At 38.3% G+C, this 144,179-nt stretch overlaps 1 protein-coding gene across 5 annotated transcripts; it reads right to left on the minus strand.

Annotated features, from left to right (window-relative positions):
• Positions 1-5,080: 5,080 nt before the first annotated feature.
• DDHD1 (DDHD domain containing 1) lies at positions 5,081-74,141 on the minus strand (the record flags this gene model as incomplete). 5 transcript variants are annotated; one of them, XM_084240639.1, is made up of 15 exons in its annotated part: positions 5,081-5,262; positions 10,589-10,672; positions 13,144-13,335; positions 14,342-14,594; positions 16,678-16,827; positions 19,365-19,440; positions 20,787-21,049; positions 27,018-27,124; positions 30,936-31,042; positions 35,817-35,964; positions 37,023-37,151; positions 39,020-39,121; positions 46,015-46,035; positions 46,665-46,838; positions 73,319-74,141. In XM_084240639.1, 15 exons carry the CDS (start codon positions 74,139-74,141, stop codon positions 5,081-5,083), a joined length of 2,811 nt encoding a protein of 936 aa, XP_084096765.1. The 5 variants fall into 5 exon arrangements, with proteins under 5 accessions (XP_084096765.1, XP_084096766.1, XP_084096767.1 ...); XM_084240640.1 differs by lacking the exon at positions 46,015-46,035; XM_084240641.1 differs by lacking the exons at positions 39,020-39,121; positions 46,015-46,035.
• Positions 74,142-144,179: the final 70,038 nt, after the last annotated feature.

The following is a 144,179-nucleotide window of genomic DNA, read 5'->3' on the forward strand; positions in this document are numbered from 1 at the left end:
TCATGACCATTACTGTTACTTAAATCCTTAACACAAAACTAAAACAAGACTGGATTAGATGACCTCTGTACAAACCCTGACATTTTAGGATTCTTTGAAAATTATAACAAAATCCACTCATGACAGAAAAGGATATATAACCCAGGCTGTTATTACCACGGTGCTGGCATTTACTAAATGAGACCGTTAAGATGTAATTCCACAGCCTGACATTCTCTACACTGCTCTAGCTTCAGCACTATAAAATAGTGCTTTAGCAACTTCCTTTACCTATGCAAATACAAAAGGAGAGTGCAAGGACACTGAGGGTGTGTTGAACTGGCTCTCTAGATTGATTGGATATTTAACAGAGTTAAGAGTTCAATGGGAGTTTCCTGCCAAACCTGCTCTTTGTAGGAACGGCAACATTTTTTAATGTAAGTAAATTATTATAAAGCATTAGGAAACTATATGCCAAGTCAGTTGAGACCCATGGGTGGACAAGAGACAACTTGAGAATAACGACAGGAGCCATGCAACACTCAGTTTGGTCATACTCTACTTTTCTGCAGGGAATGGCTGTGACATGCTCCTTTCAGCTCTGCTTTGACACCTCTTATCACATTGTTTCTCCTTTGGTCCCATTTTCATGCTAACAAGATCACTCAAAAAAGTGATAGACACTAAAGACATAAACTCAAATTAGTTTTTTTAAACTGACCAGAGCTGTACCCATTAATAGGTGAGAAGAAAGATTATTAACCAATGTAATTAATCAGAAAGCAATTAAATTATTTTTCCTTTATAGTTAGTCTTACAGAGTGAAGCCTTCAGGTTTGGTCTGACTCCACTGTGAGAGGCTCAGCTGCCTTCACTGGAATGAATGGTGGAACTGGCTGTGACACTGCACTGACCATTTCTTTCCCTCTGTCTACTCCTTGGGGAATGCAGAGAGGATCTGGTGTGTTAAATGCCTTGTAGACCAGGAGGCGTCAGCCCTCAACAAGTATAAACAGTAGAGAGAAAAAGTGAGTAAGGGTACAGAATGTTTACAAGTTACTGTCTGCAGGCTTCTATAGAATATGTGCAATACAAGAGTAGTTACCAGAACCCAAAACAAAGAGACACCCCACCGATTGGGAGAAAATTTTTGCACACAACACTAATGATAAAGGATTGATCACAAAAACCTACGAAGAGCTGATGAGACTCAACAAAAAACAAAGTAAATAATCCAGTCAAAAAATGGGCAGAGGAGATAAAAAGAAACATCTCTAAAGAGAAATTGCAAGTGGCCAACAGGTATATGAAAAAATGTTCAACATCACTTGTAATCAGGGAAATGCAAATCAAAACTACTATGAGATGCCATCTTACACCAGTGACTATGGCACATATTAAAAAAACTAGCAAAAACAAATGTTTTTGCTAGGATGTGGAGAAAAAGGAACTCTCCTGCACTGCTTGTGGGAGTGCAAACTGGTTCAACCACTCTGGAAAGCTGTGTGGAGAGCCCTCAAACTGCTAAAGACGGAGCTTCCATATGATCCAGCGATTCCACTCCTAGGTATTTACCCAAAGGACACAGAAACATTAATTCAAAAGGGCACCTGCACCCCTATGTTTATAGCAGCACTATTTACAATAGCTAAGCTATGAAAACAACCCAAATGCCTAAAAAGAGATGACTGGATCAAGATGTGGTATATATACACAATGGAATATTATCCAGCAATCAAAAAGATAAACTCAGGCAATTTGCAGCAACATGGATGGAGCTGGAAGGGATCATACTCAGTGAAATACTCCAGAAAGAAAAAGAAAAATACTGGATGGTCTCACTCATAGCAGGAATTTAGAAAACCTAAATAAGGGGACAGGAAAAAACCTAATTATAATAGAGTAAAAATCAAAATCAAGAAGCAACTATAAACCAGAGACACACTTCGGGGGTGGGGGAAGAGGGAGTAGGATCAAAACAAGGCGGGTAGGAATTGTAGGGGGGACTATAACCAAGAAGAAAATACATCCATTGCGCAAAAATGAAAAATGATGTAAAAAATGTATAAAATAAAAAAAATAATAATAAAAAAGAGTAGTTACTAGAAAACCCAGGACAGGGCCTCCCTGGTGGCTTAAGGGGTTAAGCACAGCACTATGAAGCAATCTGCAGCCTCTGCAGCACGAGTTTGATGTCCAGCCAGCCAGGGAACAACTCACATGGCGCAGCAGACCTTTCCTGTCTCACTTGATGCTCCTGTCAACAGTGATTTAAGTCAGTCTGCCTGTTCTTTACCCCACTCTGTCTCTGGTGAATCCTCTCAACCCCGCACCTCTGGCCACCTGTACCCCAGCTCTTGTATGCATAAACAAATCAATCTTAAAAAAAAAAGCCCATTTTGCAATTACGTTCTGAAGTAGAGTCACACTGCTTTATAACAAGTGTAATTGCTGCTTAAAATAAAATTATGAAGAACAGGCTTTAAATGCTAATCTCAAAGTAAAGATAAAGCAAGATTTAATACAAAACATTCTTAAGTTTCAAAACTCTCAGGAACCTAGCTGGGCTGAAATTGAATGATCGATTAATACTCAGAAGAATCATCATAGCATATACACAAAATAGAGAATAAAATTTTAATGGTATCAAAAACAGAACTTTTTGGCTAATTTAGTACTTGCTGGAATAAAGTTGCAAAATGTTACTCAGTAACTGACTTAGCTTCTAAATCAAGCCAGAATTACACATACTCTGTATATTACTTGAGTATATACAAATACATTCCATGATATAACATGCAGAAACTGGAAACAAGATACTGTAAAATCAAAATCACCATCTCTATTGATGAAATAATAAATTGAAAACAAAATACCTGTCCAGTAATCCAGACTATCTCATTTTGAAAAAGGGGTTTTGAGTGTTGCTATTTTCAAGAATTCAAATAAATTCCACATGGTTAAATTTGATTTTGTTTTCTCAATATGAAAAAACAGAAGCAGATATATTCCAACAGCTATGGGAATATATTTCTTTTTACTCAGTATCAAATTAAGAGGTTTGATAACTTTTACTCTTCTCAGGTCAAAAGGACTCTTCACATTTTAGTGGTTAAGAATGAATCCCTTAAAGCTTAGGGATTAGTGTCATAGCATCTAGCAACATATGTTCATGTACTTTTAGTGATACATGAGTTCAAAACATGAGTCATATGAAACATGAGCTTAATTTTCCTGAGAACTAAATTAGACCTACAAAATAAACAGGGTATGAAAATGACCTGAGTACACAGGAATCTCTAAATTTGAAAGGTTGTTTCAGTTTTGCTAAGATCACATCAAAGTCTTTTATAGCAAGGGTTTCTTAGTTACATATTTGGTCACAGAGCCTAGGGATCTTTTTAAACACTAAAATGAAGTGATTTATGTTGTGCAAATTCACTGAAAGGTCAAAAAACAAGAGGACAGATGGTGCTGAGTAAAAGCTACAAATTACGTCACAGCTTCTACTACCTTATAAAGAAAGGAGTAGATTAGATGTGCAACTGACCAACTCTGCTACCAGTTGACAAATTACTGGGAGGCAAAGAGAATCCTCGCAACATAAACTAAGACAGCACCTTAAGTGGAACCTAGTGGAAGCCACTCTGAAGTGAGTGAGGATTGGTTGTGGCAGAGATGGCTACTCATTCCCTCTAAGTAATTCTTCCTCAAGTAGGTGAGAACCCAAGAATGTATAAGCAGGATAAAATATTGGCTTCAAAATCATTTCTCCAAATTATGAATTGCAATTTATGTTGTTACTATTTGCAAACTAAGAGGTCCTATGAATTATTAGTCACTGTATGGCATATAAAAGAACACAGTCTGGCTTCAATCTAAGCTCTTCTGGTTTTCTCCATAACTAATTTGAGGCACTTTAAATGTTTTGGTGCCTTAATAAATTAACATGTAACATGAGAGAACACTCATTTAACTTACCTCAAGGAGCTACTACATAGATTATTGAATCTTAAAGAACTTTGAGCTCCTCAGATGAAAAGCACTGTGTCAATAATTACAGCTGACGAAAACTCTTTGAATGCCGCAGAATGCTGATCTATTGTGCCTTATGTCTCAATCATGTTTTCTTAAATACTTTAAAAGTAAAATTTGTCAGTGGCACGCCACATCAATATATACGTTAATTTTTTGGCACATTGATGTTTATATCTGTAAAGTAGCTGTCATACTAACTTTCCATCAAAGTTAACAAGATGTACCCATTATGCAGTACTTTGAGTCAAGTTTAGAAACTTTAGCGTTCTCTTAGGTACATGTGACGTAATAAAATTAAAAAAAAAAATAACTGAACTAGTGTTGTCTGTGTGAAACCATAAATTTTTAATGGAAAAAAATACTGAAAGTAAGCCACAGTGCCTATATATTCATCTGAAGAGTACAAAGATGGATTTCTGGGAAAAAAACACTAGAGAAAATAAATGTGGTTCTTAAATTGTTCAAAGAAAAATATTTTAAAGAATGTAATATTTCACACATTGAAATAAAGTAATTAGAGGAAATAAATTAAAAATAGTTCAAATATTTTTGTTTTAGCATTAGTTTTCTAAACAAGTTAATTTCAACACACTTTAAATCTTTTATGCTCTTCTTTCAAAGAACTGTGGAAATGGAATCTTTCATAGAAACATGATGATACCACCTTAGGAATTTTACACAGGGATATGCTGGATATCCTGACCATTTTAGAGTTATAACATATTTGGTTACTACATTAGATTCAGCCCAATAATATACCTTTATATTTGGGAGAAATTAGATTGTGATTTATAACCTGACATTTATCCAAACCTTCCTCAATTCCAGGTCATGCTTGATTCTCTGCAGGGAGTTCTGTCAGATTCATAATCAAAATGATGAAAATTGAAAATAACTTCTTTTGGACTGAGAAATGTTTTTTCTTTTTTAAATAAAGTGCTTTAAAATTATTTTCTGCCCTAAACAAAACTGAAACATACTTAAACCTGAAATCTCCATATCTTGACACTCATATTTTAACAGGAAAAAAATCAGTTTTGGGCCAACAATGTCCTTCAAGAGTTCAGATTGGATCTAAATTGGCCTTTGCATTATCATCGTGCTCATGTTTGTACATAAAGGTTAAGAGAAAGAGGGCAACATCCAAAGATGACCAATAGGCAGTATGCGATGTGACAGCGGACCAATAGCGGCTCTCCACAAGGCCTTCTCTGAGTTCAAAATCAATTCTGTGATCCAATTCCACTGCAAAGAAAAGAAGTCAAACAAACGAATAAAGATTACAATATGGTATGTACTATATAGATTTACTAGAGTTGAGAATAAAAATTGAATTAACTGTGATTCAAATTACCTTTTTTTAAAGTAACTTTTCACTCTAATCTCAAAACAAACAAACAAAAAACCCTCAAAAGAGCCTCAGTAGCTCACGATTCTATTTGGTGGAATCCTTTTCTTTGCACACTCAAGTCAATATGGAGTAATAAGGAAAACAAACAAAAAAAACTCCTTGGTATCATGGAGTGTAAAGTAGTCCTTCCTTATCCACAAGACAAACAATCTAAGACCCACAGTGGATGCCTGAAACCATGGTGAACACAAACCATGTACATACTATGTTTTTCCCATATGTATATAAAATTTAATTTATAAATTAGGCAAAGCAAGAGATTAACAAAACAGATTATAACAATATACTGTCATAAAATGTGACTGGTCTTCTCAAAATATCTCATTGTATGCAATAGGTTTTCAGACTGCAGGTAACAAACTATGCAGAACAGTAGGTAAGGGGGACTACTATATTTGAAGTAAAGAAACTGGGCTCAAATTCTGGCTTTCCCATTTAATCTGCATGCGTAATTTGTAAAATAAGAAATACAGCCCACTTGCAGAATTATGGACCAAGTTTACAAGCAGCAATGCCTGAGGGAGTGCAACAGGTCACACAACAGGTCACACGCCTCCTTCACTGGGAGGTGGCCCTTCATATCAACCGGCTCTGTGGCGTTATGGGTAAGAAAACCATCTGTTTACAGCCCTAAAATGTTTTCTTTCCTACTGGCTGAATTCTTTAGAGGCCACCACAACACACCCTAATCTCCATATGGTCTCCAAATGCATCTATGACATACACGTGCTCATTAAATTTGTGTGCAATGAAGAATCCACTGGGTGACTGGGAAAGTTAAACTGGGAGGAACAGGAGTGATGCTTGGGAGGAAAGGCTTCACTTATAACAGTGATGTCCTCAAACAATGCAATGAATACACCCACAAAGAGTCCCTGCAATACCTGTTAGAAAATAAAAAATCACCTTATCAAGTCAAGGCTGTAAGAGAATTGTAAGGAGTCATTTAATAAATCCTTAGAAAAATATTTTGGCCTTCAGAAACTCTTATAACTGTCAGTGAGTCACACAGTATTTTGAATAGTCTATTTTAAAAGCAAGACAAAACACCTAAATCACTATCACCCAGACACTCAAAAATCCATTCTTTGTTCAGAGTGCCAGAGGTGGTTACAAGTAAAAACTGGTGAAAGTTGAGGTTATAGAAAAAGCAAGGCTGTTTTCCACTGGGAATAATCACACTTAGGAAATCTTATTCTTGTGAATAACTTCATATATATATATATATACATATATATGTATATGTATATATATATACACACACACACACGTATAGCTAGTGACAGTTATTTTGTGACAATGCCATTTTGTGACTTAAAAATGCTTACACAGTAGTATTTTTTCCTATTCCATTGTGCTTTTGTGACAGAAATGACCATGGATCTAGCTGTACATTTTCAGATCAGGTTTACACTTAAGTAATCCATACCAATTAGACCATGAAACACTTGATTTTCAACTGCTATTCTCATTTAAATTATGATAAACTAATATGTCCTAATTTTTTTATCTTTTGTATTCCCTGGGACATTTGTGTTAAGTCTGTTGTCTGTTAATTCTGCCACAACAGACAAGAGGATGAAAAAAGAGGAAACTGGAATTCTTAAGCATGATGAAGACAAGTCAAGTTGAAGTTAGTTATAAAGGAGGAATAAGAGAAAACAGAAGAGTTGGGAAACACATGCATTGATACTGGGAAAGACCACAAAGATACAGAATTTTTAAGAATTCTCTTTCAAATGCCATTATACAATGTCTTCCTAGTCCAAGAGTCTAGTTAAACTGTTGTTTCAAAGTCAAAGGAAGAACTTTCCTGTTAAAACAGGTATTAATTTGCTTTACTTTTATGTCCCTGAAATTTATTAACATGCTATTACTGTTGTATAATACTGCCCTTCATATATTGGACACCCAGATGCTAAAAGTTTAATGTCCTTTTAAATGTCCTTGTCATTCTTACCACTTTAGTGTCCTTAACTAGATTGGCCCTCCCAGTCCCTTACTACTTATCTGTAGGTTGTCCTTATCAAAATGGGAATTTAGGTAGCCAGCTTATATCTGGTCAACCCATTCTGGCCTCCCATCCTCCTTAAAAGGTTTACCCCATGCAGTCTGGTTGCCAGTGCAGTTGGCTTCATGTGTTGGTTTTCAGGTGGATGAATGGAATTCAGTGGGCCTAAGACTCATCCCTTTCCCTTTTATATAGATCACAGCTTCTACATGGCACCATTCTTTTCTATGCTTTGAGGTCTGCTCTCAGCCAAAGAAGGTTCAAATCTACATGGGACTATGTCAGACCTTATTAACATATCAAGAATGGAAGGCCCCACACAGTTTAGTTTTTTTCCTAGTTTCTTTGAGTTAGGTCAAAGAAAAAGGAGAACATAAAATCATCATTTTGTTTTTCTCTCTCAAGTACCTAAGTGCTAGAATCCCTCTGTTCACAAATAAAAGAATGAGATCCCCAAATAGTTGAAATGAGGAAAAGACTATTGGTTTTTACCAATCTTCAGCAGTTTGCTTATACTGTGTTAAAACATAATTTTCTTTTTCTGTGGAGTCATGCATATAGGCATATTTCCCTCCATTCCCCAAGTCAGTACCTACAATCTACTTAGCGCGAGGAAGTAGTTAGTATTGTGCTTTCATCAGAGAATTCTTTGTGCACAAGGCTTGCAATATGGGAAAAAAAAAAAACATGTAAATAGGAAGTAAGCATTTTACTATAATAATGTGTACTAATTAAACAGGGCTTGCTTATTTAAATGGATGTATCATAACTTGCCTGGAGAGAGATTTTGAAAAACTCAGTGACGCTTAAAAGTTATCTGATTTGCCATATGTGGAATATAACAAAACAAAGGGTCAGACGAAACTAAACCAAATCAAACCCTAGAAATCTGACTGCAGAAAGGATGCTATCAAAGGGGTAGGGTGGGGAACAAAACATGAGAGGGTCCAATGGACTGTGGTTGAGGTTGAGGATTACTTGTGCTTTGGTGGTGTGGTAAAATACATCTGAGGGGTGTAACCCAAGAGTCTTAAATCATTTGTAGTGCTGTGAGCGAACAGTATCTCAATTAAAAAAATACAATTAAAATTATCTTATTTGCAAATAATTATTATGGTCATAACTGCATAATTTTGGGCCCCAGGAAAACATCAAGAAAAATATTTAAACTACTAGTAAAGGAAACTCTGTTGTAAGATTCATTAGCAATAAGACTATGTCCAGAGTTCTTGTTAGCAAGTCAATCTTATTTTTATGCTGCTATTATACACTTCATGTGATTAGTTGTTTGACAGTCAAGGATTATTTACATTTTGTGAAAATTATCTCAGTTCCAAATATATTTAAGAATATTCTCCAACCATCCTTTATCTAAAAAATAATCAACATAAACTCTAAAATGAGTTTTATAATTGTCATATTCACCAACTTTTTTTCCAACACAAATCTATCCTGAAAGACAATCATAAACCTAACATTTAACAACAGATGGGCAACGTGGGCAAATAAAGTTTCTATGGGTAAATCTTGAATATAAAAAAATTTCAGGAGATTGAACCATCTCAATCTTTTCTAGACACATTTAGGAAGCTTCCCTTTCTACTACTCCTTGGGTCTTCTCAAGAAAACTAACTTTTGTTTCTCTGTAAGTCCTGTGTTTCCATGTTTTTGCTTATGCTGTTTCTTCTCTCTACAATCTATCTTCATCTCTGTCCAAATCCTACTTCCACCAAGTCTTTTATGATTTCCCCTGTGAAAACATTTCTTAGTCCTTAGAACTGATAGAATTCTTTATATGTAACTCTCCTATGTGGCTTATCATACATAGTCTATCACTTATTTGAGTTATCTACTTTTCTTACTACAACTTTATTCTCTACGAAAGACTGAATTTCCAAAATAGCATTTAATGTATTTACAGTAAGCACTGAAGTTTGTTTTATCTTGCTATCTTTTCTAATGCCTATCATTGCATCTTGGTTCATGCTAAACATTTATTAAATTATTGCTGAATGGCTAAAAATAGGGAAGGAGAAATTGGAAGTCACATACATGTCACTATCTGTATCAGATGGCTGGAGTTAGAATTAGTGGTCAAACTGCTTAGAAAGTTGGGGTGGTTTTAAGACACTGGGTATAAGGTCTACTTGATTATAAGACATGTGGATGAATGGCTTCATTTTCAAAAACTCAAAAAGCACAAATCAAATTATTTCTTAATGAAAGTGACTTACATGGGTAAGGACCAGAGAAAGCACTTATGTAAGATAATTTCTTGAGAATTTCACTGAGTTAAATCAACCAAACTATTGCTAAAAAACAATAAAACAAACCAGTTTGTTTTGGTTTGGAATTTGTATCAAGAAATTTTTTGGAAATGAAAAAAAGCATGAAGATTAGCAATTAAATAAAGAACTTGAAAAATCAGACAGGGTTAAAAAAAAATCCAAAGAAAAACCTGCAGCATATTTTTTGTTAAAGTCTAATATTAAAAGAAAGGGGGGGAAGTAGTTGTAGGAAAAGGAATGAGAAATTGGTGGTAAAAACAATTTTAAACTGCTAAGATTAATCTTTAGTGAAATCTTATAAACTGCTGAAAATTGAGATTGAAAATATCTCTTATATTTGTTACTAATTTTTAAAAAGTGAACCTGTACCTCCAAAGAATATTAAATATTTGTGTTGAAACCAGATATCAGTCATGCCATAACTATAAGCCCTAAGTGATTATGTTATTGATATTTGAAATAACTATGAATGATTAAATTCTTTACACCTTGAAATATCTACCTGTAATATTTTTGTATCTACTCTATTACATGGAAAGAATAGTAAACCTCTTCTGAATCCTTTAGGACAACAGAGAAGGAAATGGCCTAATGCTTTTCTCCCCTCTCTATAAGAATCTTTCTTTGTGGGGGTGTACAGGAATATCCTAGATCTCACATTAAGTAGCTAATCAATACTAGTGTTTCAGGACCACTACCACTTAAGATTAAAAAATACAGGAAGAAATACATATACAATAGTCTATAATGGTAACATTCAAGCTGATCTAATAAAATTGATCCAATTTTTCAGTGAGCAAAAGAACTCTGAGTAGGTCATTTTCATAGTATTCTGAATGCTATTCCTGACATATACCATACCGAGGGCATTATCTTTATTCTGCATTACATTTCCCGGAAAAAGAAGTTGTGGGAGATTAAATAACGATTCCTGAAGTCTGAAATCTGTGAAAAGAAAACATAAGATGCTGTAAAGTGTTGGCTGATGGCTACAAATGGCTTTCACTGATGCAGTGGCCAAAAGTTAGAACAATCCTCCCAAATAAGCTGATTAAACTAGCATACATAAAGAAGTATACACTGTGGTTTTTGTGAAGAGCATTTTCATGGAAAATGTAAACATAATTAACTTTGAAATATCATGTCATAATCTGTTAACACTCAGATATCCCCAAGATTTATAGTTCATGTACAGGCTAATAATTTAGAGGCAAAACAATGCTAAAAGAAATAGATCTTTGCATAACTATTACAAACACAGGAGTGTGCAAGAAATGAAATAATATACCACTGGAAAAAAGCCTAGATTTTCAAAAGTGATAAAGAATAGCTATATAAGATGCTCTAACTTGATGACAATAACATGGTTTCAAAGTTGAAGTTACTCTTCAAAGCAACCCTGTATCAATCATGAACTCAAAGTCCACATCCCCTAACCCTCAAAGAACAAGAGTCAAAGTCAGTAGCTTCTGAATTAAAGGTTATTGAGAACTCAGGCAATCAATGTGAGCAGAAAGAGGAAAGGAAAGAAGCCAGAATCACACCAAATCACAAAGACCAAATTGTAGAAAGACTGAAGGAAGAAAGGTTTCATGAATTTATAAGATATAGCCCAAGCAGCAATTAGACATAAGATACTGTCTAAATAAGGTTAACATTGAAGAGGATATTAAGTCCAAGAATTAGTAGAGCAAAGCTTGGGAATTTGATTTGAAACGCAGAATCCTACTGTAGCAATGTCCAGTTTTTATAGTTACATCTAAGTTTAGAGAAGAATATATGTAACTAAGACTAACGATTAGCTCATGCTTAGTTGAATCTGTAATTGACAAGGAATTTACTATTAGGACAATTAAAGAATTTATATGCAAGCATGATAAAATGTATTTTGTTAAACTAGCACAATATAATGATCTAATACAGCTCATCACCTTACTGACTGTTGTCCTAAAAAAAGAAATCAGAGGATTTTCATATGAATTTGATATCAGTATAATAAATATAAAAAAACTAAAAAATACTTTTCTTGCCTCAGATTCTATAGATCCTTTACAGATGTCTTTATTATCCTTTCTCTGGGGCTCAAATCCTACCCTATTCTTATTCCTTCATTCACCCTAATGTTTCCTATTATCACTGTTGTGTATTATTACATGGAATTGTGACTTTTACTTGCTATCTTACAAAATTCTTTGAAATTGATTTTCCTCAGAAATTTAGAGTTCTTTTGATATCTGCATGTCACAACAGAATTTTTTATTTTCACAACAGCATTTCTGATATTAAATAGAAATGAGAACCTAAGTCATCAACAGTATAGGTATTCATAAGAAAATTAATGTATGAATTTTGTAAAAGTATCAAAGTCAAGAAAGAAATTTTTAGGCAAGAACTTTCAAATGTATGCAATTATGAAATTCTCAATGCTCAGAGTCTGACAGAGATAAGATAAAATTAAAAAATGCTATTGGCCCAATTTGAAATGTCTGGGACATCTCATCCTGGAGTACAGCTGACTGTGGAAAAAGATCTAGTCTCTAGGATGGTTACATCTGAACTTCTATTTTAAGTGAATTTTATAGATGGCAATGGATGCTGGTCATTTTAAAATTTAAAGTAATAGAAAATAAGGCTACAGAGTATGTGAAATGAAATCTGCTTAAAAATTTTTAGAGAAATAAAGTTAAAATTTTCCTCTTCCTTTATAGTCACAGAAAAGCAGCAGCTAGCTTAGAATGTACATTTCCTTATAATGTCAAAGGAAAAATAGGAGTTGACTTATTTGTTTTATTTTATTGTATACTTAAATATTAAGGTTCAAGTTTAGAACTCTAGAAATATATACTTAAGGATATATTTATAGTTTTTCACAAATATTAGAGATTTTAAACCTTATAAATTTATTGGAAAAAATTAATGTTCCACGCTAGTACAAAGTCCAGCATAACTAACCACTTATTCACTCATTTCTTGAGTACCTACTTTATTTGAAGTTAGCTAGGATAATGCTGGAAACCACATAGATGATCCAATACAATTTAAATTTTGAAGGTAATTAGGGGCAGTATGGCCTTGGCTGAGCAATTAAAAAAAAAATCAATACTAGATAGCATAGGTTTGACACATTTACATGAATTTGTTTATGGCTGAGAGGACTACATATAAAAAACCCTACAAAAAATCGTTATTTACCCCCAAGGAGATCTGTTTTATGCTTGATGGTTAAGAACCCTATGCTAAATGGCCCTGGTTATTAATACCCTTAATTATTAACTCACCAGTGCAGAGTAACTGCATTTACCTGGGGATTATCTTAAAAATGTATGCAGAGGAACAGTGTTAATATCTTAATCTGCTCTCTCCTCAAGTTTAGAAATACACAGTATAAAGTTAAGGAACAAACTGTATGAACTAACATGCAGAATCAAGAAAGCCAGAAGTGCTATGTGGAAGAGTCTGTGTTGCCACAGTGGTAGTAGGAGGCGAGGGAACTGGCTTCTTCTCTTCTTCTATAGTGTCTTTTGATGTCTCCGATGGCTGTGGAGCAGATGAACGTCCAAATCTTGAGAACAGCATTCCTCCAAGTCCCTTTCCAATGCTAGCAGCCCCTGCATTTCACAAAACAAGAAGGTCATTGAATTACACTATATTCCAAGCTAAAAAGCAACACCCATAATTACAGTCAGTTGGCAGTAGAAGGAACAAGACCTAGTCATATGTTTCCAGGTTGGGAATACAAGAAAAATCAAAATCTGTATTATAGGTTTCTAAATAAAAATAGAGCTGAATAGAATTAAAGTTGTATAAACTATACAAATACAAGTCAGAAATGAAGGAATAAAGATTCTATTTTATTCAAGTACTTTTATTCAAGGTATCTGGTAATATGGAAAAAAATCTAATAAATTTCTTATTAAAATTATGGGCATAAATTTACTATTGAAATACTTACTACTGAGGTGCTTATGTTATAAAAATGCTCTCAGTAAACAATCTGCAAGTATGACTAAATGAAATATAGATGAGTTCTGCAGACAAAGCCTATTATAGTGCCACCTTGTGGCATATTTATATTAAGGCAACTTATAACCCAAAACAATGCACAAATTCAAGTGGCAAATAATTTGAGATCCAGTGCTTTACCAAACATAGTGACTGGTACTTTATGTAGAGCATTCAAAGAGAAATTAAATATTCTGTTTTTCTCAGGAAGGAGTCCATTTGAAAGACTCAACATATAGATCAGAGAATGGGCTGGCGGGGGTACCTGTACAACTTAAGTATGGCCTCATTTCACAGATGAGGATGCACAATATTAAAAACTACATGACCTACCTAAGATCGCATAGTGAGAGGTAGGGCTAAGATTAAAATGAAGGAATTGAATCCCAGACCTCCTCTTGTCTATCCAGCTAGCTTATGCTCTGAACCAATAGAATCTGCTAATTAGAGTACTTCAGACCTTTTAGTTCTCAAATATGAACAATGAGAGAGTTAATGGGGATTAACTGTTGGACATTTTATAATACACAGAGTATTTCAATGGAGCCCAAATTTAATACCTATGGGAAAAGTGCTTAGATTCGCTGATAAGGATTACTTAAGAGAATTTACCTAGTATGCTTGCTTTGCCTATATTTGTTATAGATTCCCCATAGTGTCGGCGGGATAAAACTGGTGAGGTCACAGGGCTTGGTATTGTTGAAATGCCTTCATTCTCTGAAATTGAGGTAGGTTCTTTTGCTGGATGGAGAAAGCTTGGCTTCATATGCTCATAAGGTAGAGGATTTGAAGTATTATACCAGTGGATCTGAACAGGTGAAATGTTGCTGTAGTGTTTCAGTATCAATGGTTCTAATCTATAAGCCTTGACAAAAAAAATTCAAAGAAACGTATCATTAGGATACAACATTAGGAATTCTTATTCTGTCGTATGCTCAGTAGAGCTTAAGAGAGAAGAATTTTAAAAAAACTGGTATTTCTAACATGTATTCCCATTTGTTGACTTAATAATATGTAATTGGTCTATATATCCTTAGAGATGAAATTATAAACAAGAAGAATTAGTCTAGGCTAACAGTGTCCATTAATTAGTTTTTCTGAGAAACATTCATTTTTATTATGTTCTGATATCATTTAACAATTTTAAAGATTTTTATTTTTTTATGCATATAAGAACTGGGGTGTAGGCCAGAGGTGTGGGGTGAGGGTGGTGGGGAGAGGATTCACCAGGGACAGAGTGCAGAGCAGAACTGGCGGATCTACTATAATACACTGCTGAGGGGAGCAGTGGGCAAGACAGGAGAGGCCTGCTGTGCCATGTGGGCTAGCTCCCTGGCGGGGATTGAACTCATGCCACAGTGGCTGGTAATAGCTGGATAACGCTGAGACTTCAACCCCTACGCCACCAGGGAGGCCCTCATTTAACAATTTTATATTAGTCTCACAGACAAAACTGAAAGCAGTATGATATAAACAGTGTTTGTTCTGGAACTACAGAATCTGATCTAACTAGAGAACTTTGGGGTCTTCTGGCCCTCAAATAAGAACAGTAAAAGAGCATTAATGGGGCCATTTTTAATATCTTAGAAGCTGTTACCAACTCTTTTCAAACAGATTAATATTGTGATAGCACAAGTTAGATGCTGATATAACATCATTTCTCTATGTGAAGTAAGAATGATGGAAGAGAAAACCAGTGGACTTGTAGTCAGAATTTCCTGAGTTTGTATTGTGGTCTCTGTCACTTATTAACTGAATGATACTTATCAAGTCACAAGGTCTAAGAGCCTCAGTTTCTTGAGCTGTATAAAAGTAGATTCACTTCCTACTTCACAAAGATGTTGGAAAGAACAGATAACATTTGTAAAAACCACCTAGGCACAGTTCTATAACAAGATCATACAAAAGACAGGGTATACACTGAAAGCTCAGAGTTCAGCTATAAACTCGAATTCACATTCAAGTTGTAAGAAACAGGTAAAATGAATGTACATTAATGAAATACTTAAAATCTAGCCAGGGACTTACATATATTTTAGTTAATCCTAACCCTATGAAATAAGGTATTACCAGGTAAACCATAAAACTGCTATTTTTAAGAAATAAATTTCACTGAATTGGAATCTAATATTAGATTCAAATATAAACTACACAGTCTTGGTCTTCACTTCTGAGACTATTTAGCTATTTAACATATAGAAAATTTTCTAGAATTCTGGTATTTAGCATATTTATTTGGTACAAACTAAAGTTTTTTGACAAGATTTTACACAATTATAAAATTCTATTTTTCAGAGAATGCTATTTTTCAGAGAATTAGTTATATCTAGCCTTGTGCCCAAAAGGACTTAAAGTATTTTTTCTCATCTAAAAGTATTACATGGCATTAAACTGTTCACCGAACAAGATCCTTGCAAAGTTTACACTGAAAAAAACTTACAGTACAAAAATAATAGAGAATATAAAAATCCAAAATTTCATAATTCTACCAGCTAAAATAAACTGGTCTGCTTTTTCATATTTAATATATTTATATATTATATACATACCATTATGTATAACTAATATATTTAAATATTTTTATTTCTAAGAGGATCTACCAAACATTTTAATATTGTAGCAGGTTTTAGAGAAAAAAAAAGTATTTAAAGTGGGATTTTCAAAATTTATGGTTACTAGGTCACAGTACTACAACTGGTTAAGGTTCAGAAGTCCAACGATTCCAGTCACTCATATTAAGTGTCCATGCAATTTTTTTTACATTACCACCTAAACAGGTCATCTCTAAAGTATTTTATTTCTCAATCTCTAAATTAACCAAAGCACAAATGTTTTAAAAATTAGTTCCTCATTAGTTCAGATTATCTGAATTATCTCACAAGAGTTCTTATAGATTCTCTTAGGAATAATTTGTTATTGACAAAAAAGTGTCTATATTAGTATCTCACCACTGGATCTGTTGGATGAAAAATATTTAGTAACCGGTTACAAATCTGTCTAGGCAAAATATGGTCTTGACTTCCAGAGTTTCCTGGGCGGATACCACGCAATGCCAAAAAAACTGCTAGTGGGGATCCCATGCAGAAGAAATTCTCCACCTAAAATGATAAAGTCATCCAAAATTTAAAAAACGGTGATGTGTTTTAGGTACATAACATATAAAGAAATGCAACTAATAAAAGTAACTCCAAATATATTTGTCTTTTTAAATGAGTTTGTCCAGGTGGTATTTGCATTATTGGTTAACCATTAATTATTCTAAACAATATTTTTAGGAGCAACTTTATTATCTTTAAGTCTAACAAAACAGAGAATGAGGATAGGACAAGGAAGATCACTTCATTGTGTTTCTAATATGCTAATATGCTAATCAAATAGTTATTAAACTATTATTCTGTGTGAAGTAATGCACTAGGTACTATGAAAGACATAAAAACCAATAAGGCAGAGTCTCTGCACTCAGAGTTTGGGGAAGGCAGAATAAAATAAGTGCTCAATAGGGGGAAGGAAATGTTAGAGTAGAAGAGAGAATGATTAATTTTAATTCTGAGGATTTACAAACAAGGTAGCATTTGGCATTGACCATAAAAGATGAACAGGATCTCCATAGTTGGTTTGGGATGATGGTGCTAGAAATAATGTTCTAGACTGACAGAACCAGATAAACTAAAGCAGGGGCAGGAGAGGACCTGGCTTAATTTAGAAAAAAGAAATAATCTGATAAATCTGAAAGCAGCATTAGTGTGTACCAATAGAGTGTAGATGAATTGGAAAATTGAGAGGTTGGAAAAGGGAGGATGAATTGGAAAACTGAGTGACTTGGGGACAAATTATAAAAGTATTAATAAGTGTTTATGGAAAAGATCATCTGAACTTGGGCAGGACAAGCTGTTCCATTCAGAAAAAGAAATGTGAGAAGACTTGGGTCTGAATGACTGGGAGGATAATGGTTCCATTAACTGTAACAGAAAACTCTATGCAAATCCTGTTTTTGTCCATAAGTTTGAAGTACCTGTTACATCTCTAATATGTAGCTGAAAATTTAGGATAAGAGGAAAAGAACTGAACATGTTATCATTCAAGTCTATGAGTCACTGTCAGAGAAGTGACGTGTAAAAACAAGAAAATAGGTGAGATTGCCCGGGAAGTGCATAGAGTAAGAGAAGGGCTTTAGTTAGGAAAGCCTACATTAGAATAGCAGGTGAAATTACAAAAGGATGAATGAAAGGAGAAGAGAACCAAGATAACGCAGAATCATGGAAATGAAGGGAGGAGAAGGCATCAAGAAAAATAAGGTGATTAAAGGCACTGGATTACACACAGAACATAATAATTTTTCTTTCTAAATCCACCTGACCTCTCATATGTTCCAGTATCTTGATGAGCGAGCCCAAATTCATCCTTCCTTCTATCACCAATATCTGTCAGTCATTCCAACAGACTCTTATTCTAACATTTTATCTCATTTCCTCTTCTTTGGGTTATACTGTAACAGTGCACCTGCCTGCAGTTTTGTACACCTTTAATTCCTTCCCTATAATGTCCCCAGATGGAGTAATTTTACTTTCTTCAAATGAAAAAAATATACAAAAATATATATATATGATAAAATGGTATATTTTGTTAAAAGAATGTTTAGAAAGGTTTTGTTTTTCAAGGATTGGCTAACTTAGACATGACTGAAGATCAAAGAAAGTTAACTTGTTTAAGAAAAATTAAAAAATTAGAAACAATATTTGAAATAATAGGGATATAAGAAAACACTGATTTCTGAAAGGAATATGATCATTTCTTTTTCTATAAAGTGAGGAAAGAATAAAGGACAACAAATGATAAAGAAAGGTACAAAAATTGTTGGGACAGAAAAGAAAGCTATATAAACCTTATTTATAAAGCTTCCCACTGTCCAGATAAAAAACAAGTTCTTATGTCTAGTTTTTCCTATTCTCCCACTGTATGCCCTCCTGTATATTCCAGTCATTCTGATTTGCTCACCTTTCTCCAAACCCACACCCTGTCTTGTGCTTTTGTTGTACATTTTTCTTTGAAATGCCATCCCTGGAATCATCACTGATACACTTCCATTCATTTTTCTTACCAACCACAATTAGTTAAGTCACTAGGTTTAATTCTAAATACTAAAAATTCCCAAATTTGTCTCATTTTTCTTTCCCATTACTCAAGATAATTTGGTGTTTCTTGGAAGTATGATAAAGTTATATCCTTCCATGTCTTTGTTTATGCTGTGTCTTTTATATAGCATAGGATTTCTCTTCTCCTTCACTGGGCAATATCCAATTTGCTCAGATCAAATAAAACTGTCATTCCTTTGTAAACCTTTCAGGGAAAATTATAACCTCTTCTTATAATATATATCTTACATACATCATTCTGTATGCTGCTATTAAAATCATAACACTATGCTATATCTATCTTGAGAGCTGGGGAAACATCTCGTCCATTCATTTCTTTGCAGAATCCAGAAACTAGCAGTGTCTAACACTTATAGTATGTGTTCAGTAAATATGTATTTGAAAAAATAACTAAGATTTCATCTGAATTCTAATAGCATGCTTCAAATGATGTTTGAAAAAAATACTGAGGCATAATGAAAGTCTCACCAATCTTTCCTTACCTTAAATTTTAAGGCAGGTGTTTGTGACATAGATGAAGCCTTTAATCCATGTAGCCGTTCTTCTATTTCTTTCAGCCTAAGGAGGAACATGGGGTTATATACATACACATTCATATTTATAATTTCAAATATTTTAGCTCTTCAATAATTCACTAAAGTATAAAGAAAAAAAAATAATGGCCCATTATCCAAGTCCTCAAATTAATTCCTATAGTATTTAATAAATTTACTGTCAGCATTATAGAAAATCTATTAAAGCTTCTAAGATGATTAGGAAAATCATAATACCTATTGTTAATAGCTTTTTGGAGGGGTTATACAAGCATTTACATACACCTTTAAAAAAAATCACACCAAATGTTCACATCATATTCTGTTCCATGTTGTTTTTTCTACACTTAATAAATGACTTAGACATCTTTTCATTTCATTGACTTCTAACCTATTCAATCCTTGTAACATCTGTGTAACTGTCCATTATATGGATGAACCAGTTTATTTAACCCTTTCCTGCTGATGATCATCTGGGTTCTTTCAATATTTTCCCATTACAATGTTCTATACTTATTTACATTTAATAAACATTGAAACTAAGTTTTAAAAAAAAGGTGCAGTTAATAAAATTTTTTAAACAGATTTTATATCTAAAATGCTGCTTTGAGGCTTGCCAAGCCTGACATTCTTTAATAAAACTATAAATTATTTTGACACTATAAAATGTACATATCTATCATAATTAGTAAGATTCTAAATGAAATCCTTATGCAACTTTCATAAAACTAAAACAAATACAAGACTTCCTAAGTAAAAATTTTAGTCAACTAGATTGTTTTTTTTTTTTATATTGGTAGCAAATGATGAATGATGTTTCACTGTTCGATTAGAATCAATTGGATGATAATTAAAAGCACAAAAAATATTGAGCTGATAATGCTATGTAGAAGGGACTGCAGTAAAAATTAAAAGATAGGGCCGGAAGGCCACAAATGATCAAATAATTATAAAATATCAAAAATGTATCTGCCAAGAAAAAAGGGGTTTAAACTTATTTTTAGAATAAGAGAGGTAAAGGCACACCCTTATACACCTGTAAAACTACAAAGGGACTATAGACTAGTAAACATTTTCAATAAGGATTCTACATAGTGATTTAGCTTCAAATAAGTTTTAGACTTCAATTCTAATGAACTGTGGAGGACAAAAAAGAGGAAAAAGTAAGTTGACGAAACTATTTTGTGCTATAGGAAAAAATAGGTAGTTAGCATGAAAATTAATACAGGCTCTAACAGACAAGTTATCTAGTAATTTTTGTTTCCAAAACAATGTACTTTTTTCTTTATCATGAAACTCTTAAATTTTCTAACACATTTAATAACTCTATGAAGAAATTTTTAATTCTCTTAAGCGACTAGGGTACTGTACCGTCGTTTCGTTATATAGAGTTCATCAAGAAGATGTCTTTCTTCATAGCTCATCCATCGTTCATCAGGCAATTCTTCTTCCTTCTGCAGTAACTGTTCATAGAGTCGAACTGGATTCCAGCCAGTCATTATATCATAAGTAATTACACATCCCAAGGAATGTGACACTATTGACACTTTACCCCCCTTTTCCTCAAAGTCTGGATTCCGAGAACAGAAAAGGGAATATAATCGATTCAGCTCTTGCTGAAGGCCTTTAACTAGCTGTTTGAAATAAAAAAAAGCATTATCATATTAATCACTGACTACTATAAACTTTATTTCCAAACTCAAATACATTAAGGAAAAAAAACCTCATTACTAGCCAAATATAAATGTTACTAAAATTAACTCAGGTGCTTCACAACCTTGCAGGAAATGAAGTATACACATTATTATAATCCTTATCATTAAAGAATAAAGGCAGATATTATCAATACAGATCCTTAAACCAACTCCATAGTCCTTAAACCAACTATCAATATATGATCTAGCAGTTCCATATATTTAAAATTTTATACAGTCTCCAAGAAGATTGCTAAAGAGCTGCTGGGAATTTACATTTCTTTCTTTCTTTTTTTTTAAATACAAGCACTGGGTACAGTCAGAAGTGCCAGAGGGTGAGAGAATTCACCAGAGCCAGAGCGAGGAACACAACAGGCAAACTGACCAAATACACTGCTGAGGGAGCAGCAGGAGCAGCAAGAGGTCTGCGCGCCATGGATCGAACCGGCACTGCAGAGGCTGTGGGCAGCTTCGCAGCCCAGTGCTCAACTGCTGCTCGCCACTGGGGAGGCCTGGAATTTACACTTCTAATAAATTCCCAGAAAATGCTGCTGCTGCTACTTAGAGACCACGTTTTAGGAGCTAGCACTCTATGGTAAATGCATATGAAAACCTAAGACATGGAGGTAAGTAATTTTAGTCAATATAGTTTAAGGAATATGGAGTGTGATATGAAATTACATGGCTATGTGGAACTTGGATTTGATAAGAATATTAACTAATCTTTAAAATTTTATGATTTTCCTGATTTGCAAATTTTATGAAGGGTGGTATAAAAAAGCTAATGTTTAGATGAAATGCCTTTAAAAGGAACATTTGTTAATAATAGTTTTTACTCTTGAAGACCTTAATTTTAAGGCTCATACCACGTAAATCTAGAAACTCTAAAGATACATACTTAGATACTCTGGCTAAAGTACCCAATCATATCACACAAGGGAAAGTTTCTGAAGAACTAATGCTTTCATTTATTTCATTTATTTTAGTTTTTATTTCCTTATTATTAGAACATATTTAGATATGGCAGCATTTTAAATATTAGCCTATCTTTACATAAAAAAGAATACTGTAGTTAACACATTATGATTTTGAAAGCTAATTTAAGAAATGGTTTTATACTACCTCTAAATGCTTTTTTTTTAATTTTATTTTTTTAATTAATTTATTTATACAAGCACTGGGTACAGTCAGAAGCATGGAGGGTGAGAGAATTCGCCAGAGCCAGAGCAGGGAGCAGAGCAGGCAGAAGGACCGAAATACACTGATGAGGGGAGCAGCGGGCGGCAGGAGAGGTCTGCGCTCCATGTGGGACCCTCCTCCAGTGGCCGGGGAGCAGCCGGGGATCGAACCGGCGCTGCAGAGGCTGTGGGCAGCTTCACAACCCAGCGCTCAACCACTGCGCCACCAGGGAGGCTCTCTAAATGCTTTTCTAAGTCATCCACTCAGCAGGAAAAGGAGAAATCCAACTTTTTGTTGTATCTAAAGTCTACTCTTATTAGGGTTCCTGCCACTTTTTCCTCTCTGATCTAATTATATTCTCCCAGTTGGGACACCTATGTGACCAAGTACAGTCATCTGGGATATCTGAATCAAAAGATTAATGATACATGGGGCTTATTTTATGAGCACTAATCAAGTCAGCTAACTTCCTACATAATTGTCACTGGATAGATTTTCAAATGTTTAAGAGTTTCAAATTCTCATAACCACAGCTTAAAAGTTAAAATGTATAAAGAAAATCAAAAGGAAAAAAACTCAAGTTTCAAAATATGGCTAAAGAATATAATTGTTTTTTGTAATTCTCTGTTTTAGGAAATTTAGTGAGAAAAATTTAGTTTTAGTCACCATGAATTAAATCATTGTCATACATTATGTTATTCTTCACCTTTAAAAGTCATTGAAAAGGGAGTTCAGATGTATACAAGGTATAGAGTGCTCTGGATTTTTTTGTTACTTTATTTAGGGTTGAAGTAAGACCACAGGCTCTCTAGTGAAATAATCTGAAATTAGTTGTTTTTTTCTTTATTTTTTTAACTATTCCTCAGACAGTTTGACCTGAATATTTTTTCCTTAACCATGGCTTTCAGTGACTGCTAGGTTACTACTTAGGGTCAATCAATGAGCAGCTCAGAATCTCGAGAGATGATACAATTTAAAGTGCTGTGAGGGTTAGCTACATGTTGTGAAATGATTACCACAACATGTTCAGTTAAAATTTATCACCTCACATAGTCACAGTTTTTTCTTGTGACACTTCATATTCCTCCTCGTATTTTCTATTCATTGAAACTTATTTTACTTTCTAAATTAACAAAACAAGTATATTCTTTTCTTTAATGGAAGCCCTTGAAAAATATGAAGATAGATAGATACTTGATCATAACTTGAAAATCTAAGGGCCAGAAATTACACTGGGGACTTTATATACTGTGTTTATGACATCCTTCATTGGGTAGGTATTTTATAATTGAAGAAGCTGAGAGACTGAGTTTGAGAGTGGATTTGATTTAATTTCACACAGCTAGTTAAGCGGCAGGTTTTAAATCTGCATCTATTTGACTGCAAAGGCAGCAGAGGAAGGAAGAAAAGGCTTTCATATGCTTATCAAATATATCAAACAAGGTATATTCATCACCAGGTTTGACTTAATACTGAAGAATCCCTGCTGGCTGTTGTTATTTATTACTACTTTCCCTAAATAAACATATATTTAAGAGAAAATAATTTACCTCAGAATATTGTTAACGACTCTTTGTTAATGTAATTTTGGTTTGCAAAATCAGCTTTCCTTTAAAAAACCAGAACAATTTTGCCCCGTTCTCACTAAGTACCATTTTGTTCTTCACAATGCCTTAAGCAATGATTCCCAAACTTTCATTAGGGAAAATTCACAGCCTCTACCTCAGCCCCACTCAATTAAAATCTCTAATAAAGGAATATAAGGAACTATTCTGTTTTTTCTTTCAACTATTTATTTGGAAATTATTTCAAATTTATTAAAAAACAAGATAAAAATAGTACAAAAATCACCCAAATACCCTTTATCCAAGATTCACCTATTATTAGCATTTAATTCTACTTCTCATTTGTTCTGTTTCCATCACACACACACACACACACACACACACACACACACACACACACACTCTCTCTCTCTCTCTCTCTCTCTCTCTCTCTCTCTCTCTCTCTCTCCTTCTTTCTGGGAGCCATGAGGTCATAGTTCACATGCCATGGTACTTTACCTTTAAATACTCCAGTGTGTATTTCCTAGGGCTAGGAATAGTCTCTTCCATAATCATACTATAGGTTCAACATTGTAAATTTGCTATGATACAATATTTAATCTAAACTACAATCCATATTTTGTGAATTGATTATTTAAAGCATTTCCCTCCATCCAGTACAGGACATAGTGTAGGATGAGATGTTGCATCTAACCTTCTTTAATCTGGAATTTCCAGATGAATCTGGAATATTATTTTTTACAGTATTGACATTTGTAAAGAACACAGTCCTGATGCCATGTTTTTATTAATTCTCATTTTGTGTTTGTTGTTTCCTCATGATTGTAATACTGTGTAAGAAATATGGTGTCCTTCTTTGGGTGTCAATTCTAGTGGAATAATATCCATCTGTCCCTTAGGAACACAGAATAAAAGTGTTGATTCCACTTTTTCATCCTTTTAAACTTACAAGCGCTCTGTGAGGATACACTTTAAAACTATGCAGGCATCCTGATCCTCATCAAAAATTCACTTTAATTTAGCATCTATTGCTGATTCTTTCTCAGTCCTCTCTTACTTGATCCTACCACTAGCTACAAATGATGATTTTTCCAACTCCACCATTCTTTCCATATCTACCAGCAAGTCCTTGGCATTCTACTTTAAATAAAATATCTCCCTTATTCCATTTATTTATTTATAATCAATACAGACATCAATTTCTCAATTATTTATGATTCCTTATTACTTTATAATTCTATTTTTTTTTTAAGATTTTATTTATTTATACAAGAACTGGGGTACAGGTCAGAGGCACGGGAGGGTGAAAGAATTCACCAGAGAGAGTGGGAAGCAGAACAGGCAGACGGACCAAACACACTGCTGAGGGGAGCAGCAGGTGAGGCAGGAGAGGTCTGCCACGCCATGTGGGTTTCTCCCTGGCTGGTCAGGAATTGAACCCGCGCTGCAGAGGCTGTGGACAGCTTCACAGAATGGCACTCAACCCGCTGCGCCACCGGGGAGGCCCCTCTATTTTTTTTAGATTTATTTATTTATGCATACAAAAACTGGGATACAGGCCAGAGATGCAGGGGCTGAGAGATTCACCAGAGACAGAGTGGGGAACAGTACAGGCAGATTGACTGAAGAACACTGCTGAAGGGAGCAGCGGGCGAGTCAGGAGAGGTCTGCTGCTCCATGTGGGTTGCTCCCTGGCAGGTCGGGGATTGAACTCATGCTGCAGAGGCTGCAGATTGCTTCACAGTGTGATGCTCAACCCCTTGCCACCAGGGAGGCCACCAGGGAGGCCCTATTATATATTCTATTTTAAAAGTACTACTAATAATTCTTTACAATAAATAATTATTTGGTGCTCAATGTTCCAGACTGTGGTAGTGGGATCTGCTTTTTCATTCAATTCCTGTGTTGCTAAAATTGAGCATTTTCTTTCTGTTCAAACAAATAGTTCTAGCTTTGACTTGTACCTATCCTACTCTAGCCCTGAAGTCACCCATTTTTCCAAGAAACCTAGTGCTTCTTAGAAAGAAGTAATAGTTCTAGAGACAGAGATCTGGGCCCTAGGGTACTCATTAGACTGGGATATTTTTGTTTCCTGGCCTTTTCACTAGACGGGAGGGAATATATGTAAGTACATATATAGTTATTATGGGAAATGCTGTGGAAGGACCTCAAAAAATTTAAAATAGATCTACCATATGAACTGGCAATTCCATTCCTAGACATCCACCTCAAGAATGCAAAAACACTAATTTGAAGAGATATATGCTCTCCTATGTTCACTGCAGCCCCATTTACAATAGCCAAGTTATGAAAACAACCAAGTTGCCCAAAGACAAGGGAGTGGATTGGAAAGATGTGGTGTATATACACAATGGAATACTACTCAGCTATAAGAAAGATGAACTTGGGCCTCCCCGGTGGCGCAGCGGTTGAGCGCTGGGTTGCGAAGCTGCCCGCGGCCTCTGCGGTGCCGGTTCGATCCCCGGCTGCTCCCCGGCCACCGGAGGAGGATCCCACATGGTGTGCAGACCTCTCCTGCCACCCGCTGCTCCCTTCAGCAGTGTACTTCAGTCCTTCTGCCTGCTCTGCTCCCCACTCTGGCTCTGGTGAATTCTCTCACCCTCCTGCGCTTCTGACTGTACCCAGTGCATGTATAAACAAAAACAAAACAAACAAATATAATAAATAAATAAATAAAAACATGCCTCTATAAAAAAAATAAATAAATAAAAAATAAAAAGAAAGATGAACTTGTGCCTTTGCAACAACATGGATGAAACTGGAGGGGATAATGCTAAGTGACATAAGTCAGAAGAAAGACAAATGGAATTTGTTACATGTGGAATATATAGAGAAAATAAACAGACAAAACCAAACCAACACTTGCCATCTGATTGCAAAACTGAGTGAACCAGAAGGGAAAATTAGTAGGGTGGTGGTGGGGGGAGCATAGGGAGGGAGAGAGTGACCCCAAGAAGCATGGTGTAGAATCAGTGGAGCATGGTGTGAAAACACATTTGGAGAGATTTCAACCTATACGTCTAAAAACAAATACAATAATGTAAACACCTTTGCTATAATAAATACATTTTTTAAAAATTCAGGACATATATATCATCAATCTAAAAAATATCCAAAAGCAACAAGATAATCATGATACTTACTTCATCCCGATAAAGTGGACTTGTATAATACATTATGTCCATTGCACTGCTGTTCAACATATCCCTTAAGCCTCGAACTTTGTCAGGAGTAATGGAATCAACGGTATCTACAAATTTAAAAAAAGTTAAACTTAGAGAAAACCTATTTTAGGGAAAAATGAATTGTGGAAAGACATATTCCCTGAAATAATTCGATAATATTTAAATATTCTAGACTAGCTTTAGATCTAATGAATTTTCCATTTTTAAAATATATTACAAGAAAAAAAACAGTAAAGACATGGGACATGGGAAGAAAAAGGAACTAAAGGATGAAAGCCATTACCAAATCTATATGAAAGCCATTATCAAATCTTATTTTTCTTTAATATATTGGATTTTGCCTAACAGGAGTACCCACGGCACAAGGAGGCCATCTCTATTCCTGTGCACAATCTCTGTACTTCCTTTTTTCCTTTTCCTTTGTTTACCCTTGTTGGGCCTGGCAATACACAATTAGAATGCCATTGGTGACAAACCAGCAACAAAGTTTCCTACACTTTACATATCTTTAGTGAATCAAAGACTCTATGGGTAAGAGCTGTCAAATTACAAATATGCACAAAGGCAAATCAGCATTGGGACACTCTTCAGTAACAAAGATAAAACTGGGGTAACTTACAGCATTAAAAAAAACTTACAAAAACTATACCTAACCTATGGAAATTCGACCCAGGGAAGATTATTCATTCAACACTCAATAAAATGATTAGCAATGCAGAAAAATTTGTATTTCTTATAGAAATACAAATTATTTCTTATAGAAATACTTCCTGTTCTTGGATGAATATTGTGATTTGAAAGCACAAGGTAGGCAGGAGAAGGTTACATTTTTAGTCTAGTCCAATTTCTTTCATCTTTCAGTTTTTCACCACCATCAGTCTAAATTACTATTTAATCAAAAAATGACTGTAAAGCAATGATTCAGGCAAAACCTAGAAGTCATTTCAAAGATATAAAGGGAAATATTGTGGCACAAAGTTTATAATCTATACCTATTTTTAAATTGTAAGTGAAAGGTTTGACAACTATGCTGATCTGAAATGTTTACATGTCATTTTAATACATTTCTAAAATAATTTTTACTGTAATAGACACATAATTTTTACTGTAATACATATGAAAGCGTTTATGTGTGCAGCTGATAGAATCATTTATATAAAGGAAAACATATTCCTACCACCTACCTTAAGAATACTGCCAGCATCTTTGAAATCCACAGTATATCTCTAATGACATGCCCTTCCCTCTCTACTAGAGGTAACTGCCAATAAGAAGTTTGTTTTAATCATGCTTTTGCTTTTACACATGCCCATCAATATTAATAATTTTAGCTAATTCATGTCAGTGTTTAAATTTATTTAATTTTGTCTTTATTCAAATACTATGTAAATTGAGCTATATTGTTCATGGTCTGTTTTACTCCCAAACTATGTTTCTGTGAAATTCATCGATGTTGATATATACAGCGCTGTTCCATTCATTTGCACTGTTCATTGTATTCTACTCTATACATAGTTCATAACCTGTTGATTCTCTTTGAGAGACATATGGGTTATTTTTAGTTTTTTGTGAATGCAAACTATGATATATAGGTATGTCTCCTTATACACATGTAGGAGTTTCTTTAGGGTCTCTATGGGAGTAAAATTTTTGTGTCATAGGGTACATGCACATCAAACTATAAAAAAAATTGTCTTCCAAAGTGATTGTACTCATTTACAACCCCACCAATGGTGAATGAGAATCCTCATTGTTGCACGTCCTCACCAACACTTGGTATTGTCACTTTCTTAAATTTTTACCTAACCGATGGATGTAAGCAATATTTCACTGTGGTTTTAATTTGCATTTCCTTCATTACTATAGATGTATATTTTATATACTGTATATATGTTTAAACATTTATATTTATTATGTGATATATAAAACACATATTAAACCTTTGGTGGTTATATCTGTTGCAACATCTTTTCTCAGTTTGTGGGTTGTCTTTCATTCTTTATGATGTCTACTAAGAAACAGAAGTTCCTAATTTTAATTTAATTTATTCCTATTTCTGTTTAGCTGTGCTTTTGTGTCTTGTTTAAGAATTCTTTCCTATGCTGAAATCATGAAGATATGCTCCTGTTATTTTTTTCTAATATCTTGTAAGTCCTTGGTTTCTATATATGCATTTGAGTCAACTGGAATGTGGAAGAGATAAATTTTACATTTTTCATTCATTGGATAACCAGTTACCAAACATCATTTACAGAACAGGCCACCTTTTCATCAATAATCTGCAGTATCACCTCTGTTATATCAGGCTTCCAAGCTAAGCACAGGTCTGTTGAGAGAATATTCCAGCCTGATACACTAATTAATCTACTTGCCTTCCTTGTGTCAGTAATAGACTACTATTTTAGTAAATTATTGAACCTGAGAATGGAGTAATTGGAACACCTAAATTTATACCTCATCATTTGTAAGTACAAGTGACAATCTGGTTCTTATGAATGGTACCTGAAGTAATGGGCAGTCTTGTGGGATTGAATGTTTAACCAGTGGAATTTATACTATCTCTGGGCAACAAGTGTCAAATTGAGTTACACTGTAGGACATTTAATGGGTGTCCATTAAAAAGAAAATTGGTTTGTATGTAGAAAAACATGCATACATTTGGTGTCAGACTGTTGAGGATAAAGAAACAGCAGTGTTTTTCCTTTTGCTTCTTTTATTTAGCACAATGTCTCTGGAGTTCTATCACAGTTACTTAAATCTAACAGAAAATTATAAACTCAGGGAGGTCTTATTAAATGTAAATTCATCCTTGTCTGTATTTCTGAGAAGTCTCAAAATGTATCTGGGTATATGGGAAAAACCCAAAAGAAAGTGTTAATACAATAGAACTTTATGTATGAGCTATTGCTAATGAGAGCTATTGCTAATGAGAACTTTAATCACTAGCATTTAAAAAAAACCTCATTACAGCTTTTGATTCCATTTATGGCTTGATCAGTTATAAATGAAGCTCCTAACTATGAGACAGAATCACAGATGTCTCAGAAGCTTTGGAAATAATCCAGGCAGTATAGCAGTGTGGTAAACAAGACTTCTTAGCATCACATAGACCTCATAACTCCTCCTGCTACTCTTAGCTATTTTCACATTTCACTGACTTTCAATTTCCATATCAATAAGAAGGAAAAAACAGAGATTTCACAGATATGTGAGAAATTTAAATGATACTACATGCAAAATGAAGAGTTCCATGTACATAGTACAGGCTCCACAAAATGGCAGCTCCTATTATGTCTAGCATAACTCTCATTTTCCAGATTATGTACATAGGCAAACTAAACATTCTATTTAAATAGTTTTAATAATTAGGGGACACAATTTTGCATAAGAAATACGCATAATTTGGCTGATAATACCTCTTTAAGGAAGAAAACAAAAATGACCTTATTTAAACATATGTATTATACAATCCGTGAATGCTAAATTATAATTACCAGCCCAGGGAATACAGGAACAACATAACAAAAAACAAAATTCCTGGGATTTTTATCTTCCTCAATATAGAGGAGTAAAATTATTAGGAAGAAAATGTAAGCGCCTATGGAACTGTAGAAACAAATGTTTTAAAAGTATTCCTAAATCATTTGTATGTCAAAAATTTAAGAAAACATTTTGTTCCCCAAATCCACAGAAGACATGGATAAAATACTATCTGTGAAGTCTGTATGTTGGTGCCCAAAAGACACAATTTATATAATTATTTAAAAAAAAAAAATGGAGTGAGTATACCTGAAGATAATTAAATTGAAGACACTTTGTTCCCAATGTGCAACACTGTGTTGCCACTGGGTAAGTCAACTTTTAAAGAAAATGTACCTCCATCTAGAGTAAGTTTTGACCTCCACTCAACAGGCAGAAATTCAACATGTGTTGCATGATTGGAAAAATGCCTTTCTTCCATTTTTCTTGCAGCCTCTCTCATCCTAAAAAATAAAACCAAAATAAAAACAAATTTATATGCCATAAAATATTTTGAATCATAACTCTTCCATTGGCTTATAATGTTACTCAATTATGTTTCAGTTACTGCTATACCATACAATAGTTTGCAATAGCAGGACATTTTTATTTCTTTTTTTTTTTTTGGTGGGACCCTTGCCGGCTGCTGGGGAACAAACCGGCGCTGCAGAGGCTGCAGGCAGCCTCGCAGCCCAGCGCTCAACCGCTGCACCACCAGGGGAAGCCCCATTTTTATTTCCTTTTTAAAAAGATTTTATTTTTATTTATTTTTGCATACAAGAATTGGGGTATAGGCCAGAGGTGCGGGGTGGGGGTGACAGGATCCACCAGAGAGAGAGCGGGGAACAGAAAAGGTGGTTCTACTGAAATACACTGCTAGGGGAAGCAGAGGGTGAGGCAGGAGAGGTATGCTGTGCCATATGCGGGCCATATGCGGGTATGCTGCCCTGGCCAGGGACTGAACTCATGCTGCAGTGGCTGGCGATAGCTTGATAGCACTGAGACTTTAACCTCTGAGCCACCAGGGAAGCCTAGAACACCTTTATTTCAAAGCTATTTTCCTAAATTTGTCATCTATGATTTCAAATATTCAAAACTCCCATGTTCTATATAATTCTATGCATGCATTTTTAGTAGAGAGCACAATAATAAATGCCATTAGGCTATCTACCAGTTCCGAATATTAGCAAGTGTGGCCTGTCTTATTTATTTAATCTATTCGTCCACTCTCCAATCTATTTGCCCTACAATATGGATTTTTAAGTTTAAAATACAGTAAAATTGAATTTTTCTCCTGTTTGGTGTCAATTAAGATTTAGGGTTAGCACCATCACAATCAAAATACAGAATAGTTCTATCATCCTGAAAGATCTCCCTCATGCTAGCCCTCTGAAATTTGTACCCAATTCCACCTACTGGTGGGAATATAGACTGATCCAGTCCTTAAGGAAAACATTACACGGAGGGACCTCAAAATATTAAAAGTAGACCTACCACATGAACCAGCAATTCTAAGCTAAGGCTTCTACCCAAAGAATGCAAAAACACCAATTCAAAGAGTTGTATGCACTCCTATGTTCATTGCAGCATCATTTACCATAATAGCCAAGTTATAGAAACAACCTAAGTACCCAAATGAGTAATTAAGATGTGCTATACTATGGAATATTACTCAGTTATATATATATAAAAGATAAACTGTTGCCATTTGCAATGACATGGAAGGAACTGGAGGGGATAGTGTTAAGTGATGTAAATCAGGAGGAGAAAGAAATAACACATAGTTTCAGTCATATGTGGAATATAGAGAAACAAAACAAAAAGGATGTAAACTAGTATTATCTCAAAAGAAAAAGTTAAAAAGGAGTTTTATCTCTTCTATTTAAGTCTTTGATTCATTTTGAATTTTCCTATTTGATATTACATAGGAACTTAGCTACACATGTGGATATCAAGGTATCTCTGCAGCATGTTTTGACACTGTTTTCAAAAATTAATTGAACTCTATTCTGTTCCACTGGTCTACTGATATCTACATGACAGTCGGCACTGATAATGTTTTGATTACTGCAGCAAATTATGAATTTGCGTAGGTTAATCTTGTTTTTCAAGATTGTCTTGCTTATTCTGGATCCATGCTTTTCCTCAAAATTTTAGGATCAGTTTATCAATTTCTGCAAGAAACATAGGTAGGATTTTAATAGGAATTGCAGTGAATTTATAGATCTATTTGGGAAGAAATGGAATCCTAATATTCTAATTTACAAACATGGGCTGTCTTTTCCATTTATTTAGGTCTTCTTTAATTTCTTTTTTCAGTGTAATATTCGTGCTCTTCTTTCATTAAACTTAGTCCTGAGAATTTTATTATTTTTGATGCAATAATGATTGGAAATGCTTTAATTTTCAGATTGTTCGCTACAAGTCTATATGTTTTTTTTAATCTTGTATCTTGTAACTTTGCTGAGTTCATTTATTATCTGTAATAGCATCTTCATTTCTGTATATTTTCTTAAAATGCTCTCCTCTTCTTCAGTAAGCTTACATAATCCTCCACACCACAGGATTACCATCAGTTGTCCAGTGATTACATATGCAGATGCTAATTGGGAAAGTAGGTATATCTATTGAATAACTTCACCAACTAGTAGGTGACTCTTTATAAAGGAAAGAGAGGAAAGATGAAAGAAGACAGTAAGCAACACAGGAAGGGGGGGGGGGTAGGTAAGACAGACTAAATGCTGGCTGTTAGCAAATTTGCCTTAATAAAAGTGGCAAAATCTATTTCCTAGATTTAAAATATAGTTAGAGGGCCTCCCTGGTGGCGCAAGGGGTTAAGCCCTGTGAACTATCCACAGCCTCTGCAGCACAAGTTCTTCGATCCCCAGCGGGCCAGGGAGCCACCCACATGGCACGGCAGACCTCTCCTATCTGGCCCGCTGCTCCCCTCAGCAGTGTATTTCAGTCCATCTGCCTGTTCTGCTCCCCATTCTGTCTCTGGTAATCCTCTCACTCCCTGCACCTCTGGCCTATACCCCACTTTTTGTATGCATAACTACATGAGAAACATTGAGACCAACAGGGAACGGAGGAAATAAGAAATAGGAATGTTTTAAAAGTAAACCACATCTACTTCAGATTATATAACCCATTACTGTATAACTGTCAGTTTATAAGCTTATTAAACTTCCATGATCTCCTGTTAGTCTCTGAATATTTACTTCCAATTTTGAAAAAGGAGGAAGAAATTAATAGCACCTAAAAATTACTATTCAATTAGGTATCATTAAATATCCTGATAAAATAAGAGAAAATCCTGATTTTCTCTCAATTAGAAAAACAACTGTTAAATAATAAATAATTGATTTAAAAAATATACATATATATTATGTGTATACACAAACACACACACATACATATATGAAAGGAGGGAAAGAGAAAATCATGAATAAAAATACCCAAGATACAGTTTTTACACATGAAAGCTAGGTCCAGATGTGTATTCAGTATGCTATCTTTTATGTGGAATTCTGTATTTGCCTAAAGAAACTCTATAGCTAGAGCATGAAATAAGTGAATACACTGCTTTGAGAAAAAGGATTCATAGAAGAAGATGGAAACAGGAATGGGAGTCAGACTTTTTGCTCTAAATATTTTTTTTCTAGTTGAAGTAATGTTGGCTTACATTATTGGTATTGTATAAGTATCAATACTTATTAAAAATAGATCTACCCTATGATCTAGCAATCTCACTCCCAGGTATTTACCCAAAGAATGAAAAATACCAATTCAAAGGGAAATATTCACTTCCATGTTAATTGCAGTCCTATTTACAACAGCCAAGTTATGGAAATAACCTAATTGCCTAAGGACAGAGGAATGGATTGGAAAAATGTGGTGTGTACACACACACACACACACACACACACACTCTTTATATATATACACACACACATACATACACACATATATGCACAACATATATTTATATATATGCACACAGTACACACACACACACACACACATACACACACACAAAATGGAACACTCCAGATATAAGGAAAGATGAATTCTTGCCATTTGTGACAACATGGACGGAACTGGAGGGAATAGTGCTAAGCAACATAAGGAGAAAGACAAATATCAGATTGTTTCACTGACGTGTGGAATATAGAGAAAGAAAACAAGTGGTCAGGGAACTGAAACACTAAGAAAAAAAATCACAGTTGTCTGCAGAAATGAGAATGACAGAGGGGTAGAGTTAAAGTGGAGAGCAGGGTGTGCAGGGAGCCCAAGTGGACTATGGTGGGGGACTAGGCATGCCTTGGCGGTGGGTGTGGTAACATACAACTGAAGAGGTGTGAGCCTAGACCTCTAAATCATATACATACGTAAATTAATGTTATTTCAATAAAACAGTATTACAATAAAAAGTGATGCAAAATGAAATGTTTTAGAATTACAGAGATGTTGCTGAGGACATAGTTTTTGGTATCATAGTATTTTCTTTCTAAGGACTTGAGAACTCTATTACTTGACGTCTCAAGCAGATAAACTGCTCTCACATACAACTATCTGTTCATAAATATGCCGAGAGTTCCTTTACACTGTCTACTAGTTCAGAGCCAAATTTCAAGCGGAATCCTTAACCCTAACATTTCCTTTAAAAAGTCATTAACATTTTTGAACACACTTGAATGCAACCCCCTTATCCCCAAACAACTTAACCAGTTTTTAGAATAAAGCAATTTATGAGGCAAATAACCTGCCTGGTATTTTGTAAAGCACCCACTGTTCTCTGTGTAAAATTCAGAGTTGAGTTGCAATTAACTGGACAGGTTAATTGCTAACTGGCAATTTAAACAAGTCTTTGTTTTTTCAGAATTATGCAATTTTGCTGTATTCTCAGTTTCTGCAGTTCAGAGAGTAAAATATAAATTTAAAACTAGACTTTTCTTTTGCTTTTGACCTTAGTTTAATGGACATTATTACCACATTAAGTTAAAATGTCTTTGTTACTCCACTATACTGTGGGAAGAAAAAGAAAAACAAAGTATCATCATCATAATCTATACATAATGACTCTTAAAATTTGGTCCAGAAAATTCACCTACAACTTAAGTGATAGAATTGGCATTGGAGAACCATGTGGTGCAGTGATTAATTTCTGGACCAAAAAAACCTGGGCAAAGTTTGGATTCTAGACTAGATGGAGAATGCATTCATCAAAGAACTCACATGGCTGTATTTTTGATAATTCTTCCTTGGTCCATTTTCTGCCCAATACCATGCACAACAAATACAATATGGGTGGTCTGTGATGGCTTGTCTTCTAATGTGGCTTCTTCTACATAACCTCTATGAAGTCTGGTCCCACTACTTGATGCTGTAGAAAAATTATGATTCTAAGTTTACTGTTTATTCCAGAAATAACATTTTCACAATATATTGAATGAAACAAAGAAAGGACTACTAAGGAAAAATTCAGTGAACTGGGGAAGAATATGTTGTTAAATGATGTATATTGACTGGTTCTGATATAAAGTGCTGAATTGGTCATGACACCAAAGCCAGAAACCATAAGGAAAAACAAAAGGAAGGATGAACTGAACACAGAAAAATTAAAAACATCTCTTTAAAAAAAAAGCATGAAGCAATAATAAAAAACAAATGACAAATGGGAAAATTTTTGACAATATGGGTTCATAATTAATTACCAATTAATAATTGATGTAAATTAATTATATACAAAGAAAGCTTGCTATCAAAAAGTGAAAAGACAAAACATTCAAAATAGGCTAAATATATAAGGTAATTCACAAAACAAATACAACTGGCTGATATAAAAAGAGGTTTTTAAACATATCTGTTGTAAAAGAAATGAAAAAGTGAGGTAATAAAACTATCACTTAAATTTTTTGGGAAAAATTTGTCTTTTGATAATGCTCTCATTATTTTCACATACCATTCCCTCTTTTCTTTTAGTTTAACTTCTTACCTCACTGCCTCAATTTCCTCACCTTCTACTTACGCTTCAACCCACACCAACTTGGCTTCCTCCCTATCAGTCCATCTAAGTAACTACTGAATTCCATGTTACTAAATCCAATGGAAAGTTTTCAGTCTTCATTTTCCTTGACACTATGTTTCAACTGTCATGTTTTATTTTCACATCATTGCCTCTGGTTTGACTGGTTTTGTGCTTTTAGAAATACAAAAAGTATTTGCTAATCTTGTCGGATCATTCTAAATATATTAATTATTCATTGTTGAATACATGTCAACTCCAAAACTTAATGATAGTCTCATTTAGTAGTAACTGCCATTAAATTTAACATATATTTAAAATACACTTAAAATGAATTAAAATAGTATATTTTGAATGAGAGGGAAAAGCCAGATTCCCCGAATTTTAACAAACTATAGTAATAATTTAACAATTACCTTTAGAAAATCCTAGTTTTTGGGTAACTGTTCTTGCAATTTTAGATGTTGTTGCATCACTATAAAGATAAACTTCATCCACACTGTGCCAATCCACATGATTTCGACTCAGCTTGAAACTATGAATAGCTGTAAAAAGGGAAAACTCATTTTAAGGTCTCCAAAATAAACTTCACTTGTGTGAAAAATTATGATACATGGATTTTAAAATCAGTATTATCTAACAACTCAAATATGTAAGTTAGTTCAATGAAAACCTATTTCATTGAAAAACATACTGATATGAATTAGCTAATTGTAACAGAGAGGGACTTTATAGCAACTTGGAACATGTAGTAACTTGCTTAATTACCATAATTTTAACCTCAGGCACATAGTTAATATGTTTTATTATTAAATAACTGCTTCCCCAGGAGATGTGACATTCCTTCAGTCTAAGAATAAAGACCTTCAATGAAAGTCTTCAATAGCTTTGACAGAGGAACTTAAGTTCTATTTCTTTTGTTTATATTATTTTTGGATCTATGAAAATTTTACTTTGTGCAAGACAAGCTAAGACTCGGAGGAAAAAAATTTACCTTTAAAGTGTTAAGAGAATAATTTAGTTTACTAAAATATAAAGTATTTTTGGAATGGACATTAAAGTCAATTATCACTGGCTATTGCTCACCATAACAGAAATCCAAATTAAAAGATGTTTTAAAAAGAAATCAAAGAAAAACTTTTTCCACTATGTGGTTCAAATCAATACTGGTCACTGCATTTCTGTAACAGATATACTTGATGCAAATGAGCTCTTTAAAAAAAGGGCAATCAAACCCATATGATCTAGGAATACATAATCTCTGTGAGGCAAGGACTATGTCTTGATTATTCTGTGTCACTAGCACTAAACACAGTGCTAATACAATGCCTAACATCACAAATTCAATAATGTTTGTGGAAGTTGTGAAAGCAATGGATTAAAGAAAGTCATAATGTATCCACCAATTCATAGCTTATTAATTCTTATATTCTGAACATCTTAATCTTTCCCTCTATATCTGATACAGAGGTAAGGAAAATTCACATACCCATCTTTCAGAAAACCAAGAACCTTCAAACTATCCCCGATTTTCTTAAAATCCTCTTTAAACAAAATATTATCTCCCATAACATATGAAAACACAGAGATCCAAACAGATTAATTAATGACTTGCCACAAAGCTAATTATTGGCAGAGTCTAATTCTTCTCATTTGAAAATGAATTAAAAATAACCTTACGCTAAGTATCAAAGGATATAGCCCTGGTCAAGACTGAAACTTGTAAAACATTATTATGAAAACCTACTCTGAACTATAATACATAAAAGAGTAAGTCCTTTCTGGGGAAATGCACTCTTATGATATAAACGCAATTTCAAAAATTTAGGAAAAAACAGTATTATATACTTATTTTCCAGAACACATTACTAACGATGAAGACAAGACCAAGATGCAATTACATAACATACATTAATCATATATTCAAATCCACAGAAAACAATGTTCAAACCCAGCTTTTTAAATAAAAGAATTTTTCATAAGTTAAACATCTATGCAAGATTTTATCAGCTATTCACTTTTCTAATTCGATGTCTGATCCAAGTCACTATTTTAAGATTTTTATCTAACATTTTTGTTAAAATAGTTTTGGCATATACTTAAAATACTGAACTACAAAAGACTGAGATATTAAAAGAGTAGTGTTAGTCAACAAAATTTTGTTTCCCCTTAAATCATCCACATACTGTCTTTAAAGTAAAAGGTCTTTAATATTGGCAAATACTTCCTTACTGGATATGCATATTGGTCACAAATATTTTACCTCTTTAATTAACTAAGCACAATAGCACAATGGATACATTTCTAAAAAACTAATAATTTCTATGCTAAATACAACTGAATGTCATAAACACACTAATGCTATAAGCCAGGAATATAACTACATGGAGAAATAAAACTACAATTACAGTACCTTGGGAACGCTTTCGCTTAAGACCTGCTGCATCTGTATTCTCCTTATATCCTCTCCATTTGAACAGAGAAGGGAGGGAGAAGGGAGGGAGGTGGTAGACAACTAAGAAAGCAAAAACACTGAGCTTCAAAGTAAATTTTAAATGAGTTTTGCCTTTTTGTCTTTTTGTTGTATTAAGTTAAAAATGAGTTATATTTGACAAACATTATTCTAAATGCTTTTACAATATAATTTCTAATTAAACATCAATAAAGCAAAGCATTAGTTTAATGTTTATCAAATATTGCTCTATTTTTACTAAAAAAAGGCAAATGATATATAAAAATTTATCAGGTAAAGACAACTATGCGACCATTACTTTTAATGTCTTTGCACAGATAGAATAAAAAAGTAGAACATGACATTTTTGTATGTGTATGATTTAGGAACCCCATCTTTATAGAACTAAGGTTATTTACTCTCACCAAATATGTGACTATGACATAGTAAACAGCTGATGTGCAAATTGAGAATATAGTAACATTCTAAATATCTAATTGCCATTTTCCTGGGAAAATACCACAGTATACATTCCACTGCATGCTTTTCATTACTAAAGTATAATGGAGGCTTCCCACAGAAATAAAGTATTCTTTTCACAATTTTGTTCAAATTGTAAGACTTAACAATATGAAACTTTTAATTTCTAAAAACAAAAACAAAAAACCTAAATTGAAAAGCTCCACTTTTAACTGATTGAGAAAACAATGAAAAAAATCACTAGTAAAAATGTATGCTGTGACATCTTGTAAGCATGAAATAAAATAGCGTAAGTTAACATAGTTTTGATATTTGGCAAATCAGTAGATAACCTTAAAGTCAACATTTTCCATGTCAAATTTTCTAACTGTATATATTAATACATTTCTTTACATTCAAATAAGCATTTAAAAACCTACTTGAAATAAAACCTACCAATTTGTTTCTGAAAAGTTCAGTTAGTGAACCACGTTATGTCCAAATTAATGTTGTATACATCTGATTTTCATCCTCACTCCCTTCTACATTAATGCTACATTCAAAGGTTAAATACTGCTCAAATATGAATAAATTTCAATCATATAGTACTAGAAATATAAATACTCTGTTGTAGAGAAAGATGAAATACAAAGATTTGTGCAGTAAATTGAAAAATGCTTACAAAGGCATTTAATTAATGAATTTGATTAGCTATAAAAAACTATATATTATTTAATTAGACAGCTATAACGCTACGGACTAGGATTAAAAGCTGGGTTGTAACATCAGGATTATAAAACATTTCAATATCACAGAGAGTGGAAAATGACAAAGCAATTTCTTCACTGAAAATGTTTCTTCTTTCATGTGCCTTCTGGTCAGTTATTGAGGAGTAGATCTACCATGTGCATGAAACATTTTTAAATAAAAAAGTCATTAGGAAAAATTAACATAACAAATCAAACTGGCATAAATTTGGGACTCTACTACTCAAAGAAACAAAACCCCAATTTTGTAAATCTACTTGTAAAACTAACAGGAACCAATTCCACATTTATCAAAAGAGAACTAATGGGAAAGATATGCTCCATATGGCCAAACTTCAAAATTATGCAAGCTAGTCAAGAAAATGGAAGACTTCTTTCTAAAGGAATATAATTTAAGGATTAAAAATCCCAATATACTAAAAATAGAGAAGCATATTTATTTAAAGCATTTTCACAAAATTAAAAACACTTCTTTACCTTTCCTTCTCAAATTTAATTCTTATTGTCACTTGAAAGACATTTGTTTTATTTGTTATAGCACCCTATAGCATAGAGAGTGTAATTTTTTTCCACCCAAAGCAAAGAATTAGGGGGTACTATCTTAAGTAGAGACAGAAAGGTTACTATCAATCTCAACAGAGGTCACCATTAAAGGAAATTCATGTGCCAGAAAGCATTACTTATTTTTTCTTCTTCTAAAACAAAGCTTCAACTATGATGTCTTACGTAGTGTTAGCAAAAGTATCCATAATTCAAAATATGACTGAAAACACGTATTAAACACATATATTTAAGTTTTACATAACAATAAAAACATTTAAAGTACTAAAATAGTATATCATAGATAGTTCCTTACTAATTTCTTAAAGAATTTTTTTTTTTCATTATACAATTCTGAGAGCAACAGAATATCACAAACTGGAGGAGGATGTGATGGGGAGAGAGACTGCTGATGATATACTAACCCTTAGAACAACCCAGTATCATAAAAACTGACAACCTGGATAATCTCAACCTCAGGGATAGGAGGTTTATACATCTCAAACTCATCAACTATAGTGAGGCAATTCTGGCAATCATTTTTGGAGCTCAGAGAAAGGCTTAGCTAGTACTCTACCCTCTTTTCCTTCACCCCCTTTTTGACCTTTGATCTGTCATATTTACAATTTGGGATATCCTCATTCAGCAACAGTGACAGGATTACACTCTTTATAAGCCAAATTGCTAAATGTGGTCAATCTGATTGATAGATGTACTAACACCTGCCAATGTATGCCAAATGAGTTTGAACAATAAAAAGTCCATTTTAAAAAACTTTCACATTATCTGTTAATTATTCATAGTGTAACTCCTGGAGACAGCATAGTTAGGTCTTGCATCCTTAACAAATTTGTCAGTCTCCTTAATGGGAATGTTAGTTCACTTGCATTTACTGTATTGGTGTGGGAGAATTAATTCTACCATTTCCCACTCATTTTTCTCTTTGTTCCATCTGTATTTTGTTTCTTTGTTCCTGCTTTCTTTTTAGTCACTATTTTATTATTTGTTTTAATTACTCTATTGGCCTTTAAAAAAAAAACCTTTTTACTGTGGAATAATTTTAGACTTACAGAAAGTTGCAGAAATAATACAGAAAGCTACCATACATCTTTTAGCCAATTCCTCCTATTGTTAGCATAACTATAGTACAATTATCAAAACTAAAAAATTAACCTTGATGCAATATTAACAATTGAAATACAGACTTTATTCAGATTTGCCCAGTTTTACTAATTAATATTTTTTTAGTTATTCTAGGTTCCACCGAGAGTACCACATTGCATTTTGTTATCCTAGTTCCTTTGTCTCCTTTAGTCTGACAAATTCCTCATCTTTCCTGATCCTAACACTTTAAAAATTTTTTTCAGTTCTATAGAGGTATAATTGACAAAACTGTAAGATATTTAAAGTGTATATTGTGGTGATTTAGTATAGCTGTATATTGTAATATGGTTTCCCCCATCTCGTTAGTATGACAGTGATACTTTTGAAGAATACCAGTCAATTATTTTGTAGAATGTTCCTCAGTTTAAATTTGTCTGATGTTTTCTCATGATTGGATTTAAGGTTATGCATATTTTGGCCGGAGTGACTAATTCATTTAGTCGCAGGACTAAATTCATTTACTTCACCATTCTTTTATTTCTTAATGATTAATGTTTATATAGATAAATTATAAATTAAATGAAACCCTAATCTAGTATTTGGTTTAAGTATTTACAAAATTACTTATTTGAAGACCTCGCTGATTCATCCCCAGTGAATTCTTGGCTTTCACTTGTTAGGCTGCTAAACAAACATTTCCTAGTCTAAGAGATAGGATGTGAGCAGAATCAATTTTCATTTTAACCCTCAATCTAAATTAAGATTAAACTAAATCTGGGCCTCCCCGGTGGCGCAGCCGTTGAGCGCTGGGCAGCGAAGCTGCCTGCAGCCTCTGCAGCGCAGGTTCGAGCCCCAGCCACCGGCGAGGGTCCCACATGGCACTCAGACCTCTCCTGCCGCGCCCGCTGCTCCCCTCAGCAGTGTACTTCGTCAGCCTGCCTGCTCTGCTCTGCTCCCCGCTCCGGCTTTGGTGAATCCTCTCACCCTCCCGCTTTTCTGACACTACCCAGGGCTTGTATAAATAAATAAATATATCTTAAAAAAAAAAAAAAAGATTAAACTAAATCTGGGGCCTCCCTGGTGGCAAAAGGGCTGAAGACGCAACCTATAAAGTTCACCGCAGCCACTACAGCACAAGTTCAATCCCCGGCCAGGGAGGTGACCCACATGGTGCAGCAGACCTCTCCTGACTCGCCTGCTGCTCCCCTCAGCAGTGTATTTTGGTCGATCTGCCTGTTCTATTCCCCGCTCTGTCTCCGGTGAGTCCTCTCACCCCCCAAAAAAACTCTGGCCTGTCTCCCAGTTCTTGTATGTATAAATAAGTAAATCTTTAAAAAAAAGAGATTAAACTAAATCACAAGTGATTATGTTTGTGGACTATCTTAATGTAAAAATGTCATGATAAACTTTCATAAATCTATTTAATCAATGCTTGCTTTGAGATAAGAAGATTTTTATGAAGAAAAATATCAAATATCCCACTCATCTTATAGCAACAGCTAACCTAACCAAAACACAAACAAGATCAGAAAGAAGTCATTTTATTTTAATGTCCTTCAAGAACTTGGTTTATTTTCTTAGAAATTCCACAGAACACTTTAATAATAAACAATGAGAAATTCCTGAATATAATATTGAAAAATGCTTTAAATTATTAAATGGGTTTTTTTCAGAAAGCCTTGAGTAACTCCATTGTATTGTGATGGCTAGGTTTCTTTATCCAAATAGCTTTTCAGAATGTATAACATTCACTGTCTACTGTGTTATGTTGTGCTTCCTCTCATAATTGTTCTCAGCTATAGGTTTTATCTTCCCCAATAGGTTTTAAATGGACAGGGAAGAAGAAACCCTGCCCCTATTTTTCACAAAAGTGCTTAGCACTGTACTATATTCACATGGAAGCACTGAAAATCTGACAATATGGGCCTCCACAACCTATGAAGCTATTCACAGCCATTGCAGCACAAGCTTGCACCCCGGCTACAGAGCTGCCCATATGGCGCAACAGACCTCTCCTGACTCTCCCGCTGCTTCCCTCAGCAGTGTATTTTAGTCAATCTGCCTGTTCTGTTCCCCACTGTCTCTGGTGAATCCTCTCACTCTCCCCCATATCTCTGGCCTGTACCCCAGTTCTTGTATGCATAAATAAATAAATCTTTAAAAAAAAATCTGACAATATGAAGACACAAGGTTTGATCACACATACATGAAAAACTCTAGGTGGATAGGTCATTTTTTAAAATGAGGTAATGTTGGTTTACAATGGAAAAGGTATTTCTCCCCCTGAAATTAATGATATACGAAATTTCAGAAGCTTGTAAGCAGCAAAATAATCAAGAGATTATAATATTTTTAATCTTAATCTTAGATGTGGTAAATTTGAGCTATTTTTATAACAATGGTGGCTTTTTGGACTGCAAATGTTCTTAAGATCAGTGGCAATTTTCAAGTGTACTACAAAATTCCCTACATTTTCAAAGTTAAATCTTAACCTATAAATGTATGTTTTACATAATACTGAAAACACATGAAATGGCTAGAAATTTATGATAAAACTATAAATATTGAATTGACTCTTTGTTAATAGTAAAACACCCTGATGCTTTACCTATGTGCCACAGCACATTTTTGAAAATCAAATTTTTCTAATGAACCTCAAAGAATCATCATTTTGCAAGATTACAAGTGTTTTAACACTATAACGATTTTCTGTTACTATTTTTATCATTCAATGAATATCCTTAAAGTCATCAAAAATATTATCAATATTCTAGATTAGGATTCTAGAATCCTTAATCACATACACTGAAAGGCATGCTAAAATTTCACAAACTATGTTTTATGTCAGACTTATTTAGGTGACTAGCTCATAAAATTAGGGTATTTTGAAGGAAACTGCTACATTTAACATTTAGGTAGAGAGTAGGAGTAAAAAGGACACATGAAATTATAAATTTTATTGCCATAAGAACAAGATTTCAAGTAGTTGGGGGGATCTAGAGATGAAACAGAGTTGATGAATAATTTCTACATGAGGAATTAAGTGGAAAAAAATGTTTTGAACACAGTATGAGAAAGGGGAACAATCTACTTATATTTTTCATGTTCATCCTTTTTCTCCAAGCTGTTGCTAAGGAATTTGGGTAACTAACCTGGGTTTAAGGTGAATTGCTACTTTTTAAGGCAAGGCTTAAGAAGAATTTAAAAAAGAAAAAAATCTTGTTTAGGATTAGATTTCTTTAATGGCAATGAAACTATTCAGTTTCAAATATTACGAAGCAGGCCTTTGTGATTATTTATGATGAAAGATTACAAAATACTCAGTAGCCACTAATAAAAGATCACAAATATATAAAATATGCTATCTGTACTATTATCAAAGTATTATTTCCATGGCAAAATGCAGGAATGTAGATATAGCTCTGTTCTGTAGGTATGAAACTGCTCCTTATATATTGATATGTAGGAACCATGAGCTTGAAATGAAATAAGAATATATATGACTTTACAGATTGGGAAAATGAGGTGTTCCTAGAGTACAGTATATGGCACATAACAGAAAACTATTATATAAATTTGATAGTTTTAATTGCCAATTTATTCATAAGTCACAATTTTCATCAATAATACAGATTTTAACTAACTAGATACAAAAGATACTTTAATTTGAAACAATTTAAACTAATTTCCTTGTTTGTCAGAAGTGTGTGTATGTTTAGAGATATAATTAAAAACAGTAGGAGAAAAAAAGGAACTGGAATGTTACTAACAATTAAAAAAAGTCAACTTTAAAGCTTAGTGATTTGCATTAATTATCTTACATAAACAATTAACTTCTAACCACAGATTTCATTTTTTCAAGTTGCACTCTGTGAATTACTCAATATTGAGTTTTTCTGCTTTAGAGATGTTTCACGAAGAGAAGGGAAAAAATACCTTCATTGTATTTTAGTTCACTAGATTCAGTAGGTCTTGCCAAGAAACCTCCCAAATAAAGGCAATCATGGATGAAGAAACGCTTTTAGAAAAAAAAAAAAAAAATTGGAGGACTCTATAAATTCTAATCTACCTGTACTGTATACTTACCAGAATAGCTGATCCCACTGCCTGCAGTAAATGGAACAATAGAAGTATTTTTAACTTTACCACATATTTTGAATTTTACTCAAGATCAGACACATAATGAAAAATGATAATCTTGACTATTATGTACATATTTTTAACTTTTGCAAGAATATTCAAGCACTAAATAAGGAAATGAAAGGAACGGACTGTTTCAAATTAAAAGCTGATATGGTTAACAACATAGAGACAACTAAGAGATACTTATAGTAAGGTAAGTTTTTGTTAAATTCCAGGAAGAGAACCAACATTCAAATATTAATAAAACTGATCTTTTGATATAAGGGATTTTTAAGTGCAATTTTCTTTGATAACTAAAAACACTAAAAAAAAAAAAAAAACCCTAACTCAAAGAGGACATTATAACAAATTGTTATTATAATAAATCATGTTAGTTTCATGCCAATGAACATACACATTAAGTAAAATAAAAATTGAGACAGTTCAGAAATTCATGGCAGTTTTAAATTCTAAAATAACAATAAAATGCTTAAAAAAGTCAGAAATTTTATGAATTATAACTTCAATTTTATCAAACTTCAATCTACTCTAAACTTGATATCAACTTACTTGGTTTAGAGAACATATTAATTAAATGTATTAAATGGTCTTACCATCTTTTCCATCTATGGGTTTTGACACTTCAATATCAAAATTTTCCTGCATCTGCTGACCTCTAAAACAGGTGAGATGTTCTTGCTCAATTAAATTACTTTCTTCTTCTTCTAGAGGTTGCCAAGTACCATCAATAAACCACTGCCCACGCATTACTGGTATTTTATCAGCCTCTGAGAAAAGAAATCACAGAATTATACATTTAAGGATCCAACCTCCTAGAAAGAGACATAGTAAATATGTTCTACTCCCCACTCTATATCTGGTAGATCCTTTCACCCCCTGCACCTCTAGCCTAAACCCCAGTTCTTGAATGCATAAGTAAATAAAAAAATAAATCTTAAAAAAAAGGAATAAAAATGAAATGGAAAAAATAAAAACCTAAAAAGCAAAAGCAAAATGAAACAAATGAACTTAGTTATGCAGAATTAGTGGTCTGACCACATGCAAAAAAATTATTTCAAGTGGATTTAAAAGTTATTTATACATATATATTAGATATATCCTATGGACAGAAAGAACTTAAACCTTTTGCAGTAACTACAATGTTACAATTGTTAATAATTGATACTGGAATTGTTAAGCTGAAACAGTACATTTTAAGATAGTAGGTTATATAGGTTAACAGTAAGCTAAGATAAATCTATTAATTTTGTTAATATCAGAAACCAAAATTTTTACCACAAAAGAAACAAATGAAAAAACAAAAAAAAAAAGCTAATTTTATATTTCAATTAGAAATGTATTCAGTTAGGATATAATGGTACTAATGATATATTTTGTTTTTCCTTTTTGCATAGGTAGGCAGTCTTAGGGTAAGATTTGCTTGTATTTTCTCTTAGACTTTCTTTTCTCCATTGAATGCTCTTGGCGCCTTTGTTGAAATTACCTGCTTTATATGCTTAGGTATGTTACTAGGTTCTCAATTCTATTGATTTATATTCTGTTTTTATTCCAGTACCATGTTGTTTTGATTACAATTGCTTTATGGCATAGCTTTCAGAGAAATTTATCTTATATTCCAATAAAACTCTTAACAGAAAGTCATCCTATTGCTTATTAACTTTATTCCTGGGATCACTGAATTGCCTGAGTATTTCTCTGACTTTGTTCATGACAGTTATTTTGGGCTATTAGATCACAATCTTCTGTCTTTAAGTTTGGTTTCTATACAACTGTGATGCCATATTACCTTGAAGTTTCATGTTGCTTGGCAGTATATTCCTCTATGCATTTAGTGTATCAAACACTTAAAAAATTTTTTTGTGAGGTGTTATTTGCTTCAGTTTTAATCCAACAGCTTAGAAATTAATGACTTTCTTTTTTCCCCAGTAGGTGGCTCTATGGCTTTAGTGTTTGTTATTGCTTGCCACTGGTGCTATGTTGAGAGTTGGTAACCTGGACATGGTAGGTGCAACTGCCATGCTTGGATTCTGCTGCTGCATTGGTGGAGAGGGGCACAGATGTTTTTCGTTGCTACAGTGGGAAAGTGGGAAGAGGTGTGACACATGAAGGCAGCCCCACTGTTGTATCTTCTCCTTTGGGTCCTGGGTCTGAGTCTTGACTGTCAGTGCTCTGGAACATAGGCACTGATATGTATGGAATTGACCAAGAGGAGTTACAGTTGTGAATATTCCCTGCACCCTCCTTGTTTGGGTTCTGGTTCTGATGCATGTTCCCTCCACTGCTTGAGATTCAGTTGGGTTGAGACATCTCTACCCTTTCTTTACTGGGACCAGAATGGGGTCAACAGTTTGGCTGTCTCTGCACTACTTGCTCTGCTATCTCCACAACACTTGATACAACCACTTCTGTCACATAGATGTGTGAATCTCTCTGATGTCCTGGTGTCACAGAGTAACCCTTGCTGATTTACAGATGATCTAATAGTTTAGATTCAAAGAGAAATATAGGAAGTGCGTGTTATAACCATTATGTTTGTGGAAGAATTTTCATCAGTGCAAATGTTTTAATTCATATTTTCTGTATTCCTGAGCATTTTAAAGGATAGAGTTCTTAGTGCAAAAGGCATCTACTTCTGCAGATCAGTAAGAGAAATTGCTTAAATAGATGATGTTGTGGTGGTAGTGGAGGGTGGGGACAGGACACATTTCTCTTTCATTTCTCCAGATCCTTAATTTTCTCCTTACTTCCTTTATTCTTTTCACTGACATGGCTCTAAGGGGCACCATTCATTTCTAGCTTCTCTCCAAAGAGTTGATACTTCTTAGTTCCTCTCTCTTTTATACATCTCACCTTCAACTAGTGCTAATAATAACTAAGTTCAGGCTTGTGTTCGTATTTTGCCAGTTGTGTGGGGATATTTTCTTTTTGAAGTCGATTTCACTTGTGCCTCTCTGATTTCTCTTTTTTCTGACCTCTGTTTTTCACTTTCTCTTAAGCCTCTCCTTGCCCCACTCTATCTGTTTTAATTTGTTACTATTTTATATATAGGTGACTAAAAATTCATGGTACTGTCTATCTTGGAGTAATGCTGAAGGTATGAGCTATGGGTTGTGTGATGCTTTTTGGTCTTGTGGTTTTGGGGAAGAACACATGGAGAGATTTAGATAATTGCCATTATTCTCCAGACCCAAAAATCTCATCTCATTTAATCTTGTTTTTCCCAGAGTATTATTTATTTTTTTTTAATGTATTGATTTTTTGTCTTTTTTTTTTTTTTTTAGATTTATTTATTTATTTATACAAGCACTGGGTACAGTCAGAAGCACAGGAGGGTGAGAGATTTCACCAGAGCCAGAGGGGAGAGCAGAGCAGGCAGACTGATGAAGTAGTACACTGCCGAGGGGAGTAGAGGGCAGCAGGAGAGGTCTGGGCTCCATGTGGGACCCTCACCGGGCGGCCGGGGATCCAACCGGCACTGCAGAGGCTGCAGGCAGCTTCACAACCCAGTGCTCAACTGCTGCACCACCGGGTAGGCCCTCATATCATTTAATCTTAATAGTCATTTTAAAGGATAGCAATAAGTAACCCAACTTCATAATAGTATGCTGTCTTAGTGAAATTATGTAACTTACCCAAACACACATAGCTAGTAATATGAGAACAAAGATGCCAACCAAGGTTTGTTTCTAAAGTTTATTCAAGCTCTTTCTCCTACACAATGCAACCTATAGTCTCAAGTAGGAAGAGTTCCCTTTTAGCTTTCCAAAAAAGTAGGTTATTTATCTGTGTTGGTAATTTTAAAATTAAAATATTAGGAAATTTTATATTGCCGGCCTATTATGAGGATTGATGTGCCTTGTTTCTCTAGGACTCTTAATTTTCCCTAACATTCCTGTCTTTAGAAACTCAATCCCTCTTCTACAGAGCTGCCAGAGAATCTTTCTAAAATAACATAAATCATATTACTATATGAAATTCTTTTATGACCACTGCCCTCAAATATAAACTTTGAACTCTACAGAGTAATTTTAACTTCTTTAAAATCTTTCCTTGGACTGCATCTTCAAACGCCTGATACTTGCTACTTTAGGTGTTCACTCATCTGATAACATGTGAATGTCTACCATGAACCAAGCACAAGTGTAGGCTCTGGGAGATATACAAGATAATGTTGATGCTGTGTTACCCAGGTCAAGGACAGTTCCCTGAATAGGTTATGCTGAGTCTTATTTTTATTTATTTTTAAAGATTTATTTATTTATTTATACAAGCACTGGGTACAGTCAGAAGCACAGGAGGGTGAGAGAATCCACCAGAGCCAGAGCAAGGAGCAGAACAGGCAGACAGATGGAGGACACTGCTGAGGGGAGCAGCGGGCATGGCAGGAGAGGTCTGCGCACCATGTGGGACCCTCGCTGGCGGCCAGGGATCAAACCGGCACTGCAGAGGCTGCGGGCAGCCTCGCAGACCAGCGCTCAATCGCTGCGTCACTGGGGAGGCCCTTGAGTCTTATTTTTATAACCTCTAAGCACTATTTCTTATGTCTTAGACAGTCTTTCCTTTTGTTTTTTTCATTTAGCTAACTTTTCTTCAGGAGGCCTTTTGTTACCTTCCCTTATCCTGATTCTACTGAATTAATTCTGTGCACCTCTGTCTGAGTTTATCTTATTGCTTATTTTGGTAGTCTTTCTCATTTTTGTGTGAACCTTGAATATAGGCAATATGTCCTCACATATCTCTAGAATCTAAAAGCTACGAGTAGCTATCATAAAGTATGATTTCAATGAAGGCATGTTGAATGTTGCTAAACAAGACATATCTCATTCAACATTGTCCCACTGGTAGGCAAGTCTGGCAAACTGAGTGCTTTCATTAGTGTTACAAGCTGGGTCTTCTTCAACTTGAGTGGTACTTGCCAATGTCTTGTCAGTTTACACTGTCGTATTCTATCAGTAATTAACATTTTATTTCATGATAATTACCTGATTCAGAGGAAGGAGTTGGACTGTTTTTCAAATGCAAAAGTACAGGGATTTTTTTTTTTTTGGGGGGGAGGGTGAACATTTTCTGGAAGGATGATACACATGCAGAAATGTACATAAATCACAACTATTAAGTTCAATTATCAATAGTTTTTTACAAGTTAACTATACCCAGGTCAAGAAAGAAAACACTATGAACACTTCAGAAAGCCCTGCTTGCATCTCCTTTCTAGGGTATTTCTCACCCGTCACCAAGGGTAATCATAATCCTAACTTCTAGGACTAAAGGTTAATTTTCCTTTTAATAATTTACATAATGGAATTATGTAGTATGTACTCTTTTTATTGGCTTCTTTGGCTCAGGCCCCTCCCCAACCTGTAATTCAACAAAACCAGGCTTTAGTACCTACAGAAGAAGGGAAAACTTAAAAGTTTAAAATTAAATATAACTACAGAGCCACTGTAGAAATAGCTCAAAGCTCTAAATTACTGCTCCAAATACTTTTTTAAAGCAGGGAAATCAAAGCAGCTATGGGCAAAGAAATACAACTCATGGCACATGGAGACCTCCAGGGAATATGACTTCCCAAGAAGAAAACAACTCTCTAGAATCCAACCACAAAGACACAGAAGCTTTTGCATGCCTATCAAATACAAAGTTCAATTGCTATAAAAAGAGAGAGAAGAAAATTCAGAAAGGCTAATCAAAGTGATTCAAGAAGATTCAGAAAACCTAATCAGAGATACAATAAACTTTAGAAAAACAAATGAATGAGTTTAGAAATAAAATTAATGAGCACAAAGCAGAAACTTTAAATGATAACAGAGGGCCTCCCCGGTGGCGCAGCGGTTGAGCGCTGGGTTGCGAAGCTGCCCGTGGCCTCTGCGGCGCCGGTTCGATCCCCGGCTGCTCCCCGGCCACTGGAGAAGGGTCCCACATGGCGCACAGACCTCTCCTGCCGCCCACTGCTCCCCTCAGCAGTGTACTTCGGTCCTTCTGCCTGCTCTGCTCCCCGCTCTGGGTCTGGTGAATTCTCTCACCCTCCCGCACTTCTGACTGTACCCAGTGCATGTATAAACAAAACAAACAAACAAACAAACAAATAAATAAAGCATGCCTCTATTAAAAAAAATAAATAAATGATAACAGAGATTCAGAATGCAAATAGTTCAAAAGAGAAAAATATAAAAGCAGAGTATACCAAATGGAGGACTGAATTCAATGGAGATAGTAATGCAAAAGAACAAAGGTGAAAAGAGGAGAAACACAACGGAAAAAAAAAATGAAGAAACGCTTTCAGAATTATCCTACTTCATTTGGAAAGGCCACTTAAGGAGGATAGGTATTCCAGAAGAGAGAAAAAAAAGAACTTTTGAGAAAAACTTCCCAAACCTGTGCAAGGCACTTAATATACAACAAAGCTAAATGAACATTTGGCTATCTAGATGCAATAAGATCTACAATTAAAGACACACAGTAGTGAAACTACCAAGAGTTTAAGACAAAGAAAGAATATTGAAGGTAGCTAGGGGAAAAAAAGCAGGTAACCTTTAAAGGCACTCTTACATTCTTAATTCTTACATCAAATGTTTCAACAGAAATTCTAGAGGCAAGGAGAGAATGTAATGGCATTTTTAATGATATTTAAATTACTCAAAGATATTATTATTATCTAAGAATACTATATCCCCAAGACTCTTTTTCAGATATGAAGAAAAAATAAATGTCCTTCTAAAAAACAAAAGCTGAAGTTTGCAAACACTAGACCTCTCCTACAAAATATGTTGAAAGGTACTCTCCTATTGCAACAGGGTGGTCCCCAGGAAAGGGGGAGGTTCCCTGCCCCACCCAAGGGAGGGTGGAGCTGAGCAGGAAGAGGAGAAGCTGCGGAAGAGACTGAGGAAGGAAGCAGGATGGAGCCAGAAGGAGACCTGGAGGAAGCGCATGGAGCCTAGAGACACGTGAAGAAACTGCGCTTGTCTTTTGGTCGTGGACTGGGTGACACAGATGTGGGTGAGACCCGTGGGGAGGTGACAATGGCAGCTTTTATCTTGATGTTGATTTTGCTCTTTTCCTTCCGGGCTTGTCCAGTTGTTTGTGACCCTTTTCTGTGGGTCCCCACTGGAAGATGCTTTAGACTTGTGGCAGGCTTTGGGGCCTTGCTCTGGGCCAATCCCATTTGGATGGACTTTTACCCACGAGGGGACGGGTAACTTTGGGTGCTTCATTTAGAAACTAGACTCTTTGCCTTACCTGTATTGTTTCCTAGTTTTATTAAAGTTCCTTCCCATTAAAGTCTCCTATGTTTTGTGTTGATGCGGCGGATGGCAGAACCCATGTAGAATAGGCAGGTTTGCGGGGTTTGGGCTGCCCCTCTCCCTGTCCTATAACACTATCTAGATTGAAGAGAGGCCCATAAAAAATTTATTAAGGAAATAGAACCAGAAAACAAATATAGAATGGCAGTAGCAAGTACCAATATGTCGATAATCACTGTTAATGTAAATGAATTGAAATCACCAGTCAAAAGGTACAAAATGGCTGGCTGAATCAGAAAACAAAGCCCAACTTTAAGCTGTCTTCAGGAGACTTATCTGAGTTCCAAGATAAGAAAAACATGGCAGGGCCTCCCTGGTGGCGCAGTGGTTGAGCGCTGGGTTTCGAAGCACTGGTTCGATCCCCGGCCACCGGGTGAGAGTCCCACGGGGCGTGCAGACCTTTCCCACCACCCGCTGCTCCCCTCGGCAGTGTATTTCGGCAGTCTGTCTGTTTTGCTCCCTGCTCTGGCTCTGGTGAATTCTCTCACCCTCCCGCGCTTCTGACTGTACCCAGTGCTTGTATAAATAAATAAATAAATATTTAAAAAAAAGAAAGAAAGAAAAAAGATGGGAAAGCAATACTACAAGCAAATACCATCTCCCCCTCCCCCCCGCAAAGGGCAGGGACAACTACACTTATATAAAAGTTTTCCATCTTAGAAAGTACCAAGAGACAAGGATGAACATTATACAACAATTAAGGGATCACCATAAGGGGAAGACATAACATTCATCAATACACGTGCAAAAAATGAAGGAGCATGAAAATAGATAAAGCAACTATTATCAAACTTAAAGACAGACAATAGCAACACAACAGTAGTATGGGACTTCAACATCCCACTTACATCAACTGGACAGAAAATCAAAAAGGAAACAATAACTTTAAACAAGGAGTCTAACTTCACATATTAAGGAACCAGAAAAAGAACAATGAAATATGTTTTGAAATGAAACAAAAATTCACAAGAACTAAATAAGAAAAATTAGAGTGAAAATAAATGAAATTGAACTGAAAAAGGCAGTTCAAAAGGCAATGAAACAAAAAACTGGTTCTTTGGAAGAAAATAAACCAATTTAGATAGATTTCTAACAACACTCAATAAGAATACAGAAAACTCTAGTATCATCAGAAGTGAGTTACAACAGAGATAGTAGAAATACAGAGGATTATAAGAGACTACTACGAACATCTTTATACCCATAAATCAGACACCGTAAATGAAATGCACACATTTTCAGGAAGAATAGAAAACCTGAGCAGACCAAATATAAGCAAGGAAATTGAAACAGTAATCAAAAGTCTGCCCCATACTAAAAGTCAAGTACCAGATCATTTCATTAGTGAGTTCTCCACCAAACTTTGAAAGAAAACTAACACCTATCCTTCTCAAATCCTCCAAAAAACATAAGAGGGAGTGCTTCTAAACACATTTTAAGAGGTCAACATTACTCAAAAGCAGTCAAGGATATCACAAAATAAACTTATTGACCAATATCCTTGATGATCATGGATGCAAATATCCTCAACAATATCTCAACATACTGAATTCAACAATACATTAAAAGCATAATACAAAAAAAAAAAAAAAAGCATAATACATCATGACCAAGTGGAATTTATTCCAGGGATTCAAGGATGGTTCAACATATAAAAATCATCAATGTAGCTTACCACATCAATAGAAACATCAAATCATATACCATATTAACAGATATAGAAAAAACTGACAATAGTTAAGATATATGATAAAAACATTCTAATAAATGGAGAGGCCATATATGCCAAACCCAGAACTAACATCATAGCCAATGGTAAGAATCTTAAAATTTTTCCTCTAAGATCAGGTATAAGACAAGATGTCTGTTTTTACCACTACTACTTAAAATTGTTTTGGAGGTCCTTGCTAGAGTAGTTAGGCAGGAGAAAGATGTAAAAGCAATCCAAATTGGGAAAGCAGAAGCAAAACTATCATTATCTGAAGATAAAATGAATATATATATATATAAACCCTAAAGCTTCACTAAAAAACTATTAACAATAATAAATCAGTACAGTGAAGTGATAGGCTACAAAAATCAACACACAAAATTCTGTTGTGTTCCTATATGCAAACAATAGAGAAATGAAGAAAATAACCCATTACAATTACCCATTACTCAAAAAAATTAAATACCTAGTTATTAACAAAGTCAGTGAAAGACATGTACAATGAAAACCATGATACACTGCTAAAAGAAACAGAAGACATACAAAAAATGGAAAGAGAGTTCATACTCATGGATTGGAAGAATTAGTATTGTGAAAACAGCCCCTTGCCCAAAGCAATATACATATTTAGTGCAATCTCTATCAAATTTTCCATGGTATTTTTTTTAAAGATTTATTTATTTATTTATACAAGCACTGGGTAAAGTCAGAAGCACAGGAGGGTGAGAGAATTCACCAGAGCCAGAGCGGGGAGCAGAGCAGGCAGAAGAAACAAAGTACAGTGCTGAGGGGAGCAGCGGGCGGCAGGAGAGGTCTGCGCACCATGTGGGACCCTCCTCCGGTGGCTGGGGAGCAGCCGGGGATCGAACCAGCGCCACAGAGGCTGCGGGCAGCTTTGCAACCCAGCGCTCAACTGCTGCGCCACTGGGGAGGCCCTTGCCTTGCATTTTTAATGTGTGCCCTTCTCACTGGTATAAGGTGGTATCTCATTGTGCTTTTGATTTGCATTTCCCTGATTATAAGTGATGCTGAACATTTTTTTTTTTCATATACCTGCTGGTGATTTGCATTTCCTCTTTTTTAGCTCTTCTGCCCATTTTTGGACTGGATTGCTTGTTTTTGTTGAGTTGCATGAGCTCTTTGTAGATTTTCGTGATCAGTCCCTTCTAAGTTGCATTGAGTGCAAAAATTTTCTTCCAATCAGTAGGGTGTCTTTTTGTTTTGGTTAGTGTCTCTTTTGCTGTTCAGAAGCTTTTTAGTTTGATGTAATCCCAGTTGTTTATCTTTTCCTTTACTTTCTTTGCTTTGGAGGATGTGTCTTTAAAGATGTTACTGAGATGTGGCCTCCTTGGTGGTGCAAGGCGTTAAGCACTAGCACTATGAAGCAGCCCCTGCAGCATGAGTTCGATCCCCGGCCGGCCAGGGAGCAACTCACATGGCACAGCAGACCTCTCCTGTCTTGCCCGCAGCTCCCCTCAGCAGTGTATTTCAGTCAGTCTGCCTGTTCTGTTCCCCACACTGTCTCTGGTGAATCCTCTCATCCTCTGTATCTCTGGCCTGTACCCCAGCTCTTGAATGCATAAATAAATCTTAAAAAAAATGAAGATGTTACTGAGATGTATGTCATGTAGAGTTTTGCCTATATTTTCTTCTATATATTTTATGTTTTCAGGTCTTACATTCAGGTCTTCTATCCATTTTGAGTTAATTTTTGTGCATGGTGTGAGGTAGTAGTCTAGCTTCATTCTTTTGCAAGTAGCAGTTTAGTTTCCCCAGCACCACTTACTGAACAAATTGTCCTTATTCCATTGCATATTCTTCGCTCCTCTGTCAAAGATTAGTTATCCATAAATATGTGGGTTTATTTCTGGGTTTTCTATTCAATTCCATTGGTCTGTGTGTCTGTTTTTTGTTCCAGTACCAACTGTTTTAATTATTATGGCTTTGTAGTACAGTTAGAAATCAGGGAGTTCTTCCTCCATTCTTCTTCTTTTAAGTAAGGGGAGTTTTGGCTATTCAAGGTTTTTTCTGGCTCCATATAAATTTCATCAATATTTGTTCTATTTCTTTGAAGAATGTCATTGAAATTTTCATCACAATAGCACTGACTCTGTAAATTGCTTTCAGTAGGATGGCCATTTTGATAATTCTTCCAATCCATGAATAAAGACTATCTTTCCATTTCTTTCTATCTTCTTCTATTTCTTTTAACAGTGTCTTCTAATTTTCTTTGGCTAGGTCCTTCACCTCTTTTGTTAGGTTTATTCCCAAGTATTTGATTTTTTTTGGTTTCTATTATAAAAGGCACAGCTTTCTTAATTTCTTCTTCAGATTGATTATTTGCATAGAAGAAGGCTACCAATTTTCATTTGTTGATTTTGTATCCTGCTACATTACTAAACTATAATTTTGATTAGTTTTTCTGTGGAGTTTTTAGGATTCCCTGTGTATATTGTATTGTCTGCAAATCATGATAGTTTTACTTCTTTCCCTATTTGAATTCCTCGTATGTATTTCTCTTGTCTTATTGCTCTGGTTAGGACTTCTAGTACTATATTGAAAAGCAGTGGTGAGAGTGGCCATCCTTGCCTTGCTCCAGATCTTAAGGGAAAGGCTTTCAGCTTTTCACCGTTGAGGATAATATTGGCTGTGGGTTTGTTGTATATGGCTTTTGTTATATTAAGGTATGTTCCTTCTATCCCAAGGATTTCGAGGGCCTTCATCATAAATAGATATTGAACTTTGTCGAATACTTTCCCAGCATCTATTGATATGATCACATGGTTTTTATTTTTCTTTTTGTTGATGTGTTGGATTACATTAGTTGATTTTCAGATGTTGAACCATCAGAAAATGTATGTCCCTGGCATAAATCCTATTTGGTCATGGTGTATTTTTCTTACGCATTGTTGGATTCTGTTGGCTAAGATTTTGTTGAGGATTTTTGCATCAATGTTCATTAGAGAGTTTGGCCCGTAGTTTTCTTTTCTTGTTTGGTTTTGGTAGTAGTATAATGTTGACTTCATAAAACGTATTTGGTAGTATTCCTTCCATCTCAATTTTTTGAAAGAGTTTTTAGGTAAGATAAGCACTAGTTCGTTTCTGAACATCTGGCAGAATTCATTTGTGAAACCATCTGGTGTTGGGCTTTCTTTTCTGGGGACAGTTTTGATTACTGTTTCAATTTCACTGCCTGTAATTGTCTGTTTGTATTTAATTTCTTCTTTATCAAGCTTTGGATGATTATATAATTCTAGGAATTTGTCCATCTCGTCTAGATTGTTGAACTTGTTTGCCTATAACTGTTCAAATAATCTGATTATTCTTTTGATTTCTGCTGTGTCTGTTGTAATTTCTCCTCTTTCATTTATGATCCCATTTGTTTTCTCCAGTTTTTAATTTGTGAGCCTGTCTAGAGGTTTGTCTATTTTGTTTATTTTTTTCAAATAACTAACTTTTGGTTTTGTTGATCGTTTGGATTGTCTTTTTGATTTCTAGATCACTTATTTCTGCTTTTTTATTTCCTTTCTTATACTGGCTTTGGGTTTTTTTGTTTTTCTTTTTCTAGTTCTTTGAGATGGGAGATTAGGTTGTCTCTTTGAGCTCTTCTTTGTTTCTTGATGTGAGCCTGTATTGCTATATACTTTCCTCTTATTACTGCTTTTGCTGTGTCCCATACATTCTGAAAAGTTGTGTACTCACTGTCGTTCATTTCTAGGTATTTTTTAATTTCTTCTTTGATCTCCTCATTAACCCAGTGGCCTTCCAGTAGTGTTGGTTTCAATCTCCATGAAGTAGGAGGATTCCCTGCTTTCTTTTCATTGTTTATTTCTAGTTTGATGCCTTTATGATCAGAAAAAATAGTTGGTATGATTCTGATCTTAATGTATCTGTTGAGGTTTGCCTTGTGACCCAATATGCGATCAATCCTAGAGTATGATCTGTGTGCACTTGAGAAAAATGTGTTCTCAGATTTTTTTTTGGGGGGGGTGCAGTGTCTTATAGTTGTCTGTTAAGCCCATGAGATCTAGGTCCTTATTTAGGGCCCTAGTGTCCTTGTTTTTATCTCATTGATCTGTCCATTGGTGAGAGTGGGGTGCTGAAGTCTCCTACAACACATGTATTTTCTCTAATGTCTGCTTTCAAGGCTGAATTATTAGCCCGGAATATATCAGACAATTATCTGAATTCAGACAACTGATATATTTTGGTGCGCCTTCATTTGGGGAGTATATGCTGATAAGTGTTATGTCTTCCTGATGTACTGTCCCCTTAATCATAATGTAGTGACTGTGTATCCTTTTTACCATTTTCATTTTGAAGTCTATTTTATCTGATATAAGTATAGCTGTTCCTGCCTTCTTTTTTGGTCCATTTGCTTGTAGGACTGTTTTACAGACTTTTACTCTCAATCTATGCTTATCTTTTGTATTAAAATGTATTTCCTATAGACAGCAGAAGGCTGGGTTCTGTTTTTTAGGCTAGCCTGCTACTCTGTCTTTTTTTTTTTTTTTTTATAGAGGCATGCTTTATTTATTTGTTTGCTGGTTTGTTTGTTTGTTTTGTTTATACATGCACTGGGTACAGTCAGAAGCGCGGGAGGGTGAGAGAATTCACCAGAGCCAGAGCGGGGAGCAGAGCAGGCAGAAGGACCGAAGTACACTGCTGAGGGGAGCAGCGGGCGGCAGGAGAGGTCTGCGCGCCATGTGGGACCCTCCTCTGGTGGCCGGGGAGCAGCCGGGGATCGAACCGGCGCCGCAGAGGCCGCGCGCAGTTTCGCAACCCAGCGCTCAACCGCTGCGCCACCGGGGAGGCCCTACTCTGTCTTTTTATTGATGAGTGTAGTCCATTTAAATTTAGAGTTAATATTGATACACTGGCATCCATATTTGCCATTTTGTTTGCCTTTTTGTGATTCTATCCCTTACCTATTCTGGTCTTCCTATTCATTCTTCTGTTGGTTTTGGCTTTAGGGCTTCTTGTAGTATTTTTTGGAGTGAGGGTTTAGTAGTAATGAATTTCTGGAGATTCTGTTTGTCTAGAAGGTCCTTATTTTTTCTTTGTAGAGGAAGGAGAGCTTTGTGGGGTAAAGTATTCTTGGTTGACATTTGTTGACTTCGATCTTTTAAAAATGTCACTCCATTCTCTTCTTGCCTGTAGTGTTTCTTCAGAGAAGTTTGATGTCAGCCTGGTTGGTTTTCCTTTACAGGTTATCTGTTTCTTCGACCTCATCATTTTCATTATTTTTTCCTTGTCTTGGACTCTAATAAAACTGTCCTTTTAAAATGTAAACAAACAAACAAAAACCTCAAAACCTTCCTTAGATCCAAGTCAAGAGTAAATTTCTCTGGAAACCTTTTAATAAATCTGAGGTAGACTAGGTCATCGCTCTTTTTGCTGAGTACACAGTAGATGAGTACTTCTAGAATAAAATAAATGTGCTTACTGAGGTTAAAACAATGTATTGAAAGAAAATTTTAATTACCAAAGAAGCACAAAGATGTCAGACTGTCAAAATAGTTTCTCCTCAGGCCAGTTAACTAGCTATAAATGAAGTATGGTCATTTCAGAATTTAATCTCTAAACCGTGTCAAAATCAAAAGAGAAAACAATCATAAAAGAGAGAAATGGGAGAGAAAAGAAAGGAACCTCCAAAAATTCACCAAACAATAGAAAACTTACAATGTCTGGCATCCAAAAAACCCCCTAGTTATTCAAAGAAGCATGATCGTCTAATGAATAAGCAACAAAAAAGTCAATAGCACCAGATCCATAAACAACACAGATGGTAAAATAATGAAAGGTGTTAAAATAATTATTACACTCTCTAGAGTCAAGAAGGTAAAGGAAAATTAAAACATGACAAGGAAAGAATAGATATCTAAATTCTTAGAAATGGAAAAAACAACATCGAAAATGAAAAGAACACCAAACACAAATAAGAACACTGCAATAGAAACCATTCAAAATGAAACAGGAAAAAGAAAACAAATAAAAATGCCAACCTGTGAAATATCAAAGACTTTCATGTAGGAGGAATCCCACAAAAGGGGAAGTGTGAACAGAAGAAAAAAATTCAGAGAAACAATAGCCAATCATTCTCCAAATTTGGTGAAAACTATAAATCCATAGTTCCGAGAAATTCCACAAATCCCATGCAGAAGAAATATGAGGAAAACCAAACCAACACACATGTATCATAATTAAGTTGTAATAAACCATCAGTAAAGGGAAGGGGATTAAGTTGAGAGGAAAAAAAAAAATCTAGCAGATAAAAGTATCTGCAAACTTTTCATCAGAAACTATGCAAGTGAAAGAGAATGGTATGACAAGTTCAAAGCCCTGAAGGAAAAAAGGCAATCTAGGATTCTTTAAAAAATGAAATAAAAATTTTTAGACAAAAGTTAAAAGAATTTTTCACCAGCAGATCTGCAGTATGAGAAACATTAAAGAAGTTGTTAAAGCAGAAGAACTTGATGAAAATTTCAATACTAAATGGAAATTTGAGTCTATATATAGGCATGAGGAACAACCAAATAATGAATAGTTGGTAAACATGAGATTCCTCATTTAAAAGGAAGTCTCTTTAAAATTGCTTAAACAATTCTTTTGGGGTTTAAAACATATGTAAGAAGATGCATAACAGCAGCAAACTGGCTAAGAAGGGATCAATGGAAGTACATCAATAAAGTTCTTTCACTCTACACGAAATAACAATTTTTAAGTTAGACTTCAAGCGAAAGAAGTACACTGAAAATCCTACAGCAACCACAAAAAGAGTCTGTTAACTCTTTTTTTAAAGACTGTTAAAGGCTAACAGACGATGATTCTATCCTTTAAATAAGCAGATACACACTAAATTTGGAAAATTCTATTTTTTTCCTTGAATTCTTGGAGACTTGAGATTAAAGGACAACTAAAACAGTATCTATTGAAAGGCAAGGTAAGCATCAGATGTTATACAAGTCAGTAAAAAGAATTCAGCTACAATTTTTTTTTTAAAGATTTATTTATTTATACAAGCACTGGGTACAGTCAGAAGCGTGGGAGGGTGAGAGGATTCACCAGAGCCAGAGCCCGGAACAGAACAGGCAGATGATACACTGCTGAGGGGAGCAGCAGGCGCGGCAGGAGAGGTCTGTGGCGCCAAATGGGACCCTCGCCAGCAGCCAGGGATCCAACTGGCACTGCAGAGGCTGCGGGCAGCTTTGCAGGCCAGCACTCAACCGCTGCACCACCAGGGAGGCCCTCAACTACAATTTTTAACAAGTTGTTAAAGATCAAGTGTGGGCTACAGTGGGTTGTGTAGAACCCCTGGGGACTCAGATACAAGAAGAAACTACATCCCTTTATACATTCTTCTTCAAAGATTTTACCAGGAGTTCATAAGGAGAACTGGGGAAAGAGTACAAAACCTGAGGAAATATCCCTTGTGGAGCAGACCTACAGGAGAGGACTATGGCAGCCGTGGGAAAGGTGTGAAGCCTTATCTGGACCCCTCCTATCTCACCTATGGAATAAAAGCCTTAAAGTGCTACTAAGAGGACAGCAAATGCTGTTGCTTTTAGGGCACAGGTAAAGACCCATAGCAACTGGGAGAAGCAAAGGAGAAAAATAAAACAATTAACCTTGATGCGGGGGCAGGAAACTGCTGGAATAAGAGCAAAATCATGGAGAAGGTCCCACTCAACAGTCAAAGACAATGTGACTAAAGGAACTCCCTCATGATGCAAAGGGTTAAGTATCAGCACTAGGAAGTTATCTGCAGCCACTGCAACAGGAGTTTGATCCCCGGCCAGGGAGCTACCCACATGGCGCAGCAGACCTCTCCTGACTTGCCTGATGCGCCCCTCAGCAGTGTATGTCAGTAGATCTGTTTGTTCTACCCCCCACTCTATCTATAGTGAATCCTCTCATGCCACCCCCATACCTCCTGGCCTACACTCCATTTCTTAGATGCATAAATAAATAAATCTTTAAAAAATAATAAAATAAGTTGATCAATCTCTGACCCAAAAGGCCAAGCAAAGACAAGATGCCCCAATTTCCTACATTAAAACTCAAATGTGCTAGGGCCTCCCCGGTGGCGCAGCGGTTGAGCGCTGGGTTGCGAAGCTGCCCGCGGCCTCTGCGGCGCCGGTTCGATCCCCAGCTGCTCCCCGGCCACCAAAGGAGGGTCCCACATGGCGTGCAGACCTCTCCTGCCGCCCGCTGCTCCCCTCAGCAGTGTACTTCCGTCCTTCTGCCTGCTCTGCTCCCCGCTCTGGCTCTGGTGAATTCTCTCACCCTCCGTGCTTCTGACTGTACCCAGTGCATGTATAAACAAAACAAACAAACAAATAAATAAATAAATAAAACATGCCTCTATTAAAAAAAAAAAAAAACTCAAATGTGCTATAACAGAAGTTCAGCGTTGTTTAACAAAAAGTTGAAAAATGCAAAAGAAGAATAAACAACATACCATCAATACATAAAACTGTCCACAAATATGGATGAGACATGTCCCAAATGTTGGAAATATTAGAGAATTTTAAAGACCTATGATTAATATGGTATAATCTAGTGGTAAAGGTGGGCACCATGCATAATTAGATGGATAATTCACAGAGAGATGGAAACAACAGGAATTAAAAAAAAATGCTATGTTAAGAACATGGTGAGAGATAAAGAGTATCTTCTTAAAGATTCATTAGTAAATAGACTCAACAGGCTGAGGGAGAATCAGTGAACTTTAAGTTAGTAGAAATTACCTAAACTGAAATACATACACGAAAAAGACAAATTAGAAAAATTAAAAAATAGAACAGAGCATCAGGAGTTGGGGGACAACATCAAATGATCTAATATATATGTAATTTGAACCCCCAAATCTCAGAAACCACCCACTAGCATTAATATAAAAATGGTATCCCTAAAAGCTAAAGATGGTTATGAAATGGAAAGGGTTATGAAACAGTGAATCCAAAAGGCAGGAAAAGGGGGGGGGGGGCAACAAATAATGGCACAAATGAAAACAACAGCAAGATGGTAAATTTTAACTCAATTTAGTATTAATGTCAAATATAAACACCATATATCTGTTATATATTATATATAAGTGAATATATATATATACACACACAGAGAAAGAGAGAGCGTGCATCACTGAATTTGAAGAAATTTTGATAGAGCTATAGCTTCACTCTTCCTTATTCACAAATAAAACAGGCCAACCACACACTTTTTAATTTCCAGAAGCTAGGTTTCTACTTCAACAGCAAACACATCAGCTGTCTTGAACACAATAATTAATATTTATTGAATCAGGTGCTAAGTGTTTCATATAAATGTATTTCCATGGAATCTTCATAACAACCCTGTGAAGCAGGAATTATTAGCCCCATTTACAAAGGAGAAACTAGGTCACAGATTATAATTTACCCAAAGTCATACAGCTATGGAAATTCAAGGATTCAAACTAAGGGAATCTGAAAACAAAGATCTTTTCTGAGTCTACTCAGAAGAGTACTTTTATTGCCAATGCTGGAAAATAGATGGCTGTTTCAAAATGCTGGACTCCGAGTAGATTAATATTTGAAACTAGATCTTGCACTAGGTTCCAGAATGGAGGTACCATCCCTACAACTGGTATTCAACTGCAGGTCAATTAAAAGGAATTCCTCAACGTTTTCATGCTGAGGTCTCCAGTGTAGAGGAATCATGGGCTATTTCTTTCTTGCCAACATGGCAGAAAACCAAGAACACGACTGGCTCTGCGTCAATAGAGACTGTGCAGTCTTTCAGAAAGCTGTAAAGTTCTCTATTGTATCAAAAATCCTGGTAGTTGGTAGAGATGTCCTAAATGAGCTTCTGGGGTAGAGTCAGTACCTCCCATATCTGGTGATGAGATCTGCATACCAAAAAAAGTAGATGCTCAAGAATTCAGAATGTTTTTATTTCTTTCCCATAGGCAGTAGATTTGTACAAGAATGACTGGTGTACTCCTCTGGGACCCAAGCCAGGAAGCTCTTTCTGGGGCCTGAACGATTAGACAAGCATCAGTCAGTTTTTCAAATGAGGAAGCAACAGTTATAGGGGTTCAAGGGCTGTGCCTAATTGAGAGTTAATTACCAAGACAGCAGGCCAAGAAATGCTATCTCAAAAAAGAGATGACAAATCAAAATGGGACAAGTTGAAAGCCAAGAATGTCAGTGGGTTGTAAATTTGAAAGGGTAGAAGCAGCAGGGAAATGGGGAAATAACAACTAATTGTTAAACAGCATTTACTATCATCATGGACTGTTTCAAGATTGTTAAATATTTTAATGCATTTATCACAGCAATTTTGAGATGGAAACTATGATCTACATTTTACAGAAGAAACTGAGGCAGAAAGAACTGAAGTTGTCCAAAGTCTCATAGGCAGTATACGGCAGAGTTGAGATTTGGAACAGTCTGCTTCCTGTGGTCATTTACATTCATAAACATTACACAGTGCTGTCTCTCTAGGAAAACCAGTAAGAACTGAAAGGAAGGTAGCAGAGTTGTGGTAAAGAGTAGATTTGAAAACAAATGTAAATTATGTATGCCCTTAAACCAAATACCACAATTTTGTTCATAAAAGACAGAATCTTGCCCGGCAGTCAGAATTCTAAGTAATTCAATCCCGAATAAGGGGCATTTAGCATGTGTGAGGCATAGGTCTGCTCTTCTGCCCCACTTAAAATAGTGCAATCATGTAGTTTACATAAAAGAACAGGCCAAGTATAGTAAACACATTAAAGAACAAACTACAACTATATTTTACAGATTCTAAAATATTTTTACAACTTTTTTGTGTGAAAGACAAAAGAGCAGAATCATGGGTAGCAGTGTTAATCTTAAATGGTGGCTGGATACACAGTAAAGGCAGGCATTGTTCATAAACCTTACAGACATGTATATGGGTCTCTTTCAGTGAAAGCCATATAGTAAGGGTTTATTTCAGCAGTGGAGAGCCAGCAAGGAATAGTGAGTGCTACTAAAAAGCTTGAGCAGCCATATTGTGCTTTCCTCAGTTCGAGTAATCGTTAACAACCTCTTTAGAGTAGACTCTTTCCATTGACTGTCTTTTGGTGTACAGCAAAGATTTTATTTTCCAAAGCATAAAGAAAACTGGGGGTACTTAATGTTTAAAGATATACCAAACATTAAACTGCAAGTTTTACTGAAGATCCAGGAGGGTAAATCAAGAGGGCATGGACACTTTGCCTACCTAGAAGCAATTCTAGCATGGGAAGAAAATAATGCATTCAAATAAGACAATACTAATTGAAAGTTGATCAAATAATATGTAGTAAAATACAAGGGTGAAATTGTGTTTAACTATGTCTGTATCAGGACTCAGAAGTTAATCCCAACTCTGCTTCCTCTGCATCATCTAAAGTAACTGAGCAGCACATTTTATGGCATATGACTTAGAAATCTTAGGGTTTAGCATAGTTTATCCAGTTATTTGTCCCCTATCATGTGTCTCAAGGATTACCCTGCATTTGTTGAGAATGCTAGTTCACTGAGAAGAGGAAAAGGGAAAATTATTGACATGAGCTATTTACAATTGTGTATGAATAATTATATTCTAGCAAATAAAAGCTTAACTCTCAACTGTTCGGAAAGCTATACATTCAGAAGCAACTTATATTTCTCTAAGAATTCTAGATATCTAAGGTGTTGGGATACAGAAGTACCAGTAACAATGTACTGCTTTTTTAAACATTAAATCTGTCCATCATTTACATGTTTATGTAACTCTGGGTTTACATTTTAACTCCTCCTTATGTGAACATGCTTCACTCACCCTCCACCAAACCTCCTGTGCTTAATGCCCTATCTCCTTTGCCGGATTCCCTCCTCCTTCACCCAAGTTCTCTCTGGTAACCAGCATGTTTTTCACTGTGTTTTTCACAAAGTATGCTGTACTTTGCCATTATATGTGTTTTTTTAAATTTATATTCCACAGAGAAGTGAAGCCATCTGATATCTGTCCTTTACTTTCCGACTTATTTCACTTAGCATAATCACCTCAGGTTCCATCCATGTTGCCCCAAAAGGTACTATTTCAATAATGTAATGTAATTATCAAAGTCTGGCCTTGCCCTCAATCATTCAACAACATTTATTTGAACATACAAGTGCAAGGATTATAAAGATCAACTAGATAATACTTAATGAATTAAGATACAAATATTAGAATATAAATGAGTATAATTTATTGCATGAAAATCAGATACAATTAGAAAATCACCCAAAATAAAATAATTTCATACAATTATATCAATATTGCTCCAGGTCTTTTTCTGGCACAGGCAAACCCTACTTTTCACCATCTTGAATTTCATTTGTCCCTTAATGCAAGAAGTATAAAAAAGTAACTATATTGTGTTTTTCATCCCATTAATCCACTTATTTGTTAGAGATACACCAGCTTTTGTGGGAACAATTTTTCTTTACCAAGGAGACTCAGTAGAATCTTAGATTATACATATTAAAATGACTACGGAAAATTACGCTTTTTCCTTGATCTGCTTATTAAACAAATGTTCAGGAATGTATTGTGGCAAAAAGGAGACTATCTGTATCTATATCCTTTATCAGTGCTCAAAATTTTCTTGATAAGACAGTTTAAATTCCATTACACTCATGGAATGATAAAGGTCTTAGATCAGATTCCCCAACAATCAGGGATTCAAGAACTGCCTAACTTCCAACCTCTTCTGTCAGTAATCTCCATCTGTGGCTTCCTGTGAACATATTCCACATTTCCTTCTCACTTTTCTATGTCATTGCTCTCCTCACCCAGTGTCCATAATTCTCATAGGTTTGTTGACTACCATTATCTACCCTTTTCTGGTTTTCTACAAGAAAGGACCAGTCCTAGAGTTCTAGACATGAAAGATGTTAGCAAAGCAGAAACTGTTCGGCAAGATGTAAAGATGAAAGATGTAGGAAATAAAAATTTGGGAGAAAGAAGAGATAGATCTCTTATGGCTAAATAGTACAGGAGGAAAGAAAGGGAGCTACAGGGGGAGGAGAAATAAAACACTTGCACAACATGCATTATTACATTTGAGCTATATACAAAGTGGATCAATAGTAGATGATTTTTTTAAGCTATTAGTACAGTGTAAAGGAAAAGTCCTTAATACTTGATCAAGAATACCAAGTCCTGCTCTCCACAGATCACTCACTAATCATTCAGAACCTTGTGCTGTTTCCACAGGCTTCTGAAAAATACAGACTAAAGCAGGTCTGATCCAGAATGGGGTTCTCAAGACTTCTCCCAGAATTCTGCAAACCTGAGCAGTCAAGGTCCCAGTGCAGCTCAAGACTACTTTGCAGTCTGGGATAGTGGGAGATAATATAGTAAAAAGAGTAAGAGATAAAAAGTCTTCAATACTTTTTCAGATTCAGGCATTTCAGTCCCTGACCCTGTAAGTCTGCTTTATTGTTTCTTTTTTTAAGTTTCATCAATTTGAAACTAGTTTACATAACCATATAATTTAGGAGTACAACTTCACACCTCCACATGTGAATGTGCCTCACTTTCCCTCCAACAAAGCTCCACAACCCTGTCATCTTCCCTCCCCAATCCTTCCTCTGGAAACCTGTATATTAGCTATAAAGTATAAGAATTATTCTTGTTGTTAGGCTGGTTTTTTCATTTTGGTTATGCATATTCTACAAATGAGAAAATCTGCTTTACTGGTGGAAGATACTGGGCCTTCTACTAGCTCGGACTTCATTATTTTTCCATGATGTACTGTGCTGTGCTTCATAAAGGATTATTAATTATTATCGCTACTAATTTTTTAAAAGATTTATTTATTTATGCATACAAGAGCTGGGGTGTAGGCCAGAGGTGCAGGTGAGTGAGAGGATTCACTAGAGATAGAATGGGGAGCAGAACAGGTGGACTGACTGAAATACACTGCTGAGGGGAGCAGCGGGGAGACAGAAGAGGTTCACTGCGCCATGTGAGTCAGCTCCCTGGCCGGGGATCGAACTCATGCTGCAGTGGCTACAGATAACTTCATAGTGCTAAGACTTAACTCCTTGCGCCACCAGGAAAGTCCTAGTTACTAATTCTTGACTAAAAAACCTGAGAGGGTTACAGTTATGCCAATTAATGAGTATATAATTTGGGTACCTGCAGAAAAGCCATGTTTTTTCCTACTTCATTTTACTGGGAATATTATCTCTTCAATATATCATAAAGACTGGTTAATTTCTAAAGTGTTTAAAATGGAAAATGGTTTATAATTATAATGCAAGTCAGTCTTTTAAGCAGATCAGAAAAGGGGGCAGTGGGAAGGGAGAGGAAGAAAACTATGGCTTACAGTTAGTGACTACTTCTAGAAACTATACATTCATATATATGTACTTGGCCAATTAAATATTTAGCCAATGAATGGAAATTATATATTCCCTAGTGCATGTTGCACAAATCACTACCATCGGAATTGCTATGAGAATATTCTAAACTCATCAAATATTTTTATAATGTATAATATACCTTGCTATCACTATTACTAAATACTTTGGCAATTTTTTTCTTCTTGGTTTTTTTTTTTTAAAGATTTATTCATTTATGCATACAAGAACCAGGGTACAGGCCAGAAGTGTGGGGAGGTAAGAGGATTCACCAGAGACAGAGTGGGAAACAGAATGGGCAGAGACTGAAATACACTGCTGAGGGGAGCAGCGGGCGAGTCAGGAGAGGTCTGCTGCGCCATGTGGGTAGCTCCCTGGCCGGGGATCGAACTCGTGCTGCGGTGTCTGTGGACAGCTTCATAGGTTGCATCTTAACCCCGTGCGCCACCAGGGAGGCCCCCATTTTTTTTCTTATTATTCTTTATAAACATTCTTTCACCCTTATGAGGTATAGGTGAATAACAAAAACCCTGGATACTCAACAATTTTGCACTGATCAGCCTTATTAACTTTTACGTGAACTTCTACAAGTAAGGTGTTGTAGAATATATACAGACATAATAAACACATAGTACTTTGTGCAAATCACTGTTCTACATATATAAAAACCCTCAAAACAAGCCTAAGAGGTGGCTACAAGCAGTTTAGGAAAAACACTAGGGGAAAAGGGAGGTCACGTAGTCATTACTCAGCAATGATCAGTTTTTATCTAAAATGTCCACATGCAGTCAGAAAGATAACTAAACAGACAATAAAAAAATTTTTCAGTTTCATATGTACTACTATTGGCTTTCCATCTACAGAAGACAAATTCTGTTCCCAATTCATGTAACCCAAACTTGTTCAAAATTTATTTGCTACTAAGAGTTCAAAAGGAAGAGTAACTATAACACCTTTCTTTTACGCTAGGCACAACTAACCTGTTGGCCTGATGCCCAGGTGCAGTAGGCTCAGTTGGGTCACAAAAGTCTAAATGGCCAATGGATTACGCAGGAAATTATTGGACTTTTCTCTTCTCGTTACTATTACTCAGAAAGTTTCCAGAAATGTTAAAAAAGAAAAATAAAGTGGGAGGAAGGTCAAAAGCTGCCAAGTCTTTCCATTTGAAGGAAGAGTGGAGAGACCAAAGGGGGCTGCACCCTTCCTAGAAGGTGTGGAAACCTATATAATAGAGACCTGAAGAACCAACTGGCACAGTTACATGGGATTTTGTGAAAAGTGGTTAATTACAGACAAAAAGCACTATTGTGTTTTCACTGTAATTCACATGAAAGCGTGGGACACCCACAGACATGTGTCCTGCCTAAAACTATTTAGAAAATGTGAAAAGTCACAATAGATGTTACCAGTTAAAAAATATTTTTTATAATTTGTCTACTAGCTGTCTGCTTTAGGAAAGATGTGAGAAGACTTAAGTTTATGTGTCCTTTTAGGTTAACTTTGGTAGTCCCTTACTGTTTCTCACTAGATTTGACTCTTAACATTCTAATGATATATTCCCCAACTCTCCATTCAACTTCTGTATTATCACTAGTCACCTAACTAATAGAGAACCTTCAACTCTTGGGCTGCCATTAATCACAGGATAAAGTCTAAACTTCTTAGAACTTCATAGTCAACCTTGTTCTTTCTCTAGCTGCTCTTCCAAATGTGCCACCAACAGGCAGGTGCTCCCTTCACAAACTCTTCCTTCCCTAACCAACGCCTGTGTCTCTACAATGGTCAAACCCCAAACCTAACCTGTGGCTTGGCCTCCGCTGTTGCAGTACTAAATTCCTCAAAATGCCATGCAGTTTCATGCTTCTGTGTGTCCTTGCAGGTTACCACATTTAGCTGGGGAACGCCTCCCCTTCCATCTCTCTTTCTTCTGCCTGATTAGATTCATGGACACTGCACTGTCACCATTGTGAACTGCTTTACTATTTTCTGAGTGACCTTGAACAATTTATTAATTTCACTGAGCCCATTTCTTTATATATAGAATATTAACATTAATTTACTCTAAGAAATAATGAATGTGGAAAAAAAATCACTTTGTAAAGTTACAGCACTATGTAAGCATTAACAATTTTATCATAAGCTAAAGCAAGCCAGTATTCTAGGTGAATATACTTCAGCTGATCTAAGGACAAGATACATCTCTTGGTTTCCAGTGCCCTCTCCAAGGATGCCTTGCATTTGAACCAACTTTCTGGAACTACTAAGTCCTTGACCTCTATCTGCAAAGGAAAAAATTTTATAGTGATGTCTAGGTCACTTTAAGAAAAGACTTAATGGTAAGTTCCTGAAGGGTAAGGATTGTCCTTTTCCCCCCACCTTCCCTTTCTCCTCTTCACAAGAGTACAGTATTATGCACATATGCAAATACGTAGTAAATGAAAGTGCTGAAAGAATTAGTGAACATAAACAGAACCTATCCTTAGAAAGCTTCCAATCAACCAGAAGGATGTGACAAATTCCATAAGAATCTGGCTTTGTCAAAATGGTAACAAATGTCTTCAGTCATTTAAAATGTGGTAAGAAATTAAATTTCCTGGTTATTTTATTTGGTGATTTGATAGTCTTAGTGACTCATGCTTTAACATATGAATGTTTTAACATTGAGTTATTGATATAATCCAATACCTATTTATTTTGATTTATTTATGATTAATTTTATCTATTGCACTAGGCCCTATGAAAGTACAAAGATAAAGGTAATGGACTCTGCCCATAAGATGCTAAACATATAAAAGAAAATTAAATCATTAACACATATAATTAATACCAGGCAGAACGCTGTAATATGTACAGAAGACTTAAAGCTAGTGACAGTAAACGAAGATACCTGAGTTAGGGCCCTGGGCCCATAAAAATTAAAACGGTGTTATTACAAATTGTTGATGGTCCACAGCTTCTATTTTTCAAGAATATCCATTACAAATTAAGAATATCCATTAAAAAATATTTGTTACATTCAATCGCAGGATTTCTGATCATCTCCCTTAATCACATTTAATTATAAAATTAATTATGTTGCTGTCTAAGTGAATAAGCACCCACTGGAAACACACAGTTCAATGCCCTTTAGGTACATGTTACCTCATTTAATTTCCACAATAGCCCTCTGAGGTAAATGAAATTATCCCTATTTTACAGATGCAGAAAACAAGGCATAGGCCTTGGGATTTTTCAAGGTTACGAGGCAGAATTAAAAATATGTAAAGAAGGACTTAGACATAAACGAGTATTGCACAGTGAGCAGACCCCCTCGCCAGGTTGGCTCACGCCTTGCTTTGCACCTTTCATGCCCCCGGGGGGGGAGAGGGGAACATCTCCTTCCCTTTCCCGCCAGGGATTCATTTTTCTTTTCCCGATTCCACACCGAACTGTTGATTCTCGCGCAGAGCCTCTCAAACGTTCCCACTCCAAAGGACAAGTTGCTATTTAAATCATAGGCAGTTCAGGGTAAATGAGACAGAATCAGATGCCCGGGTAGGCAAAGCTCCGATGGGGTCACGAAATGAAGCCTTCCTGGCTTGCCTCCAAGGGATGCCAGCAGCACTCGGCTCACCCAGGGCAGGCGGCGCTCCCCGGGCAGTATCTTCCTGTGACCTCGGGCAGCTCGGGCTCTGCCTTCTGCTCTCGCACCCATCACCCCATCACCCCGCGGCTCTGCCTGCACCACCTCCATCCAGCTCCGACCCAGGGCCAGGCCTGACGCGCCTCCCTCCCCACAGGTCAAGCCCCCGCCCCACTCGCGACGAGCCGGCCCCCCGCCCCGTCCCCTCGCCCCGCGGGTCACTCACGGTTCCAGTACACCGGGTAGCACTCTCCCTGGGTCACGTCCACCTCGTAGAGGCCGCCCCGCACACACACCCGCTCGACGTTCACCAGCTCCTCCATCTCGGGCTCCGGCCCCGCCGCGCGCGGGCAGAAGCCGCAGACGCCGTCCTCATCCTCGTCCTCCGCCGGGGAGGCCGGGCCGCCCGCGGGGTCGCCGTCCGGGTCCTCGGCCTGGGGCTGGCCGCCCGTGGCCTGCAGCAGGGTCCGGAAGGCGAGCTCGATGCGGAGCGAGTCGTAGCCGATGAAGGGCTTCCAGGTCTTCTTGTCCTCCTTGTAGAACCAGCGCACCTCCTCCGGGCCCAGCTCCGTCACCACCTCGTAGCGGTGCCGGGCGGCGGAGCCCCCCGGCCGGGTGCGCTTCCTCTCCCCGGGGCCCCCTCCCGCGGCCCCGCCGCCTCCGGAGTTGGACGCGACCAGCGGCGGCTGCTGCGCCGGGTGCAGCGACGAGGTGCTGCCGGCGCCGCCGCTCTCGCCCTCGCTGTAGTAGCGCAGCGAGGACCCCGACTCGGCCGAGCTGAAGTCATAGTTCTCGTCACTGAGGCAGGGGTCCAGCGCCAGCGGGTGGCCGCGGTCCTCGGCGCCCGGCGCCAAGTGCAGCCCCGGCTCCCCGCGCAGCAGCGCCAGGGGCACCTGGCCGTCGCCGGGGTCCCCGCCGGGCAGGTGCTCGAAGCAGCAGACGCCGCCGCCGAACGGGGGCTCCGCGTCCGAGCCCAGCTCCCAGGCGGCGCTGCCGCCCCGGCCGTTAGGCTCCGGGCTCCGCGGGGAACCGCGGCCGGGGTAATTCATGGTGTGGAGACACCGCCGGCAGTGCGGCCCCGCGCCGAGCCGCGGCCCCCGGCGCTTCCGCCACACATTCAACGCCGCCGCCCACTCCACCCCGAGTTTTTAATCTTTCAAATCCCGACCCCGGCTGCGGCGGCGGCAGCAGCGGCGCCGGCGGCTCCGCCCCCCTCAGGCTCGCGGCCGCCGCAGTCGCGTTCCGCGGCCCGCCCATTGTCGCGCAGCCCGACGTAGGCGGCGCTGGGCGCGCGGCCCCGCCCCCTGGCGGCGCGCGCCGCCCCGGAAGCGCTGTGGCCGCAGGCGCCGTGCGCGAGCCGCGCCCCTCGCGGGTGCCGCTGTGGGGTCAGCTAAGGGCGCTCGGTCACCCTTCGGGTACCTCGAGACCCCTGCGACTCGAGTTCTTGAAACGCGGGTTCGCACTGGGGGCGTGGCTTACATTCCTCCCCAGCCGGAGCCCGAAATGCTTACGCTGCTTCTCAGAGGGCCCTAGGGAACTGGATTCTCCTGCCAGGCTGATGTGACCTTAATTAAGTCTTCTTGCGGCAGCAGCTGGACCTTCTCAGTCACCTCGTTCTAGCCCCTCCAGAATGGTGGTCCACGCGAGGCCTGCCACCCCTTGTCCTGGGCATGCTAACGTTGGCGTCCCCACTCCCACTCAGGAACCCGAGTCTAAACCACCCTTCTTGTGCCACCTCTATTACTGCTTATCTTTCAGTACTTACATCCTGTTTTCTCAACCTCGTGATGAGGTCCCTAAGGGATACCTAGTCTGTAGGTCTCTCCCACACCTGGATGCACAATTTGATTATCACGACGGCAAATTCAGCCAGGGTGCTTAATCATTAGAACGAGAACGAAAGCCAGAAAACTAGAGTTAGTTTTGCTACCTAACCGCAGAGAAGTCACAATCTCTTTAATCTTGGTTGTGTTATGTAAAATGAAAGTGATTATTTGACCGAATGATCTCTAAAATCTCTTCTGTCAATGGAGTTCTGTCACTTTCCGGGTTCCTTACGCATCTCTGATTCTGTAACTGTGGAATAAGGTTGAATACTGGGGCTCCTTTTTGTGTAATTACATATTTTTATATTTACATATTTTATTAGCCCACATCACCTTACGGGGTAAATCCAGAGAAAAACAGTCTCCAATTTCTGTATTCTCATGATCAATCTTGTTTGTTTTTTTTTCACTCTGCTTGTAGGGAATCAGATTTGCAGAGCAGTTTTTCTTGCTCCTGGGATCTAACTTGTCAGAGATAAAGTCATTTAAAGCAGAATCACCTCTAGCTTGTACAGTGCCTTTGTATGAATTTGAAAAAAGGCGTCGCTTCCTGTGGTCAGATACAGTCCACTATTGGGATTCATAACTTGGTAAGCAGAACAGTGTCTGGATTTCTGTCCCAGTTTGTGCCCTTTGCTGGGTACTCCTGTGCAGCAAACAACCTGCCCAGTGGACACTGCAACAACCCATCTTGAAAGCATCTGCAATCAGAGGCCCGACTTGTATTTATACTGTTTTCTTAGTACCTGTTTTTCAATTTCCTCACCAGTCTTTCTATTGACATGAGTTTTGATTTATTTTCTACCTGTGAAAACATTCATTCTACACTGCTTTGATGGTCAGCTATGTGCCTGACACTTCTGTGCTAGGTTCCTATAAAAAAGAGAATGGGAGGGCCTCCCTGGTGGCGGAAGGGGTTAAGTCTCCGCACTATGAAGCTACCCACAGCCACTGCAGCTGGAGTTGGATCCCAGGCCAAGGAGCTAACCCACATGGCAGAGCAGACCTCTTCTGTCTCACCTCTCCTGTATCTCAATAGATCCACCTGTTCTGCTCCCCACTCTGTCTCAGGTGAATCCTCTCACCTACCCCACCATACCTCTGGCCTACATCCCAGTTTTTGTATGCATAAATAAATAAATCTTTAAAAAAATGAAATAAAGAAAAAGAGAATGGGAGACATTCAGTTTCTCCTTCAAGGACCTTACAGCCTAGTGGGAGATAGAGACAAGTGAACAGATACATTAAATATAGTGTGAAAAATACTATAAAGGGGGCTTAAAATAAAAGATATCACTTCACTTAAAATAACACTATCCATTTAGGTTTCTGGATGGAACATAACTTGTGTAGCCATCTAGTCAGATTACTTTAGTCAAATTTCAATTGTTAAAGACAATGTCATTCCCATTAATGGATATTATCCTCTGAAAAAAAAAATACTTCCTATCCTGTATTGAATGAATGTTTCTATTGTCTAATGTTGTTTATTAAGTTATATTGAGAAGACTGCTTTCTCAGGATCTACTACATAAGGCCACACACTTGTAGGCAGTGTGCTCTTTCTTGAAGAAAATACTGATCCTCACAAATGATGAAAAAACCCACAATCCAGTTGGCAGCAGAAGGGAACCCTAGATTTTCTCTTGAACTTTCTGAGGGGAGATACCAGTATTTATGGAAGTTGAGATTGCTTTTGTCTCCTTGGAAGTGAGCTAGGGTTAGAAGGACAGACCTGTGTAACTGGTCCCACACCAAGAGTGAGTAAAAGATTTTTGAAAGTATAAGATCAAATCTGCTTACCTGCATGTGTTTATTTCCTAGTTATTCCTTAGTCACATCAAGGTAAAGGCCATGAAGCGCCTCTCCTCAATTTTCTTTTCTGTGTAAAAAGCCATCTTTTATCTGATTCTTCCTGCCACTCCTCGCCTACTTTTGCTTTCTACAGCATCTTTCCAAGTCATATAATCCTGACAAGAGAGGGAAGGGGTCCTCTATTGCCATTCCCACCTCTAGAAGAAGTGTCAGGTAGCTCATCAAGATTCTACATCACTAGAGTCACAACTGACAGAGCAGTAGCTGATCTTCCTTGGTTGTATGTAAAGCATTCTATTGTATTTTAATAATTACCCAAGAGTAAGCCTCTTTCACATAAGCCAAATAGTTATGGTTGAGTCATTTGTGGATAAATGTTGTAAGAACCAGGTGGATGTGAAACCAAGCCTGGGGAGTTCTTATTGGAGTGAGAGAGAAAAAGAGCAAACCCAACTGATTTTTACTGTAAAGGATGGAAGCAGCTCATGCGCACATCCTTGGACCTTCCCTTCCCCATTAGGCACAAGGCAGGGGCTAGGTACCAACAAGGGCCATCTTCCTCCTCCACCTCTCAAGAGCTATATGGTAAAGTATTGTATCAACTTTCTTTGTCTATCTCCCTTAAAGTTTGTCCCCGTTGTTCATTTTTACCTGTATAAGAATATTAAGAATAGCTGTATGCTTTGTAATTTATTCTGGGCCAATAACCCACAACTGCATTTAAAAAGGCTTTGACCAATGTGGATGATGGCATATCTGCTGTATCTTATGTTTGATAAGACATAACTACATACACTACATTTAAAATTTTATTTACTTTTTTTTTTTAGATTTATTTATTTATTTATACAAGCACTGGGTACAGTCAGAAGTGTGGCAGGGTGAGAGAATTCACCAGAGCCAGAGAGGGAAGCAGAGCAGGCAGAAGGACCAAAGTACACTGCTGAGGGGAGCAGCGGGCACGGCAGGAGAGGTCTGCGCGCCATGTGGGGCCCTCCTCCGGTGGCAGGGGAGCAGCCGGGGATCGAACCGGTGCTGCAGAGGCTGCGGGCAGCTTCGCAACCCAGCGCTCAACCTCTGCGCCACCGGGGAGACCCTAAAATTTTATTTACTTTTTATTTTTAGGAGTACTATGTACCCAGGTTCTTAAAATGAGAGTGTCTTGGTCTGTTTGGGCTGCTATAAGAAAATAGCATAAAATGACTGGTTTTTAAATATTTGTTTCTTGTAGTTCTGAAGGCTTAGAAGTTTAAGGTCCTATACTGACAGATTCTGTGTCTACTGACAGCTTTCTAGTTTATAGACATTCAGCTCTTTCACTGAGACTTCGTATGTTGAAAGGGGCTAGGGAGCTCTGTGAGGTTTCTTTTCTTTTTTTTTTTTTTTAAAGATTTACTTATTTATACAAGAACTGGGGTACAGCCCAGATGGCGGGAGGGTGAGAGGATTCACCAGAGACAGAGTGGGGAACAGAATAGGCAGACAGACTGAAATACACTGCTGAGGGGAGCAGCGGGCGAGGCAGGAGAGGTCTGCCTCGCCATGTGGGACCCTCACCGGCCAGCCAGGATCAAACCTGCACTGTGGAGGCTGCGGGCAGCACCTCTGCGGGCAGCCTTACAGTGCGGTGCCCACCCCCTTGCGCCACCAGGGAGGCCCCACTGTGAGGTTTCTTTTATAAAGTCCTCATGATTGAATCACCCTCCAAAGGACCTACTTTGCAACACCATAATCTTGGAAATTGGGATTTCAACATATGCATTGTGGGGGGCCACAGATTATTCAGACTACAGCAGTGATTAACTTCTTTGGTACACAGATTAAATGGAACTATTATTTATTTATTTGTTTATTTATTTTAAAGATCCATTCATTCATGCACACAAGAACTGGGGTACAGGCCAGAGATGTGGGGGGGGGTGAGAGGATTCACCAGAGACAGAGTGGGGAACAGAACAGGCAGATTGACTGAAATATACTGCCAAGGGGAGCAGCTGGCGAGCCAGGAGAGGTCTGCTGTGCCATGTGGGTCACCTCCCTGGCTGGGGATCGAACTTGTGCTGCAGAAGCTTCAGATAGCTTCACAGCTTTTGTCTTAATCCCTTGCACCAGCAGGGAGGCCCCTAAATTTAGAGTGAAGCAGGGAACATTCATTGAACATACATTAGATGTCTTTTTCAACCATATGTTAGACTCTACAGTGAAGCATTCACAGTTTAAAGGTATATTTAAATAAACCCAGAATGTCAACTTTTTAGTTCCCGTGAGAAATATAATTATAATGCCAGAATGACCACAGGAGTCACTTCCCTAAAAAACAGATCAATAGAGGAAATCAAATCAAAACGTAACTAGGGGCCTCCCCGGGGGCCTCCCCGGTGGCGCAGCGGTTGAGCGCTGGGTTGCGAAACTGCGCGCGGCCTCTGCGGCGCCGGTTCGATCCCCGGCTGCTCCCCGGCCACCGGAGGAGGGTCCCACATGGCGTGCAGACCTCTCCTGCCGCCCGCTGCTCCCCTCAGCAGTGTACTTCGGTCCTTCTGCCTGCTCTGCTCCCCGCTCTGGCTCTGGTGAATTCTCTCACCCTCCCGCACTTCTGACTGTACCCAGTGCATGTATAAACAAAACAAACAAACAAAACCAGCAAAACAAATAAATAAAGCATGCCTCTATAAAAAAAGAAAAAAAAAAAGAAGTTTTACAAAACGTAACTAGGTGAGCAGAAATAACATAGGAATATATAATGAATAAAATCATCCATCCTACTTTTTTTCCAACAAATAATTATTATCTATTATTCTGGTTTGACATTTAACTGCAATCACATTTACAGTGTAGAATTATCAAAAGCATTTAAAGATTTGTAAGAAGGCTGTCCACAAAACTGTATTTGTCAATATTCCATATATATTTTTCTATATTCCTTCTCGAAATAAAGGTCAGTGGTATTGGAGGTATAGAGTCAAATGAAAGAAAATGCAAATTAATACAACATTGAGGCATACTCTTTGGAGGCAGCCACAAAATCCTTATCAGTATGCTTATATCAGAAGGAGATAATTTGGCTATGTCTCTTACCTTTCATTGTAAAAAACATAAGTTAGGGGCCTCCCCGGTGGCGCAGCGGTTGAGCGCTGGGTTGCGAAGCTGCTCGCAGCCTCTGTAGCACCGGTTCGATCCCCGGCTGCTCCCCGGCCACCGGAGGAGGGTCCCACACGGCGCGCAGACCTCTCCTGCCGCCCGCTGCTCCCCTCAGCAGTGTCCTTCGGTCCTTCTGCCTGCTCTGCTCCCCGCTCTGGCTCTGGTGAATTATCTCACCCTTCCGCGCTTCTGACTGTACCCAGTGCTTGTATAAATAAATAAAATAAATAAATAAAGATAAATCTTTAAAAAAAAAAAAACATAAGTTAGATTGGAACCATAGGCTGCTGTGAGTTCCACATTATGCATCCATTATAGATGCCTTTGATCACCAAGATTTTTTCCTATTTCATCCCAGAGGTAAACTGAAAGCATGTATTTTTTTTTATTCACATAGTTACAGTATATAACTCATATGGATCACCCATTAAAATGAATTGATAATCATAACATTGAGCTAAGAAAGACTTAGAAGTAGCATCTTGCATATGTATAGTTCATTTGGAGTTTCGTATACAAGTGAAAAAGGAGAGAAAAAAGGGTTGGGAGTTCCACTAATGCAGCTCTGGATAATTTGCTGAGTTTTTAAATGACTGAATGGCAGTATTGATATATTGTGATTGCAACTGCAGCTTAAGAAAGTGTATTTATCCTTACATCATAAATCAGCATTTCAGTTTGAATAATATTTGATTCTAGACTCCACCAACCCCTTCCACAAGTTGGTTTTTTGAACCATGCTACATATATCATTAATGAGTTAAAATGGGATGGTAGGGAAGCAAAGTTCTTCAGAAATTTAATCTTTAAACAAGATCAATTTTCTTTTATTTTCTCTTTTTATTTATATATTTTTATATCATTGTTAATTTTAAACAATGTTTGCTTCTCCCCCACCTCTCAGGTGTAGTCCCCATAGAATTTCCTTCACCAATGCACTGTGCACTATCACCACAGTCCCCTGTGCTCCTCCCTCCCTCCCACTCACTCCTCTCCCTCCTCCTTCCCTGGTTTATAATTGTCTGTTTAAACAAGATGAATTTTAAATGTAAGAAATGAGTAACATTACCTTACATTTGCAACTTATTCTTTCTTCATTTTTTAGGTATAGAATTTCAGAGTCAAACAAATTCTTAATCATTCGTGAGACTCACAGTTATTCCTTTGATTATTCATATTACTATAATTGGAAATGCAAATCAAAACTACCATGAGATACCATCTTACACCAGTGAGAATGGCACATATTAAAAAAACTAGCAACAACAAATGTTGGCGAGGGTGTGGAGAAAAAGGAACTCTTCTGCACTGTTGGTGGGAGTGCAAACTGGTCCAACCACTGTGGAAAGCTGTGTGGAGATTTCTGGACCAACTAAACATAGAGCTTCCATATGATCCAGCAATTCCACTCCTAGGTATTTACCCAAAGGACACAGAAACATCAATTCCAAACAACACCTGCACCCCTATGTTTATAGCAGCACTGTTTACAATAGCTAAGCTTTGGAAACAACCCAAATGCCCAAAAATAGATGACTGGATCAAGAAGATGTGGTACATATACACCATGGAATATTACTCAGCATTCAAAAAAGATAAACACATGCAATTTGCAGCAACATGGATGGCGCTGGAAGGGATCATGCTCAGCGAAATAAGCCAAAAAGAAAAAGAAAAATACCGGATGGTCTCACTCATAGCAGGAATCTAGAAAACTTAAATAAGGGACCAGGAAAATGAATAACTATAAGAAAGTGAAAATCAAAATCAACAAAAAACTATGAACCAGAGACACTTTTAGGGGGGCGGGAGCGGGAGGGGAGGGATTGGGGTCAGAATGGGGGGGCTGCAATTGTATGGGGAATATAACAATAAAATTTGTTAAAAAAAAAAAAAGAAATCGTAAACCTACTCACTCTATTACGTACTTTCAGGTTAGAAGCTATAAACGTCAGATGCTTTTGAGACCATTTTAATGAAGATATAGTGGGATAGTATATTAGTTTCCTAGAGTTACACAACAAATTTCCAAAAACCTGGTGACTTCAAACAATAAAAATTTACTGTCTTACATGGAAGTTCAAAATCAAGATCTTGTCATTGTTGGTTCCTCCCGGAGTCTTTGAGTGAAAGAGTGTACCATGCCTCTCTTCTGACTTCTTGTTATTCCTGCGTTACCCTACTCTCTGCCTTTGTCATCCCATGGCCTTTCTTGTGTGTCCTCTCCTCTTTTTATAAGGACATCAGTCATAGGTGACACTCTAATCCAATATCACCTAATCTTTTTAATTAATTAATTAACTAATTTCTTTATTTATTTTGCTTAGAAGGTTTGGGGTATAGGCCAAAGGTGCAGGGGGGGTGAGCGGATTCACCAGAGACAGAGTGGGGAGCATAACAGGTAGATCTTCTAAAATACATGGCTAAAGGGAGCAGTGGGTGAGACAGGAGGGGTAATATGACCTAATTTTAACTAGTTATATCTGCAAAAAATTCTATTTTCCAAAAAGGCCACATTCTAAGGTTCCCGGGAGACATGAATTATGGGCAGAGTGGAGGTGTCATTTTTCAACCCATGATATTCAGCAAATATGAATATGCAAGCACAAGTATTTAAAATACCTTGTTGAACATATGAATCTAGTCATCACTAGACTCATTTTTACTTGGGGAAAATTGCCTATTTAAATGAAAATAATCATAAATACAGATGCAGGAATGTAACATTCCAAATACAGAAAAGGATAGAATACAAAGGAGACTTTGTAATATGTATACTACAGCAAAGGCAGTGAATTATTACAAAAGTACTATTTGTGGATAGCACTGGAAAAGTTACCTTTTGACTCACTTGACCACTTACATTCACCCAATTAGCTATTCATCCTCTCATCTATTCAAAAATTACTTAAGGTAAAAAAAAAAAAATTAAAAAAAACAAAAATTACTTAAGGTGATTTCTAGAAACATATCCAAAGCAACAAATATAAAATAGGGAAAGGAAAAATTGCAAATAGAAAAATGAAATCAGGGAATAAAACATACTGGGTAAAATCCCATATACTTGTGAAATACAGATGGACCACAATTTGGTTCCTAGTTTCCCAGCAGATTAGTTAGGTGAGCCATAGTCTTTATAAGATGAAACAGTTGGTTATTGATATTTGTTCCTTATAAAAACAAGAAACTACAACATTATTTAGCAAAGGGAATTGTTTATTTTCATCTTTAGAATTTTAGATATATTATCTAAATACTTTACAATTGATATTCCTTTTTGAAATGTCTCAGGTAAGTCATAGATTTTTATAAAATATTTTTGGATTTTGGGGGGAGCAGTGGGAGGTATAAATTTTCTAAACCCTTACTAACATAGAAATAGTAATAGATAAACAACAACAAACAAAATAAAAGACCAAACTATAGTAAGAAATATCTTGACATTGGAGTGAAAATAGCAGAATGGTCAAATAATCTACTCTATATCTGTAACTATGGAATGTCATATAAAGAACAGTCACAAAGAATGTACTACCAGGAAAAAGATTAATTATCATAAAGTAAAAATCAAAATCAACAAGCAACTATAAACCAGAGACACATGGTGGGGGGAGGGAAAGAGGGTTTAGGGTCAAAATAAGGGGGTGTGGAAATTGTATGGGGACATATAACCAAGAAGAAAGTGCATACATTGTGCAAAAATGAAAAATGATGTAAAAATATATAAAATAAAATGAAAAAGAATGTACTAATGATCTGTAAGTTGTATTATTAAGTCAAAATGGCAAGTTATGGAAAAATGATCTGTGGTTGGATCTTATTTCAATGTTTAAAACAAACCAACCCACATTCTACATGTAGTATATATTCAAGTACATATATGTAACTCATCAGTAAGAGTTTGAAGAATAAGCTACAAATCACATAATTATTTCTAGGTGATGGAAGGGAAATGAAGCTGGACTTAAGTTCTATATTATTGGAATTTTATATGACAAGCATGTATTTGTATATTACTCATGTAATGAAAAAAATTTAAAACTATCAATAGTAAAATAAAATAGAGATGACTATTACTTGGTATTAACCACTCCCACCTGCATTAAAGGACTTTCTTTTCAAATAGCCTTGTGTTGTATGACCAAGTCAATCTAGTTGATTAGCTTATTGGAATAAAACCACTATCTACAGGTGTCATAGAAATCACACACAGGATGCAGACAGAACTAGGTTCAGTTCTTAATCTTATTGAAAACCGACTATGTGAACTTTGAGTCTGAGATTCATCATCTTTTACATGGGGGTAATCAAGACTTGCCTCACTTTGTGTGGTGAGGATTATTTAAGATGAAATGATCTGTGTGAAAGCACTTGTAGGGCCTCCTGTGATTGTCATCTGCCCTAACTGGAAGCAGATACACTATGTGACAGATAAATTTTCTATATTTCAAAAAGTGTCCCTTTTATTTTTTACCCTTTTCTCTTTTTATGAAGTAGAATCAATGGTATTCAACAACTCAAGTATCATATTTACTTACATTTCAACCAGCCCTGTGACTCCTCAGTTACTTAACCTTGTTCTTCTCAGAACTCTTAGCCAATCTACACAGAGGTCCAGCAAATAGCTGTCATTACCCATATCCTTTTTTCTGGAGCTGCTCAAAACCTCTTTGGCTCTTCTGCCTTAGTGTAACTTGGTGAAAAAGCCATACACACGAATATTATGTCACATGACATCCTTGTTGCAACTCTGCCCTCTCCTCTACTTAATACCAGTGGCACAACCCTCAGGTTTAAGAACCAAACATAGGGGCCTCCCTAGTGGCGCAAGGGTTTAAGACGCAATCTATGAAGCTATCCGCAGCCACTGCAGCATGAGTTCAATCGCCTGCCAGGGAGCATCAGACCTCTCCTGACTTGCCAGCTGCTCCCCTCAGCAGTGTATTTCAGTCAGTCTGCCTGTTCTGTTCCCCACTCTGTATCTGGTGAATCCTCTCACCCCCACACCTCTGGCCTGTACCCCAGTTCTTGTATGCATAAATAAATAAATCTTAAAAAAAAAAGAACCAAATGTAACCCACTCTTTAATGCATTTTGAAATCTTCTTTTGAGGAGTCCAGGGATCCCTGAGGTTTTTTGGTACCGACACATTTTTTTGTTTTCCTCAAAGATCGTGAAAACTATGAGATATTCCATTACAGCTAAATGAATTTAACCTTTAAAAATTCTTACAGTTGTCTGATTTGAGGACTTAGTGTTATGAGTTAGAGAGGAAAACACAGAATTCATTACTTTAATTCTTAAGGAGAAAAAAAGACAAATATAATTTTATTTTCCTGTAAATTAATGGTCAGGCAGTATTTTCCTATGTGTAAAATGAAGCATACCTGAAAATGATCTCTCAAAAGTTTCAACTATTAGGGGAAACTGACAAAGATCAACTGAAATGAATAAATGTGTATTGAATGCCTATTAAGTGTGAACCAAACACCATATGAGGGACAGCACTAATCATTGTCCAGTGGGAAAAACAGACAACTATACAGTCACAAAGTTGAACGTTGAAGAAGGCCTTGAAGGGTGCTGTTGCAAAACTTTAATGTGAGGGCAAAGATGGGGACATTAAGTCCTAGAAAGAGATACTTAAAGCAGATCTCAAAAGTAAAAGATAGATAGCAGATAAGAGAGTAAAGGTAGGGGGCCTCCCTGGTGGTACAGGGGTTAAAGTCTCAGTACTATCAAGCTATCACCAGCCTTGCAGCATGAGTTCAATCCCCAGCCAGGGAGCTGACCCACATGGTGCAGCAGACCTCTCCTGTCTCACCCACTGCTCCCCTCAGCAGTGTATTTCAGTAAATAGGCCTGTTCTGCTCCCCACTCTGTCTCTGGTGAATCCTCTCATCCCCCACACCTCTGGCCTATACCCCAGTTTTTGTATGCATAAATAAAAAAAGTCTTTAAAAAAAAAAGAGAATTAAGGTAGAGTGCAGAAGAATATTCAAAATAGAAAGAATCATGTACTTGCTGACTTAGAGTTGGAAGAATTGGATGATAGAGAGTGAGGCAGGAGAGACAAGCAAATTATTAGAAAAACCAAACAATATAAACAGCAATTACCTAGATAATGCAGATGTCTAATGGAGTTTATTAAAAATGAAGTTATTTTATATGACTATATTTGAGAAGATCACATCAAATTTTATTTAAATAGTGAACTTAAGTCCCACTTATGTGAAATATGACCTTCAGAGATTTTCAAAATATTTCCTGTTATCTCCAAGTGAATAGTTTGCCTCTACTCACAATTTGTTCTGTGCATGATAATTATCATTTTGCCCAACATGTTGCTTTTCTCTTGCTCTGACACCATTCTACCTACAAATGTGCCTTTCCTGGCCTCCAAGTGAACTGAAAAAACTTTGCTATTGCTGTGTAAATGGTGTCTCCTACTGATATTGGTGGTGGCCTTACTGAGATGCTCTCGTCTAACTTTCCCTAAGTCTCCACCATTTAGCTGTCAAAGTACTGCGCGTTAAGTTAGAAGGAGGGGAGATCAGCCCTTTTTCTCATTCTGAGAACAACTTGCATCTAGAACCTAGATGCGCTGCTCTGCCAAGAGTCACACAGCCTGCCCTTCAACCTCTCCCTTCAATTTCCAATCCCCAAGGACAACTCTGAACTTCCCTTCATTTTCTCTTTCTCCCCCACCCCGGCCAAAAAAAAACTAAAACATAAAGAAAGCCTCAGAGATAAAACTTGCACAGAATAGACAAGCATAGCATCTATTGTTAAATTATCACAATAGCAAGCTCAAACATCTTAATAGCCTCTCCCCCCCTCCCCGCCCCTACTGCAGGAGAACAAAAGGGTAGTCTCCTCCAAAGGTGAAAAAAGATGTCTCCACTTCCAGTACAAAAGAATCTGCAACTCTTAAATGACAACTTCTTTGCTTATACTTATCCAAGTTTCAAAAATTTTTAAGAATCAGGCCCAGCTATGTCACCCTGAACACAAAGGAACCCTGCCATCCAGAAGGTCAAAGATAACCAGATAAACCAGTAAGATAACCATTAACCCAGTGAATTCCAAACAGTTTATAAAATGGGTGAAGACACAAAGGGCCAAGACTCTTAAGACCAGTCAATGTTGGTGTCATTGACTTTGTCAATGTTAATGTAATAACTAGATCTAGACAACTCTGGCTTCTTTCATATGAATTCAGTAGAAAAAAGGATGAGCAGAGAGTGAAAAGGAAAGCTTCCAAAAAGCGATTCTAGACATTAATAATGTGAAATACAAGCTGTGGTGCTATCAATGAAGCTATAAACATTTGAATTTTCTAAATGCATCCTTAAGTTCATATCATCATCATGTGAAATAATTGTCATAAGTATAACTGACACGAGATTATAAACCTTAATGGATAGAGAGGTCATAGTCATATGTTGAAAAAATTAAGCCCCCATCAGAAAACTGGGCAGAAGTTATGAATGAAAAATTAGCATAAGAGGAAACTAAACTGAAAAAAATGAATGAAAAATAGTATAAAAAAGTTCATCTGGAATATTAACAAAAATTATAAAATAAAACAATAATTGCATGCTACTTTGTGCCCTGAACGTCATGTTCATGAAATTAAAATTTAATACTGTGTATAGCAGGAAAAGATTAACAGACATATTTTATTTTTAGCAGGAAAGTGACATCATCTTAGTCCCCTCTAACTTTTTAAAAAGGAAGAGTAGTCAATGGGGTATAAGGACAATTCAAGATGAGATTGTTTGCCATAATTGGACAGGTGAGGAAACAGTCCTAGAAATGGGCTGGGTAGGCATGTTGGGATCTAGCTTTGGAAAAACCCATGAGAAAGAGTTGAATTATGCACTGACAACTTCCATCCATTATTCTGTTTCTCAGTAAAGCTTGCTGCCTGAGAAGTGATGCTAATGTACCTATACAAGGTACATGAGACTCTATATAAAATGATATCACACAAGTACAGCTCCAAACTAATTTTTCAAATAGAACAGAGGTATCCTTTCAAAGAAATTTTGCCCTTGCACAAAAAGTAGGAGACATAAAAATTAATAGTTAGGGGATTTCTGGGCCTCCCTGGTGGCGCAAGGGGTTAAGCACCGCAGTATGAAGCATTCTGCAGCCTCTGCAGCATAAGTTCAATCCCCGGCCGGCCAGAGAGCAACCCACATGGCACAGCAGACTTCTTCTGTCATGCCTGCTGCTCCCCTCAGCAGTGTGTTTCAGTCAGTCTGCCAGTTCTGTTCCCCACTCTGTCTCTGGTGAGTCCTCTCGCACCTTCCACCCCACATCTCTGGCCTGTACCCCAGCTCTTGTATGCATAAATAAATAAATCTTTAAAAAAATAGTTAGGGGATTTCTGGTTTCAGAAAGTGCTTCCCGGGCCTCCCCGGTGGCGCAGCGGTTGAGCGCTGGGTTGCGAAGCTGCCCACAGCCTCTGCGGCGCCGGTTCGATTCCTGGCTGCTCCCCGGCCACCGGAGGAGGGTCCCACATGGCGCGCAGACCTCTCCTGCCGCCCGCTGCTCCCCTCAGCAGTGTACTTTGGTCCTTCTGCCTGCTCTGCTTCCCGCTCTGGCTCTGGTGAATTCTCTCACCCTCCCGCGCTTCTGACTGTACCCAGTGCATGTATAAACAAAAACAAACAAAACAAACAAACAAATAAATAAATAAAACACGCTTCTATTAAAAAAAAAAAAAAGAAAGAAAGTGCTTCCCCCATCCCAATAATTGCTATGGCATCTGAGGAAGAATTTTCTCAACCTCCTTAAAACAGCTATGCCATTCATTTTTAATGATCTTGCTTCATTGCAAAGATAGCCTACTGTAATGAGGCTTCCTTAAGTTTGGCTTTGCTCCAAGGACAAAAAGTTTTCTGAAATGGATTTTTAAAAAATATTGCAACCTTCTTAGAAGATGCCTTTCTCCAAGTGACCATAAGTGTTTCCTTCTTTCAAAGAAATAATTGAATAGCAATTCTATTTAATTGGCAATAACATTGAGCAAAGCCCCATTTTTCCTGCCCAGATTTTCACTGTTTACCTTCTGTGTTTTAACCATGTTCCTCAGAGCTCACTGAGGACAGGGTGATGCAATGAGGTTTCACCCTTTCCCCAACTGAGGCCTACTGTCACCCAGGCCACCAACTGTACTCAAGTAACTATCGAGTAAGTAATTGCTGTTTTTTATTATTTATTATTACTGCCTGGAAGAATTTTTCAGGCAGAGCAGTAGGTATGAAAAAGTTAGAATATTTGGGCTATAATAACTTTCTTTGTAGGTGGGTGAGGTAGGCCTTGCTGGGCATCTCTGTCCTTAGCAGTATCTTTCACAAAAATAGAAGGGGAGATAGTTGGTAAAACTGAGATCAGGGAAAGCATGTGTGTTTCCAGATGTACAGCAAGTAGCAGCCCATAAAATGAGGGCGTGGAATACACAAGGGACAAGACATTAGGGAACCTGGATTCTAGATTCAGGTCTGCTGCTGACTAGACATGTGACCTCTAGCACAAAGGCTGTGTTTTCTCACTTGTGATTGGAAGAAATTGAATTAAGGTCATTTCTATCTATGAACTTTTTTTTTTTCCTAAAGATTTATTTATTTATTTATACAAGGCACTGGGTACACTCAGAAGCACAGGAGGGTGAGAGGATTCACCAGAACCAGAGCGGGGAGCAGAACAGGCAGAAGGACCAAAGTACACTGCTGAGGGGAGCAGCGGGGGGCAGGAGAGGTCTGTGGGCCTTGTGAGACCCTCACCCGGTGGCTGGGAATTGAACTGGTGCTGCAGAGTCTGTGGCAGCTTTGCAGTCCAGCGCTCAACTGCTGCGCCACCAGGGAGGCCCTCTATCTATGAACTTTTAAGATTGTTTTTCCCAGTACCTATTTCAGGGCCTGTGATGACATAAGATTTTTGGCTCTTTTGCCAAATGATGGCATCTGGCATGCTGTTATTATTACCATTCAAGATATAAGCAATTAAATTGATATGTCATGCTAATCCAGAGGACAATAAAGCTACTGAAATAGTGGGAATGTCCTGGAAGTGGGGAGATACTTGATGTGGCTTAGAGGCTGCTTACCTGATACTACGTATTCTTTCTCTTTTCTATACTTCTCTCATTTTGCCATCTTATTTTTGTGATTTTTTTTTTATTATTTTGTATTTTATATTCCTCTTCCAACCCTGACCTTTTTCTTTCCTTTACAATGTGCAGGCTTCAGTGTTGACTTCTTTCTTTATGTTTTGACCTTATTTGTTAAATATGTTTTTGTCTCTATTTGGTCAAATTGCAACTTGTCCTATTAACCAATGTAGATGGTACACATTCCAGACTACAAATTTAGTTATATAAGAAATGTACCTCTTTTTCTCTGTCCTGTTGAGTGGTCAAAAATTAATATCAGAATTTGAGTTCTGGGGTGCTTACCTATGCCAAGGAATCAGAGCAGAGGTGGGGAGTGGGCAGCATCTGCCTTATGGGTAATCATTTATTGGTCCTGGCATCTGCTAAGATTGTCAGCATTCCTATCTGACCTTCAATAGTTGATCAATGTTGTATCTTCCTTGTTCCAAACTTAGGGCCTCTTCCATCCTGCAGGTCCTCTCTGAGCTATTTGTGGGGCATTGCCAGCCTGAGTATCACATGACATGTGGAAAACTCCCCAAAGCTGTCTCAGGCTCTCAAGGCAGGGCGGGGGACATTGTGCAACCATCTACACTCTTTCACACTTAGGTTAAGAGATGAAGGACCTAGCAGGAAGTTCCTAGCTGCAAAGGCACAGAAATAGACCTAGGGATATTAGGAAACACTGGAGTAGGGGTGAGAGTGGGTATGTGAGGAAGGGACAGAGGAGTAGGAGTAGGAGTGGGAGTAAGGGGGACAATACAAGGTTAATATCTCAAAGTGTTATTTCTTTACAACAATACAGGCACATCTCAGAGATATTGCATGTTCAGGTCCAGATCACTATGATAAAGCAAATATCACAATAAATCAAATCATAGAAATTTTTTGGTTTCCAGTGCTTATGTTTCTATTATAAGTGGTCTATTAAGTATCGGCACAATAGCTTTCCTCCCTGGTGGCGCAGTGCTGTGAAGCTGTCCACAGCCTCTGCAGTGCTGGTTCAATCCCTGCCGGCCACGGAGCAACCCACATGGTGAGGCAGACCTCTCCTGCCTTGCCCGCTGCTCCCCTCAGCAGTGTATTTCAGTCAGTTTGCCTGTTCTGTTCTCCGCTCTGTCTCTGGTGAATCCTCTCACCCTCCTGCACATCTGGCCCATACCCTGGTTCTTGTATAAATAAATCCTTAAAAAAAATACTTTATTGCTAGAAAATGCTAACCATCATGCATGTCTTCAGCAAGTCATAATCTTTTTTTTTTTGTGGAGGATTTTGCCTCAATGTTGATGGTTGCTGATTGATTAGGGTGATGGTTGCTGAATGCTAGGGTGCTGTGGCAGTTTCTTAAAATAAGACAATAGTGAAACCTGCTGCATCCATTGATTCTGCCTTTCACAAAAGATTTCTCTGTGGTCTGTGAGCCTGTTTGACAGCATTATATCCAAAGAACATCTTTCAAAATTAGACTCAACCTTTCAAAATCTGCTTCTGCTTTACCATCTAAGTTTATGCAATATTCTAAATCCTTTTTTCCATTTCACTAATGTTCCAATATATTTGCCATGTGTAGATTCTATCTTGAGAACCGCAATCCAAAAGAATTAGCTCCTCTTCTGTTAAATTTTTATCATGAGCTAACAGCATTTTGGTCATATCCATAGGCTCTACTTCTTTTTTTTTTTTTTTTTAAAGATTTATTTATTTATTTATACAGGCACTGGGTACAGTCAGAAGAGCGGGAGGGTGACAGAATTCACCAGAGCCAGAGCAGGGAGCAGAGCAGGCAGAAGGACCGAAGTACACTGCTGAGGGGAGCAGCGGGTGGCAGGAGAGGTCTGCGCTCCATGTGGGACCCCCCTCTGGTGGCTGGGGAGCAGCCGGGGATCGAACCTACGCTGCAGAGGCTGTGGGCAGCTTCACAACCCAGCGCTCAACTGCTGCGCCACTGGGGAGGCCCCTCTACTTCTTTTTAATTAAAGAAAATTTTTAATTGGTTTACAGCACAGTACATGATTTAGGGGTACAAGGTCACACCTCGTCAGATGTGTGCTACCACACCATACTCAACACCAAAGAGGCTCCACTTCTAATTCTCTTGCTCTTTCTACCACATCTTCAGGTACTTCCTCCACTGAGGTCTTGAACCCCTCAAAGTCATCCATCAGGGTGAGAATCAACTTCTTCTAAATTCTCTTCATGTTGACGTTTTGAACTTCTTCCATGAATCATGAGTGTTCTTTTTTTTTTTTTTTTGAAGATTTATTTATTCATACATACAAGAGCCCGGGTACAAGTAAGACATGTGGGAGGGTGAGAGGATTCACCAAAGACAGAGTGGGGAACAGAATAGGCAGACAGACTGAAATACACTGCTGAGGGGAGCAGCGGGCGAGGCAGGAGAGGTCAGCCCTGCAATGTGGGTATCTCCCTGGCCGGCAGGGATCAAACCTGTGCTGCAGAGGCTACAGGACAGCTTCACAGCACAGCACTTAACCCGCTGCACCACCGGGGAGGCCCATCATGAGTGTTCTTAATGGCATCAAGAATGGTGAATCCATCAGCACAATCTCTGCACTGGTAAGAGGCAGCTCTCCTGCCTACTTGTGACTATGCAGGTGCCTCTCCTTTTCTCCCTTTCTTAATATATTTCTCCTTTTAAAATGTTAAAAAAAGAAGAAAAAAAAAAAAAGAATGGCTAATCCCTTCCAGAAGCTTTTGCAATAGACTTTGCCCAGATTCACCCGAGGAATCACTGTCTATGGCAGCTTGAGTCTTAAGAAATACAATTCTTAAATAATAAGACTTGAAGGTAGAAATGATCACAGAGCATCATAACAGATATCATAATAATGAAAAAGTTTGAAATTTGCAAGAAATATCAAAATGTGACTCAGAGACATGAAGTGAGCATGTGCTATTGAAAAAATGATGCTTGATGCAGGGATACCTGCAAATTTTCAACTTGATAAAAACACAGTTATCTTTGAAGAGCTACAAATTAAAGCACTTTAAAATGAGGTGTGCCTGTATTAACTAGTCTATATTTAATACTTGATTTTGGGCACAAGATACCAATTATAAACCCATAAGCTATTTCGATTTTTTCATTTTAAAGATGTAGCTAGGATAGGGTATTGTTTAGATGAATACACTGTTATCCATATAAGTAAAGAAGTAGGAAAGAGATGATTTGCCTGGTACTTTTCTTCTCTCTCTCTTTTCTCTTTTTCTGTCTTAAAGTGCTTTCTCTTCCCAGTTGCTTCTGCCATCTTGGTCTCTTTTGTCCTAGGGGAAGAAATGTGATAAATTAATTAATACTAAAATTCTCTGTGCTATGGGAATATTTAAATTTTAAAAGCATATTAGAGAAGGTAGGTCAATGTTTAATATAAGGACTAGATTACTCTAGGTGGAATTTAAAATAATTGTAGAGGGTTTTTTTTTTTTGTTTTTTTTTTAACTTCTTTCTCACTATTGGAGTTATGACTCCCTGGTTCAGGGCCAAGGAATGGGCATGCTTGCCTATTCCATGAGAAGTGGGGGAAAATCAGGAAAGGGAGAAACAACTCAGATAAAAGAGTGGACCACTGAAGCAGAGAGAGAGAAAGAGAATGCTGGTGTGAAGGTCTCTTTAAGGACATGAGGGCAGAATTGCTGAGCTGCAGTCAGAAGAAAACAATTAGAGATAGGCACAGAACCCCACTGGTACATTGGGATGTTAAGAACTGGTTGAGAAATATGTAGGGGGTTGAGGGTTTCCAGGTGAGTTTTAAACAGGAAACAAGAAAGGAGATTTACTTTATGAGGGGCTGACTGTGTGTTGTGTGCTTACAGATATGGAGCCAGTCTAGTTAGAGTTTCATGATGATTTGAAGGAAATGGACTCTCTTTAGTGTTCTTGGAAAGTCCCCACCATGCAAGTATGCTATTTCTTTGTTTTTAAAATGCAGTCCGAATTTGTTTTCAAGACGATTATTTGGCATATTCCTTAAGTAATAAGCAAAGACCAGAGCCTGAGCTCTGGACCCAGACAAACCTGAGTTGAAATCCTGGCCCCCCCCATGCATCAACGGTGTGCTCTGTGTGAAATGACCAACTCTCGCTATTTCAGTTGTATTTAATCATAAAACGGAAGTAGTAAAACTCACCTTAGAGATTATGGTAATGATTAAAATCACTGCATATAAATCTCTTGGTCATTAAATGATTTCTCTTATTTTAGTGAAGGAAGGTCAAATTGTAGTCACTCAAACAAGTAGGCAGGCTCATTATCTGGTTACGACAGCTAATGTGCATATATTTCTGAATTGGAAGGCATAGTTCAGGTTGACCATGACTGCCAACATGATCCACACAGGCCTGTTTCTAGACTTCCCTTATTTTTGCCAAGTAGACATAAATGCTGGTGGAAACTGCCACTTACCACATTTCCAGCAGCCAGCCATGTCCCTAATCTCCCTGTTCCTCTCCAAGCAGGGCTGTCAGGGAAGCAAACCAAGGGTTCAGACACAAAGGGACTGCAGCTTTGGCATCGCTCTTTGCCCACTCAGAGATATGCCAGACACTCAGAGCTAGCCTGAAGGGACAGGCTAGAGGAGCCCAGAAATTTTTTTCATACATATATACATATACATATTTATATATTTATTTATTTATTTTGCAGAAGGTGGGTGGTGAGAGGATTCACCCGAGGCAGTGTGGAGAGTGGAACAGGCAGATTGACTGAAACACGCTGCTGAGGGGAGCAGCGGGTGACAAAGTAGAGGTTTGCTACTCCATATGTGGGATCAGTTCCCTGGCCGGGATCAGACTTAGGCTGTAGCAGTGATAGCGCTGAGATTTAACCTCTAGGCCACCAGGGAGGCCCAAAGACCAGATATTTTAATAGTAAAAGACAGTTTCACACATTAGCTTAAAGCAAAGGCTTCTATATTTGTATGAGAAATTCTTTCACTTAGGTGTGGTTATGGCCAGAATTAATTACAGTTGTAATGTGCAATGAAGCAGTGTAAGGATGCAGGGGGTTCGGGACTTTTCAAATTCATCTCAGTAGAATTTGTAGATCTTCTGAGTGTTATTGCTGACATGGATTCTCTCTTCCTTTCTACATGGGTCCTTATTTCCTTTTTTACCAACTTATTTCAGAATATAAGCTTACTTCCCACCAGTAACCATCATCATGACAGTGATTTCATAAGATCCAGCCAGAGGGTAGAAATGAGGTTTGTCTTCACTGTGTATCTCCCACTGTTTCAATTAATCATGTATGAATCATTTATTCATTTAGTATCCCCACTGCCTCAAGTCAAGCTACAGAGAATCTTAGAATCACTGTCACCACAGACATTATCACCTTCATGTAGTATTTATCACATATTCACCAATGCCCAATGTCAAACCCAGGCAGGGAGGCAGAATAACATTGCCCATGAGCAAAGGTTGTTTAACACACAGGTAACTTTACAGAGCATTTCAGACTCCTATGCAAATATTCTAATGGGACCTTGGTAGAATGTTAATTTGCAAGAAAAGCAAATTATGTGAATAAGGGGACAGGACAGTTGGTAACACTCTAAAAATTATTTAATTATAAAGCAGATTATTTGAAGGCCTCTGAAAAAGGAAAGAGAGAGACGGTGTGCTATAGTTTCTAGACATCTGTTTTCCATGAACCAGTTAAATTTAAAAACAAAAATTGGGTGAACTAACAGAAGGCTAGCAATATTTTTGCAACTTTTACAAGTAGGGAAATTAATGAGATTGACTATAAACTACTGCTATCATTTTCTGAAGAAAAGACATTTGAGTGCAACATAAAAGGGTGGATATAATTACAGGATAATAGATGATCTTTCATCTGGGACAAAACAAGGATGTCCACTCTCACCACTGCTTTTCAATATAATACTGGAAGTCCTAGCCAGAGCAATAAGACAAGAGAAAGACATACAAGGAATCCAAATAGGAAAAGTAGAAGTCAAACTATCACTATTTGCAGATGATATGATAATATCAATAGAGAACCCCCAAAACTCCACAGAATAACTAATTCAACTAATCCATCAGTTCAGTAAAGTGGCAGGATACAAAATCAACACGCAAAAATCAGTAGCTTTCCTATACACCAACAATAAATCTGAAGAAGAAATAAAAAAAAAAAATCCCTTTTACTATCGTAACAAAAAAAATCAAATACTTGGGAATAAATCTAAGAAAACAGGTAAAGGACCTATACAAGGGAAACTATAAAACACTGTTAAAAGAAATAGAAGAAGACACAAAGAAATGGAAAGACATCCCCTGCTCATGGATTGGAAGAATAAACATTATTAAAATGGCCATCCTACCAAAAGCAATATATAGATTCAATGCTATTCCAATAAAAATTTCAATGTCATTCTTCAAAGAAATAGAACAATAATTGATGAAAATCATATGGAACCACAAAAAAACCCAAATAGCCAAAGCTCTCCTGAAAAAAAAAAAGAAGGGAATGGAGGCATCACACTCCCAGACTTCAAACTTTACTACAAAGCCATAATCATCAAAACTGCATGGTATTGGATCAAGAACAGACACACAGACCAAAGGAATTAAATAGAAAATCCGGAAATAAACCCACAGATTTATGGTCAACTAATCTTTGACAAAGGAGCAAAGAATATGCATTGGAGCAAAAAAAGTTTGTTCAATAAATGGTGCTGGGAAAACTGGGTTGCTACATGCAAAAGAATGAAGCTTGACTACTACCTAATGCCATGTACAAAAACCAACTCAAAATGGATTAAAGAACTAGACATAAGACCTGAAACCATAAAATACATAGAAGGAAATATAGGCGAAACACTCCATTATATGCACATCAAAGACATCTTTACAGACACATCACCCAAAGCAGTGATAGTGAAGGCAAAGATCAACAGCTGGGACTACATCAAATTAAAGAGCTTCTGCACAGCAAAAGAGACAATAACAAAAACAAAGAGAAACCCCACCGACTGGGAGAACATTTTTGTATACAACACTAATGATAAAGGACTGATCACAAAAATCTGCAAAGAGCTGATGAGACTCAACAAAAACAAAGAAAATAATCCAGTCAAAAAATGGGCAGAGGAGCTAAAAACAAACTTCTCTGAAGAGGAAATGCAAATGGCCAACAGGCATATGAAAAAATGTTCAACATCACTTGTCATCAGGGAAATGCAAATCAAAACTACCATGAGATACCATCTTACACCAGTGAGAATGGCACATATTAAAAAAACTAGCAACAACAAATGTTGGCGAGGGTGTGGAGAAAAAGGAACTCTCCTGCACTGTTGGTGGGAGTGCAAACTGGTCCAACCACTGTGGAGAGCTGTGTGGAGATTTCTTGACCTACTAACCATAGAGCTTCCATATGATCCAGCAATTCCACTCCTAGATGTTTACCCAGAGGATCCAGAAACATCAATTCCAAAGAACACCTGCACCCCTATGTTTATAGCAGCACTGTTTACAATAGCTAAGCTTTGGAAACAGCCCAAATGCCCAAAAATAGATGACTGGATCAAGAAGATGTGGTACATAAACACCATGGACTATTACTCAGCATTCAAAAAAGATAAACACATGCAATTTGCAGCAACATGGATGGCGCTGGAAGGGATCATGCTCAGCAAAAAAAGCCAGAAAGAAAAAGTAAAATACCGGATGGTCTCACTCATAGCAGGAATCTAGAAAACTTAAATAAGGGACCAGGAAAATGAATAACTATAAGAAAGAAAATATCAAAATCAACAAATAACTATGAACAAGAGACACTCTATGGGGGGTGGGGGACGGGGAAAGGAGGGCTTGGGGTAAAAATAAGGGGGTTGTAATTGTATGGGGAATATAAAAATAAAATTTAAATTAAAAAAAATAGATGATCTTGCAAATTGAGTAGTAGTAGCTAATACTTATTAGGTAAGGCATTTTCAAAAACTATTGGAGTGTAACACAGTTACTCACACAACTTGTGAGAACGCTACTGTTATCCTCCCCATTTAAAGAGGTAAGTTGTCTAAAGCAGCAGAGTTAATAATGGTGGAGTTTGGATTCTTTTCTCCAGAGCACATGGTTTTAAAACTACATGATCAGTCTTTATAAGGCCTTACACACAGTTAGGTTTACTTAAAAAAAAAAAAAAGGTTACATGATCTATTTTTAAAAATTAGACATCAATGGTGAAAATGTGGTCACAGACACTAGTCTGAAAATCAGGGTCTCTCTCAAAGGAGGGCCAAAAGGTAGCTGTGGACCTGACCTTCATGAGGGACCTCAAATTTAGACTTTTGATGCAAATCTTGATACACATATAGATAGAAAGAACCCAGAGAATTCATTCACCAAACTTCTTAATTACACACCACTGTCAGATATACCACCCACGGTGTGCCAAAAATTGATTTTTTGTAAGTAAATTTTGTAATTGTGAAAACACCATTCTACTGATGTTGAAACTGAGGGTGAAGGTACTTATTTCCTATTTCTAATGTTTCCATGAAGAGCATTGTGGATCCAGAATAGATAATCTTGCCAGGACCCCAATATATTCTGCTTCCCTCCTTCTCCTCCAGCGTGATTCAATAACTTGCCTGATTGGTGAACTGGCTTGGTTCTATGTCTTTTAGACTGACCTGGAGTCAGTCTGTCTCCAGGATGATCACATTTTCTATTTTTTCTTGGGGTTCACCTACTGAGGCAGCTCTACCCCTGAGAAAAGTTAGGGTGACTTCAATTTGGGAGGATATCATAAACACTTTTGACTTTGTATCTAAAACCACATTCATCAGTTGACTTTACTGTTATAAAGTTAATAAATATCTGTCTCCTCTGTTTTATTTCTTTCTTGGTTGCAGAGGAAGAAAGGAACTGTAATGTACTTGGTCCCTAAACACCAAGACTGTACAGCACCATATAATTGTAAGATGGAGTTTTAATGGCACCTTAAGAGGTCATCTGGAACCACATCTAAGCCAAAGACTTTTACAGAATAATCATCCCTAACATTTTTTTCTTAGCAATTACTATGTGATAGGCCTATGGATCACAAGCCTTTTACATGAATAATCTTATTAAATACTTACTGCAATCCTATGAAATAGGCACTATCAATATCATCACTTTACTACTGAAACACTTGAATCTTCAGCTGTTTTTAATAATATGCCCAAGTTTCAGAATGATTAGGCAGCCGAACCCCATGGAGAAGTGAACAAGATAGATCCATCCCATCCTGGCATGGAGAAGACAGATGTTAATAATTAACCAAATAAATAATTAATGACAGCTGTGATGAGTTCCAATGCCAGGTGCTGAGAACACATGATCTCTAGTTTGAAGGGTCAAGGAAAACATTCTTCTCTGATTAAGTCACATTCCATTGTGGCTCTTAAAAGTGTGTGTAGGCGGGAGTAAACCAAAGGGAGGGTGAAAGGGCAGGACTGGACACAGTGCAGGTTTTCTGATTCCATGCAGACCAGGTAAAGGAGGAGTCAGAGTCCTCAGTAGTTTTGCAGGTTTTTTATTTGGGGTTCACCAGGCATATGGCAGGCAGGGGTGCTGGTGGGGGGCTGGGAGGCCTGCCAGCCTCCCAGCCCCCAGCAAGTCTTCACTCTATCTGGGCTCTCTAGCGTTCATTCTGCTGCTTCTCGGCTTCTCTTTCAGCTTCTGCTTCGGCTTCTACTGCTGCTACTGGTGCTGCTACTGCTGCTGCTGCTGGCATCCCCATGACGCCGCCCTTAAAAGCATAGTCTTAACTCAGCTGAATCCCATCTACCTATGCCCACACCCTATTCTGTTGGCGCCTTACCTCGTGGCATCAGGATACTCCCCCTTTCTGTGATTGGCTGTGCTTCTTTTGGCCCAGTGCGCATGACTACCTCCGGCGCACCAAATAAGGGCATGTGCCCTTCCAGGATTAGCTTCTTTTGGCCCAGTGCGCATGACGGCCTCCGGCGATCCGTATATGTGTTTGATCATTGGCTAGGCACTGTTGGCCTGCTTCTTCCGCTTCCGGTCACCAGCTATAAAGCCCCGCCGAAACCGAAGTAAACGAGACCTGCGATAGCTGAACGAAGAGTGCACGTGTCTCCCTCCGTGGTGTACCCCTGTTCTTCAGGTCGCTGCTCTCCCCTCGAGAACCTCGTTGAACAGTCCGCGGGCTCGGACAGGTGGCGCCCAACGTGGGGCTCGAGGTACGAGAGATTTACAGTAGACCCAGACGCGGCGCTCGGCGCGAGTTATTCAGGCCCCGACCCATCCGGCGGGACAGTCATTAGGTAAGTTTTGGCGTCTGAATTGTTTAAAAAAGGGACAGGCACTTAGTGAGCACCAGCTTTATGTTTCCCAACTTAAAGAAGCTCTTAGGACACGCGGAGTTAGGGTTAAGTCTAAGGATCTCTTTTCATTTTTTGATTTCGTCCAAGAAACATGCCCGTGGTTCCCTAAAGAGGGAACCATTGATGAAAAACGTTGGAAAAGGGTCGGCGACGCTTTAAACGATTTCTACCGCATCTTTGAACCTGAAAAAGTCCCTGTGACGGCCTTTTCCTATTGGAACCTCATTAATGATCTTATAGCCAAGCGAGGAAATGATCCTGGCTTACAACACACTATTTCCCATACTGAAAATATTCTTAAAAGCGCTCCCTCCAGTTTTGCTGAGGCTTCTCCTCCCGAGGCTTGTTGCGAACACCTAATCTCCTTTCATAGTGATGATGAGACTAATCCCCAAAATAATGCACCCCCAGTGCCAGATGATGCCCCCCAACCTGCCGGCACCCCCGTAAAGGAGCCCCTTCCAAATACACTTCCCCCATGCAAAAGCCTCTACCCTTCTCTGCCGTGACCCCACCGTGGGTCTCCTTCGGCTTCCGAGGTAGACTGGGACGAGTTGGCAGAACAAGAGGGTCGCTACTGGCCTCCCCCCGCCTCTATTGCCAAGGACCCCATAAAAAAGCCTGTTTTAATGCAAACACTTGAGACCTTGGGAAACCAAATTAATACTCTTGTTAACCATTTTGATAAATTGTGTGCGGCCTTCCCCGTGTCTGCTGACAGCCCTCTGCTCCTCCCCCACAAGTTAATCCGCCGCCATTTTGTCCTTTTTCTGTTCCCACCTTGCCGCCATTTTGCCCTCCTTCTTCCTCCCTTGTTGCCTTGCCGCCTTTTTCTTTGACTCCTCCCACTCAGCCGCCCTCTCCGTCCCTCCCTCCTCCTTCGCGCCCTGCTCCATTACATCTCTTTCCAGTGGTTGAAACCACCAACGCCCAGGGCATTGTTCAATGTCATCATGAGCCTCATAATTTCCGCCATGTTAAAGAACTAAAAGAGGCGGTGTCCCTTTATTGAGCCACGGGGCCCTTCACCCTCACTGTTTTGGACACCTTAGCCCAATCCTCTCTCACTCCGTCGGATTGGTACTCCCTGGCAATCACCTTTCTGGGGGCGATCACCTCCTTTGGAAGGCTGAGTTTATTGATAATTGTAAGGTTTTTGAAAGACCAAACCCCTCATTCCTCGGCCCAGCTTGTAGAGCTTGAGGCGGTGATCACTGTTCTTTCTTCCTTTGCCCATCAACCTCTTAATTTATATACGCATAGTGCTTACATCGCCCAGTTGGTCCCCCTACTTGAAACCGCCCCATTTATCAAAACATCCTCCATGGCTGCGACCCTTTTTCAATGCTGCCAGGAGGCCATACGAGACCGCACCGCTCCTTTCTTCCTTGGCCATCTTCGGGCCCATTCGGGTCTTCCGGGACCCTTGACACATGGAAACAACTTGGCCGATGCAGCCACTCAGACAATTCACGTTCTTTCGGTCACCCAGGCCCAACAAGCCCATGACCTCCATCATCTTGATGCCCGGTCCCTGCGTGTGTTGTTCCGTCTCACCCGAGACCAAGCCAGGCACATTGTTTGCTCCTGCCCAACGTGCGCTACTTCCCTTCCTGTCCCTCACTTGGGTGTCAACCCTCGTGGTTTGGCCCCTCGAGACCTCTGGCAAATGGACGTCACCCATGTTTCTGAGTTTGGTAATCTCAAGTATGTCCATGTTTCCATTGATACCTTCAGTGGATTTTTAGTGGCTTCTCCCCATGCTGGGGAGGCCACCAAACATGTTATCTCCCATCTCCTTTACGCCTGCTCTGTTTTAGGCGTGCCTAAGGCCCTTAAGACTGATAATGGACCGGGCTACACTTCCAAGGCATTTTCTGAATTCTGTGCCACCCTTTCCATTACTCATACCACTGGCATACCATATAATCCCCAGGGACAGGGCATCGTTGAAAGAGCCCACCAGACACTCAAAACCGTTATTCACAAAATCCGCCAATCTTCCTGGTACCCCTCCCAGTTGGCGCCCCGCAATGTCCTGTGTCATGCCTTGTTTATTTTAAATTTCCTCCGCTTGGATGATGCTGGTAAAAGTGCAGCCAACCGCTTTTGGCACTCCTCTACCTCCACTCAGTTTGCGTTGGTCAAATGGAAGGACCCACTTACCGGCTCTTGGAATGGTCCAGACCCTGTTTTGATTTGGGCTCGTGGAGCAGTTTGTGTCTACCCCCACGATGCTGACTCTCCTCGCTGGCTCCCAGAGCGCTTGGTTCGCGCTGTACCTGCGCCACCCAGCGCCACTATAAAACCTCCGGACGCCGCCGAGGCACCCCGTCAACCCCTTCCGCCCAGGGTGGCTGAGTCCCTCTGAGGCGTCTCTTTTTGTTTCCTTTTCAGGATGCCTGTGGCCACCTGGATTCTCCTGGTTCTTCAACAGTACCCTGTCGCCCGTGTCTTAGCCGGCCTCGCACCACCCACCTCTCTCGCATCCGCGTCTTCTTCCTTGGATTCGCCCTGCAACTGCAAGGCATTACCTCTGCCCTGGCCATGGGTGCCTCCGGTTTGGCCATCTCCATTTCCAGGAACTTGCAACCAACCCCTTATGGACTTGCCTTAATGGGCTTTTGCCGTATTTGCTTCCCCTGTTTGGTCCCCCCTGTTATCTCTTTTATTGTTACTTGCTATAGGTCCTGTGTTTTAAACAAAATTGTTGGGTTTGTAAGGCAACAAATACAGTCCCTTCAGGCGAGACCTATCCAGGTGCACTATCACCGCCTGGAAATGCTGGAAAGCGGGGGCGCATATACGGATCTCCGGTCGCCGTCTGCGCCTGGCCAGTAGGTAGCACAACCTACATGCTATGGGAGTCCCACCGTCCTGACCTTTGGCAGCCTTTTAACTTCAGTCATTATCCAGCTTCCTGGCTGGGCCCCCTTGAGGATGCTGGAATGGATAGCCAATGACGGGTAAGATGGAATGCGGGACAAGACCAACCTAAGACAGCCCGCGCTCCCTTTCCATCTAGGACTGTCGGGTGATGACGGGTAAGGCTCGTCCCTGCAATCCGCAACCTAAGACAGGCACATTCCTCCTCACTAATAAAGAGAAAAGGGGGATCTGTTGGCGCCTTACCTCGTGGCATCAGGATACTCCCCCTTTCTGTGATTGGCTGTGCTTCTTTTGGCCCAGTGCGCATGACTACCTCCGGCGCACCAAATAAGGGCATGTGCCCTTCCAGGATTAGCTTCTTTTGGCCCAGTGCGCATGACGGCCTCCGGCGATCCGTATATGTGTTTTATCATTGGCTAGGCACTGTTGGCCTGCTTCTTCCACTTCCGGTCCCCAGCTATAAAGCCCCGCCGAAACCGAAAGTAAACGAGACCTGCGATAGCTGAACGAAGCGTGCACGTGTCTCCCTCCGTGGTTCTTCAGGTCGCTGCTCTCCCCTCGAGAACCTCGTTGAACAGTCCGCGGGCTCGGACACTATTCCAGGTGCCCGCCATCAGGCATGCATTCAGGACAAGGATCCATCATCTATCCTGATGGCGGAAGGGCAGAAAAGCCTGATATTTCCTCTACCCTACAGAGGGGCAGGATAGGTGGGATGGGAGTAGGATGAGTAGTGGGCAATATTATAGGCAGAGGTGAAACAGCTAGGAAGGTCTCAAGTGAAAAAGGACACAGTAGTATGAAGAACGGAAAGAAGGGTATTGCAAAGAAGGTGGGGAGAAGGAAGCACCTGATGTAGGTGGAAAGTCAGGTCAGTATTATGGTAGAGGCTTTGCAGGCCATGTGAAGAATTTTAGATCTCGGTCCTCCCTGGTGACACAAGGGGTTAAGCACAGCACTATGAAGCTATCCACAGCCTCTGCAGCCATGAGTTCAATCCCAGGGAAATGCCCACGTGGCGCAGCAGACTTCTCCTGACTTGCCTGCTGCTCCGCTTCAGCAGTGTCTTCACTCCATCTGCCTGTTCTGCTCCCCACTCTGGCTCTGGTTAATCCTCTCACTACCACCCCCACACCTCTGGCCTATACCCCAGTTCTTGGATGCATAAATAAATAAACTTTAAAAAAATAAATCTTAAAAATTTTTAGATCTCATCTCAAGGGCAATGTGATACCATTAAAAGATGCACATAGAGGAAATCACAATTGTGTATAATTCCCTCTGGATCTTCCACTGTATTTTGAGCTTTGAGCTTTGAACACATTGGAAAGAAACTTCCTATAAAGTGCAATTTCTCTTTAAAACCTTGTGACTTTTGATGAACTACTTATCTCCCTCTTAATAAGGGTTGGGGTTGTGGAGTCTGTTCAGAGGTTTTCAATCTTAGCCACACCTGATAATCATCTGAAAAACTTTTAAACGTTGTGATGAAAAGTGTTCTCACAACCAATTAAATCAGAATCTCTAGACACAGGAGGCAAGTGTACCTATTTTTTAGATACAGCAGCCTCTGCAATTCAGTTTCACAGATCTTGTTGATCCCTTACTGATCCTAAATCCAGGCACTGTGCTAGATGTTAATCATACGAAGATGTGTAAGTGTGAACAACTGTGAACTATTCAGAAACTGCTGTTTCTGCAGCTGCGACAAAAGGCAAGCAAGCTTGAGGCAGCCCCAGAGAGGCAATTAAAAGAATCCTTGAAGTCACAGTAAATAAAAATAATAAGCCATGTGATCACACATCCCTACCGTTTTACCTGTTTTTTTTTTAATCACATCACCTCAAAGGACACCCCAGAAGTCAAGAACCCTAAGCCAGCTGAGGTGGTTGCTCATGGCTCTGGTGCCCTGTGTGAGGACTCACAGCAAGCCAGGCCCCATGCTGCTTTGATTGTTCTCTCCCTTTGCCTTTGCTTAAAGAGTTGGCCAGAGGAAGGAGGCAACACTTTATTAATTTATTCAAATATTTATTGAGCATCTACTTTGTGCCAGGCAATGTGGTAGGTACTGGAGATACACAGATCATCTGCATTTCCTGACTTCAGGATGCTCACCAAAAAACAAGGGATCCAATCTGCCTTTTAGTTTATCACATTGAATGAAAAATGCCTTCTGAATGTATTTCTAAAGGCTGATCTGTGGATAAAAATAGATAATGTGCTTTGGAAAATAAAGAATTCATGATGGGTCAAGAGAAAATCCTATACCTTGACTCATGAAATCATAAACTTCAAGGTTTGCTGTTTATGCTACTGATTTTGGAACATATTTTCAGAGAGCAGCATTGATTTCTTTTCAGTTATTTTATGTGTCTTTTAGCATTGTATTAGGTACAAAAGGATATTTAACAAATATTATTTTGACTGATTAAATGACAATCCAAGCTAGCATGACTACTTTTTTTTCTGAGTAAAATAAAAACAACAATAATAAAAAAGAAGTTGCAATATGAAAACATGCCAAGTATTGAAGCCAGTAGAGTTTTGATAGAATTCTGCCTCATCTTTAAAGTTCTGGGAGCTTGGAATTCTAAGATTTCAGCGAGAATAAGATAGGATGGCATCTTTGTTTAATAAATACCCAAGTTTTCATTGAAATGCTGTTAGGGCATCTTTTACTTTGATCCACATTGAGGTAAGAAGAGAGAAAATCAAAGCATATTGTATAACCTTAAAGAATTTTAGAGTTGGTGGGAAGGAGAGGATCCAGAAGACCATCCAGAATGACCTAGACATTTTTTTCAGTAACATGCCTTCTGGGTTTTGTTGGGTTTTTTTGTTTTGTTTTTGTATAGACTAACTGGGGTGGAAGCCAGAGGTGCAGGGGGTTGAGAAGGTCACCAGAGACAGAGCAGGAAGCTGAATAGGCAGACTGACTGAAATACAGTAAAGGGAGCAGTGGGTGAGACAGGCAAGCATACCTTCTTGGTTTTGAATGAGATAGTCTGGATATAGGAACTGAGCATGGGGGACTAAGCGCAAATGCTTTTTAGCTCTCCAGATGATTCTGATGCCTATTCTAGTTCAGAACCACTGATCGTCTGATCACTCTATTTTATAAAGAAACTAAAACCCAGAGATTTGAAGTGAGTCATTCAAAACTCACTGCTAATTAATGATAAAAAGTTAATCTTGTGTTTCCTATTATATAACAGTGATTTTCACATTTCTGAAAATACAACTATAACCTCAATTCCATTGACACATTCTTCACATTATAAACAATTAAAATATACATTTTTTCCTGGATGTTGTGTGAGAAAGAAACTTAGCTCTGAAAAGACTCAAAAGCAGCAGTTAGGATCTATGACCATAAATGTCACAAACAATCATTTAAATAAAAACTAGATGGTACATCAGTATGGTCTCTCACAATGTAAAATTAAAAGGAATGAAAAAATAATTCACTTCATTTAAAAAACAACTATATCACAATACAATCTCTCTTGTTCTACCTTGCCTTTTGAAATGAGATATACTTTGAGTTACTGAATAAAATTTTAAAAACATAGTATTGTGTATTAAGAGCACATCTAAAATTTTCTTTACGATATAATAATTGGGTTTAGGTGCCTTTTCCCCACCTACTACAAAAAATATAAGATACTTTTCCCTTCATCTCAATTTTAAGTGTGATCAGAAACTGTATCTAGGGCCTCCTTGGTGGCACAAAGTGTTAAGACTCAGCCTGTGAAGCTGTCCAGCCTCTGCAGCACTAGTCAATCCCCGGCTGGCCAGGGAGCTACCCACATGGCCCAGCAGACCTCTCCTGATTTGCCCGCTGCTCCCCACAGCAGTGTACTTCGGTCAATCTGCCTGTTCTATTACCTGCTCTGTCTCTGGTGAATCCTCTCACACACACCCCACCTCTGGCCTGTACCCCAGCTCCTATATGCACAGATAAATAAATCCTTTTTTAAAAAAGAAACTGTATCTAACTGAACTAATACATATTGAGTAGAAAGTGATATCACAGTTTGTATTTGACACATACTCTCACTTATATCTGTTTTGAAATACTCAAGAGATTAGTGTGTATAATGCTATTTATTGTAATGCTAAATATGAATGCTGGTCCCAGTGGAAATGCAGGTATGTTTGTTCCAACAGCTCTAAATTAGAAGGTGAGTAAATGGTTTCTCTGCTCTTTCTGAAAATGCAAATTACCAAGCTAGCTTACCCCATGAGTAAGTTGATGGGTTGAAGGGGTGTGTGTGTGTGATGGAAGAAGAGACAAGGTTAGAGAAGGGAGTTCCACTGAACTACTATGGGTAGTACATTCAGTAAGCACCCCTTTACTTTGATCTCTCTTTCTTTTTGTTTTCTTTCTCTTTATTTCTTAAAAAGACAATATTTTACCCTGAATGTAAGATTAATTACTCATAATACAATAAAACAGCAAGTGACAAAGGCCCAATTTCCAAATGATCAAAACTTAAGGAAAAAAAAAAATCCATGCTAGAAGTTACTCACGATTACTACCTCAAAATATGATTCATTCTAAACCCCGATAGAAATGTGTTTGTACTGGGGCCACCAGCCACTGAGGCATGAGTTCAATCCCCAGCTAGGGAGCTACCCACATGGCTCAGCAGACCTCTCTTGTCTTGCCCGCTGTTCCCCTCAACAGTGTATTTCAGTAGACCCGCCTATTCTGCTCCCCACTGTCTCTGGTGAATCCTCTCACCCCTGTACCTCTGGCCTACACTCCAGTTCTTTTATGCATAAGTAAATAAAAATAAATCTTTTTTTTAAAAAAAGAAATTTCTTTGTACCCTCCTAATGCCACATCTCTCTTTTATTTTGTACCCTTAACTCAATAGAAAAAGCTTTGTGACCAGTATATTCAGGCACCTGTAGCTCTGATAGCCCCTAATCTGGTATCTTGTGCCTAGCAGACATTCATAAAGGAGGATCAGAAGACTGCATCTGCTAAGATTAACCAAAGGGGAGAGAGTCACTACTTGCTCAAGGATGTTGCATAAAACATTAATGTAAGACTTGAGTGTATCAGTTTCATTAAAATACTATTCTCACATTACATAGCAATCAGACAGAGGCTTCAAGAGGGAACCGGATCTTTCAACTGGTGTGTCATGCCATACGACTTTGAAAGTAGATCCACCTACCACCGTGGAAAGCTCTGAAGAGAAGTTCCCTTCCTCTCTAGGAAAGCTAGAAATAGGAAAGGTGGAGTCCACATGAAGACCTTTATGGAGGTTCTCTTCTGCAATCTCTGACACAATAACATCTCAAGTTAACAACCTCTTGCATGCAACAAAACCTATCTCCAACTATTGACTCTTTCAGAATCTTTACCTACATGATCTCAAAGTGTGGTTCTGAACCAAAATGAACAGTTCATTTTGTTTGAACAGGCTAGAAATGTAAAATTTATGACTTTCTGGGGACCTACTAAATCAGGAACTCTGAATAGAGCCCAGTAATCTGCTTTTAAACAAATTTTCCAGGTGATTCTTCTGCAGGCTAAAGTGTGAGAGCACCGGCCCACCCTTGCCCTCCCCACTGCTGTGTACCATGGTTCAGATCATCTGGGAAAATCTCCCATGGGTCCTGGGCTCCTGGACAATGGAGAAAATGAATGCACTTGGGGGTGAGGGATGGGTAGTGAATAGGCTTGCTCTCTTTTACTGACCAATTAAAATAAAAATACCACACAGGTCCTTCCCCTAAAACAGCACATTAATTATAAATTCTGATCATAACACTGATTTGCTAATTCAGTTGAGGGCTGGAATAGTGCTGAGTTGGACACACTGTAACTTAATCTGGATGCAAGGAACTCAGTCAGCCTGAGTTAACATTTATCTTCTGTGATGGTCACAAAGGAGGAATTCAATAAGACAATCAATAATGTATGAGATATTTTAAGGAGTATGTTTAATTTACATAATAAAAATATCAAAACTGCAGGAGACTTAAGAACTGATTTTTTTTCTGACTTCCTCATTTTACAGATGCCTCAGAGCCAGTTAGTCATAGAGTAAACACACAATCAAATTGTTACCATTCATGAAGAATGCTTGTTCTAGTCTAACACACTGGCTATAGCACTAAGAATAATTTACACCACTCCACACTGATGTTGCAACAACATCCTTATACGGACTGGATGGGAGATCTATATAGACCAAAGACCAAGATGGTATCCTTCTTTCAATGAATTTAGTCTGATGCTTCAAAGCTATCTTAATATATAGTTGAAGACCTAATTATATTCCTTTATTATTTTATCAAAAGATTTCAGAAAATTCTCTACAAATCCATTGTATTCATTAGTATTATTTTGTTTGGAAGAGATAAAACCCTACTTGAGTCAACTTAAGCAAAAAAAGGACATTGATTACAGGGGGATCAAAAAAGATAGCTGGACAAGGACTGAAAAGGATCCTGATAAAAAGCTAGAGGCACAAGGAGCCTAAGGAACCTTTTATAATTCTGGAGACTCAATAAAAGAAAGGATTAATTGGAGGACTCGAACTGTTGGGGGGAAAGGATGTCCTGAACAAACTCCCCAAGTAGGGTTTATGGACCCCACCTCCACCTCAGACCAAAGAGATCCCAGACACCAAGGACTACAAATCCCATAATGTCACCACTGAAGGGAGGATTGCTAGGAAGTGAGGGTGGAGTTAAGCAGCCAGGTTTGGTATACAACCAGACATGTGGGCCTTGGGATCCTTTTGGCTTTTCAGCGGATTTCAGCATGCTTTGGGATTCCAGCTCAGGGGAACTGGTAGGATGCATTCACCAATTTATCTACTTCTCTTTCTCCCTGAATTATTCATTTCTTCATTTCCCCGTCAGTTGTAAATAAACCCTTTGTTAACCTTTTTGTATGTGCCTGCAGTTGAGTCTTACTACAAGTCCCTTTTAAGCACATGGGTAGGACCCACAGTCAAGCAACCTATTTCACACCGGGGTTGCCCTGTACCAGTACTAAGATACCGTCTTAGGGCTTCCCCGGTGGCGCAGCGGTTGAGCGCTGGGTTGCGAAGCTGCCCGCGGCCTCTGCCGCGCCAGTTCGATCCCCGGCTGCTCCCCGGCCACCGGAGGAGGGTCCCACATGGCGCGCAGACCTCTCCTGCCGCCCGCTGCTCCCCTCAGCAGTGTACTTCGGTCCTTCTGCCTGCTCTGCTCCCTGCTCTGGCTCTGGTGAATTCTCTCACCTTCCCGCGCTTCTGACTGTACCCAGTGCAAGTATAAACAAACAAACAAACAAACAAATAAATAAATAAAACATGCCTCTATTTAAAAAAAAAAAGATACCGTCTTAGTCAAAGGAGATTCCCTGCATTACTTTTAAGAGTAGTTGAGGGATACCACATGCAAAGAGTCCCATGTTTTGGGCCAAACTGAAACATTTCTTGGCCATCAGAGACCAGCACAGACTGCACCAGAAGACACACAGATAAGATTCATGCCTAACTGAATAAGAGATATGTGGAGAGAAATGCCTGGAGACTGTAGCCCAGGGCAAGAATCAGAAACTGTAGCACTATCACTCAGCCAGGGGGCCAGGGGAGAGGAGAGCTAAACCATGTGGAGTCACACATCCTTGACTGAATGGGGAACATATGTGGAGGAGCTGGTGCTCCTTACAGACCAGGCCATTCTTTGGCAAAAAGAACAAGGATAGTGTGCTGGACCATATTTCCAGTTCTCAGCCTCAGGACTGGTCTGATCTTGTGAAGCATGCTGAGAGTACACAGACTGCAAAGTCTTCAGTCTAGAAAGAACACTAAAGAGAAGGAATGTCAGTGACACCATGAGCATGAGCCAGCCATCCCCTCCCAGCACATTTGCACCAGCTACTGGATCCCGTAGGCCCTCCCCCCACCCTGTGACTCAGGAAAGAGAGGTATCAGTATCTACAGAAACTGGTGAAGGTCAGAAACCTAAAATCAGATATAACCACAGTGCTATTTACTCAAAAAGTAGAAGTAGTATATTGCTCTAAGTTACTGCTACATAACAGAAAAATAGGGAAATCTAAAACAACAAAGTGGGCAGACAAAAAAAAAAAAAACCCTAAACACCCAACAACACATCACACCTGAGTCCCCAAGAGAATATGACATTACCGATGAGAACAAAGCTCCAGAATCCAACCACAACGACACACTGAGAGATCAAAATTGTCACAAAAAAGAAAATCAGAGATTGAAGAAAATGAAGAAAATCAAGTCAAACTGCTATATGAGAACTCATTAGAGCTAAACAGAGATACAATAAAAATCAGAAAAACAAAAAATAACCGGCAAAGTATAATGAACACAAAATAAAAATTAGATCCCTTGATTAAGAAAATAATGGAGATTCAGGGTGTAAAGTTTTAATAGAGGACACAAAACTTCCTACACAAACTTATGGAAGTAGAATAAACCAAATAGAGAATCAAATCCGTGACCTCAAAGATAGCGATGCAGGGCCTCCCCGGTGGCGCAGCGTTTGAGCGCTGGGTTGCGAAGTTGCCCGCGGCCTCCGCCGTGCAGGTTCGATCCCGGGCTGCTCCCTGGCCACTGGAGGAGGGTCCCACATGGCACGCAGACCTCTCCTGCCGCCCGCTGCTCCCCTGAGCAGTGTACTTCGGTCCTTCTGCCTGCTCTGCTCCCCGCTCTGGCTCTGGTGAATTCTCTCACCCTCCCGCGCTTCTGACTGTACCCAGTGCATGTATAAACAAAACAAACAAACAAATAAATAAATAATACATGCCTGTTAAAAAAAAAAAAAAAGATAGCGATGCAAAGAACATATTGGCTCTATCTGCCAAAAAAGGACTGCGAAAGAAGAAGAAAGAAATAGGTGGGAGTGGCGCAGAATAAAGAAACAGTTGGAGAACTAGTCAACCCCATTAGGAAAGGTGACACAAAGATAATGAGTATACCGGAAAAGGAAGAAAAAGAAAACAGGGATCATTCAAAGACATAATGCATAAAACCTACCCACAATTAAGAAGTAAATGGCATAGTACGTTAGAAGGTGAGAAGTACTCTCAAAACCTGGAGCAGGCTGAAGGATATATGAAGTTCAGAGAATGGGAGGACTGGTTTTAAGTAGGGGAGCATTTTAGGCCTTATTGAGAGGATAATATCCGGGCAAATACTGAAGGAGGTCAGCGAACTAGTCTTGTGCATGTATCTGGGAAAAGAACAGAGATATATGCTGATGCAAAAGAGTGGGTCCTTTGTCCTCTAGAGAAAGAATTTACCAGAGAGAGGTAGTGTAGCTGAACCAGGCAAGGTTCATTAGAGGATTGTCTGTGAGGCAGCCAGACTTAGAAAGGAGAATTTCTCCTGACTCTGCAATGGGAGTTAGGAGGAGATATTATTGAAAGGATAGGTCCTTGAGGTGGGGTGGCCTGTTCTGGGTTGGGCTGTACCCAGGCATGCGCAGACAGGGTACATTCCAAGTGTGAATGTGGGCTCTCAGCCTTCTCACCTTAGGACATAGTGAGATAATCATTAGCCAGGATCTAAGGCTTTAAGTCTAGCATGACACCTTTGGTCAGTGTGGTGAGCCGAATTGTTTGGACAGTATGTTTGGGGGCTCCCCAGTCTCTGATTTAGTCTACCTGTTCAAACAAGACTTGGGGCAACTCTTATCCTACTAGCTCACAATTTTTTACCTAAACTGTCTCAACAATAGCCTGGCCAAAGCATTGGGGTAGGTGAATATCTGGTGTGTTCAAGGAACAGCCAAGACTGACTTCTACTGTGACTGAAACAGGTAGCGACTTTTAAGCAGATGAATTACATAATCTGAAAAGATAATCAATTTGGCTGTTGGGTTGAAAATAAACTGGGGAGGGGGCAAAAGTGGAAGCAGGGAGGATCCTTCTGTATTCCTCATGAGACATGATGGTGGCATGGACCAAGGAGGGACCAATCAAGAAGGGGTAAGAAGTGGTCAAATTCTGGATATATTTGAAGATAGATATGATTTCTAGCTGGATTGGAGATGGGGTATAAGAGAGATAGGTGTTAAGAATATCTCTAAAGTTTTCGGTTTGGGTGATCAGAACAGTGGTGATGCCATCAATTGAGACGGGAAGGTTTTGCAACAGAAGGGTGTGTGTGGAGGTCAAAGAAGGGGTTTCCTTTTGAATGCAATAATTTGTTATTATTGCATATCTAAGTGGAGATCAGAAATAGACATTGCATTTGTGTCTACATAATATGATTAATCCTCCCAAGTCTGTAAGTAGATACTGTATTATGATAATTTAAAAATGGGGCAACCAAGGGACTAAGTAATATGCTCAAGTTTGCACAAATAATAAGTAGTAGATTTAGGATTTGAATTCAGTGGTCTGACCTTTGGGTATGTACTCATGACCTATGTGAAGCCCAAGCATAGGAGTTCCTGAAAGCCTGAATCCTCTTCTTGCCCAGGAAAAATGAGAGAGGGCTTAGTAGTCAAATGATGTGTGTGTTACATGTACGTAATATATATTATATAATACATATAGAATATGCATTATTGCTATAACTTAATATAGATGATTTCAAATTTATAAGACTGAAAGAATAGTATAAGAAACTTCACATACTTCTTCATGAAATTCACCAGTTGTTTATATTTGCTACATTTGTTTTATAATTCTTTTTTTATAAGATGCTCTAATTTTTTTTTTTTAAGTTTTATTTATTTATTTATATAAGCACTGGGTACAGTCAGATGCGCAGGAGGGTGAGAGAATTCACCAGAGCCAGAGTGGAGAGCAGAACAGGCAGAGTGACAAAATACACTGCTGAGGGGAGCAGCGGGCGGCAGGAGAGGTCCTGTGCGCTATGTGGGACCCTCACCAGCGGCCAGGGATCGAACTGGTGCTGCAGAGGCTGCGGGCATCTTCGTAACCCAGCGCTCAACCGCTGCACCACCGGGGAGGCCCTGTTTTATAATTCTTTATACTTATTTCTTTACACACACACACACACACACACACAATATTTCCCTGAATCATTGGACAGTAACTAATAACACCACCTACTCCAATTTGTCTGTGTAACCACAGCACAATGATCAAAATCAAGAGATTTAACGTGGACACAATATTTAAATTTCATCCACTGTTACAGTAATGTCTATTAAAGCTAGCTATTTTTTTCTAAGTTCAGGAAAATCCAAGAAAATGTATTGCAAAAATTATATCCCTATTAATTACTATATGTATGTTATATTTATTCAAATTTCATTTGATTAAATTGTTGTAAATATCAAAAGTGTTTCTTTGGCTCTGGAGCTTGTTTGGAGGACACACTGATTGTTCCCCCTCAGTCTCCATGGATGCCAGATTGAAAGTTTTGATCCTGCTTCCACTTTGGTTCTCATGGCAATGACTCTCAGCTGTCTTCAAACCAAAACAGATGAATGAGTTTTGCTGTAAAATTAAGTTATACCTAGCCCATCATGCCAGTTTGATTTATTACTCTGCCAGAGGGTCAAGTAGTAACTTGTAAGAATTTCTGGAATCTTCAAAATTCTTAGAGAAATTAGATACTGGGAAAAATCTTTTCATTTAGCTGTTATTGCTACTTAAGAGGTTAATCACAGATAAATATGTTAAATGTTTCTATTTTACATATATGGGTTCAATTCAGGATGCAAAGTTAGCCTCAGGCATGTATCATCTGAACCAGTCACTAAATTGTTGAAATGCTTCATACTGATTAGCAAATAATTGAATTATGGCTTCAGTTCCAGTCACCCTGATTAATCCCCAGGAACCCTGCACTTCCTCATCTTCCAGGAGCTGAAGGGTTAATGCCTAGAATAACAGCATCCCTCACCCTACACTAAGATGGAAAAAACAAACCATATATTTGGGAACAAAGCTGGAAGCAAACTTGGAAAAAGTGGTTTGCCTGACTGCAAGATATTTCTTCTTGATGCACCAAGATTACCTACTATATTTGAAAAAACAGATTGTTTTTCAGAACAGACATGGGATTGTTCATTTTTGCTTAAAAATCATTTTGCTCTCATTCATTTGCAGGCTTGAGTTCTTCCAGGAAAATTGCTTCTTAAGCTAGTAATAAAGTGAAAAGTAGCAGAACATAATGTCTCAAAATATGTCACTTTGGCATAAGGATTATTATGAGTGAAGACAATTGAGGAGAAACAGATACAAGAAAAGCTCTCTGCCCTCCCCATGATTGCTTACAATCAGGACAAATTTTGTAAAGATGCCCCTCTTCTCTTGTCCACCTGAAGAGACAAAAGTTAATCACCAGAAAACTCTAGACCCTTTATCAGCTCAAAGGAACCTACATAATGAACTTTACTAACTTGTCCTCATCCTCAAAATTATCATTCTTTGCTTTATAAGCCTGAGTTTTAACCACCCCTTTCAGTTATAATCACTGAGTACTACTACTTGAAAGTACAATGCAGGTATCAATAAACTCATGTTTGTTTTTCTCTTGTTAACCTCTGTCTAATCAATTTAATTTATGAGCCTCAACCATTGAACCTAAGAGAGTGGAGAGAAAAATATTTTTCCTTCTCTAAAACAGTAATACATTTAATATAAGATACAGGGGTATGACTGTCCACAGGCACAAAAAAAAAAACTCAGATGTGTAAGGATTTATTTCACTTGTCCCTGTTTCCACTTATGGTTAAAACCTAAGTATGTCATTTAAATTTACTAGTCCGTTTGGAAGAGTCAATTAAAGGATGGAGAAAGGATTTTTTATAAAGATCTTAGATTCCAAATATAATTTCAACTTTGGTGCCTCTAAAGCTGTATTTTTTTTTTTTTTTTAGTTGTAGATCTGTGTTTGACTTTCTTTAATGTCCCTCAAGATCAAAATAATTAATGGCTGTTTGCTGCTCCTGGAAAATAATTAGTATACCTGAACCATTAGGTCCCATGGGTTTGTTTCCATACCCTCCTTTATTTCACAAGTCCTCAAACAGGAATTAAGATCCTATTCTAATGCAATATGTGGATGACCTTTTTATTGTCACCCAAAGATGAAGTAACATCTAAGACTAAGGGAGGGAGCTTTTATCAACTTACTGTATTAGCTCATAAAGACGTAACATTTTCAAAGTGATATTACAATTTGTTACTAACTAAGATTTGGTTTATCTACTGGTAAATGCCTTACTCTGAAAAAGACTACAAACTTAAAATAAAATTTCCCAGGCTAGTCAAGACAATTAAGAAGATTCCTGGAACTCATTAGTGACTGAAATTGTTGTGTCATCACATGACTTGACTAAGTCATGGGTAACCAAACCACTTCACTTATGTTGTGAACATAAACATCATACTAGTTTTTTTTTAAACTTGAGAGGTGTTCTGATTCATATTCCTAGAATTATTAAACACCAACAGCTTACTACAATCTCTTGACCCAGCAGCAAAATCCACTGTCTTGCTAAGGGCAAAACCTTTAGCAGCTAAACTTATGAAGGTTTCTGTTTACTTGGTTTTAGAATTTCCTTTAAATCAAATGGGTTCTCAAACTACAAATATCTTTGTTGCACTGAAAAAATACAATATTCTTAGCAAATAGGGTTATCTTTTATGAAATTTCATTTGTCCTGTTTTTTGTTGTGGTCCTTTACATTCTGCTATTCTTCCTTTATCTGGAAGAGAAACTCATTACTGCTCACCTTCTGTTTGTGAATTATTTATGCCCCAATTCCTTTAGAAAATTTGGATTTACCTTTGTTTGTTAGCCATTCATACTTTGAAAATGAGAGAGGAAAATACCATGTGGAAACACTACAACAGATCTCATTTTATTTCCAAAGCATGACCCCTTGCTGGAGGCATAATTCTGTGTAGGTAATGGAACACATTACACTCATCAGAGCCTGTCTATTAGCCAGGGAGAAGAGAGCTAATATATACTCTAATCGTAGATATGATTTTGGAAAAGTTCCTGATTTGGAAATGGTTTGGATACAACAAAGATTTTTAACTTTAGTAGGAAACCCTACTGAAAATGATCAGCAGCTTAAAAGATTTTTATGCTTTCTAAGGAGGTGGCTAATAAAAAGATCAGAGCTTGCTCTCCTGACTAAAAAGGGGAAGAAGAGAGGGAGTTATTGTAATCTCAGACTTCACTGTATACTACAAAGCCATAGTAATAAAAACAGGTGGCAACGAAGCAAAAACAAACACACAGAGCAATGGAATTTAATTGAAAGCCCAGAAATAAAACCACACATATATGGTCAACTAATCTATGACAAAAGAACAAAGAATATGCACCCGAACAAGGAAAACTTTTTCAATAAATGGTTCTGGGAAAACGGGGCTGTCACACACAAAAGAATTAAATTAGACTACAGTCTCACACCATGCACAAAAATCAACTCAAAATTGATATAAGACTTGAACATAAGACCTGAGACCATAAAATATATAGGAGAAAATATAGGCAAAACACCCCATGACATAAATCTCAGAAACATGTATGAAGACTTGTCTTCAGAAGCAAGGAATTCAAAGGAGAAAATAAACAGCTGGGAATACAACAAACTAAAAAGCTTCTGTACAGCAAAAGAAACAGTCACCAAAATGAAGAGACACCCTATTAAATGGGAGAAAATATTTGCACACCATACATCTGGTAATGGGCTGATATCAAAGATCTAGAAAGAGTTTACACTACTCAACAAAAACAAAGCAAGCAACCCAATTGAAAAATGGGCAAAAGAGCTAAAAAGACACTTCTCCAAAGAAGAAATGAAATGGCCAACAGGCTTATGATAAAATGTTCAATATCATCAGGGAAATTCAAATAAAAACCACAGGGCCTCCCCTGGTGGCGCAGTGATTGAGCGCTGGGCTGCGAAGCTGCCCGCAGATGGTTTGATCCCCAGCTGCTGGGGAGGGTCCCACATGGAGCACAGACCTCTCCTGCAGTGCCTGCTGCTCCCCTCAGCAGTGTACTTCAGTCCTTCTACCTGTTCTACTTCCCGCTCTGGTTCTGGTGAATCCTCTCACCTTCCCACGCTTCTGACTGTACCCAGTGCTTGTATAAATAAATCTAAAAAACAAAACAAATAAAAACCACAGTGAGATACCGCCTCACACCTGTGAGAATGGCCCATATTAAAAAGACAAAAAACAAAAATGCTGGTGATGATGTGGTGAAAAGGAACCCTCTTACAGCCAGTGGGAGTGTAAACTGGTCCAACCACTATGGAAAACTGTGTGGAGGTTTCTCAAAACACTGAAAATGGAGCTACCATCACAGGTTCCAGAGTTACAAGAGAATACTGGGTGATACTTGGAAGCAAATTGCATGAGAATGGTCTCTGGTATTCTAACTTTTAGTAACACCAGAGATTCACAAATGAGACCTTATAAGAAACTTACGGGAAATTGCCCACCAGAATAAGGATAAATTGAATGCTATACTTAATCAATGTGGGTGTGAACACTACTGAGGATGTCTCTTATTTGTCAATGGCATGATCCTGGAAAAATTGTGAATGGGTCCAAATATTGAATATTGACAAGGGTCCAAATCTCAGTACTCTTTGAACACCTCCAGGTTTTTTCTAAATATGGTTTGGAAAGGTATTTTTTTAAAAAAATATTTTATTTATTTATTTATTTATTTTAAGATTTATTTATTTTTTATTTATTTATACAAGCACTGGGTACAGTCAGAAGCGCGGGAGGGTGAGAGAATTCACCAGAGCCAGAGCGGGGAGCAGAGCAGGCAGAGTGACCGAAGTACACTGCTGAGGGGAGCAGCGGGCGGCAGGAGAGGTCTGCGCGCCATGTGGGACCCTCCTCCGGTGGTTGGGGAGCAGCCGGGGATCGAACCGGCGCTGCAGTGGCTGCAGGCAGCTTCGCAACGCAGCGCTCAAACGCTGCGCCACTGGGGAGGCCCTGGAAAGGTATTTTTTACAAGCTATATTTAATAAGTTATAATTTGCATTCAGAAAAACTTTTCCCTTTTCAGTGTATGTTCCAAGTTTTGACAAATGTACCATGATGTAATCACAACCAAATTAAGACATAAAGCTTTACTTCATGAACAGATTATTTGGGCAGTATTTTGAGGGAGTCGGCATTCAATAATATTTAGTGAGGAGTATAGAATGGATACTTGCCAAAATGAAGCTATAATGCTTGTGTCATTGGAGAAGACACTGGGAGTCTAAGGTATGCTGGCAATTGTCCATTAGGGGCTGGGTTGCAGAAGGGAATGGCAAGGCCCCTGGGTGTGGGAGAGTCGGGGTAACCAAGTGTAGTGGGTGGAGGGAAGTGCTTGGGGAAGCATCTGTTTACCAATTAGTTTAGGAGTTTTAAAGTATTTTAATAACTGTTAAATCACTGTACTGAGTGTACTGGTAGGTACCTATCAGTTATCAGTTTGTGGTGAACTGATCATGATAGACCAGATGGAAAAAAGGATGCCTGTCCACTTGCCAATGTGGGTAGATAAGCAACTATTCTAGAGAATAGTGTACTTGTTTCTTGCATGCCTTGCCAAGCTCTAAGCCACTTCATACTTAAAAATAACCTTTAGTAGAGCTAAACAATAAGAGTGGCAAGCAAACCTTGGGAAATTGGAACGTCAAATTTGTTAAAACTGAATGCTTGCCACTTAATATACAAATTCAATTATAGACATTATGTCTTGCTCTAAAGAAATAGTTACCTTTTATGATTATAGTTCAGTTTTTGTACTGAGATTTAGATTTTTTTCTCTTCAAATAAGGACTCAGTACTTTCTCCACTTAAAACTTCCATGAATAAGCTATAACAATGGTATGGTGGAGCTAAGCAGGGAGGAGAAGCTGGAGAGGAGACTGAAGAAGGAAAGAAGCAGGATGGAGAGCCAGAAGGAGACCTGGAGGAGACACATGGAGTGGAGACACATGTGAAGAAACTGCTTGCTTCTTGGTCCTGGACTGGCTGAAGTAGATGTGGGTGAGAGACCAGAGGGAGAGGTTAACAACGGCAGCTTTTACCTCATTCAATTTTTTTTAAAGATTTATTTATTTATGCATATAAGATCTGGGGTACAGGCCAGAGATTTGGGGGGTGAGAGGATCCACCAGAGATAGAGCAGGGAACAGAACAGGCAGACTGACTGAAATACACTACTGAGGGGAGCAGCGGGCAAGTCAGGGGAGGTCTGCTTCGCCATGTGGGTTTCTCCCTGGCCGCTGGGGATAGAACTTGTGCTGTAGAGGCTGCAGATTGCTTCACGGTGCGGTGCTTAACCCCTTGTGCCTCTAGGGAGGCCCTTATCGCATTCTTTAACATGGTGTATGGTATTTTTTGTATGGGTGTATTTTGATTGCTGTGACCATTCCTATGATGACATTTATATTGTTATGATTGTTGTTATTGAAGTTGTTTTTGGAGTTGTTGGGTTTGGAAAGGGGTGTCCTTGGGTTCACTCTGGGAAAGTTTTCACCGGAGCTCCCCTTTCAGTAGCAAGTGGTGAGTTTCCTAGGTGAGTTTTTCCACACCATGGAGATATACGTTATATCCAAAAGGGTAGGTTTATTATATAAGGGAGAGAAGAATAAAGGACACTTGCATAGACACAAGCGGGCAGGAAGAGCTGCCCTGAAAGGAATAGGTTTGCTGAGAGAAAGGCCTGCATGATCACAGGCTGGCGGCCTTGAGGAGAGCTGCCTCTGCTGAGGGAAGTCAGTGAAGGGAAGCCCTGGCATGGTACACAGGTGACCGGCAGGCAGGAGGCTGCTGCCCTGCAGAGGGACAAAGAGTTGGTGAAAAGAAGCACCTGCATAGGCACAGGTGGGCAGGACTGCTGCCCCCTGACAGTGCAGAGATTGCACTGATACAGTCTTCTCTTTGGGAGGGAGTGGTTTGTTTGTTGTTGACTTTGAATAAACTACCTAGAATTTGAAAGGGACCAGGAGATTCTACAGCGGACTTCAATCTCCATATCTTCAACTTCAGGTTTGTGCTCCTGACACCTCCTACAGCAGTCTGATACCTGGGTCTTGTGCTTTGTGATCTAGGTACTGGCACCTAAGGATCTTAGTTCCTATAACTGGGTTAATGGTTATGTTAATCCCTTCTACCCCCACCTCCAGCTCTTGGCATCGTGTGAGCCAGGTTTCTGATCCTGTGGAGCCTCCTTTCCAGTTTTTCTATACTTATCCTCCATCATTATGGTAAACATTAATGCACCACAATATCTTTTTTTTTTTTTAAAGAGGCATGTATTATTTATTTATTAATTTGTTTGTTTGTTTATACATGCACTGGGTACAGTCAGAAGCGCGGGAGGGTGAGAGAATTCACCAGAGTCAGAGCGGGGAGCAGAGATTGGGCTAGTCCTATTTGGGTGGACTTTTATCCATAAGGGGATGGGTAACTTTGGGTGCTTGATTTGTAAATTATATTATCTTTTCTGTATTACACACTAATTGCATTAAAGTTCCTTTCCATTAAAGGTCTTATACATTTTATCTTGATGTGGTAGATGGCAGAACCTATTTAGAGCAGGCAGATTGGGGGTTCTGAGGTGCTCCTCTCCCTGCCCTGTAACAGTTTTGCTATATGGAAGTTTCCTATTTATATGTAGTCAGGTTACTAAATTTTCCCTTGATTTTTCTAGATTCAGTATCACACAAAGTCTTTTCTACTCTAATTTATTTTCAAAAACCTCAATAACGTCTTGATATTTTTGTTTCCTTGTTTATGTTTCAATATTTGATACATTTAAAAGTCATATGGATGTAATATGGGATGTAGTAATCCAGCTTTATTTTTCCAGAAGACTCCCTCTCACTTTACTTGTTCAATATTGACTACACTGGGATTGATTGCTTACTTGTTTGGAATCTCTAATGACATTTTCCCAAGTCGCTGTTAATGAGAGCGATTAAATTCTACTTTAGGGGTAGTCTTTAGCAATTCATTCTATTGTTTTCTGACAAACCCGCTGAGAAGGAAATTCTGTTGAAACTAGAACAGACTACAGCTGCCTTCATTTAGTAAGGGAGTGGCAAAATTCACAACAGCAAAGATGGCTCTTTGTTTTAAAAAATATCTTGGCAGAATTTTTGCATGGGAATGGCAACACCTCTCTCTCTCCATCTACCTCACCTCAAGACAATGTCCAGAAGCTATGGGTGAAGTGCATTGCATAAAAAAAGTAAAAGAAAATTGAGGGTCAGAAACTGGCTGCTAGGAAAACCAGGGGCTGGGAAAGGATCCTGGGGAGACCTGGGAGACCAGGGCAACAAGCCAGAGCCATTAGAGAAGCTGCCCACCAAGATAAACGGGCAGCTTCTTTTTAAAAAAAAATCGGCCATTTTCAGTAATCCACTTTCAGTTGTTGCCTGCATTTTGTTATTTTATAATCTCCTGTTACCCTTTATCTCCTCCTACTGAAGCCCATTGTACACACCGGCTTATATTAGTGGTGCTCTGAGAGTGTTACAGGGCAGGGAGAGGGGCACCCCAGAACCCCAAACCTGCCTGTTCTAAATAGGTTCTGCTATCCGCCGCATCAACACAAAACATGTAAGATCTTTAATGTAAAGAAACTTTAATACAATTAGTGTGCAATACAGAAAAGACAATATAGTTTCCAAATCAGGCACCCAAAGTTACCCATTCCCTTGTGGGTAAAAGACCACCCAAATAGGTATGGCCCAAAGCAAGGCCCAAAAGCCTGCCACAAGTCTAAAGCATCTTCTGGGGACCCACAGAAAGGGGTCAGAAGGGGTCAGAAATAGCCAGACAACTCTGGGAGTAAAAGAGCAAAATCAAGATAAAAGCTGCCAATGTTAACCTCCCCATGGGGTCTCTCATCCACATCTGTTTCACCCAATCCAGGACCAAGAAACAAGGGCAGTTTCTTCTTATATTTCTCCGCTCCTTGTGCCTCTGCCAGGTCTCCTTCTTGCAGAATGGAGATTCTGCTTCCTTCCTTTTCAAGTCTCCTCTCCAGCTTTTCTCCTCCCTGCTCAGCTTCACCCCTCTTGGGTGGGGCAGGGAACCTGGAACCTCCCCTTTTCCTGAGGTCCACCCTCTTACAAGAGGAGTTAAGAAAGTGGTATTTTCCACTAGGGTAGAGAAAAATGGCAGCAGCTACCATATTACCAAGCAAATGGTCTTACTCCCTGACATGCAGAGACTAGTACTGATGGGGGTCTGATGAGATATAGGGTTTGGTGAGTGGGGTCCTTGGGTTTCCTCTGAGAAAAGTTTCAGCAGCGTTCCCCTTTCAGCAGCATATGGCGAGCTTAACTGGGGAGAGCAAGACATTTGCACAGACACAGGCAGGTGGAGGTTACATTTCAAAGGACAGGTTTATAGGAAACTGAAAGAAGACTTCACAGACACTTCACAGACATGGGGCAAAAAAGCTGCTACTGCTGCTTTGCAAAGGGAAAAGTTTGTTAAAAGAGATGCCTGCATAGAGGTAGGCAGGCAGCTTTGGGAAGAGAGCTGCATTAAGCCAGGGCAGGAAATGTTCTGACAATTATTCCTTTTTTGGGGGAGGGGAGGGGTTCTATCTATTGTTAAATCAACACTCCTAGGGTGTGACTGGGTTAATTTGTAAGGATCAGTGATTCTTTCAGGTCCTCAATCTCCATATCCTCACACCTGGTCCTTGCCTAGGGGTATATTCTCCAGCAGTCCTCTAAGGATTTCTGTGCCTAAGGATTTTTCATTTCTATAGCTGGTTTAATGACTATGTTGTTAATTTCTACCCACACCTCCATTTTTTGTCTCCTGATGCCTCCATCCCAAATTTTCTGCTCTAAGCCCCCATCAATGCCATGACATCAGGTTTTGAGAAGAAAAAGTTTTACTGCAAATCAAATTAGCAAGGAGGTAGGAAATAAACTCAACTTTAGTTATATTGTAAGAGGGTGGTCCTCAGAAAAAGGGGAGGATGAAGGTTCCCTGACCCACCCAAAGGAGGGTGGAGCTGAGTAGGGAGAAGAAAAAGCTGGAGAGGAGACTGGAAAAGGAAGGAAGCTGGATGGAGAGCCAGGAGACCTGGTGGAGGCATGAGGAGCAGAGACATGTGAAGAAGCTGCACTTGCTTCTTGGTCCTGACTGAATGGAACAGATGTGGGTGAGAGACCCAATGGCGAAGTTAACAATGGCGGCTTTTATCTTGATTTTTATTTTGCTCTTTTACTCCCAGAGTTTTCTGGTGGTTGTGTTATAGAGCAGCCCCGATATTAAACGGGTTCCTGGCTGTGGGTCCTCACCCGCGCGCTTTAAAGAGACTTATGAATACTCTACTACAGACACATGCAAAAAGGGTTAATAAAAGGTTTATTTACAAGAGGAAAGGAAATAAGGAAAATGTACAACTCAGGGAGAAAATAGGGAAATAAAGTCTTTAATGCGTCCTACCCGATCCGACGACCTGGAAACCCAAAGTCACTCTCAGAGCTGGCCGGACGCTCCGAGCTGGCCGAGAGCCCAAAAATGGAGAGCCCCCCAAAGCCCACACCTGGCTGCTTAACCCCACCCTCAGGTCCCAGCCACCTTCCCTTTGGTGGTGATGGGATTTGGAGTTCCCAGTGTCTTTGGCTTTGACCTGGGGTGGGGGTGGAGTCCACAAAGCCTGTATGGAATTTGCTTTGGGACCGCCTTTTCCCCCTAACAGTTGCTGACCCTTTTCTGTGGGTCCCCACCAGAAGGTGCTCTAGACTTGTGGCAGGCTTTCGGGCCTTGCTCTGGGCCAGTCCTATTTGGGTGGACTTTTATCCACAAGGGGTTGGGTAACTTTGGGTGCTTGATTTGGAAACTATATTCTTTGTCTTTTCTGTATTTCACACTAATTGTATTAAAGTTCCTTTCCATTAAAGATCTTATATGTTTTGTCTTGATGCAGAAGATGGCAGAACCTATTTAGAGCAGGAAGGTTTGGGGTTCTGGGGTACCCCTCTCCCTGTTCTGTAGCAATCTGATTTAAAAAGGGAATGAGGTTGTATAAGTTTTGGGGGAGAGAGTTTGAGAACAAAGGAGTTAAATTTTAACCTGACAGAAAATCAGGTTGGGACAAAAAAAACGTGGGCCTGGCAGAAGTTTATTAGCTAGTTATAGGGCAGTTCATACATTAAGACATGTGAAGAGGGTTTTGTTTGGATACCGGAGTTTGGATTTCTGTTGGTGGACCCCCAGTCTCTGGGTAGCCCCCCCCCCTTATGTATCTCTGACTCCTATCTCCTACCAACTTTAGAGCTCAGCTCAATGTTAGTTGATAAGCCTCTAGGCTGAGCTGAACCTGTAAAAGCAAGTCTTAGAGAAAAGTTTTTTTTTTTTTTCTTTTTTGTGCTCGCAGGGTCTGAGACCAATTTAACCATTTAGCATCAGTTATAGCAGGACATGGGGCACTACAGCTAAGAGGGCTACAGAGTGGACCCACTAACACAACCTACCCTTCTCCAAGTCCCCTTCTCAAAACTCACACAGAATGTAAACTCCACATTCTCTCTAGCCCATAGAAAAAAACTTGACACACAGTAGTCACTCAACAAAAAGTTGTTGGAACGATGAATGAAACTCCCACTACAGATTTTGAATTGCTGTCATACTTAAGAGGAGCGTTTGAGTCCATCCATTTGGGTGTTAAAACAGAAAGTGTACTCAGAAGACTTAGGATTATGGCTTTAATTTATCAGCCTGGAATTCTGACTTCTTTTGCTCTGTTCTCTGAGATATCTGTGCATATGTTTGAATTTACTCTCTATGGATAAGCATTTTGTGACACTGCCGTAATGGAAAGGGCTTTAAAACCCTTAATTACTTCCTAAATGGAGTCTCAATTGAAAATGGATCTTCCAAAGCATATCAAGGTCACAGTTTCTATGTAACTCAATTAAATTAGTCCCTCAGGGGTGTTATACATAAAATGAGATGGGCTTGGGAGGTCAAAGGCAGTCTTAAAGGGTTAGGTTTATTCTCCCATTTGGAGGGGCAGTGTATTAATGTTTGAAAGGGAGGTCCTAATTTAGAGCCTGTTGTGACCCTGGTGAAAGATATCACTCTCATAAAGAATGTTCTTCATGAGTCCAGCAAAGTGAGAATTGGAGATTTGATGAAGAATTCTCTCAGAATCTTGGATGCTGCCACCAAAACTGTGATTTAGGGGATCTTGCTATTTCAGCTGAACTGTAATTTAGTGATCAGGAAAAGCCATGGCCATTCCACACTGAGGTGACAAAGTGCAAAATGCATCTGTGAAAGTGTTAAAGTAAGGGTAGAAACTGCAGGGGAACTTGGTGCTGTGGACCTCAGAGTGGGGGTGCCTGTTCTAAGCCATTCTAAGGTTGCTAAAATATTTGAGAACAATTACCTGGCCCCATGGAGGAGAAAGAAGATGAGTTAGGCACTTGGTATCTGATTCTTTGAATACACAAGTCTCTAAGATCCTCTGAGCTTCAGTCTCCTCATGCATAAATGGAAATAATAATGCCTATCCTTCTGGATTTGGTGATATTTAGAGATATTCTATGTATAAATACCTAACTAAGTGCCAGGTACACAAGAAATATGAAATAGGGCCTCCCCGGTGGCGCAGCGGTTGAGTGCTGGGTTGTGAAGCTGCCTGTGGCCTCTGCGGCGCCGGTTGGATCCCCGGCTGCTCCCCGGCCACAGGAGGAGGGTCCCACATGGCGCGCAGACCTCTCCTGCCGCCAGCTGCTCCCCTCAGCAGTGTACTTCGGTCCTTCTGCCTGCTCTGCTCCCCGCTCTGGCTCTGGTGAATTCTCTCACCCTCCTGTGCTTCTGACTGTACCCAGTGCATGTGTAAACAAAACAAACAAACAAATAAATAAATAAATAAAATACATGCCTCTTAAAAAAAAAAAGAAATATGAAGTAAATGGTAGCTATTAATGATCACAAATGTTTTTCAAATTCATTTAGATATAACCCTATAGCTGGCAGTTCAGAAAAGTATAAATAAAAGACTTGTCAGAGACCAGATTATTAACATAATAACATAGCCACAAAGTACATGATTAATGACTCTCTTCTTTTTTTTTTTTTTTTTTAGAAAGTTTCTTTTTTTTTTTTTTTTTTTTGGTTTATTTATTTATTTATACATGCACTGGGTACAGTCAGAAGCGCGGGAGGGTGAGAGAATTCACCAGAGCCAGAGCAGGGAGCAGAGCAGGCAGAAGGACGGAAGGACACTGCTGAGGGGAGCAGCGGGCGGCAGGAGAGGTCTGCGCACCATGTGGGACCCTCCTCTGGTGGCCGGGGAGCAGCCGGGGATCTACCGGCGCCTCAGAGGCCGCGGGCAGCTTCGCAACCCAGCGCTCAACCGCTGCGCCACTGGGGAGGCCCTAATGACTCTCTTCTAATAAAGGAAGCTAGGAAAGAAGCCATACATTGGTATATTCACCGGAGCTGAAATATGGCACAGAATGAAGGGCATGGCTCCATTTTTTAATTGCTGGAAAGTTGTTTAAACAGTATATTTATTTTTTTGATAGGGCCTCATGCAGGAAAGGAAATAATAATAATCAAGATAATAACAATAACTAGCATTTTGAAGAATATTCTGTGTGCTGGAGCTTGTACAGAGCTCTTTTTCTGGCATTTCTTTCTTTTTTTTTAAAAAAGATTTATTTATTTATGCACACAAGAACAGGCCAGAGGAGTGAGGGGGGCGGTAAGAGGATTCACCCGAGACAGAGTGGGGAACAGAACAGGTGGATTGACCGAAGTATACTGCTGAGGGGAGCAGTGGGCAGCCAGGAGAGGTCTGCTGCGCCACGTGGGTTGCTCCTGGCTGGCCAGGGATCTAACTATTGCTGTAGTGGCTGCGGACAGCTTTATAGGTTGTGTCTTAACCCCTTGCGCCACCAGGGAGGCCCTTTTTCTGGCATTTCATTTAGAATTTCCTCCCATTCATTGACCCTGAGAGAGCCCCACTTTCTAGTTTTGGTCCCCGAGGTAGTAGATGAACAGGAGAGAGGTACTTTATATTTGTCTCGTTAAAGTCAGCCAAATTAGATTTGGTCTATATTGGTACAGAGAATTGTGACCATTTTATGAACTAATTCAGTCGTTTTTGTTATCATTCTTCTCCATCTTCAAGTTGTCTGAAAATTCGATTCCTGGGCTGCAAATACCGTCATTCATGTTGCCAATAAAAGTACAAACTAGTTAGAGACAAGGATAAAGCTTGGTTGAACGCTTTTGGAAATCTTGGTTGGGTGGGGACTGACTCATAACTCAATATTCTTTGGGGTTGTTTGTACCTATGCTTTGTTCCTATTCTACAATACCCTTATCATTTACAAAATAAAAGCAGTATCATATTTGGATTAGTTTAAAACAATTCCCTGACATACAGTGGCTCATACAGAAAAGTAGTTAAATTTTTAAGGAAAGATATGTTATATATATTTTATTTTCACCTAAATCCCATTAAAAAATAAAAAGAGAGGGGCCTCCCCTGGTGGCGCAGCGGTTGAGCGCTGGGCTGCGAGGCTGCCAGCAGCCTCTACAGCGCCAGTTCGTTCCCTGGCCGCGGCGAGGGTCCCACAAACAACAACAACAACAACAAAAATAAATAAAAGGAGAAAAATAGCTTAAGTTTATCTTGTATTTGGAGGAAAATAAACTTAATTATTTGAATGACTTGCAATAGATAGGGAATAGTGAAGTCTCTTAATATTTTAATCTAACATATGTACCTTTTATTAAGGGAAATAGAGAGAGACAAAATAAGGTTCCAGTACCACGTGCTTGTTAACAATTAGAATTGTCGGACCTTTTATAGTTTAACAATGCTGAGGAAGGGATCTCATTATGGAGTCAACTTAGATTTACCTAGTGAGCACTGATGTTCAACAACATTCCTTGCCTTTATTGGTACTTTGGTCAATACCAGTTATCTAAATCTGTGTGCCAAACTTTTGTAAAATGAGGTGCACAAATAACAACTTTCTTAGTGAAAGTTAGGTTCATATGAGCCCAACTTCTTATTTTAATGTTCAGTGTTTTAATTATTTCATTTGGGATCCGTCCTCTTTTGTTTCCATAATCTTTGCAAATCCTAAAATCATTAAGATACCAGTTTTATATTGTCTTCTGAAAAACTTTATTGTTGTATATTTTATATTTATCTGTAATTACACTGAAATTTATTTTGCATAAAAGGTATATAAAAGGTCAAGGCTTACCTTATTTCCTAAATGTCCAATTAGGTCCTCCCTATTTATTAGGGAGAGCACAGTTTTCCCACTGAGGTTACACTTGCTAAATTGTCATGAACCAGATGGTCAAATATATGAATCTGTTTCTGTGTTCTTCATTCTAGCCATAGGCTATTTTTTTTTTTAAATCTGTCCTTGCACCAGTAGTGTATTGTCTTTTTTAAATTTAACTTTTACAAAGATTTTATTTATTTATTTTTGCATAGAATTGGGATATAGGCCAGAGGTGTGGGTGATGAGAGGATTCACCAAAGACAGAATGGGGAACAGAACAGGCAGACTGATTGAAATACACTGCTAGGGGTAGCAGCAGGCGAGTCAGGAGAGGTCTGCTGCACCATGTGGATAGCGCCCTGGCAGGGGATTGAACTTGTGCTGCAGTGGCTGCAGACAGCCTCATAGGTTGCGTCTTAACCCCTTGTGCCACCGGGGAGGCCCTGCTCTGTGATTCTTGCCACACCACATACTAGGGAAAAATATTTATCGTGCATGTTCTTAAATTTAGGGTCATTCTTAGTGATGACTATTTCTTCTTCTTTTAGTGCTTGATGTCTTTTAAATAATGAATTCTAGAATTTTTCCAGAATTGATGGTAGGCTAACCTAAGACCCAGTTTGGTTTTGCAAAATTCATATTCTTTCCTTTGCTGAACATCAGAAATAAAAATAGGTATTCTCCAGATTTTTGGCATCTCTCATTTTATTAGTAGATGACATTGATGATCTTAACAAAGTTCTCTCCAAAGGGATAAAACTGGAAACCAGATTTTAAGGGGTTGAATTTGTTAAAAATGAAAATGGGGCCTCCCTGATGGTGCAAGGGGTTAAGACACAACCTATGAAGCTGTCCGCAGCCACAGCCTCATGAGTTCTATTGCCAGCTTGGGAGCTATCCACATGGCTCAGCAGACCTCTCCTGACTTGCCCGCTGCTCCCCTCAACAGTGTATTTCAGTCAGTCTGCCTATTCTGTTCCCCACTCTGTCTCTGGTGAGTCCTCTCACCCCCCACATCTCTGGCCTGTACCCCAGTTCATATATGCATAAATAAATATTAAAAAAAATGAAAATGATAGGCCCCAAATAGAGGTGCTTGTGCTAAACCCACCAAGACTTAATACCACATCTGTTATTTTAAGCCCCTGCAGTTTCAACTTTCCCTAGGCATGTAGTCCTAACTGGTAAGTAGGGAATCATTTAGTCATTACCAATCAGGTAATCTTTTCCACTCCCCAAAGGAAAATGAGGTTCTGTCACAAGACCCATATTCATTTTTAAAAGACAGTTTACCTAAGCCTTAATGATTCCCTTTTAGCAATCTTGCTCTTTTTCTGGCTATAAAAGAGCTTCTCAGAATACCTTTCTACTTGCTAGATAGGAGGCTGCTCAGTTCATAAATCATTTAGTAAAGTTAATTAGACTTTAAAAATTAAGTTGGTTGAAAGAAAATAATCCAGTCAAAAAATGGGCGGAAGAGCTAAAAAGAAACTTCTCTGAAGAGGAAATGCAAATGGCCAACAGGCATATGAAAAAATGTTCAACATCACTTGTCATCAGGGAAATGCAAATCAAAACTACCATGAGATACCATCTTACACCAGTGAGAATGGCACATATTAAAAAAACTAGCAACAACAAATGTTGGCGAGGGTGTGGAGAAAAAGGAACTCTTCTGCACTGTTGGTGGGAGTGCAAACTGGTCCAACCACTATGGAGAGCTGTGTGGAGATTTCTTGACCTACTAAACATAGAGCTTCCATATGATCCAGCAATTCCACTCCTAGGTATTTACCCAAAGGACACAGAAACATCAATTCCAAACAACACCTGCACCCCTATGTTTATAGCAGCACTGTTTACAATAGCTAAGCTTTGGAAACAACCCAAATGCCCAAAAATAGATGACTGGATCAAGAAGATGTGGTACATATATACCATGGAATATTACTCAGCATTCAAAAAAGATAAACACATGCAATTTGCAGCAACATGGATGGCGCTGGAAGGGATCATGCTCAGTGAAATAAGCCAAAAAGAAAAAGAAAAATACCGGATGGTCTCACTCATAGCAGGAATCTAGAAAACTTAAATAAGGGGCCAGGAAAATGAATAACTACAAGAAAGTGAAAATCAAAATCAACAAAAAACTATGAACCAGAGACACTTTTAGGGGGGCGGGGGCGGGAGGGGAGGGATTGGGGTCAGAATGGGGGGGCTGCAATTGTATGGGAAATATAACAATAAAATTTATAAAAAAAAATTAAGTTGGTTGGATTTTTGTTATACAGCAGATTAATTAGAGGGGAATAAAAGTCAGATCTTAAGTTTCATAACAATTTTCCTTAACACATTCAAAACACTTTTTGTTTTGAGCTTAGTCATAAGACTAAGAATTTCAGCACATTAGGAAATGTATATGTAGACAGCCCTTTGACTTATTTCTGGCACTTCTATCTATCAAGTGTTTATTTCATAACAGCACAGTTTATTGAACTTGGCACAATTCTTATCCTTTCTTGTATATAAGTCATGCTGTTTCAAATATACCTTTTTTTTTTTTTAATAGAGGCATGTTTTTATTTATTTATTTATTTGTTTGTTTTGTTTGTTTATACATGCACTGGGTACAGTCAGAAGCGCGGGAGGGCGAGAGAATTCACCAGAGCCAGAGCGGGAGGCAGAGCAGGCAGAAGGACCGAAGTACACTGCTGAGGGGAGCAGCGGGCGGCAGGAGAGGTCTGCGCGCCATGTGGGACCCTCCTCTGGTGGCTGGGGAGCAGCCGGGGATCGAAACGGCGCCACAGAGACCGCGGGCAGCTTCGCAACCCAGCGCTCAACCACTGCGCCACCTGGGAGGCCCTCAAATATACCTTTGATGATTATAATTGCCTAAATATTTAAGATTATCAGAAAAGGAACATCATATGAATTGTACTTAATAAATATTTTCAACTATTAGTCTTTCAAAGTTTCTCATTTCAATCTTTTATTCTTAAAGAATAAGAAGCCTGCAAGAGACTTTATTTCCTGTACTCAGCTTTTGTTTGCTTGAAAGTATAATTGAACTGCTCTTTATCACCCTGAGAATCAGCTGCAGAGCCCTAGAGTTTACAATGTTGGCCAACTGTTTCTACCTAGTACTATATGTGACATTTTAATGCACATTCTAGTAAGGGTGGCTCTGGAACCTACTGCTTGGAGCCTAGGAATCAGGGATCTGGGTGAATTAGTTAGCCTGTTTCTAGAGCAGTGTGACAAGAGATCAACCCAGCTCTGGAAGGGTTAGTATCTGGGCTAGTCTGGCCTGCCATTTTAAACACCAAGATCAAAGTTGACCAGATAGGCATTCCTTGCATTGTGGCAGAGATTTGTATGTGAAAAGCTGGTAGAAATTGGCTTACAGGAAGGGAGCAGCAGGTGAGAAGGAGATGTCTGCTGCACCATGTGGGTAACCCCCTGGCTGGGGATTGAATTCGTGCTGTGGTGGCTGCAGATAGCTTCATAGGTTGAGTCTTAACCCCTTGTGCCACCAGGGAGGCCCCTTGATTTATATTTTAAAGGCATTCGAGGGGCTTAATTGAAAGTATGTGTTAAGATTTTTCTTTGTTGTATGACTTTACACTCATATAGTTTCTGTATAAATATGGATTTGTATTTGAAAATTTTTCTTAAAATAGATTTAAAAAACCCTGACTTCACTTCTTTAAAACAGACAGTAGACAGAAGCCAGCATTTCAAGGCCAGATGCTCTGACATCTGATAGTTGGAATCCATCAATGTTGATGCCACTTTGGAAGTAATTGGCCTATTCTAAGAAATACATATGTATCATAATTAAAACTCTCTAAAAGAATATAATAATTAAACTAAGTCAGCATCAAATAAAATGCTAATAACTTGGATCACACAAATTTGGATTTTAAGTTAATTGGATTATATTATGCCTGATTACTCGGCTATCAGCAGTTCTCAGATTTGGTTGTACACTAGAATTACTGAAAAGTTTTTAAAAAGACACTGGCACCTGGCTCCCCCTCGCAGAGATTCTTACTTAATTGGTCTGGGAAGCTATCCAGATACTTTGTTGTCAAAGGTCCACAGGGATCCCAATGTGCAATCAAATTTGGGAACCATTGTTCAGTAAGTTTCAAACTTGAAGTGCAGTCTATGGATAATACTAGCCAGACCTGGAACTTGTTAAAAATTCAAACTCTTAGGCCCAGACTTCCTGAGTCAGAATTTGCATTTTAAATTGGTCGAAGAGATACATTTACAGTATGTTTTTCATATTTCATATACTTTTTTTCACTTGGAGTTTAAAAGTGCTTTCATAACAATTCTTTTATTCATGCATTTTTTTGGGGGAGGGGCCTGTTTATTAAGTATTTTGTGGGGCACAGACACTGCTCTATATACTGGAAAACATCAAAATATGAATAAAATTTGATCCTTCCTTTCAAGGAGCTCCCAAAGGAGAAGGATCAGAGTGGACCAGTGACAGACAGGGAGAGACTCAGCACTGTAAGATAGCTGAAATAGAAAGCAGGCTTTAGTCTTTTGGGAGAAGAGGAAGGTCTAATCTCTCTTTCATCTATCCCATTTTCATCCAGAAGGAGGGATTTGAGGTAGATTTTTGAAACAGAAGTAGGTGTAGATCCAGTGGTTGTGAAATATGGTTCCTGAACCAGTAGCATCAGTAGCATCTGGGAACTTGTTAGAAATGTCAATTCAGTGCCTCCCTGGTGGCGCAAGAGGTTAAGACGCAACCTATGAAGCTACCCACAGCCACTGCAGCATGAGTTTGATCCCTGGCCAGGGAGATATTCACATGATGCAGCAGACCTCTCCTGACTCGCCCTTGCTCCCCTCAGTAGTGTATTTCACACAATCTGCCTGTTCTGCTCTCCACTCTGTCTCTGGTGAGTCCTCTCACCCTCCACAGCTCTGGCCTGTGCCCTAGTTCTTGTATGCATAAATAAATAAATCTTTAAAAAAAAAAGGAAATGTCAATTCATGGTCCTTTCTAGACTGAAATGCGTCATAAAATCTGAGGGTAGCGACCAGCAGCTTGTGATTTAATAAGCTGTCAATGGGACTCAATACTCACTCACATGAGAATGGTGTGTGTAAGCATTTTCTGGACAGAGGAGAGGGGAAGAAACAGTGCTGATCAGTGGAAAAGTGTGCCTAGAATCAGAATAAAGCTCACTGACTGTGCCATGAAATTTGCACTGCTGTGAAATTTGCCACAGCTTGAAAATAGCATGCTGACTGTAATAGGAATTTCCCAACAATTTTATTAAACATTTTGTTCCATGCATCTTCATTGTTCTGTGATTTTTACTCTTTCCCTTTTTCAGTTATTTTGTCACAGGGGATGATTTTAATCACATTTAAGGAGAGAGCTTTGTGTTTGGTTGTGTAGATGTTTTCTTTTGAAAATTAAACAATCTACAGTTGGCCAAAAATTCTTTTAGTTATTATTGGATAACATTGTGATTTGCATGAGAAGAAATGCACAAGAAGATCATAGCATAGGGCCTCCCCAGTGGTGCAGCGGTTGTGCAATGGGTTGCCAAGCTGCCCGCAGCCTCTGCAGCACCGGTTCGATCCCCGGCTGCTCCCAGCCACCGGAGGAGGGTCCCACATGGCGCGCAGACCTCTCCTGCCGCCCGCTGCTCCCCTCAGCAGTGTACTTCGGTCCTTCTGCCTGCTCTGCTCCCCGCTCTGGCTCTGGTGAATTCTCTCACCCTCCCGTGCTTCTGACTGTACCCAGTGCTTGTATAAATAAATAAAAAAAATAAATCTTTAAAAAAAAATCATAGCATAAGGATATCTTCTTTTATCTTTAAATTAACATGCTTTAAATAGATTTTCTTAGTGTGGAGCTGGATTTACATTTTCTGTGACTGTATAGAGTAGGGTGAATTTATATAGATCAAAAGCCCTGTGTTGAAGCATCAATTTTAGTTTTTTATGTTTTCATATAATATCCAGGAAAGAGCAAACTTTTTTTTTTCCAATTACTATCTTTTCTCTCCTTCTCAAGTTGAAGTGCTAATTAGTACCTTGGAGGCCAAATGGTGGTCACTGAAAAGAGGAAAAAAAGACTTGGATAATAAATCATAAAGAATGCAAAGAAAATTCCTACTTGAGAGCTAGAGGGGATCAGAGATCAGTTTTCTTAAATAGAAGCTTCTGAGAGCTTAAATAAGTTGCTCAGAATCATACAACTAGTGGGGAAGCTTGCACCAGAAACCACATTTCCAAATTCCTTGTTTAGTGTTCTTTCATTGTACGCTGGGCACAAAGCAGACTGGATCCCCATGGGGGGGAACACAGACTATGTGCAAGTGGCTGAAGAGCCTAACAATTGATTTTCCTCTTTGCAATCCGTGAAGGGTTAGTGATGTACCAGGTCACATCTAGTTGATAACTATAACTATTTATTTGCTCATATCTCTAATATCTTTATTGGCTAAGTTGGAATGAGTGATAAAAAAATAAATAAGAAAAAGCATCCATCCAACACAGGCTTCCCTACTGAGGATTAAGTTGTATGTTAAAAAATTCCTTGAACAGGTATACCTGGACATTCCATATAGACATTACAAAATAAACATTTTCTTGATGTATGCATATTTTCTCCTAAAACCTCCCCTCCTCTCATTCTACTATCATTCATTCAAAACCTTGAGGATCATCCTCAACTTTTCTTTCTCTTATTCCACATATCCATTCAATCACCAGCTCTGTCGATATTATCTCCTGTCTTGCTTGCCTCTTAGTTTTCACATATAATGCTTCCTCACCACCTGCACATTCACTGTCTTAATTCAGGCCACTCATATCCTTTATCTGTCTATTACAGCAGCCTTCATCCTGGTGTTCCTGCCTCCAATCTTACAGTTGGAAATTTCCCTTTTATACTATTTCCAGAGCATTATTTCTAAAATGCAAGGTGGATCACCCCACAACTATGTTTAAAATTTACAACAACCCTTTATCCCTAATAGGATAAAAACTTAGTGTGGCATATACAACTTTATATGATTTGGCCTCTGCTTACTTACTACATTATCTCCACTTCTGGTCACCCTTCCCTATATATATATATATCAATGCTCTAGCAAGATGAAACTACTGTGGCCAGCTAAACTAACTAGCTTTTTAAATTTTTGACTATCTGGTGAAATCCTGTTCATACAGCACAACCAGCCAACGTTTTCTCATTGACATTTTAGGACTGATCTCTTTAAAAAGGTTCAGTTAGACTTTTTCCACGCTGTCCAGAGTAGGGCATTTCCAATATATGTCACTTTGGCATATGGAAGTAAGGCTTATTGAGTTCCTGTGAGACTTGGGAGAAACTGTTACAATCAAAAAATGAAGACTAGGGCCTCCCCAGTGGCGCAGCGGTTGAGTGCTGGGTTGCGAAGCTGCCCGCAGCCTCTGTACCGCTGGTTCAATCCTGGCTGCTCCCCGGCCACCAGAGGAGGGTCCCACATGGCGCGCAGACCTCTCCTGCCGCTGCTGCTCCCCTCAGCAGTGCATTTCATCAGTCTGCCCTGTTCCCCACTCTGGCTCTGGTGAATTCTCTCACCCTCCCTCGCTTCTGACTGTACCCAGTGCTTGGATAAATAAATAAATCTTTAAAAAAAAAAAAAGATGGTATGGCTTAAAAAAAAAAAATGAAGACTCCCAAGATTTAGGGATATTTCCAGAAACCATCTTTTTGTCAGAGAAACCTGTATTAACATGGGGCAAAGATCTTAAACATAGATATAACCCCCTGGCATGCCATTTACTTTAGAATTTACTGCCATGTAAATTCTCCATATGTTCGGTACTAAATTTGTTTTTTTTCCCCCTCTGCTAACTGTCTGACAAAAAGATATCTGTATACTTCCTTACAAATAATTCATAATATTTATCATTGTGTTCATAGATAGCAGGTAGAGTTCTATAACTATTCACAGTTCTTTGGTTTAAAAAGTCAGGCACAATTTATATACAAAAAAAGACGAATCCTAAGCATCCCATTAGATCTACCATGTATATACATTCATGTGAACTTAAACTATCTACATACAGAACATGGTCATCATTCGGGAAAATTCACTCATGCCCTGTGTTAGGGAATACCTGGCCTGTCGCCCCTCAAAGGCAGTGACTTTTTTCCATTGATTTTCAGAGGCTCTTTTTCCCAACTAGTTTTGCCTGTTATATATTTTTAACTATATAAATGGATCTATACTGTATATACTTTCCTGTGTAAGACTTCTTTTACTCTGCTTTTTGATATTTGTTTTTGAGATTCATGCACTTTGTATCAGAAGTGCTTCTTTAAAAATATTGTGTGGCCATAATTTTTTAAAAAATCCATTGTCAACTGAAGCACACTTGGGCTGTTCCCAGTCTCTGTCTATTATGAACAAAGCTACTATGAATATTCTTGTACAAGTCTTTTTGGAGATAACAATCTTCAATTCTTTTGGGCAAATTCTAGGGTTAGAATTTCTTGAAAATAGAATATTTACATTTATGATATTATAAAATCTAATGAATTCATAAGAAGCTCTCATATTTTGGTAAGAAACTGCCTTTATAAGAAACTGCCAGATTTTCCCCACAGTGGTTTTACCATTTTATACTCCCACCAAAAACATGTTGCTTAACATCTTAACCAACATTTGGTGATGTGCAATTTTAATTTTAGCCATTCTGGATGATGTGTAATGGCATCTCGTTATGGTCTCATATAATTTTTGGTTTACTGATTTGTCTCTGTAGACTTGGAGCTTCTTGAAGACAGGTACTTTAGTTTCTTGTACCTAATAATGTCTGGCACAGAATTCGGCTCCAGTTTTTGCTGAAGTTACTGATCTAAACTGAATCTTTCTGTGACACTGAACAAAAAAAAAATCACTTTCTCTTTAGCAATTTTCTCTCTTTGGTTGAACCGCAGAGTGAGACCTTATATTATAGCACTAACATTTATGTTAAAGATTAGGGTACTATCCACCTGGAGTGATCTGAGAGGTAAGCATCACTTTCCCAAAATAATTGTTCCATTGCCCCTCTTTTTATTTAACAACTTCATTCCTTTCAGTCTTTCTGAATGACTTTTCCATTTTTACAGAGTCTTAGTAAAGCGATAATCTATGCAGGAAGAAGATGCTTTAGTGCTTTAATTACAACCAATAAAATACTGGACTGTAACTGTGTTTTTTGTCCTAAGGGAGAAAGGGAGAATGGGGTGGTTTATAGAGGGAGAGGACAGGAACATTTTCATGATCCAGGGAAGATGTCAAAGTCAAGTAGCTGCTGGCCGAAAGATATCCTTAGAGTGTTTCAGTAGTCACACAATGGACCTTTCATTAAGTCTCCCGGCTCGGGCACACCATGGCCATCCATCTTTCTCCTTGCTTTCCTCTGTCCCTCCTTCCCTCATGCCATTCACAGTTGTGTTCTTGGAATCTAGAATGGTACCTGGCAAAAAAAGAATTTGTTGAGTAAATGTAGACTCTCAATGTTGCTACTAGTAAATGTAGCAACATGTTTTTGGTGGGAGTATAAAATGGTAAAACCACTGTGGTCCCTGGGTGGGCCTTTCAACTTTATAATAAAAATAATTATTAATGTAGGGTCAACAGATGAGCTAATAGTGGTATTCTCTACCTGGAGATACTTGTACATATGGTTACAAAAAAATATGGTAGAGTTAGCCTTATCTTTCTTGAATAGTGTTTCTGACTGTATGATGTTACAAAAGTTACTCAAGACTTGTCCGTTGGTTTTCTTATGGGTAAAGCGAGTATAGTATTCCTTGTTTTGCAAGGTAATATAAATATCAGAGCTAATGTATATATGACAGAATAGGTTTTTTTCCCATACATAAGTGTTTTATTTTGCTTTGTTTTTTCTCCCAGGATCACTTCTTTTTCTTCTACCACAAACAGATACACAAAAGATCAATTTGGTTCTGTTCATTTTTTGGATCTGTTCATTGCTTTGTTTCTCTCCTTCATTTCTGAAACTTAGATTAACACTTTTTTAATTTTAAGTTTTAGAAACTTTGGTGAGATACATGTAATGTATTTACCATTTTAGCTGTTTAAAAGTGTACAGTTCAAACATTTCTAGAATTAATTTTGTATTGCATAATTTCTGTATCCATTAAATAATAACTCTGTATCCATTAAATAATAATTCCCATTTGTTCCTCCCTTGGTCCCTGGAAAACAGTATTCTACTTTCTGTTTCTATGAATTTGACTATTTTAGGTACATCATATAAGTGGAATCATACAGTATTTGTACTTTTGTGACTCTTTTATTTTATCTTGGCTATTATAAATAATGCTATTTTGAACATAGGAGTACAAATATCTTGTCAGGTCATTGTTTTCAATTCTTTTGGGTATATACGCAGAAGAGGAATTGCTGAATCATAGGGTAATTCTATTTTTTTTTTTGAGGAACCATTCTATTGCTTTCCTAACAACTGCACCATTTCACCTACCTACCAATAATATGCAAGGATTCCAGTTTCTCTACAGCTCTATAATATTTGTTATTTTCTGTTTTTTTTTTTTAGAAGTTGCCATTCTAGTGGGTGTAATGTAGCTTCTCATTGTGAATTTTATTTGCATTTCCTTAATGATTAGTGATATTGAGCATCTTTTTATGCGTTTATTGACCATATCTATATCTACCTATCTTTGGAAAAATGTCTATTCATGTTCTTTGCCCAATTTTTAAAAATCATTTTTGTTGTTGTTGAGTTATAGGAGTTCTCTGAATAGTCTGGATCTGAATCCATTGTTAATATAAGATTTACTGGTTAAACTTTTAAAACTTCCTATTATATTTTTTGTGATTTTTGTGTTTAGAAAAGGGTATATTGAGAGGTGAAATCACTGAATTATCTCATCCATATGGCTATGGATGAGATACCTATTTTTCATGAAAAAAGTTATTATTTAAAAATCAAGTTGCATGAGTTTACTTATTTTTATGATTCTAATTATTTTAGAGATAATATAGTGCATAATAGTGCATTAAACTTTGAGTGATTTTTGTCTGATTTTGATTTTTTTTTCATTTTAAGATAATGAGAGTGGATTTCTGTTCTACTGAGATAAATGGGTAGTTTTTGTATAAAGGAGAAAATTAGAGGGACAGGACACAAGCCAAATCTCTTGTGTTGAAGGAGTGTTTTATTGAGGAGGAGTTCTTGTTTGTTTTGTTTTATCATGTGCTGTTAGATGGGAGGATCCTTGAACATGTTTGTAAGTGTAGAAGAACTTAACAGAGATTGGGTGAAAGAGTGGGAGGTGTAAGACAATGGTGACCAACTGCTGGGGCCAGGTTGCTTAGGAAACAGATGACAAATAATTCAGAGCATCCCCAAGGGAACTGGTCTCACTCTGGAGGAAAATAGTGTATGAGTGTTTAAGCAAATCTGTAAACTGGGAGACCTTGAAATCCAAAGATATCTTCTGCTTTCTCTAAGTGGGAGAAGTGTCATCTGTTCAGAGTGTGTGAGGGATGAGTAGGAATGGGTGGCTACTTTGACAATTACAATGTGATGGGAGAGTTAACTGGACAAAGGGCAGGAAAAGGTATTTCTGAGTGGCATTTAGCTGACTTCAGGGCAAAATGCCACATTTACTTTGGTAGCAATCCACCTGGCTCTCACATGTAAGAGCATGGACAGTGGATGACTGGGTTGATTATGGGTGAAGAAAAAAAGGGTTTTGAGAATTTTTGTCAACAGCAAGAGGAATTGAAGAACCACTGGGTCTCCTTATCAGTTAAATTTGTTTTCTTTTTATTAAAAAAAGTAGAAAGCTTATCAAGTAGATTAAGACAGAAGAATTGTGGGATTGGAGCTCTCTGTGGGAGGAAGGATAGAATAAATGTCAGAATAAAGGAGAGAATAACTGAAGAAGTAGTCACAGAGAAGGAATTAGATTTTATTAAATTTGGCTAAGAACTCTGTAAAAATCAAAGCAATAACCATAAATACTACTGTTTCATTAGATTATATGAGAATTAATTTCTTTTCTCATTTCTGCTTCTGTGGAAAAATGTATTAGTTAGTTTATTTACAGAGAATTCTGTGTTTGTGACTTGACAAAATTAAGATGTAGCTATTTAATTTCTAAGTCTGGTAATGAAAGTTGGAAAAACTTTGGGGATGTAATGAAAAGCATGATGACTATAGTTAATAAAGCTGCATTGAATATTTGAAAGTTGCCAGGACAGTAAATCTTAAAAATATTCATCATAAGAAAAAAAGGAATATTGTTCAACTGTATAGTGACTGAAGACTTACCATGCTCATTTCTAATTATTATGTTGTATACCTGAAATTAGTATTCTATGTCCATTATACCTCAAATAGAAAAAAAGAAACTAAAGCCTATATTACTGAGTTAAAAATGTGAATTAGGTCTTCACATTACATTGAAAACCCCAATTACAGCAATCTATTTCACATTGTTAATTCTTTATTTTATTATCCTTTATAGCATTCTGATAATCAGAATGACATACCATTTTACATTATCGGCATTTTGATAACTAGCATGATTTATACCATCGATTTTCATAAACTGGATTAAAATTGGTTAATATGCAAGTTTATAGGGAAATTTTTGCAAACATTTAATTGTCACTAACGATCTGAATTTATAATAGTTGTCTATCTTTTTTTATAATTATTATTTTTTAAGATTTTATTTATTTATACAAGAGCTGGGGTATAGGCCAGAGGTGCAGGAGGGTGAGAGGATTCACCAGAGACAGAGCAGGGAGCAGAACAAGCAGATGGAACTAAAGCACTGCTGAAGGGTGCAGCAGGCGAGACAGGAAAGGTCTGCTGCACCATGTGGGTATCTCCCTGGCTGGCCGGGAATCGAACTGGTGCTGCAGAGGCTGCAGACAGCTTCACTCAACTCACTGCACCACTGGGGAGGCCCAATAGTTGTCTATCTTGATCAAATTATTATGACTGCTCTGTCCATCCTTTCATCCTGACCTTTAAGGGCAGGGCCACATTTCTTTAGAAAAGTAGTCTGAGCTAATTCCCCTGAAGCTTTTGTTAGATTTTCCATTATTACTTCTTTTGCTACCAACAATGAAAAGATGCTTATTCCACTGACTGCTAGCCAAAGCCAGACAATGTCGGATGGTTGGGTTTGTTTACCTAGACCATTTGGAGAGACTTTGAATTTCTTCATTTCTGAACTTCTGCCATTTAATAAATACTCTCTTCTACAAACACCTACCCATACTTCCCCCTTATTTTAGAAACTTCTGAGAACAAAACTTATCCATGAAACCTCCTCTAATAATCATGGAAGAGATCCCTCATCCCAACTGACCTATCCTAAGTATCTTGCTGTCCAGTTAAGGTTGGGTTTAATGTCCATGATAATTGGGACTGAGTCTATTAAAAAAATCCATAAGTATGTTACTTCTTTAACTAGACACTTAATACTTTTCATAAAGTTGGTGATAGCATTGATGGTATCAGTTCAACAAAATCCTTATTTACTTTTTTTTTGATCACCTCATTCTTTTTTACCTTAGGATTGTTAGTAAAGCTAGCAATAAATTTTGGGGATTTTTCTTTTTTTTAAAGATTTATTTATTTATTTATACAAGCACTGGGTACAGTCAGAAGCGCGGGAGGGTGAGAGAATTCACCAGAGCCAGAGCGGGAAGCAGAGCAGGCAGAAGGACCTAAGTACACTGCTGAGGGGAGCAGCGGGCGACAGGAGAGGTCTGCGCTCCATGTGGGACCCTCCTCCGGTGGCCGGGGAGCAGCCGGGGATGGAACCGGCGCAGCAGAGGCTGCGGGCAGCTTCGCAACCCAGCGCTCAACTGCTGCGCCACCTGGGAGGCCCATCCCAGAGATTTTAATCCTTTATTCCTAAACTCTTGGAAATTTTATATATTGGTTCTTTTTCTTTTTCAAAATGGGCAACAGTTTAGACCAACGGAGAAATAAAGCATGCTTATATTCCAAGCATGCTTTTGTATATCCCAAGAGGATGGTGACTAAAGGGAGATAACATATTTGTAAAAGTCACTGATTATACTACACAATTAAATTCAAAGCAGGATTTTAAAAAATTATAAAAATGCCTGTGATGAAATAGTAGATGAAAAATATCAAACCAAAAAATCCTTTAATCAAAGTACATAAAGACATCTTTTACCAGGGAGAAAAAGGAAGCTGATTTAATCGAATCAAAACAATTCCTTGACAGATAAAAATTCTCATTTGGAAGCATTCAACAACCTCTTCTATTGTGTCCTTGTCATTATTAGCTCTTTCCCATCATTCTATGTAATTACATAGCCCCTTCTCCTATTTCTGAAGGTCAACTTATTCTCATTCACTTCTAAGGACTTTGGCCTAAGAATGAAATAAAGATGAAAAAATAAAACTCAAGGACTTAGTTGATATATAAACAAATAATTCAATCTTACCTTCTTAAAGTTTTGATCATAGCATCATAGGTTTCAAATCACGTTAGGGATCTTTCTGCTTAATAGAACTTAGCAGAAAGGTCATTGATTGGAGGCTTAGAAGACCTACATCTGAATGTTCTCTTATAATTTA

This window comes from Talpa europaea (genome assembly GCF_964194135.1).
Source record: "Talpa europaea genome assembly, chromosome: 8".
NCBI classification, from domain to species: Eukaryota; Metazoa; Chordata; class Mammalia; order Eulipotyphla; family Talpidae; genus Talpa; species Talpa europaea.